At 43.7% G+C, this 139,329-nt stretch overlaps 14 protein-coding genes, 2 long non-coding RNA genes and 1 other non-coding gene across 26 annotated transcripts; 12 read left to right on the top strand and 5 right to left on the bottom strand.

Moving 5' to 3' along the window:
* The first annotated feature begins 11,446 nt into the window (after nt 1-11,446).
* Nucleotides 11,447-13,193, top strand: LOC146272880 (G-protein coupled receptor 22). Its single transcript, XM_084705487.1, is given in 2 exon segments — nt 11,447-13,107; nt 13,109-13,193. Coding segments are annotated over 2 exon segments (1,746 nt in total).
* A 4,066-nt stretch (nt 13,194-17,259) lies between these two features.
* trnaf-gaa (transfer RNA phenylalanine (anticodon GAA)) lies at nt 17,260-17,332 on the top strand. The gene has a single exon. It is a non-coding gene; the product is annotated as a tRNA-Phe (tRNA).
* Nucleotides 17,333-18,526: 1,194 nt separating this feature from the next.
* LOC146272878 (uncharacterized) lies at nt 18,527-24,608 on the bottom strand. The gene is made up of 2 exons (XR_014766656.1): nt 24,528-24,608; nt 18,527-19,491 (listed from the first exon to the last, which is right to left on the bottom strand). It is a non-coding gene; the product is annotated as an uncharacterized LOC146272878 (long non-coding RNA).
* A 19,222-nt stretch (nt 24,609-43,830) lies between these two features.
* ip6k2b (inositol hexakisphosphate kinase 2b) lies at nt 43,831-49,704 on the top strand. Its single transcript, XM_084705339.1, has 5 exons — nt 43,831-44,432; nt 46,858-47,089; nt 47,248-47,420; nt 47,664-47,839; nt 47,977-49,704. Exons 1-5 carry the CDS (start codon nt 44,219-44,221, stop codon nt 48,613-48,615), a joined length of 1,434 nt encoding a protein of 477 aa, XP_084561465.1. The 5' UTR covers nt 43,831-44,218; the 3' UTR covers nt 48,616-49,704.
* Nucleotides 49,705-56,336: 6,632 nt separating this feature from the next.
* sec61a1a (SEC61 translocon subunit alpha 1a) lies at nt 56,337-61,303 on the top strand. The gene is made up of 12 exons (XM_084705300.1): nt 56,337-56,483; nt 57,436-57,503; nt 57,677-57,742; nt 57,861-57,939; nt 58,057-58,188; nt 58,300-58,409; nt 58,513-58,666; nt 58,836-58,996; nt 59,172-59,369; nt 59,469-59,660; nt 59,793-59,869; nt 59,996-61,303. The coding sequence occupies exons 1-12, from the start codon at nt 56,477-56,479 to the stop codon at nt 60,180-60,182; spliced, it is 1,431 nt and encodes a 476-aa protein (XP_084561426.1). The 5' UTR covers nt 56,337-56,476; the 3' UTR covers nt 60,183-61,303.
* Nucleotides 61,304-61,790: 487 nt separating this feature from the next.
* Nucleotides 61,791-63,690, top strand: chchd4b (coiled-coil-helix-coiled-coil-helix domain containing 4b). The gene is made up of 3 exons (XM_084705483.1): nt 61,791-62,001; nt 62,270-62,368; nt 62,622-63,690. The coding sequence occupies exons 1-3, from the start codon at nt 61,980-61,982 to the stop codon at nt 63,023-63,025; spliced, it is 525 nt and encodes a 174-aa protein (XP_084561609.1). The 5' UTR covers nt 61,791-61,979; the 3' UTR covers nt 63,026-63,690.
* A 141-nt stretch (nt 63,691-63,831) lies between these two features.
* uroc1 (urocanate hydratase 1) lies at nt 63,832-69,308 on the top strand. 4 transcript variants are annotated; one of them, XR_014766630.1, is made up of 19 exons: nt 64,042-64,474; nt 64,964-65,094; nt 65,231-65,324; nt 65,574-65,633; nt 65,760-65,888; nt 65,980-66,041; nt 66,131-66,197; nt 66,292-66,435; nt 66,565-66,653; nt 66,794-66,856; nt 66,960-67,139; nt 67,329-67,426; nt 67,527-67,599; nt 67,748-67,937; nt 68,034-68,132; nt 68,244-68,343; nt 68,443-68,580; nt 68,713-68,812; nt 68,985-69,308. XR_014766630.1 is itself a non-coding variant. In XM_084705475.1 (19 exons), exons 1-19 carry the CDS (start codon nt 64,346-64,348, stop codon nt 69,123-69,125), a joined length of 2,031 nt encoding a protein of 676 aa, XP_084561601.1. In that variant the 5' UTR covers nt 64,246-64,345; the 3' UTR covers nt 69,126-69,308. The 4 variants fall into 4 exon arrangements, 2 of the variants coding, with proteins under 2 accessions (XP_084561602.1, XP_084561601.1); XR_014766629.1 differs by having other exon boundaries at nt 68,440-68,580; XM_084705475.1 differs by having other exon boundaries at nt 64,246-64,474; nt 68,499-68,580.
* A 122-nt stretch (nt 69,309-69,430) lies between these two features.
* Nucleotides 69,431-72,963, top strand: efcab12 (EF-hand calcium binding domain 12). The gene is made up of 8 exons (XM_084705482.1): nt 69,431-70,039; nt 70,173-70,385; nt 70,467-70,740; nt 70,868-71,025; nt 71,457-71,669; nt 71,881-72,079; nt 72,213-72,341; nt 72,524-72,963. Exons 1-5 carry the CDS (start codon nt 69,578-69,580, stop codon nt 71,595-71,597), a joined length of 1,248 nt encoding a protein of 415 aa, XP_084561608.1. The 5' UTR covers nt 69,431-69,577; the 3' UTR covers nt 71,598-71,669; nt 71,881-72,079; nt 72,213-72,341; nt 72,524-72,963.
* Nucleotides 72,964-73,103: 140 nt separating this feature from the next.
* LOC146272872 (MAP kinase-activated protein kinase 2-like) lies at nt 73,104-77,478 on the top strand. Its single transcript, XM_084705735.1, has 10 exons — nt 73,104-73,859; nt 74,949-75,088; nt 75,351-75,415; nt 75,518-75,597; nt 75,717-75,843; nt 76,082-76,157; nt 76,309-76,433; nt 76,800-76,885; nt 76,991-77,071; nt 77,248-77,478. Exons 1-10 carry the CDS (start codon nt 73,596-73,598, stop codon nt 77,476-77,478), a joined length of 1,275 nt encoding a protein of 424 aa, XP_084561861.1. The 5' UTR covers nt 73,104-73,595.
* Nucleotides 77,479-77,788: 310 nt separating this feature from the next.
* Nucleotides 77,789-87,799, bottom strand: LOC146272870 (uncharacterized). Its single transcript, XR_014766631.1, has 3 exons — nt 87,666-87,799; nt 87,238-87,329; nt 77,789-79,034 (listed from the first exon to the last, which is right to left on the bottom strand). It is a non-coding gene; the product is annotated as an uncharacterized LOC146272870 (long non-coding RNA).
* LOC146272871 (actin nucleation-promoting factor WASL) lies at nt 78,225-82,229 on the top strand. Its single transcript, XM_084705484.1, has 10 exons — nt 78,225-78,323; nt 78,898-79,044; nt 79,526-79,612; nt 79,975-80,062; nt 80,350-80,461; nt 80,581-80,617; nt 81,094-81,247; nt 81,423-81,616; nt 81,774-81,864; nt 81,960-82,229. Exons 1-10 carry the CDS (start codon nt 78,225-78,227, stop codon nt 82,010-82,012), a joined length of 1,062 nt encoding a protein of 353 aa, XP_084561610.1. The 3' UTR covers nt 82,013-82,229.
* Nucleotides 82,380-95,871, top strand: pfkfb4b (6-phosphofructo-2-kinase/fructose-2,6-biphosphatase 4b). 4 transcript variants are annotated; one of them, XM_084705480.1, is made up of 14 exons: nt 82,380-82,533; nt 91,296-91,412; nt 91,490-91,586; nt 91,730-91,796; nt 91,912-91,986; nt 92,580-92,636; nt 92,815-92,936; nt 93,160-93,367; nt 93,459-93,605; nt 93,700-93,816; nt 94,038-94,167; nt 94,358-94,420; nt 94,652-94,716; nt 95,055-95,871. In XM_084705480.1, the coding sequence occupies exons 1-14, from the start codon at nt 82,491-82,493 to the stop codon at nt 95,112-95,114; spliced, it is 1,368 nt and encodes a 455-aa protein (XP_084561606.1). In that variant the 5' UTR covers nt 82,380-82,490; the 3' UTR covers nt 95,115-95,871. The 4 variants fall into 4 exon arrangements, with proteins under 4 accessions (XP_084561606.1, XP_084561607.1, XP_084561604.1 ...); XM_084705481.1 differs by having other exon boundaries at nt 82,381-82,533; nt 93,700-93,804; XM_084705478.1 differs by lacking the exon at nt 82,380-82,533 and adding an exon at nt 88,829-89,240.
* A 2,696-nt stretch (nt 95,872-98,567) lies between these two features.
* Nucleotides 98,568-101,122, bottom strand: arpc4 (actin related protein 2/3 complex, subunit 4). The gene is made up of 6 exons (XM_084706014.1): nt 101,017-101,122; nt 100,008-100,126; nt 99,764-99,875; nt 99,470-99,565; nt 99,198-99,368; nt 98,568-99,109 (listed from the first exon to the last, which is right to left on the bottom strand). Exons 1-6 carry the CDS (start codon nt 101,017-101,019, stop codon nt 99,104-99,106), a joined length of 507 nt encoding a protein of 168 aa, XP_084562140.1. The 5' UTR covers nt 101,020-101,122; the 3' UTR covers nt 98,568-99,103.
* A 723-nt stretch (nt 101,123-101,845) lies between these two features.
* h1-10 (H1.10 linker histone) lies at nt 101,846-103,006 on the bottom strand. Its single transcript, XM_084704704.1, has one exon. It carries the CDS (start codon nt 102,911-102,913, stop codon nt 102,281-102,283), a length of 633 nt encoding a protein of 210 aa, XP_084560830.1. The 5' UTR covers nt 102,914-103,006; the 3' UTR covers nt 101,846-102,280.
* Nucleotides 103,007-103,776: 770 nt separating this feature from the next.
* LOC146272866 (ras-related protein rab7-like) lies at nt 103,777-110,104 on the bottom strand. Of its 4 annotated transcripts, none has more exons than XM_084704700.1 (7): nt 109,698-110,040; nt 108,347-108,478; nt 107,200-107,262; nt 106,741-106,867; nt 105,479-105,697; nt 105,255-105,383; nt 103,777-105,119 (listed from the first exon to the last, which is right to left on the bottom strand). In XM_084704700.1, exons 2-7 carry the CDS (start codon nt 108,370-108,372, stop codon nt 105,024-105,026), a joined length of 660 nt encoding a protein of 219 aa, XP_084560826.1. In that variant the 5' UTR covers nt 108,373-108,478; nt 109,698-110,040; the 3' UTR covers nt 103,777-105,023. The 4 variants fall into 4 exon arrangements, with proteins under 4 accessions (XP_084560826.1, XP_084560827.1, XP_084560829.1 ...); XM_084704701.1 differs by lacking the exon at nt 109,698-110,040 and adding an exon at nt 108,816-109,199; XM_084704703.1 differs by lacking the exons at nt 108,347-108,478; nt 109,698-110,040 and adding an exon at nt 110,047-110,104.
* Nucleotides 110,105-112,012: 1,908 nt separating this feature from the next.
* On the top strand, nt 112,013-115,388 carry LOC146272865 (fibrinogen-like protein 1). The gene is made up of 7 exons (XM_084705749.1): nt 112,013-112,084; nt 112,162-112,441; nt 113,104-113,302; nt 113,693-113,770; nt 113,921-114,033; nt 114,144-114,406; nt 114,498-115,388. Exons 2-7 carry the CDS (start codon nt 112,169-112,171, stop codon nt 114,826-114,828), a joined length of 1,257 nt encoding a protein of 418 aa, XP_084561875.1. The 5' UTR covers nt 112,013-112,084; nt 112,162-112,168; the 3' UTR covers nt 114,829-115,388.
* A 13,893-nt stretch (nt 115,389-129,281) lies between these two features.
* Nucleotides 129,282-137,915, top strand: gata2b (GATA binding protein 2b). Its single transcript, XM_084705740.1, has 6 exons — nt 129,282-129,477; nt 129,873-130,362; nt 130,869-131,450; nt 133,435-133,580; nt 135,499-135,624; nt 136,333-137,915. Exons 2-6 carry the CDS (start codon nt 130,128-130,130, stop codon nt 136,618-136,620), a joined length of 1,377 nt encoding a protein of 458 aa, XP_084561866.1. The 5' UTR covers nt 129,282-129,477; nt 129,873-130,127; the 3' UTR covers nt 136,621-137,915.
* The last annotated feature ends 1,414 nt before the right edge of the window (nt 137,916-139,329 follow it).

Below are 139,329 nucleotides of genomic sequence, written 5' to 3'. Positions count from 1 at the left end.
TCTCTCTCTCTTTATCTCTCTCTCTCTCTTTATCTCTCTCTATCTCTCTCTCTATTCCTCCCAGACACTAATAAGGTCAGCTGTGAGATCCCTGCCAGTGGTTCCTTCAAGGGCAGGGTGAGCTGTGGCTGAATGTAAATCAGAGCTTAAGCATATCCTAATTTCATTCTCAATGCGTTTATTGACTTGCTGCTTGAAATTCATTTTGGAGTCCTTTGAGAAAAGTCAATAACACCTCAGTTAAAAAGACAGATCATATTTGTCCTCCCCAGCTGCAGTGCAGATCTCCCAGCTGCAATGCAACTCCTTAAGAATCCTAGAAACAACACCTTAATATGTTCATCATGAATATGTGATTCTGCTTACAGGTATACATGTGTACATACTTCCCTGTGTGTGTACTGTGTATGTTTGTGCTTGGGTGCGTATGTGTGTGTGTGTGTGTGTGTGGCTGTAGTGTGTCCTAAGCTTCCTCTATTTACTGAACAAGTGCCAAAGCAGTAGACAGGTGAGATCTCAGGTCTGAATGTCAGGTCAGGTTTACAGACACTGCTGCTGGTCACCTTTCATGCTCTGATGGGTAGGTGGTGCACAGATTTCTAACTACCAGACAAACTGTTAGATAGGGCAACATGACTCACTAACCACCACACAATATGGTAAAACAATAATACAAAACAAAACAAGCACAAAATGTAATGTGTATACTGTATGCATGTAGGTTTATGTGCATGAGAGTATGTGAGCGCTTCTGTCAGTGTGTGTGCCTGTGTGTGTGTGTGTGTGTGTGTGTGTGTGTGTGTGTGTGTGTGTGTGTGTGTGTGTGTGTGTGTGTGTGTGCCTGTGTGTGTGTGTGTGTGTGTGTGTGTGTGTGTGTGTGTTCATAGCTTGGCTGAAGGAAACAAGCGTATGGTGTGTGGGCGTGTGGCAGGTCTTCCTGATCCCTGGCTCATTCTGCATTTGTATGCAACTGTTTTTACCAAAGATGCACATCGGTAGCTAGGACAGTTCCCCATTTGTTTGTCTTCACCAGGAAGCGCAAGGCATGTGTGTGTGTGTGTGTCTGTGTGTGTTTGTGTACGTGTGTGTTTGTCCTGGTGTCTGTGTGTATGGAAGTGGCAGGATTTACAGGAAATTTGGTACTGGACAGACAGGGAAATAGCATCAAAGCTTCTTAGTGTACCAGTGCTCCGGTATAATACACCAGGGGGGAGGAGCAAAGGAGAATGTCAGACACAACTAAGGTGTTGCAGCATCCAATTAAATTACCCCGACCTTGCCCTATCCTTTTCCAAGAATATTTCTGTCTTGGTAGTCCCCCCCCCCCCTTCCCCCAACCCCCTTCCTCTCTCTTTATCTTTTCCTCTTTACCTGTCCATTCCCCACTGTTTTGCAGAAATGCTGCTGTTTTCCGATCATCCCTGGCCGTGAGAAGTTTAGTGACCCTGTGGTGATTATATAGCTCTTGATCAGCATGCAAGTCCGGAGAAGTCTGTTTGTGAATACTAAATCAAAACAATGTAAATAATGTGTGAATGTGTGTGTGTTTAATTTGAACTAAAAACAGGAAGAATCCATGTTTTTATTCAAGGTCATATGGACACACAATTTGTACCTCTTCTAGCTTGTCCATGTGTCATCTAAGAGTAACCTTTATCCCTAGTCATTATTCCTACATTGTTTGAAAGATTTTATCAGTTCACATGCTCACATGGTGGGATTGAATTCATTTTAAAATGTCTATCAATGTCAGACAATTTTCCCATAGTCTGACATAGCCTATCTGTTTAGACAGTGTAAGCCATTTCTTTTCACTTGTCCATTGTCTCACTCTGACTGTTGACATTAGATTAAATTATGAACAAATTGTGTTTACCCCAAATTACTATTAAATGTATCTCACACTAGAGCCCTTTTCAATTCAATGTGTAAAACTGGACCGACAGGAGATAAATAATCTTATAAAACTGCAATTCTGTGTTTAGCTATGCTAAATACGTATCACTTAGTCAGCAAGAAGAAACAGCTCGACAGTTCTAATGTTGGGACAAGCGCACCTGTCGTTCTTTTATCTCCTATCCCCTCTACATCGGTTCCGAAAGACATGAGGTGAAGTGGGTTTAATAGACTGTCGTAGCCTACCCAGTGTGTCAGTTAGATCAGAAAATATGCCGGGATTTTGGGGAATGACGCTGAATTACTAAAGAGAAGCGTTCACCCTTGAGAAATCTCAGGTCGTCCTTGTATCACACACCCCTTCCCCTTTCTTCTATCTCCCTCCAACTAAAAACGCTCCCTCCCTCCATCCACCCCCTCCTCTCCCTCCCTCCCTTACCCGCTGCTTGCAGAGAGTAACCGTATTGGAGAGATGGAAGGACTGCGTGCATCCACGAGTGGCTACCCTCTGCAGTACATGAGATAATCTATGCGTTTGGCTGGTCCAAGTGTGGGATGCTCCTGCTCTGTGTGGAGAGGTCTTGAGTGATAGGCTGCTGAGAGAGAGAAATGCTAAAGGAATAATCTGATTTATGAACAGAAAAGGTCACTACCAACCTCTTTTTCTTGTCCCGTGGCGAATTTTTCCAATCCTGTGCTCTATAATATTTATGACACCACAAAGGCGTGAATTTATTCCGGTCACGTCGCGCGCTGACAGCGGCTGTCCTGGAGCGCTCTGGAGTGAATCGGCGAGAGACAGCGCAGCGCGCGGACACCTGCAGTAGAATGTAGCGGGAATTCCCCTCATAAACCAGTGAAAGGTGGTAAGTAGTTTTGCGTTAACCTAAAAACATTTAATTATATATTGGATTCTCGTTTATCTTGTTACATGTAAAGTGTAATTTAACGACGGTCACAGATTTTTCGTTTGAAAAATTACATCAGGCATGTCTATTTCACTGTCAATGTTGCTTTCCAAATGATTAATGTGTCCGAAAATTCTCAGTCTATTAGAATGTCAGAGAAATGTGACTTGTGTGATTATCAACGTTATACCTGTGAAGAATATCGATACATTTGTGTACGGGTCGCTTCCCAACACAGCATCGGCCTATCCGGAGTCAGTGCTCTGCTGTTCTCCATGGTGTTGCACTGAAAACGACACCCAACTAAGTCACCATCATCTCCCTCTTCTGTTGCTAATAACACGATAAGCGTCGTGGTGCGCTGGTATCCTCAGAGTTCTACTCACCTGAGGTTGCTGCTGTTATGTAGGCTGTTCAAACAATAGACTAGAAGATGACTCATATCACATTATAAACTTTCAAAGTAGCATCGGATTGAAACCTGCGCCTTTAAGTCCTAAAATTCAAAATTCAAATAGAAATGTACGTCTACGACATATGATTCATTATCTGTCCATAAAGTAGGGTTAGAGTTACGATTATCAGCTTACTAAGGTCAACAACTATACTCACCAGGGTGAAGGCTGTAACTTTAACTGTAACCAAGGTAAACAAGTGTGACCTACTTTAGTTTGCTATATGTAAAAGGCTAACAGTAAATCTGTTTGAAATTCCCTCTAAGTTTTCTGTTTTAGTGGGCCCAGGGCTGCACATCGTTTTGAATGGCATAAAGTATCACAGACCATTATGTATCAGGCATCCTAAACTAGTAAATCTCACTATTTCTGTATAAAGTGTGGATGTATGTTTTGTGACAGAGGAGTGGGTTTTTAATTTGCCCCTCCTCTTTATTCCTCCTTGGGGAGCCCCTGCTGTGAATTCGAAAGGGACTCTTGGAAAACCTATTCCCATTCCTCTCACTCAAATCTCTATTGAACACGTGTGTGTTCCTGTATTTAGTGTGTATCCCTGTGGGTTTTTGTGCATTTGTGTGTGGGTGTGTGTGCGTGTGCGTGTGCGTCTGGATTTACAAGCGCACCTACGCGTGCGTGCATTTGTGCATGTTTATATTTATGGAGGCTTTGATGATTCTTCTGTAAGGTGTGTCACTCAGCTAGATGATGCACAGTACATGAAGTAGGCTGTCGTATATGATTAATTCTAAACAAGTGGGGGGACATGTTATTCATGTAGTTTTCCTCAAGAATGTTCTTATAGAGATCTTGTTCCTAAACACATTGTAGGCCTTAATGTTCACTTGGAGCTATATGGAGGATATAAATAGGAGACACTTGGTGGACTTGACATCTATAGTTATTCAATATACAATTCTCTTTGTACAGTACGTGTCAGCTACTGAGTTTTGAGTCTGAATACCACAAATCTACTGTCATGTGTCTCTTTACTGTACTGTTGGTCTGCATGACTTTCCCCTAAATCAGCAGGGTGAGTCAGTGGGGTGAATATGTTAAATAAAAATGCAGTGCAATTTATTATCTAAAACAAAAGGGGATAATCTAAAAGCGAGACTGGAACAATTAAATACACAACATGAAAAGCAAATGAAATAGAGAGATGGAAAGATAAAGGATTTAGGATGGAGGAGAGCCAGGAGAAGATTTATATGTGGAAAAGTGGAACCAATGTATATGTTTGTGTGTGTGTTTGTGTGTGTGTGTGTGTGTGTGTGTGTGTGTGTGTGTGTGTGATGTATTGGGGCGATGTGCTGGCACAGTGCTGGTCTCTTTATCCCTCAGGTGTCAAGGTCTGTCATGATAGTGTGATAGCAGAGCGGACTATGGTGACCCACGCCCCAGGCCCCTCCTGCCCAAATTAAGTCCTGTCTGCAGGAGATAAATGGCAATAATTGAGTTCTAATTGCCTTCTGGAGAGAAATAACTCCATCATTTGAACCAAGCACAAGGGTCTTTCATCTCTCAATATGTCAGTTTACTCCCTCTCTTCTCTTACACTCCTCTCGTTTTTATCCCTAAGCTGTCTATCTACGATCTATATCTCTTTTCATCCCTCCTTTTTTCCTCACTCAAGTACCGTTCTCCCTCACAGCGAATGATCCCCTATGCCAGGCAGATGCAAGACTTGGTAAAAAGCCTGTCATCGATCCACTGACATCGACACATCCTAGATTGGTGTATAATCAAGCAAAAGAAAAAATGACCGTTCACATGCATGTGACAAACTATGTTTCTGTGCTATGACTCAACCACCCGCTAGCCCCAGCCTGATTTCAGCTACTTTCATAAAGGATTTGGGATTCTGTCTCCTGATAAAAAGCTGTGTGATTGCAGAGTAGCCTTGATTGGGCTTATTGATGGATTGGTACTTGAAAATTGCAAAATAACGGGCTAGCTGGCTCTGGGCTGGGTTGTAGTCTAGGACGTGTTGATAATGGATGCGGGAGTTAAGTAACACATACAGACATACACACCCTGTGTTCTGTATTTTAACATGGGAATGTAGTTATGTAAGGAACAAAACTGAATTTGCCCATATGTTGCCAAGTCTTTATGCTGTGCTTCACACTAAGACTGAGAAGAGTCAGCACAATAATGGAGACGCAAAATACGGTGATGGCATGATGGATGGAAGGAGAGGAGGAAGGTTTGGGAGTGGTCAATAGAGAGATGGATGGAGGGAGTGAACAGGGCACAAACATTACCCTCAAGCAACTACACAACTCAGCATCTATCTGTACCTCTACATCTCCTTCCCATCCATCACTCCCTCCCCCCATATATCCACTCCAACAGTATCCCTCCATTTCTCCATCCATCCGTCCCTCTTGCCCATCTCTTATGCTCCATCTCTGAGTTGCGTGCATGTCCGCATGCACAGACAGTGGAAAGGATCCAGCAGTCTTGAACACACAATATGTCAGTTTCCTCTAATGGTGATCCATCTTCAGTTCTATCTGCAGAAAACATGAGTAAGACTGTGTGGGTGGCTGTTTGGCTGGTGTATAAGATATTACCCAGTGTGTGTGTGTGTGTGTTTGTGTGTGTGCGTGTGTGTGTGTGTGTGTCTGTGTGTGGTGTGTGTGTATGCGTGCCTGCATGGGTATGTGTCTGGATGCATGCATATGCATGTTTGTTTCAGTATGGATTAGTTTTATGGATTGGAAATGTTGAAAAAAGATGCTGTTTATATAGTGATGATAAAATATCAATTTGTTTTACTCCCCCAGACCTGTGTGAAATGCACAGGCATACCTGGTTCAGCCAGTAGCGTGGATGCTGTGGAGAGTAGAGAGCACTGGTGTTTTGAAGAGGCAGGCTTCTTGGGCTGCCAGGGAGGCTGCTGTCCCAGCTGGTGGCTGTTAACTCTTGGCACTGCTGGATGAATTGAGAGGGAAAATTACACCTTTGATCGATTGTCTCACTGCGGACCTTAGAAACACCTAAGACAGCTATGAGTCAGCAGTGGACTATCTCTCCACAACCCAGCTCCATCTCTCTGTCTCTGTCCCTCTTTCCCTTTCATCTTCCTCACTGCCCTCACTTTCTGATCAATATTCGATATCTTTCTCACTCTCTTTTTTTTAAACTCTCTCGCTAAGGTGGTAAGTCATTTTACATTTATCACAGCAGGATTAAACCCCCTTTGGATGTGTGTTGGCATGCAAGGGATAAAACAGCTTTTTTTGCTAGCATGGTTTTGGAAACAAATCCACTGATACTTTGTCTGTCTGCTGCTCAGCACAACAGGGCTAAATGGAGCATGTCTCCTGTCACTGTGCCTAATGTATAGGAGCTGGCTACCTGTCAGGGTAGAAATAGAAGGCAGAGACGTGTGAGGTGTTGTTGCTACGCAGAAAATTGTGTTTTTGATACCACTCCAGCAACTAAATATGTTTAACTAATAGTTTTACGTGATGGAATAAGGAATTGATGAATAAACAAGAGTGATCCAGGCCGATGGCTCGGGGTTTGGTGTCTGAATGCTGAGGTTTCCTCTTGGGCTTCCTGGATCTTGTCCACATCTCTCACGGCGCAGAGAAAGAAGATAAACAAGCTGGAGATGTGGAGTGGGTCGGACACAAGTGTACAAACACACAGTGACAGATACTGCATGGCAATACTCATGTTTATGTATTGACTGGTCTCAAGTGGATGTTGTTATTAGCTGATGGTCATCAGCTGTGTGGTCGTGATGGCAAATGGGAGGGGTGTTGTGTTCTTCGTGAACCTCAACACCAAAAAACCCAGCGGTAAGTCAATAAGGATTCTGCTTTACATTTCCTAATGACCTAGCTGTGTGCTGATTGAATCTTGAGTTCAAATTCAATTAAACTCCTCCTCTCACTAGTTTCAGTCTATTTGCTGATCTGCATGCTGAGAGGGTTGTGTTGTAGACTGGTGACACGAAAGACCTTGGATTCAACCACTTGATAGGTTGGATCTGGACAGAACTGGTCTGATTAGATGACATCAGTGAACATCAAGCAGCAACAGAGGAGCCCATGAGGCTACGAGGCCCTTTCTCTCTAGTGTGAACAAAGCCTCTGAGGCCGGGAACTGAGACCCATCAGAGGCAACTGGGATCTGATTGGCGTCTGGGGGTGTGGTGACAACTAGTTGCATGCTGGGGTTACATATTAGATGTCATTGTTGCATGTGCCTCGGGAGCTGTGCTGGATATGTCATCCAACATTTACGACCTGGAGAGCTGTCGTTTTCCCCTCCTGTTCACTGTTATTTAGGTTATTAATAAATATATCATGAGCTGGATGTCCCTTCAACTCTGCGCTGTCGCCTTCATCTGTGTCTGGCCTGTCAATCACCGGCCTGCTGGGCTTTGTGTCTGAGGAGTGTCACCTTGCTGTGAGCCACTGTCTACAAGCCCACCACCTACCGCCTGGGGTCTTACCACGACACACACACACACACACAGGCAAACACAGACTTTCACAAACTCAAACTTAGAAACAAACTCAGTATATACTGTACAAAGCCACCGAAACTTGTCTTTAAAGAGAGACTGGCAACAAAAACTGAATCTAACAACACAACTAGTCTAAAATATGTCTCAATATGCAAAGGAATTGAAGTGGTGGAACAGGGACTGACACCATTTTAGTTTAACTGTGTGAATCACCACGTCCTCGTGGAGCGGCTCAGATGAGCCACATCAGCAGTTACCAGGGTAAGAAAAAGACAGTTTAAGAGTCTTCAATCTGGAGGTCTAAGCTATGCTATAGTGTTGTCTGGATGTCTGGATGTCTGTCTTTGTCTCTGCCTTCTCCTCCCTCCTCACCCTGTCAACATGAGGGGAAACAGGACATGAGTTTGCCTCTCCTGAGGTTACAGTCCCAGCTGCTCATCTGAAAAGACCATGTCTTCTAGACTGATATCTGTTTTTGTCCCCATCAAAGTACACATTGCCTTACAGCAGTTTGTGTGTAAGGGTGTGTGTGTGTGTGTGTGTGTGTGTGTGTGTGTGTGTGTGTGTGTGTGTGTGTGCGTTTGTGTGTGTGTGTGTGTGTGTGTGTGTGCGTTTGTGTGTGTGTGTGTGTGTGTGAGTGTGTGTGGTGGCATTGGTATTGTAGTGTCTCTTTTTCCACAGTGAGTGTGATGTGTTAAGCCCTCTTGAGTATATGTCTAAAATGAGTCTCAGTTTTATTCTGATGTACTGTAAAGCAACCCTAAGGATTGTTCCATCCTTATCAGGCCTCTCTTGCTAAATGTGTTTCTGTGTTAAAGAGACAAACTTGGATAAATAGAGGTTAAAGAAAATAATAGTGTAATAGTGCTCTATGTCTCAGTAAAAGATGGTGGATCTGATTTGTCGTAGGCTACTCACAGTTTCAGCACAGGCAATCAGACCCTTGTCACAAAGCCAGAGCTTCCCTTAGGAGAGGGATGATGATGTCACGTACTTGAAGAGATTAAATGCGTACATCATCCATTATCTCATCCTCCTCTCATCCACAAGCAACACAGAGAGAGAAAGAGACATTTTACCTTTTCCCTACATTAGGAATTAGGGGATTTAATCTTTTTTGACATCCATGTCCTCACACAAATAACAGCGTGCTGATGAATGTGTAACTTTGGCATGGCACACTAATTTGAAATTTAATAATTTCACATATTACTTTTGCAATGACTTCATTGCCTTAAATTGACATTTAGTCCTCTTGGTGACAGTGTTCAGTGATTGACTTAACGGCTGCACCAAAGATATATAATTAACTTTCAGTGTGATCGATATTTTGCAGTGATGGATCACTAGAATCCCCTGTGCTCCATGGATTGTCATGTCTGGTGGCCTTGTTTATTCTCCTGGCCTCGTCAGGGTCCCTGTGGTTGTGCTGGTTATATAGACATGTCTTCTAGAAATGTGTCCTTGAAGTGTACGATCAGGAGCGTTCTGTAAAACAAGACACATTCAAATGGTCACTTACCACTGGATATGTTCTCCTTGTCCTGCACCAGTCTCTTACTTGTGATGGAACTGCTGAAGTGTCATTGTACAGTGTGTTTGGATGTTCTCCTTGACAAACAAGGGAATGGAACACTCCAAATTACAGCTCTGAAAGAGGGTGTCTCTCACTCCCGTGATACCCTTGACTGCGTGTATATTTACCTTCCTTGATGTGTATCACCTAATCAATAACTCATTATGACTGTCTTGCTGAGATGTACTGATATTTTGTCACAACACTTTCACTGTGAAACAACAATCTATTACAGTAAAGCGCGATGTGTGGGCATTTGAGCAATTGAGGCCACAGGTGAGATTGTATTGTAAATATACAATCCTTGACCATAAAAAAAAAATTCTTAACAGCACATTACCTATTGCCATGCATTCTGTCAATACAAAAAGACAATGTTGTATTCAGTTCAGGTAGCCCCCTGTGTGACATGCCTTGTCCCAGTTTAATGAGGCAGGGAGGGCTACAGGGTGTGGTGGTTTCTGCTCTCTGTTGCCTCAGGCCTATAAACTGGCAGGTCGATGATGCTTTACATCAATGTTCCAGCGACACCACAAACCCCACGGAACCCATTAGTGGATTAGGGGAGCCTGTCTCCACAGAAGGACTGTCTGTGCTGTCTCCAAGACAGCAGGGAGATATGGGTTCGACAGGACGGAAAAGAAAATACTGATTTATCTATTGGGGCATTGCAGAAATAGAAAGATGATTCTGACAGGTCCTCAGAGAAGGGATTCAAGGTCATAGAATTGGGTATCACGTCTAATTTCTTCTATTCTGTAAGGAGGCCTCTCCAGTATTTCACTGTTCTCCTGTCTGGTATTTTGGTATGCAGCGTGAGGATGCTTGTCTCCTGTCAGCGCACCAGAGAGGTCAGTCACGATGAGAGAGCACTGCACATGCTAGGCAATTCAGGGAGAATCAAAGTGAAGAGGCAATATAGACCAAGATGGAGGGAGGCGAGAGAAGCCTCCAAAGGGATGGAGAGAGAGACAGAGACAGAGAGAGAGAGAGAGAGAGAGAGAGAGAGAGAGACAGAGAAAGACATAGACATAGACAGAGAGAAAGAAAGAGAGAGACCGACAGAGCCGGCGAGACAGGGGAGCTGGCCTTGTTTATGTGATACTGTCTAAAGATCATTGACCCATTCGTCTTCATTACGCGTCCCTCTGAAAACTATTAACTGACGCCACACTCATTTGGACGCCTCCTATGTGGAGATGTGCAGCATGTTCTCCCACGCGTCGCAGACGACCAGCAGAGCAAGCCAGCTCCACTCAGAGCTCAACTCCTCCTCAACCAGACATGTTTTACATGGATTGTGAAATTAATATGAGAATGAGGTTTAGAAGGCGTTATGAATGTTTGAACATTTTATCAAATATTTCATTGTCATTTGGTGTACACGATCATGGTTGGTTGTTGTGTGTAGAATGATGTGTGGTGCTGGTGGGGCTGTTACAGTGTTTTTGGATCTAATCAAGTTTGTGGGAAAGTACATCTTGTGTAAGTTTGGAACCACCCACTGAGAGACAGTATGAGAAGTGAGATTAGTCCACCAGTCTTCTCAAACTAGTGTGTGTGAACACAACACAATGAATGAGCTGGAGAGTGAGTAAGCACTGTCGGACAAAAGCTCCCCGATGGCTTGTTAAAAGCTGTGGGCTGTTTGCAGCATCTCCATCTGCTCACCTATTGCCTCAAAACACACACGCACATACACATACACTTGTACACACACACTCTTCTGGGAGAAATGACTCCCACTCCACCCTGAAGTCTTTCCATGTTCACTGAACGTGTTGTTGTCTCATCTCTGACCATACCATCAGTGGCAGAAGAGGAATCAAACTTTCAGTTGTTTTGTCCACTCATGGCTGCACCTCTCCTGTGAAATATAACACATGTCATGTTCTTGACTGAGGGCTGAGGGAGGGCTATTTAAAGACTTACAATACAGACAAAGTTGAACTTTAACTAGAATTGCCTTGTCTCTCCCTTTCTCTCCACAGAATCTTAGAGAAAGAACGGAACCTGTCAGTCATTTTAAGAGCTGTCTTCAGTGCCTGGCCAAAGCGAGAGAGCGCGGAGCATGGGCTGGCGAGGCGATCGCCGTTGATATGTATGAAAGAGTCTCGCTGTGTCCATGGAGACCGAAGGCTACAGCGACCTCCTGGAGACCAGCGACGGGCAGGGGGCCGGCCTCCTGGAGGGAGGGGGTGTGGGTGGGTTGGAACCAGAATGGAGCGCACCGTATCCCCTGGGTTTTCAGGTGTCGCTGACCACTGTGCTCATGCTGGAGCTGGTGCTGGGCTTCAGCAGCAACCTCACCGTGTTGGTCCTCTACTGCGCCCAGTCCAACCTGGTCGACTCGGTCAGCAACCTGGTCACGGTCAACCTTCACGTGCTGGATATTCTGGTGTGTGTGCTGTGTTTGCCGCTGACCGTGGCCATTATCCTACTGCCTAGTGAGGGAGGTGGGGAGGGTCTAGCCACGCTGTGCTGCTTCCATGAGGCCTGTGTGACCTTCACCAGTGTAGCTACAGCCGTCAACGTGTTGGTCATCAGCCTGGACCGCTACGACATCTCGGTGCGGCCTGCCACCCGCCTGCTTACGCCGCGACGTGCGGCGCTGCTGCTGGCGGCTGTGTGGGCGCTGTCGCTCGCCGTCTTTTTCCTGCCCTTCCTGGAAGGAGACTTCTTTTCCTCAGGGGTGGAGGAGGAGGAGGGAGGGAACGAGGGAGGAGAGACCACAGAGGGGGACAGCACTACGACGACGGGTCTGCCCACCAGACTGGTCCCCACGCTTCTTTCCTCCCCCTCCCCCTCTCTGTCCTCCATCCTCTCGTCCTCCTCCTTCAAGTCGTCAGGCCACCTGCCGCTGGAGTGGCAGAACCGGACTCTGCTGTGCGCGGGCGGGCAGGGCTACCACACGGGCATGGCCATGTACTACCACCTTCTGCTCCAGGTGCCCTGCTTCTTCATAGCAGTGGCCGTCATGTTGTTTACTTACTCCCGTATCCTGCAGGCCCTCAACATCCGCATCGGCACCCACATGATGCGTGGCGGGGTGGCCGGACGCTCCAAAGACTCAGGCTGCAGGGTGAGGCGGCGACGGCGGAAGAGGAAGGACCTGAGTCTGGGAACCACCGCCGCAGAGACGGCCTCCTCCAGCCAAACTCAGCACCTCACCCACGCCCCCCTCATCCCCACACCTGCCTCACCCCCGCCCCTGTCCATCATCACCCAGGTCACTTCTGACAGCGGGGCTACAGGTATCACCACCGCTGCCACCACGCCTGTGGCTACCACCCCCGCCACCCCTGCCCCGCAGACCCCAGACCAAGACCCAACCGTGGTCCCTCAGACCCAGACCACTTCCCCACCCCAGGCCCAGGCCCAGCCCCAGCCCCAGCCACCGGCCTCCTTGGGTGTTCAAGCATCAGTGTCAGCCATTATTGCCCTGAGGCGGGCGGTGAGGCGCCATCGGGACCGGCGGGAGCGCCAGCGGCGGGTCTTCAAGATGTCCCTCATCATCATCTCCTCCTTCCTGGGCTGCTGGGCTCCCCTGTCGGCCGTCAACGTGCTGATCCTGGCGCTGGGCCCCAGTGATGGCCTGGTCCGCGTGCGCCTCTGCTTTCTGGCCATGGCCTACGGCACCACCATCTTCCATCCCCTACTCTACGCCTTCACCAGGCAGAAGCTGCGCCGTGCGCTGAAGACCCGGGTCAAGAAGAGGGTGGTGTCTATGCTGCAGGTGGACCCAGCGCCAAGCGGGGGGACTGTCATCCACAACTCCTGGGTGGAGGGGGGGGCAGAGGAAGGCACGCAAGCCGCGGGTGGAGGCCAGCGATGCCACAGACCGATGCCTCACGGAGGCAGTGAGGGAGTGAGGCTGTTTGTGTGTGTTGTGTGTGTGTGTGTGTGTGGGTTGAGTGTTAATGAGAGTGAGTGTGTGTTGAGTCATAAGAGTGAGATATTCAGTGATCGAAGCATTTCGTTTACAACGGTCACAGGAGCCATGGTTGTCATCTCTCTTTCCATGCAGATAGTTGGAAAAGCAGGTCGGCCCAGGGCTCCAATTAGAGGCTGCTCTCAACATACAGCCTCTAATTAGTAGCCCAGCGCAGCAAGATCGCCACCGCCATCTCCATTGCATGGCCTACTGGCAATAGGTGATATTACTGCTACCACACTTAAAACACCACATCTTTGCAAAACACAAATAAATACACTTTCATGCCCATGTGCATACACACACACATACACATATCCTAAATGCACATAGTTAATGTAGTATTAGTCATCCTCTGTGAAAGCACATAAGACCTACTGACCCAGCACACCAATTATTCTCAGTGAGAATCACTGTCAAGTCTGTATAGTTTGATTAGTCATGCCTTAATTCAGTTATTTGTTGGTACTCAGTGGAGATGGTGCTGAATGTTGTGTTGGTTTTACAAGAATAAGCATAATAAAAATATAAGCAAGAGTGTGTGTGCGTAAGTGTGCGTGTGTGCGTGCATGCGCGTGTGTGTGTGGTATAATGTGCAATAAATCTCAAGGAATGATTGAGCCTCATTGGATGTAAACTAAGAATTGGTTTGTTGTTAGCCTGGATTGCTAAAGCTATGGGTGACAACATCTGTTGATTGTAGGCAGTTAGCTTTGTCATGTCGTATTAATCGACATGGTCAACAAACAAATCATATGGCGCAACTGTAACTATGTGAATATTACAGTATGGATATACTGATATCTCTCTTCAATTTTACTGAGGTCATCAAAGGGCAATATTTAGCATCAGTCCCTCCAACTATCCATAAGTGGGGCATGCAATCAGCAATTTTAACACAAGACAACGTTTTACAGTAAACAACAGGTCGCTTTTCAATGTCAGTGTTAAACATACAGGACAGAACATTGCGACTTTGTAAGTGTGTAGAGTCTATTGGAGGGCAGTGTGGAGGGCAGCACTGTGGACCATGAGAAGCTCCAGAGTTACACAGGGCTGGCACCATGCAGCTGTTCTGGAGAAGTCCTGTTTCTTTTCTATCTCTGTCAGCCTCCTCCTCAGGGCTTTCTATCTCTGTACCGCCACGCCAGCCCTCATCTAGTCAGTAGAGTTGGTGTTAGATATAGAATCATAATGTTACTCTACATGTTTATTAGAAACACTTTGTTTAGACGATGGCCTCCTGGATGAGCTATGGGGGCTTTGGGCTACATCCACTGCTCCTCTTAACCAGTTGGAGCCAGCCAGAAGAAGAGACATCCTGTGTATTTATATATGTACATTTTATCAGGGATGTAAATATTGAAATATCCAGCTATGGAGGGTTTGAGTTGAAGAATTGAGTTGTTTGGTCACAATCATCTGCTGGCCAGAATCCTGAGTGGGTGGGACATATGAAGAGATCACACTTAATGTATTTGTGTTAATGTATGTGTGTTCTGTTCTGTACATTTATGACCATGTGAATAGAGATAGTATTGTACATGATTTCTATTGTGTCACTAAAATTGTATTTCTTAATAGAGAAGAACAAAGTCTGTATTAAAGAAATTGATGAATCTATGATTTTCTTAGTATTTTTGAGAGTACACACCGACACAAACCAACACACACACACTCCACACCCAAGCAATGAGATGAAACATGTCGCCTGATGAAAAACGATCAACTGAAACCCCACCATGTTTGACATCAATCTAGCTTCCATCTGGTTATGCTATATCACCAGAAGAACCGTAAAAAGATAGTCACTAATTAGTTGCGTTCAAATAGCAACCTTTTAACTGCATGGGGCAACTCTATTAATCATGAACAACCATTGACAAGTAACATCATAGAATAATGCAGAGAGAGAATGGGTGAGCTCACATCCAATTTAGAAGCACTCTTGCCATGTGGGAAGGTTAAAGCAGTATAATACATCCTTGCGACTGTTCACGTAAGTATATTCAGAACAACCTCTTTTAGCCACAGGAATCGGTTTGGCCTTGGAAAAAGAGTTTGCCTGGATTGCATACAACCCTTTTAAATATGGTTCTACATCACATTTGCCAAGTTTTATTTCGTAAGCCCAATTATACTGCATATGACTAGCCCTGTCAAAACCTCCAAACATTTTAATCACAGTCTGATATAATGTTATTCTCCTGGCTCTAAGCAACAACCAGATCTGTTCTTCTGGGGGCATCTTTAATCCCTTTTTCCCCCGTGGGCATAACGCTCCCTCTCTCCCTCACGACCCTCGACTCACATCTCCCTTTTACATACTTTGCTTCTGCTCTCATTCTCTCTCTGATCCCTAAATTTAGCAACTCTGTTCCAGATTCTTACAGTATTTACTGCTGACTGTTGTTTGCTCACCCTCCTCTCATCTGTGTGTCCTCATGCCCCTCTCTGGTGTCACAACAGTGCTAATCAGACATACCAATGAGGATTCAATTTCAAGAAGACATGTTTTATAGAACTCAAATTGTGGGAATTTCTTCAATAAAAAATAACATATTTTGTCACTAACAGACGTGTGTGTGTTTGTATACACTGTATGTATCTGCTGTATAGGTATATATGTGTGTTCACAAGTGCATGTGTATGATACTGATTTGATTACACCAAAGAATGTGCTGTTAGTAATCTAATTTGTATCCTCCTGTTAATCTCATCAGTTCCCTCCTTTTCCCTCCTCATCCTCTTCTCCCTGTCTTCTGACATTCCACCCTTCCTCACCCTTTGTTCCCTGTCTCTCTCATCTCTTTTCCACTCTCAGGCTTTCCAGAACAATGGAAAACATCTGCAATGCCTGTGGAGGAAGGAAAGTCACCTTGGGGGAAACAGAAATGAGAATGGGAGAGGGAAAGATCAGCCAGAAGAGAGAGAGAGAGGAGCAGTAGAGATAGGAAGAGAGGCAGGAGAAAATAGAGATGGAGGGAGAAGAGAAAGACGCCAAAGCAACAGAGAGAGAGGAGATTAGAGGACAGGTAAGGAGGGAGAGATGAGGTAAGAGCAGGGAAGGATAAATAAGTATCAAGAGCAACACTGCAGCCCACAGGAAGAAAATAAAAAAACACTGACAATAAAATTGGAAGATAATGCAGATGGAACGAGTTTGAGAGCCAAACTACCACCCCCACAATTGCTGCAGTATTACTATAGTCCTGGTATTACTGCTGTGGTGAATGAGGAACCGACAAGGCAGGAAGACTCTACTGTTAGACTATCTGGGAAATTATGTATATGTTATTTCAACACACCTTGTTTATCAGTCATTACAAATAATCCACTACGCTAAAATATTATCATAATTCTTCCATATGGCCCGTAGCCTATTTCCCAAGAAAATAAAGAAATTATCATTCATTGAGTGTGTTTTTTTTATTGCCAGACTCTGGAAACGTTAACTACAGTGCTGGGACAGTGTTTCTAGTTTGGGAAAATGAATTGCTGTTTTTTTTTTACATTCAAACTACCTTTACATTTCTTACAAAAGGCCCTTTCTACACTGTCATTAAAGATTTTGCTTGCTTCGTGCAGCTGCCAGCTGGTCTCCTGACTCAGCTGTCAGATACTGGCTTTGACCCCAAGTGTGTGTAGAGGACAAAGTAGGCTATTCAATTATGCATGTAGCCTGTACATGAATATGATTAAGAACCGAATTAAAATGATTACAAAAATCAAGAGCATTAACTTTAAAGTAACCCAGAGAGTTCACAGTGTCATGTAATTTGTAAAAAAAAGTTTAAGCCTGCTTCCAGAGGTTATTTCTCAAAACGATTTCCTCCACATTAGATACACATTCTGAATAATTTAGCCCTTAACCTTGTCTTGTGCGTGATCAGTTGGAAGAATTCGCCCTGTTTGTAGTCGCCAGAAAAAGACTTGTAGCCAATTAGTAGCCATTGATTATATAATAATAATAAATAAATAACTATTCAACTACAGTACATGGCGCCGAAATAGCTCAGTTGGGAGAGCGTTAGACTGAAGATCTAAAGGTCCCTGGTTCGATCCCGGGTTTCGGCAGCATGCCTTTTTTGTGGGGATCATCACAGGCCTCAGGCCTCAGTCGCCTTAATGACGTTTTCGTACTTTTACAGTGCCTACATATTAAACTCAATTAATCTGTCATTATTCTGCATAACCTATATGCGAAGCATTTATAAAACAAAATTAGCAAGGCGTTTTACACCCTGTATCAGATTATTACAGTTTTCTACTATTGTACATACTATTTGTATGTTTGTCGTATACACTATCCTGCCACAGAATATTCCTTGTTTGTGTGAATCTTCACGGTGAAGATAGCCCATTCTAATTCTGATTAATTTTGATTATATAAAAAAGGACAAATAAGCTTTACTCACAACATTCCACAAGGGGGCAATGTACGACTATTTATCTACTGCTTAAGTTTGTTTATTCACCTGAGGACATTCGAAACTAATTGAAATAACCATGTAGCATACAGTTGAATACCGTTGTTTGTTAGAAAAATAAAATTAAGAGGAGTATGGACTGCATACGTCAGAGCTCAATGAAATTAGCCTGGTGGCTGGTTCAGTACAGAAAGTAGTTGCACTACATTTAAATATGTGGTCTTACTATATACTAAGGGTACACAAACTAGCAATACTAAGTGGAATAGAATACAAATTAAATATACAATACAATACAATATAAGTTGCAGTAATTTTATATTGTAAATAACAGCAACTTATATTTTATTGTATATTTAATTTTTATATATGCAGGCTTGGTGCACACTCCACATGAATGAATTTATACCAGACCAAACAAAAGTCCCTCATATATTTTGTATTGGTTTCTGTGTCTGAAATATTTTGTTTATAGTTTATCCCCGCCTTGTCTTGTTTACTAAAAAGAGCTAAAAAAAGAAGAAGGAGCTAAAAGAGTGTGAGGGCATCTGACTGTCATTTCAGAAAGGTGAAGGTATGCTCAGAGGGCTCTTGAAGTTTACACATGGTTGTTGATACACACTAGCCAAACACTCTTACGTAACAGTTCCTGAAAACAGACAATGTCCATGCCCTCATCATTCCCCCATCATTCCTCAAACACTCCAGAGCCCCCCCCCCCCCACACACACACTGCTTCTGTGGTCTGGTTATGTAACCATCTCAAGGTTACATCTCTTGGTTATACAGTACAGTTTGGCTCGCTCTAGTTCAATGCCTTCATGTATTGACTAGTGCCATATTTGTTAGTTTGTCAGTTTAATCTTTTCTCCGGTCTTGAGGTTGTTTGTGCTAGAAGGACATGGATAATGTAACACACATGATGGGGAGTTGTTAATGTTAATGTGTGTATTTGTTCATTTCTGAGTGCAGATGAACCCATATTTATAGTCCATACTGTATACTACTTTTGCCTACTACTTTTCCAAGTTTCCCCTGAATGCCTCTGAAGTCTGAATGCCTACATACATGGATATTATGATCCAAGTAAATGAGGTTCATTAACACTCTCTGTGACATCAGACACAAGTGTGACAAGGGCTCAGTACATTTTAGTAGACAAGCTAATGATTGACCAGATAACATATCTTGTACGGGCCAGGACCTGTTTTTCAGGGTATGTTCACCAAACTGTTAGTTGATTGTCAAGCACGGTTTTGTACTATTCTGAATGGATTCAAACGGCTGCACGTAGTCCTGTTTGGAGTCAGTTACAGAAAAAGAGTTTCAAGGACAAAATTACTGTAACATTGTTATGATTCAGCTGACGCCCAAACAGGCCTCACTTCCGTGTTCCTCCTCGTTCCTCGCCACCTTTGTCTGTTCTGTGGTTTCTCTTTTTCCAAGAATAACTCAGAGTACAATTACCTGACAAATTGCTGACTTGCATATTGAACAGTATGCATACACAATATGACAGAAAGATGGGACTAAAAGAGAATTAAACACATACACATCAAATTTGTATCTACAGTAAAACAGACTCAAACTTTTGCACACAAAAGCTATTTCTGTCACACACACATACAGGTACATACACACAGTATAATTGGTTGTCCCATGAGCTGTCATTAGCCCTACATGTGCTCTCTGCCAAACAGAAATGATCCAGACTGGCTCCCTGGTGAGGAAAGAGTGCAGCAGGACACAAGCAGTCCGTTCCAGACTTGAGAAAGTCCTGAGTGTTTTGATGTCATGACTACATCCCTAAAAGCACAAGAATCAACAACAAGAACATCAATTAATTTTATACAAGACGTTGCTGGTGGATTAAATACAGACCACCTTTACAGATTCCCCTGAACTTACTGTAACACAATCACACATGACTCAGACAGAATTGATATTCTAGAACTGAAAATCATTCTGAAACTTCATGGGTGAAAGAGAAGAGAGAAATTTGAGAAAGATGAGCTATTGATAGAGAGAGTGAGAGTCAGACAGACAGACATTGCATATTTGTAAGCTTTGACCAGTGCCACCGTTCAACACAGCAGAATGTTCCATTATGTCAGTCAACATGATGATGTTTGGCCTTAGACAGATATGAAGTCAAACAACACAGCAAGTCAGCCCACTCCTGAATGACCAGCATCAGGCAGTAGGGAACAGAATGTGAGCTATTTGTCGTTTGTCTGGAGCTGGATGAATCACCTCATTGTTTGATTTGGAGACACATATTGCCTACACACACACACACACACACACACACACACAGAGAGAGACACACAGAGCAGCAGGGGTGGATTGTGTTGTTGTTTAATCAATGTCATATCAAAGATAAACTGTATGTATTCTTTGATCACTGCAATACTTGCTTCACTCGACAAAATCTACTGGGGCAGCACTGAAATGTGATAAACTGAGAATCACACATTGGATAAGTTGTCATGGAAGTTCTTTGAGAATTTCACTGGATTGTGGTTTTGTTTAGAACGCAATAATTCTATCTTGCTTTTGACATTTAGTATTTGGTCATAGGTCAGAAGATGTGGTTTCAACAGTTCAATTTATTGTATGCAGCACAGTAACAGCTTTCAGAAACACCATTCAGTCAGTAGGTGTAAATGTCAGTCAGTACCTAAATTTTACTGAACAGTTCAGAACAAGACCTATTGTTTTTCATAATACAGTTATCCTATTTCTATTAAAACATTAATGTCTTTAAGTTATTTTTTGACTTTAGTTTGACACTGGTTTGCTGATGTCTTTGTTCTAACCTTCAATGATGTATTGTATGTGTCATTTTTTGTCAAACATGACATGTGAACAAAGACTTTTGACTCTCCCTCAGATAATACAAAACATAATGCTATACCAGAGTGATAACTGGGTAAACGTCATAACTGGGGTTGGTATAGAATTCATAAACTCCAATGTGTCAGTTCTGCATGACATGTTAGTTTGACTTTCAAGCGTACGTACAGCCTGTGAAGCGTGTTTGTCTAAAAGGTGGAGCCGCTTGTGAGGAGCCGGATGCAGCAGAGGACTGTGCTTGCTCTCTTCATTACTGCGACCTGAATCAAGGCAAGCCAAGCAAATGTCACGACTTCCATGGTGAGTCTATTATAACATGAGTCAAATAAAGCTAGTAGGAAACAGAGGCTAAAGAAAAAGCTCAAAGCTAACCAGGGCTAAGGCACAGAATTGCCAAACTAGCTCTGAAAGCACTGATTGACATTCTTTGAAATATCTCCAAGGCTATGCCAGGAGGAACAGGAACAAACCTCCTGGCACATGAATCTGTTGCCCAACTAGGGTCATAAATAACACACTTGAAACCACAGATGTGGTCTGGGTCAGAGCTATGCCCAGTGGCAGGAAGCTGCGCTGATTGGCAATTGTCTAGCAGTGCTCAGAGTAGTATATTCTTAGGCTTTAGCTGTGGTGTCCTCATACAGGGCCTGAATGACCCCTTTCCCTATCTCTGATGTGTAGAAGACTTGGAGGGGTGTTGTAACCAGAGTTACTGAGTAGCATGCCACAGAGGTAGTAAACATGTTCAGGGGATTGAGCATGACCAAGTTGTCTATATCAGGCCATCAGCCTCTATTGACCTGTGTGTGGCAAAGCTTTATATTTAGAGCTGGGAATGAGGAACCTCAAGTGTTCAGGCACAAGAGCTCACTGCTGTTTGTTGTCAGCGGTTACTGTTGCCATGGACCTGGGCCCCCTGCAGATGTGTTCTGTTGTGGCTCCCTGTCTGTGTGCTGAGTGATCATTTACATTTCATCATTTACCAGACGCTCTTATCCAGAGCGACTTACAGTAAGTACAGGGACATTCCCCCCAAAGTACGTAGGGTGAAGTGCCTTGCCCAAGGACACAACGTCATTTTTGCACAGCCGGGAATCGAACTGGCAAACTTCTCATTAATAGCCCGACTCCCTACCCGCTCAGCCATGTGACCCCCCTGATCAGAGTGTGAGGGGATTCAGAACTGGGGTGTTAGAGAGCTGACACAGCAGAAACTCATAAATCCCTCTCAACATCTAAAGGACGTGTCTGAAGTGGTGGAGACTCCACTAAGTCCCCTGATGACATATAATAACAAGTGTACGAAGACCAGACCAACCTTTAGCTGACCACAACTTACTGTACCACAGTAAGTACCACATACATACAAACTACATGCTGATTCAGAGAACTTAGAGGAAGGAGTGTCGTGCGGTAGGTTGGAAACGGATGAAAAAGATTATGGGGTCAATATGTGTCATTGACTGTTTAAAGGTGACCTTAGCCTCTATGACAGCTACCTGTGCAGACAGTGGTTAGTGGCAGGGGTAAGTAGCAGGTGAGCCGGCCACATCTCTGTAGGTGTGGTCCTGAGCCTTTATTTTGCCTCTGTGTGTTTACTTAGGAACAACGCTGTGTGCTCCCTGGCTCTGATGAGTTTACACAGGCCCACCATACCCTCCAGCAGATAGCAGGAGGGAAGGAGAAACCGATCAAAATAAACTAGGAGGCACGAGAAGAAAAACAGCTGTTCAAAGGAACAAAGGCAAGCCACAAGGGGGAAGGGACACATGTGTTGTGTGACTTGTACATGCATGGGTGTGCACGTGAGCGTTCTGTAGGCACCTAGAACACATGCAGAAGAAGCACACATACATAGAGCACATTCAAACATATAGCACACACACAGAGATAGTGTACACTCGTCAAGACGTCAAGACTCAAGTGTCGGTAGTCTAGTGACTAGTCTATTGTGCCTCCACATTTTGGGTTAACTATGAACTTACATAACAGGAGGCAATTTAATTTGAAGTAGATAGAAAAGTTACCACCACTAAAGACACATGCACGTCCGCACGCACACAAAAAACTAAAAAAGATTGAGGATTACATTTTTTTCATCTCTTGCAAAGAACATGTTTATACTTTTTCATTTGTGGAACTCTCCAGATAGAGTGGAGTGGATACAAATCCTGTCTTTCTAAATTCACTCTTTTTCGATCCATTAATTCTCCAGGCCCCCTCTCACTCACGTGTTTGTCTTATTTTCTAAATGTGCCAATAGCATGTTTTTAGAAGCCATAACTGCAGCCGCAGAAAACAGATCTTATCATGAGAGATTCCTAAGTACATATGAGAGATTGCCTAATCCCTTCCGAAGACAGTTTACGTTTTTGAGATGTTTTGGACAATGAATAACCTGACACCTGCACGGGTAAATGATAAATAACCTTTCAAATTAGAGAAAAGTTTATCTATGAGACCCGTCACAAAATCCATAAAAAGGCCTGTGTCCAATCGAATTGGAGTTTCTCACTGTCTTGTTGACCAATGCATGACTAATATTAGTTATTCCCGCCCACATATTGAGGAACACGTGGGCGACTGCACACGTGTGCATGTTGATACATTTCGGCTCAATGAAACGGTATGTAAAGAGCTAAATGTGTTACAAATTATCAACCAGCGAGTTCATTGTCTTGGATAAATCATTATCTGAAAGTCTAGTTAATGTTACTGACTACAGTTAAAGCTTAAAGTAGGCACATGCATGTCCCCACGTGTAGTATGTCTGGTGGGTGATCTCGAGGTGGTGTCTGTCGTCAGATGGTTGCACACTTATTGGTAGATTTTGGATTTCAGGGAGACGTTTTTAGCTTGCTGTACATACGTACTGAACAGAAAGGAACTAAGGCTTAGTACAACCTTTTTGATTTGTGAATGAAAATATTTGCAAGCAAGGTTATAAGTAAGCAAGTTGTATGAACCAGTGTTAGGATTTGTCATATCCGTGGAATATACCTTTTGACGACTACCGTAATTGTCCAATTGAACTTAGTTATTGAGATGGCCATCGAAAATGTGTGTGTATGCAGGAGAGCAAACGCTGTCTTCTGTTCTCTGTGATCCTCCCGTTGGCCAGTCATCGAAAATGGATGTGGTATCCAGTGTCAGTAGCAGGTGTAGAATGTCTTGCGCTATAAAGACACCTTTTGAGGTGACAAGCCCGGAATGGGAAGCTAGATAGGGGTGAGGAAAGGTTTTCTCACACACTGGGGTCACGTGCAGAGTTTCCAGGTACCTCAGAAGGACCCTGACTGCCTCCAAACAGGAAATGGATCCTCCATCAGTGCTGTTAGTTTGGGTTTCTTCTATGGAGATGATTTTAAGATGTGTATATCCTTTTCTTCAGTCTAAAGTTGCTGGGATCAGGGGGCATTCAAAGTAGGGCAAAGAGTGGAAATGATTACTGTACCCAGGGCACTGTGAAGAGCTTGGACATCTGTTGAATGAAAAACCTGTCATACTGAAAACGGGAGGGCGGGGGAGCCCAAATTACAATCTGTTCATGGAGCCCAACATTTTTATTGGCAACCCTGGCTGGGATGAAACGTATTTGTGGCCTTCTGTTTTGGAGAATGACCTTGGCACTATAACATCATTGGCTTTTGAAACACGATGGACAAAATGTGCTACAATTCCTTGTCCTTGCTGGGCTGGGTTGTTTGTGATACAAATGCCATTGATGTTGCATCCGAACACTTATATCATCACTTTCCCATGTTTGTCTTTGAACACAATGTTCGACTGAGTTATAATGAAGAGGAAGAGCCTTAATGAAACATTTGACCACCTGCTTTTCTTGAATAGACTGGAGTTTCTATGACGATCAGTACAACCATTCCCATGCACAAAAAACACATCTCATTGAAATTAAGTAGAACCCTACCTATGACTTAATATTTCTCTTTAAAGCCAGTTATGGCAATAATGTACCATACCCATACCTGTTATTGGATGGTCTTGTGTGAGTTGTGTTTGGAGCTCTGCAGTCTTGCTTCTCCTACTCAGTGGGTGGTCAGTTGGAGGCTGGGCTGCTGTAACCAGTTAGCAGCAGATCATTATATGTGTCTCATACGTAAGCAAAGGCCCAGTATCTGGGCAACCAAGCAGGTGCCATGACCCTGTCTCAAGGGAGTTATGTCATTGATGTTTTCTCTTCTTAGTTACAATAAGCTGCACAGAAGTCATGGTTTTACCCATAGGATCTATGATACAAACCGTAGGACATGAATGGCCAAGTACTCACATACACACATTGTACACTCACAGACCATAGGAAAGGCCGTCAGGTAGACGACTCAAACAGCACACGCCACACTTTGCATGCACTGTTCATGCTACGTATAGAGACGTCCACTGTGTGTACTGAATGTTCTGGTGGATGTTGACACATCCTGAGGCCAGGCTTTGAGTGCATATTGGTTATAGAGAGTGGAGGGGTGGTGGTGCGAGGGATGCGTAGTGAAAGAGAGAGAGAGGCTGGAGAGGGAGGTGGATAGTGAAAGTGGAAATGGAGAAAGTGACCTAGTTTAAAACAGCATGGGTCTCAGTCTCACTCGTTATGTCAGGTAGGGGCTTTCAGTCCCTCTGAATGTGAGCCTTGGTCATCTGATACAAGCCGTAGCAGGAAACATCTCTTCTTACTCTGGGCACCTCCGTAGTACTGACCACAAACTTTGATCTGGACATAGTCTTGCTGATGGTGCCCTAATTGCGAAGAGATAAATGTTTGAGATGGTCAGGGGTCAGAGGACAGTATTATGTTCTAACCTGCAAGACCTTTGCCATGGAGACTGCAGTTTATTATTAGAACAAAGAGTTGGTCTGAGCTGGCTGACTGAGGGGAGGATATGAAAAGAAAGAACTAAATTATTATTACAATTTTAACCTTTTTATATTTTCTCTCTCTCTCTGTCTCTCTCTCTCTCTCTCTCTCTCTCTCTCTCTCTCTCTCTGTCTCTCTCTCTCTCTCTCTCTCTCTGAGTTATATTTAAGATGTTATCTTGAAGTCAGCTTGTCCTTTCATTCTCTGGCACAGGCTCTAATTTACCTCATTCTTTCCCTCCTATTAAACACTCAAGCTATTTTTGGCTCTCCTCACTGAAGGTTATCTCCTCCCTCTCCCTCCATTCAATCAGCCTCAGACTTTCTGGGTTGAGGTTTTTGTTCTAATTTCAAGTTCTTCTGTTAGTTAAAATAGCTGTGTCCTGGGAGGACTGTTCCAGATACAGCTGAATAAGTTTCCTTTCCCCCTCTGGTACGGTATAGCCCGAGAGAGGAGCTGAGGAAGCTAAGTCTAAGCTAAGTCTAAGCCAAGTCTTCGTGTCATTGATAATTGGCTATTTAGTTGCAGAGATAATGTCATCACATTGGTCTTTTGAGAAAAGCTTGTAATGGCTGTCTTGTTGCCAACAGCCTTGGTTTGACCTCTTTAGTGTTGTAACCGAGGTGTGGTTGTCTGTGTTCCCGTTTGCAAGAGTAAGTGTGTGTATTTGCGTGTTTGCACAAGTGTGTGTGTGTGTTCTGAGGCTAATCCGTCCTCTCTCTGATGTCCTCATTGTTCTCTGGGAGACTGGGCCAAATGCCTGCTTCTCCCTGGCAGCCAACCACCTGCCTCCGTCCCTCTCTCTCTGCCTCCGTCCCTCTCTCTCTGCCTCCGTCCCTCTCTCTCTGCCTCCGTCCCTCTCTCTCTGCCTCCGTCCCTCTCTCTCTCTCTGCCTCCGTCCCTCTCTCTCTCTCTGCCTCCGTCCCTCTCTCTTTCTGCCTCTGTCCCTCTCTCTTTCTGCCTCTGTCCCTCTCTCTTTCTGCCTCTGTCCCTCTCTCTGCCTCTGTCCCTCTCTCTCTGCCTCCGTCCCTCTCTCTCTCTGCCTCTGTCCCTCTCTCTTTCTGCCTCTGTCCCTCTCGCTGCCTCTGTCCCTCTCTCTGCCTCTGTCCCTCTCTCTGCCTCTGTCCCTCTCTCTGCCTCTGTCCCTCTCTCTGCCTCTGTCCCTCTCTCTGCCTCTGTCCCTCTCTCTGCCTCCGTCCCTCTCTCTCTGCCTCTGTCCCTCTCTCTGCCTCTGTCCCTCTCTCTCTGCCTCTGTCCCTCTCTCTCTGCCTACGCCTGGCCACTTTTCCCTCTCAGTCTCACTTTTGTTCCATCTCTGGCTTAATCATAGGGATTTAGTAATGCTGTGCGCAGGGTCAGAATTACACAACCAGTGGAATAGTACATAAGATCTACATAGTCAGAGACTGAAGACTGCATTATCTTTAAAGGGTCCTTAGCCACAGTATAGTGCACATAGACTGCTACTTGTGCCCTGCACTTGTATGGGAGCAAACTGCAAACACCCCTGTTCACCTAACCCTTCCATGTACGTATATTCCCACAATGTGCATGCTGCCAAGTTTTTGTTGTCTGTTTTATTGGGTTGGGTGGTTGCAGGAGAGGACACGGGGGCCGGTCCAGCCTGACACATCCTTGGCCCAGGTCCGAGGGCTGGTCCAGCCTGACACATCCCTGGCCCAGGTCCGAGGGCCAGTCCAGTCGGGGGTGATATGCCTTGGCGCCCGTCTGGAAAGAGAGTGATGCAAATAGGGTCAGGAATGATGGAGGGATCTAGTGAAGGAATGACTGGGGTTTGCAGCATGGCCTCCCCAATGCTTTCGACATGGTTGTCCTTTATACTTTCCCCTCAGGCCCCCCTGGGCCTCCCCATCTCCCGGTCTCCCTCTCCCCAGGCCTCACCTGGTCAAGGCTGGTCTGATACGGGGGTGTTAACAGGACAGATCCATCACAGCCCTGCCCCTTTATTTGACACTGGTGTTTTACAAGTTTATGGAAAAACATTTTCCTTGAATCTGTTTGAATTGTGATGCCAGAATACATATTTGTTACATATTTCTGTTTTATATAGGATGTATGAGTGCTTGTTCATGTTCAGTAATTGTGTAGTGTAGCTAGGTAGATGTAAGAACCTGTCTGTGTGGTATGACACAGCCAGAGTGACTGTCAGCAGTGACGTGTGAAATGTGTTCAGTAGTGCTGGAGCCTCTGCAGTGCCTGCACACCACTGCTGACGCAGGCCATCGACCCATGGCACGCACACACACTTGTCCTTTAGGCTAGACAATCACCAGCCTCCCTCCGCTGTACTGCAGCATAAACCTAACCTCATCGGCACATTAAATAACCTCAACAACACACTCACACACACTATGACTATCACGTTGTACACTTTCCTCAACTGGCTTACTCATCTCCACCACTTGTGACATCATTTCCAAATTACCACCTCCACTTCAGAACTGCAGACTAGGAGTACAGGAACATCAGACAGCACCATCAGCAACAGCCTTTATCTTTCAGGAGTGGCATATGCATATTCAGATATCGCCACCTCCTTCATCCTGGCAGGCTCAAACTGAGCAGCTTCCTGCCACCTGGTAGATCCTCTGTTGGGCATGCCTGCAATCTGCAGACCACTTGAATCATCACCTTACCATACACAAAGACCCCACCGCAGTCGGACCCTCCCCCTCCCCCCAACAGCATCAGTCAGGGTTGAACAAATCATGTCCTTGATTTACAGCTGGAAAACACATCACGCCACGTGCTAATTAGCTGGGTTTTATAGGTGACCTACTGCCAGCTGCCTGTTATTGATTGAAATAGAATGAGAACCCTGGTTGGAGGCTACCAAGCACAGATGTAGTGCAGTTGACTGGCGTGGACCACAGCCTGTCATGTGGGCAGAGTTCCTTCACTCTATTCAAAGGTTTTTTATCAGTATTTTATAGTATTTATAGGTTTGAGACACCCTTTGTTTCCGAGTTGTAACAAAGGCTCTGGTTTCTCGAGAGGGAATTTGAGAGGGGATCAAATTCTTTGAGAGGGAATAGAGGCTCTTCTTGCCTAAATTCAAGGCTGTACACTGACCTTCCTAGTTGATGAGCTCACTACTGTGCTAATGTCTCCTAGTTAGGAAACAGTCAGGTCAGTCAGATCAATAGATGGGATTGTTAATAAAAGTTTTGGGCTTCGCTTCACATACTGTAGTTTCCTCTTGCTTACCTTTCATCCATTTCTTCAATGGATGCAAACAGACTGGGTACCATTTGAGCTGTCATGATTGTCTACTCTACTCATAGCATCTGCAAGTGCGTAGGATAGATGTGCGTGGGCAGCTTTTAGATTGAACTAAGAATAAAGAAATGTAATGGGGAATGTCCAGAAATAGAGGGTTTCTCTGCAGTTCTACAGGGCTTCTCTGTCCTGTCTGTCTATCTGGTGTTTTTCCACTGTGTGTGGCGTGAGGTGTCATGTCCTTTAGTAGACTGGCTCAGGTTATCTGTGCTCTGTGTCAGGTAGCAGCCATCCTCACCTTCCCTCCCTCCCTCTCTACGTCTCTCCCTCGCTCTCCCAGCCCAGGCACTGCATAGCTCTGTAAAATTCCACGCTGCCGCAGAGAGGCTTGATGTGAGAGTGTGAGGAGGAAGGACGGGGGCGAGTGCGGGTGAAAGAGGTAAGTGATGAGGCTCGATGTTGTCACGACGACACAGAGAGGGGAAAGTGACATGCAGGGGGGTTCGAAATGGATGACATGAAGTGTGTGTGTGTATGTCCACACATTACGAGGGTGAAGCAAGTAGAACCAGGTCAAAAAAGACTGGATGGAGAGAAGGATAATACCAAAAACATCTCTGCACTGAACTGAGCACTGAAACTAACAGAAGTAGATTTTGAGGGAAGGATTAGTATGAGGAGAGAAAGATGGAGGGATCTGGACTGAGAGGGGCGTGAGAAAGCTGTGTGAGTGTCAGAAAAGGACAGATGGGTAATAGAAGCAGAAGGATGGAGAGAGGGATGGACGGAGACAGACTGGGAGGGAGGAGAGAGGAGGACAGAGACACTGGGAGAGAGGAGAGAGGAGGACAGAGACACACTGGGAGGGAGGAGAGAGGAGGACGGAGACAGACTGGGAGGGAGGAGATAGGAGGACGGAGACAGACTGGGAGGGAGGAGAGAGGAGGACAGAGACAGACTGGGAGGGAGGAGAGAGGAGGACAGAGACAGACTGGGAGGGAGGAGAGAGGAGGACAGAGACAGACTGGGAGGGAGGAGAGAGGAGGACAGAGACAGACTGGGAGGGAGAAGAGAGGAGGACAGAGACAGACTGGGAGGGAGGAGAGAGGAGGACAGAGACAGACTGGGAGGGAGGAGAGAGGAGGACAGAGACAGACTGGGAGGGAGGAGAGGAGGACAGAGACAGACTGGGAGAGAGGAGGACAGAGACAGACTGGGAGGGAAGAGGACAGAGACAGACTGGGAGGGAGGAGAGAGGAGGACAGAGACAGACTGGGAGGGAGGAGAGAGGAGGACGGAGACAGACTGGGAGGGAGGAGGACAGAGACAGACTGGGAGGGAGGAGGACAGAGACAGACTGGGAGGGAGGAGAGAGGAGGACAGAGACAGACTGGGAGGGAGGAGAGAGGAGGACAGAGACAGACTGGGAGGGAGGAGAGGGGAGGACAGAGACAGACTGGGAGGGAGGAGAAAGGAGGACAGAGACAGACTGGGAGAGAGGAGAGAGGAGGACAGAGACAGACTGGGAGAGAGGATAGAGGAGGACAGAGACAGACTGGGAGGGAGGAGAGAGGAGGACAGAGACAGACTGGGAGAGAGGAGAGAGGAGGACAGAGACAGACTGGGAGGGAGGAGAGAGGAGGACAGAGACAGACTGGGAGGGAGGAGGACAGAGACAGACTGGGAGAGGAGGACAGAGACAGACTGGGAGAGGAGGACAGAGACACACTGGGAGAGAGGAGGACAGAGACAGACTGGGAGGGAGGAGGACAGAGACAGACTGGGAGAGAGGAGGACAGAGACAGACTGGGAGAGAGGAGGACAGAGACAGACTGGGAGGGAGGAGAGAGGAGGACCGAGACAGACTGGGAGGGAGGAGAGAGGAGGACAGAGACAGACTGGGAGAGAGGATAGAGGAGGACAGAGACAGACTGGGAGAGAGGAGGACAGAGACAGACTGGGAGGGAGGAGAGAGGAGGACAGAGACAGACTGGGAGGGAGGAGAGAGGAGGACGGAGACAGACTGGGAGGGAGGAGAGAGGAGGACGGAGACAGACTGGGAGGGAGGAGAGAGGAGGACAGAGACAGACTGGGAGAGAGGAGGACAGAGACAGACTGGGAGAGAGGAGGACAGAGACAGACTGGGAGGGAGGAGAGAGGAGGACCGAGACAGACTGGGAGGGAGGAGAGAGGAGGACAGAGACAGACTGGGAGAGAGGATAGAGGAGGACAGAGACAGACTGGGAGAGAGGAGGACAGAGACAGACTGGGAGGGAGGAGAGAGGAGGACAGAGACAGACTGGGAGGGAGGAGAGAGGAGGACGGAGACAGACTGGGAGGGAGGAGAGAGGAGGACGGAGACAGACTGGGAGGGAGGAGAGAGGAGGACAGAGACAGACTGGGAGAGAGGAGGACGGAGACAGACTGGGAGGGAGGAGGACAGAGACAGACTGGGAGGGAGGAGAGAGGAGGACAGAGACAGACTGGGAGGGAGGAGAGAGGAGGACGGAGACAGACTGGGAGGGAGGAGAGAGGAGGACAGAGACAGACTGGGAGAGAGGAGGACGGAGACAGACTGGGAGGGAGGAGGACAGAGACAGACTGGGAGGGAGGAGAAAGGAGGACAGACTGGGAGGGAGGAGAGAGGAGGACAGAGACAGACTGGGAGGGAGGAGAGAGGAGGACAGAGACAGACTGGGAGGGAGGAGAGAGGAGGACAGAGACAGACTGGGAGGGAGGAGAGAGGAGGACAGAGACAGACTGGGAGAGAGGATAGAGGAGGACAGAGACAGACTGGGAGAGAGGAGGACAGAGACAGACTGGGAGAGAGGATAGAGGAGGACAGAGACAGACTGGGAGAGAGGAGGACAGAGACAGACTGGGAGGGAGGAGAGAGGAGGACAGAGACAGACTGGGAGGGAGGAGAGAGGAGGACAGAGACAGACTGGGAGGGAGGAGAGAGGAGGACAGGGTTTTGGCTTGCAGGGTACTGCTCTCGTTCACTCGCCTCTGCAGAAACACGTGCACTACTCTTCACGTGCACCGGGACAGGCAGAGAACTGCAGTATCTCTCACCCTCTCATCCGCTAATTCACTCTCACACACACTGGCAGGCAGACACTCTCTGACAAACACTTGCAGCAGTGTTCACGTTCACATGCACATCCTAGTTCACACACACCTATCACACATAAATACTCTCTACCTCATACATATGTATACCTACACATGCATTTTCCTCTTCATAGACATGGCCAGAAGTCCAGAGAGACTCATATTAATGTGGAGCTTTGCAGGATTATAACATGGGATAAGGATTACACACCAATGAGCCAAAACATCATGACCTCCTACCTAATATGCTATTGGTCCTTTGTGTGTGTGTGTGGGGGGGGGGGGCAGTTGTACAGTCAGGTACATTATTGTTGTCCTATAGTTTTATTCACTGCATTGCAGACATTAATAGGCAAAATTCCACATTTATAATTATTCAGACTACACCATTTAGGGCCTCAAGGGGGTGTAAGCTTGTCACGGGGGCCCTGGTCTAGACGAAGCCCTGTCCTGGGAGGAGGGGGACCCCCTCACGTGGGCACGAGAGCCTGAGGGAAGGAGCAGTTCCGCGCAATCACTGTTGGCTTTGACGAGACTGGACAGGAATATCACACCAGTAGCACAGTGGATTCAGTGACCATTGAAACACTCCAGCCACGTTTTGAGTGATAGTCAAGCACACCCTGATCACACCTCATTGTCACATTGAGTGTTCTACTGCTAAATATCACAATGACATTGATCAGTCATCCAGACAGTAGCAATCATACGGAATACACAATTGACACACTGTAATGCACACTGACTGAGGAGAGACGGGCACGTTCACACAGACACGTGCCCAGTTTGACAAGGGCTCACATCCCGACTTGGGAGTCTCTAAATCAACAGTTTTCATTAGGAAACCGTTCTCCATGATTCCTACAACATTAATATAAAAGTAACATAAAACAAAAAGGTATATAAATACATCTTAAAATGAAGAACAAAATGTTTAGACAGACACACTGAATTGATAATCCCACACTACTCCATCTCCCCAATTCTTCCAATTTTCATTGTCAACTTCGACTTTTGTGGAGTTTGTCCCCCCCAGATATCGGGAGCTTGAACACATTGGCAGGTCACACTGCCACACACTGAGCCCCACGTCTCTGAGGCAGGTCACACTGCCTGCCACACACACTGAGCCCCACGTCTCTGAGACAGGTCACACTGCCTGCCACACACACTGAGCCCCACGTCTCTGAGACAGGTCACACTGCCTGCCACACACACTGAGCCCCACGTCTCTGAGGCAGGTCACACTGCCTGCCACACACACTGAGCCCCACGTCTCTGAGGCAGGTCACACTGCCTGCCACACACACTGAGCCCCACGTCTCTGAGGCAGGTCACACTGCCTGCCACACACACTGAGCCCCACGTCTCTGAGACAGGTCACACTGCCTGCCACACACACTGAGCCCCACGTCTCTGAGGCAGGTCACACTGCCTGCCACACACACTGAGCCCCACATCTCTGAGACAGGTCACACTGCCTGCCACACACACTGAGCCCCACGTCCCTGAGGCAGGTCACACTGCCACACACACTGAGCCCCACATCTCTGAGACAGGTCACACTGCCTGCCACACACACTGAGCCCCACGTCTCTGAGGCAGGTCACACTGCCACACATGCTGAGCCCCACGTCTCTGAGACAGGTCACACTGCCTGCCACACATGCTGAGCCCCACGTCTCTGAGACAGGTCACACTGCCTGCCACACACACTGAGCAGCACCAGAGTTCTCATCTCCCATGTTACTAAAAAACTGTAAGATTTATGTGGTGCTTGAAGATGGCTAAATGTATCCCTCCCAGTATTTTCTTACCCTTGTTATTTACACGTAAACGCTTCACATGATGCTCTGCTGAGATAGTACTGGCTGCCCCTTCCACGTATCTCCATAGTACTTCCCAGCAGCAGAGTGACCGGAACGTGACTGCTAGTTTTGGGATCAGGATGTGATAAATAACATGGGTGCCGATCATATCGTTCTCTCTCGCTCTCTTGCTCCCATCTCCATTTGGCCGGTCCTTCGCAACTCATGATTCAGTCTGCTCTTCCTATGCAGAAGCTTCTGACGTCAAATGCCCTTTTCTCTTGATTTCTTATGTCTTCTATAAATTAACGGGGGGAAGTAAGATAGGTGAACTCCCTGACCTACATACACCCCAGCTCATAAAAGCAGAGAGTCGTGTTACTTCATGATTAGATGAGACTCTTAGCCCGTCAACTCTTGAGCCCTCACACGAACACGTGGGCCTCTTAGCTGGTGTCCTAGCGGGGTGTGGTGCTCTGCCTACCGTGGGAGCTCCACTCCTCTTCAACAGCCCCTCCACACCCTCCACCTTCAGGCCTCATCCCCATTAGAGGCTTTTGTGGCTCTGGGAGGTGCCAGAGCCACAAAAAGCACAGCTGAACTGTGCTTTGAAAGCACACACACATACAGGGACTCTAACACACAGACTAGCTGATTTGATCATGTGCACGTTAATGGTAGTCGCTGTTCTAACATGATGGGAAATGATGCTTGCCTTGGTTAGTGTTGTTGGAAACCATTTGGTAAGGCAGACACAGTCGAGTCAGTAGTGACCTAAATCAAAGAATTTTGCAAGTTATATTGATCTACAAGTACTGTGCTGTGTAGCAATCAAGGGTGTTGGTGTATGGAAGTAACTAGACTCTTAACAGTGCCAGTAAAATGCATTAGTCTGGTGTCAGGCTCCTAATTTGATCAAGCAAGTGAGGTCTGGGCATGGTTTTGTTTGTTGAAATGTGTTGGGCAAGGCCAGAATGACTCGTCTTTCTGTTCTGTTTTCTGATGGTGTTGGAGCTGACTGTGAGCTGGGTCTTTCCCTCACTTGGTTTGTTTTTTTCCGTTTGTAGGTTTCTGTTCCGTTTTGGACTCAGCACAGCCACACCAGCTTCCCTAGATCCTTGTGTCCTGTTCCAGCAAACCAGTCCCATCGTGCTAATAGGTTGGGAGTGGCCAGACAGGGCTGTGACAACCAAACATTTGGCTTGGTTATGATCTCTGCCGTTGTATGACTGAGGTTTCTCTTTTCTTTTTTCTGTAACCCCCAGTTCTGTCTAATAACACTGTGTGACTCCAGCATGAAGTCATAATGATGTGTGAGAACTTGGAGCAGAGAGGGAGAGACTTGCAGGAAGAGTGAGAAGAAAGAGAAATGTCAATAGAGGGAGAGAGAGGAGGGAGCAGAGAGGTGACGATGAAACCTGAATGAATGAGTGGAATTCATCCTATAAATATGAGGGGACGCATTTTTGAATTAGTTTCAGCAGATGCGTAGTGTGCTGAGTGAGCCCACGCCTGCTGTCACTACCAGAGTATGGCTGGGGCACAGGGGACACCAATGGCTAGGTGTTTACCATCTAGGATGTCCCATGCTGGGATGCAGAGTTATCCACAGTCATTGCCTCATACTCGCACACACATAGGCAAACATTTAGAGGATACACATACACTGTCGAATGAGTGGACCAACATGCATGTTGTTGTCACAGCTTTAAACTACATTACCCTATATTGTTGATTCACTCAATCGATTACTTGTCCACACAGAATGTCTGTATTCCAAAGTCAATAAGGCTGTTTGAGAAGACCACAGCCAGTGTTGTTCTCTGGAGGAGGGTTAGTATGTTTTACTTAATAGAACTGGATGCTACCTTTGAGCTGACTGTGTACTGATGAACTCAATGTCATGGGGTTCAGTTAAAATTCAGAGGTATTTACGTAAGGCTGTTGACAGTTTCTCACACACGCACACATTGCATGCACATACACACTGATATGTGAGGAAACTTGAACTGCTGGAGAAAAAGACATAAACATTCTCTGTTCACTCGCTTCTGATAAACAGAGGGTGGAGACTTGGCTGGTACTGGTGTTTTTGTGCTGAGAGGGAGAGAGGGTAGAGGGGGAGACAGAGCAACAGAAATGTATGTGAGAAGGCACGTGCATGCACATCTGTGTGAGAATCCTAGAAATGGTTGTTGGGCTACGACAGCGTGAGGACACAGTGTTCTTCTGACCTTTGCACCACCACCTCTGCTTGCTCTCTGCTCCAGTGACCCGTCTCTGACTCGACACTGTAGACACAATCACACACAAACACTGCGTACACAGCAATTTATTCTCATTCACATTAGCTTGCGGCAAAGTCTAACAAACATGATTCCACTAAATACAACCATCCAGGGCTGCACTAGTACACTAGTAGCACAGTGCTGGTATGTATATGTGTGTGTGTGTGTGTGTGTGTGTGTGTGTGTGTGCACGTGCATGTGTCTTGTGCAGACCAGTTCTCAGGGCTGTGCTGCTGACTAGAGGTCTGGACTTGAGTGTTTCCATCTGGACCTCAGGATCTGCACGGTGCCTATATAGCTGGATCTAGTGCTGATCCCACTTGTTTTTGTGGAACTGTCTCCCTGAGTAGTGTGTGTGCCTGCGGGTCAGGAGCAGCTGTGCACGTGCAGATTTCCAGACTGTGTGTGTGTGTCTATATATCATGGTTCCTAAGTGCATGCCTCCACATTGTGGAGTTGCTGGAGTGTCAGTGTGCTGTTTGACAGCTCTCGCCCTGTGGCCAGGCCTCCACGTGACTTCCTGCTCCACACGTGCTGGGGAGGGCTTTCAGAAGCTGCTCTGCCTCTGACTGCAGGTCATCTGCCTCTCATTACTGCACAGTGCAGTCTGCACTGTGGGAAGGACTAGAGACGACAGGGGATATACATGCTTGCCTTAGCTTCTGTTGAGTAGGAAAATGACTTTACATGGATAATTAAACACAAATGACACAAGAGCAGGGGAAAAGTGTGACTATTGGGTCAACAAGCTGTGAAACCAGGTTTTGAAATTGAACGGGACAGTACACTCTAGAATTGAGTTTGAAGATATTTTTAGACCTGAAGTGTTCAAGGCGCAAATAAAGTATCTTGGTGTTGAGACATCAATGAACTGGACATATGAGTACCAATGGATGTGGGAAACATGTTGACACGGCTTTTGGCTGCTGTTCAAATGCTTAACCTTGATTTTGACTGTCACATCTCTAGACCACAGCTATGACACCTACTGGGCATTGGTAATGAACTTGACTCAGAGGTGTGATTTACATTCTTTTCTAAGCCTGAGGGTTAGCTTTGACCCCACTGTTATGTCAGTGTGCTGGTGTGGAGTTTCCTACAGATCTATGTATGTCTCTGTTTACCTCGTCTGTAGTGTTGATCTCCACGCTCCTCTCTAGCCCAGGCTCCCCAGACTGACCTTTCTCAGAGAGGACAGTTGTGGGAGAGGTTTAGGGTACAAGCTTAGAAAGTGGGCTTATCTCAGTCATTCCCCTCGCTGGCTCCTTCTCCACTAATCCTCTTGCTAGCCACGCAGCCCTCTGGTAACATCTGGACTATAGCCTGTGCCACCCCCCCACCTCCTATTTCAGTTGGAAATTGACACAAGCACTCTGTATTGCTATTTGTAGGTGTAAAGTAGTGTAGCAGGGTGCAAGGAAACATCACACCTCAATGAACTCCACACAATGTGTGTTTTGTTCTATTCGTTTTTTTGTCTGGCAGGTTTCACCCAGAGAGAGCCAGAGGGTAAAGCCTGGATGGGGAGGTTGAAGGGTTGTGTATGTGAGACTCGGTGCGTAAGGGGGACCAGAACTCTCTGTTCATTGACTGTTCATTGACTGTAGTTCACCATGGAAAGGCATATCAAGGAGGAGAATTTGAGATGTGTCAGAAGTCAGAAGTATGCATCCGTTTGTGGTTGTCTCTGGGAGGGAGAACCTGAGGCAGTAGTCTGTCTTTCACATGAGGAGGTGTTGAGAGCTGGGGGGTCTGAGAGCTGAGAGTGGGATTTGTGCCAACAAACCTGCTGACTGCAAGCTATCACAGCACTGTCTCTCTGAAAGCAAAAACACACTCCCACTCCCACAACAGGGAGAGATGGGCTACAGCGTTTTTACAGGAACAGGAACTTGACCTAAATGGTGAGGGAGAGATGGTTGGTGGTTGAGGGATGAGGTTATTTCTAATTTTGCCAGTGCTCACAAATCTTGGTAAACTGAAGCTGGTCCTTGCTGTCCAGCAGGATATGGGTCAGGGAGGCGGGGCCTGGGGCATGTGTGTGTCTCAGCCTGCGAGTGATGGCATAGGGGTGGAGCTTATGGATGTAGTCCAATTTTGGGAGATGTCAGAACCCCCCCCAGCCAGCAGACCTAAGGATGTATATCCTGAAGGAAGGGGGGCTCTATCAGTATGACAGTGTAGAATGCTGGTCATTTTGAGTGGAAGAGTAGGGAGAGCAGGACTGCCCCAGGGGTGTTTTGTACTGAAACACTGTCAGTGAACTGGAGCCTGGAGCCTGCATCCTACACCTGCTCCTTCAGTACTGATTACCGAGCACTTAGCAACTAGTAAGCATACACACATACACACACACACACACATACATGAAACACACACACCTCCTGAAATACAGTATATTTAGTAAAAACAACCGCAAATATAAATTTGTACACGTGAACTTACAAATGTAACGTTATCCTTGACACAGGTGTTCACACGTCCACACACACGTCTTTATGGACTCCACTCAAATGAAGACGCTGTTAGTCAAACAGACATTCCTCCATGGAACTCTTTTACTGTGGCTGCCTGATAACACACCATTATCTCCAAGTAGGGGAAGCTGTACTGCATTTAAACAGTGCAATCAGTGGTTTAGAGGGTGTGTGTGTGTGTGTGTGTGTGTGTGTGTGTGTGTGTGTGTGTGTGTGTGTGTGTGTGTGTGTGTGTGTGTGTGTGTGTGTGTGTGTGTGTGTGTGTGTGTGTGTGTGTGTGTGTGTGTGTGTGTGCTCGCACATAGGCCAAATGGATTGTGTTTACATTATGTCTGTGTGGTTTCTTTAGGTAGTGTGCTAACCAAGCATGCTTTGTGTATTGAACTGTGACAGCAAAAGGACTAAGTGTGCTCTCACCTTTCATTCGCGTGATGTTGAGGACAGCACATAGACCAAGCATTATCCATGCTTCAGAATGTGGGCTTATGTCAGCTATGCTGGTGTGTGTGCGCGCTGGCCTAGTTGTCTTTCAAATCCCTTTCTTTAGTGACTTGCCTGTGTGTTTGCATGTTATGTCCCTGGACACTTATAGCCTGAAGGTAGTGCTTAGTATAGGCAATTAGTAAGTCAGCTAGTTTGCCTGTGTATGTGTGCATGCCTTGGATTGTACACGTTTAACATTTCAGGAATGTTCTTATGTAGCCTGGTATGCTGCACAAGGTATACCACCAGGTAGAGAGAGTGTGTTTCCCAGTCAGTCAACAAACTGGCCTGTCTGTGGTCAGGTCTGTGGTCAGGTCTGTGGTCAGGTCTGTGGTCAGGTCTGTGGTCAGGTCTGTGGTCAGGTCTGTGGTCAGGTCTGTGGTGACCCTGGTTCCCTGTCACCTGTAACTCCCACCACAGCTCCCTCTGGGATGGGTCTTTCACATCAAGTTCCTCAGCTTCTTCAACAGCTAGGACCTAATTAAGAGGGTCTTGATCCCAACATGCATGTACTGTTTTTAAAAGTAATTACCCCCGAAATACTTTGCTGTCAAAGTCATGACCCTGAAAAGTGTCACGTGACGAGTCGCCCCCATGTCAACTGGACTGAAACAACAACACCTGAGCACAGGTGTGGATCTGGGACACTGTGCATGTGGGGAGTCAGCAGGTGCACCTGTTTTCCCTGTAAACATCATGACGTCAGGGCCCAGCCTTGTGTTTGGGACACGCGTGTGAGGTGACGCTCGGCAGAGGGCTGACGTGTGCGCTCTGTTGACAGTGTGAATGCAAGCAGTCTTATTTCTATGTGTGTGTTGGTGTTTGGGCTATGTGCTCCCAATCATGCGTGTTTGTGAGTGACACTAGGGGTGCGTGTGAGGGAATGTTTATGACAACACTATTTATTTGGTATTCCCAGTGTCAAGTGACAAGGACCCCAGAATATTATTCCAGTCGATTCAGACATTGGCATATCTTTGTGATGAAATATTCCTGACAGCATGACTTATCATGTGTTTTTATTTGAAACTAATCCTCATAGGTTTGTCTCTCCATCTAAAATGGATGGAAATGGAGAACCAGAGAGATTGAGAGAGAGAGAGAGAGAGAGAGGGGGAAGGCAAAATGGTAAACGCACTCTTCCTTAAACGCACCTGTGCCTTGGATGACATATTTGATCTGTCAGTGAGCCTCATCGTTATCAACACCTTTTGTGTGTGTCTGGGTATGTGAGGGAGAGAGAGAGAGATGGAGCGGAAACACTCCTCAGTAATTGAGGTTTCAACTGCTGAAGCCTGTGCAGATGTCACGGCATGTGTGACACTTCGACACCATCTCACTGGCTCACATGCTCATGTGACTCCTCCCACATCTCTTGGCTCCTGCTACACACAATCATTGACCTACTCACACACACTGACACCATAACACACACATTAACAGGCGGGCATGATCTATGAGGAGGGTGACAGGCTTGTACACAGCTGGTTGAAATAACCATTAGCTCAGGTTATGATGACCAAAGGTGGAAATCGGAACAGGACCAAACCCAAAGCAACGGTGTTATCTGGGGATGGAGGCCAGGCTGTCTGAGCGGCATGTTCTTGGGGATTAGCACAGTGTGTTTGGGAAGCCATCTGTCCTTCTGGTGCATGCGTGTAGCTTTGCCCTGGTTGTCTGTCCTCTGGAATGCATGTTGTCCCCTGGCAGACAGCTGTGGGGGAAAGCAGGGCCATAGAGACGGGCTGAAGAGGACAGGGTGTGGGAGACATGGAAGGAGATGGGAGAGGTGGTTCAGTCAAGTGTATTCCTCAGCTTAGTGCTGCAGGCGATCACCATGGTCCTCTCTAGGTCGCGCTGTCTGCGCTACTCTCTCTCTCTCGCGCCCTCTCTATTTCACACTCTAGATGTTATCTTAGCACTGCATTTCCTTTTTGCTAATTAGCTTTTTTGATGATTTGTGTATATATATATATATATATATATATATATATATATATATATATATATATATATATATATATATATATATATATATATATATATATATATATATATATATATATATATATATATATTTCCAAGTGTGTGTGTATATATATTTTTTATTACTACGTAAATTTGTCCAGAGTAATGTTAGTGAGCCTAGATGTCTCTTGTAAGGTATCTATCTCTAAATGTGTGCCGTGTATTTCTAGAAGGTTCATGGCCATGCCCAGTGCAGTCAGAGGGGTTCTGTCTGTTTCGTAATCAGGCTGAGGGCCAGCCAGTTCAAGCTGCGATCCATTGTCCCTGGGCACAGGCCCGTGTGATGGGAGAGGGGACAAGGCCAACTTGACATAACACTGACACATTCATCTACCAACTTTGACTAGGCCATAAAAGCAGCCAGTCATGCAAACACACTGACATGGAAAGGAAACACTCATACACACGCATAAACTATTATTACAATTAACCAACTCTGAGTCTGTTGGCCACAGGAACACAGTTCCACACCAGTTTACACCAATATACTGAATCTTTCGACTTTTGCTCTTATCTATCACATTCATTTGGGTGTCCCAGGATCCTTGCCAAGGATTGCCTGTCCAGGGGCAGAGTACACCCTGTAATCCCCTTCTACCTCTGCTACTGGACTATGCTATGGGATCGATTATTAACAGCTCTAATTCCAGAAATCAAGTTGGACTTTGGGGATTAACATGTGAGTGGTTGGTAGTGTGCATGCACACATATATACTAGTGCTGTCAAACAATTACAATATTTAATCGCATTAATGTCATAGTTAACTCGCGATTAATCACAATTAATCGCACATTTTTATCTATTCTAAATGTCCCTTGATTTCTTTTGGTCCCATTCTTTTTTCAAATGCTTTTTAATGCTCTTATCAACATGGAATAGTGGTTCAGATTGCTTGGTGCAAATATTTTTTTTAATTGAAAACAACATTGCAATCGCCTGGTTTTGAGGGGGCGGAGAATTCGCATCAGCTGTGTGCTTAAATTTACATTTATTCATTTAGCAGACGCTTTTATCCAAAGCGACTTCCAAGAGAGAGCTTTACAAAGTGCATAGGTCACTCATAATAACAACATAGCCTCAAAGCATTGCGGGTAGCCAAAAACAAGAAGTACACATTGTGAACAACCAAAAAATAAGTGCTAAAGGGAAGAAACCATAAGAGCATGTAGTTAAGCAAGTTACAATTAAACAACATTATTATATGGCAACGACGGTACGAGCTTTCTGATTGGCTAATGGGGAGTCATGCCAGATTGCCCTCCTCAGCGGTCAATACGGCTCCGTATTGCCCTCTGACGTCATCTTCAATATGAGCGACGAGTCAGCTGCTGAGTTTTACTATCCAGATGATGCTGAAAAGATTTGTTATCGAAAGTGAGGATGAAGACTAGACTCTTTTAAGCACTTGTGTCGTTATTTTGTGTTGAAATTAAAGCCATTTTAGCAGAACCATGTTGTCCGCTTTCTATCAAAAGTAATGAGTTGCTAGGCAACACATAAAACACAGCGTGAGAAGACTTGAGAGCTAGCTACAATTATAAATATAATTGAAATATCAAACCTCGGCTTTGCCGTATCGTTACGTTCCAGCCTCAGTTTGATATTTCCCGGCATGACCTCACTCTCGGTTAGTAAGTAGTTATTAATCTCTAAGTGCAAGTGTACCTGTAGGAAAGCAATAAAAATAGGATTAACTAAAATAGAATACAACTTGTTTGGCCATCAAGTTGTATTTCAGACTGGACGTGCTGCGATGATAGCTAAGTTTACAACGACAAAACACAGATCACTTTGGTATTGTCAATGGAACCATTTGGCAACTTTTTTAAAGTAAACCATTCAGAATCTTATTGGCATCCATTTTGGCGTCTAGCGCTCGCCATCCACTCAAAACGTAACGTTAACCTACTACCAGAGAATGTCTAATATCTAGCCGGCTCGCAAGCCAAACAAGTGTGTGTGGCGTGCCTGTTGTTTTGTTTCCGGTCTAGCTAGATCCGGTGTGGCGTTGTAGTTTTTCTACGGTCGGTAGTTGTTGCAACAGCATGTGAAAAAAACTACAAAGTTTGCTTGGCCAAAAAGAGCGTTAATCGCGCGATAAAAAAAAATTGACGCCGTTAATTTGGGTTTGCGTTAACGCCGATAATAACGCATTAAACTGACAGCACTAATATATATATATATATATATACATATATATATATATATATATATATATATATATATATATATACATATACACACAAACACCAGCTTATACTTAACTGTCAGTCATTAGCCTAGTCATTTCAATCATTTCCTTAAATACTTCTCTTTATTAGTGCTCCCACGGGTGTACGCTTTAGCTTTTGACCATGCATCACCATGCATCACCATGCATTTGTTAAGGTGGGTGTTTGAGTGTTTGGCTTTCTGATCCACAGTCTGTGAGGAAGTTGTGCTGGGGAAAGGGCCAGGCCCCCCCCCCCCCCCCTCTGGACACATCTGACAACAAGCCCCCCCTCCCCCTCTTATCCCATCTCGTCTTTCTTGTTCTGGTTTCCTTTTCCCTCAGCCGCCTCGTCTAAGATAAGATTGTTAAAGTGACATTGGTGAGAGGAAAGGGAAAGCATAGATCAGCCCTTTTCACTTTTTGTCTCTCTTGCAGTGGAATTTCCCCAGGTTTTCATGACCTTCTGTCGGAGCATTTATGAAAACGGCATCTATAAATATAATTTTGCAAGGATAATTGAAATATGTCTTGGTAGTGTAACTCAAATCTTCATCTATGTCTCTCTATAACATCCCTTTCTGTTTTTGTCGCCGTTGTGTTTTCTGTACTCGACCTCCCCTCCCCCTCTTCTCTCTCTCTTCCTCTTTGTTTGCCTGCTCCTGTCCTCAGTGGTTTGTCCCCACCCAACAACAGCTGCCAACCCTTGATTGGTTGAGGCTGGGGTAAGGGGAGGAGCCATGGGTCATGTTGTGATCTTTTCTCGCTCTGAGCTCAGAAGAGACGTCAGTTCAGTACCAGCAAGCGACAGGAACCCACACTCGCTCTCATCCACTAAATACAGCCCCCAGAGCTGTTAAAACCACAATTTGAAGCCCCACTCATACAGTGGGAATATCCTAACCCAACACAGGACTTCACTAACTTAGCCTTGGACCTGGAAAGCGAAGGGAACTAAAGGATTTTTCTGCTCTCTCTCTCTCCTTCCTTCCTGCACTGCCCTTTGTTTTTCCTGCTGCGACGCAGGCTTCCAGCAGCGCCCCCTAGCAGCCCAGAGAAGAACAGCGAGAGGATAGGTAGCCAAAGGGGCGGCCGCTCTCCCGCCTCCCTCCCAGACGCCGTGGTGGGCCCCCCCAGTTCAGCCATCAGATGCGGAGTGAGGATGAGTCCCGCTCTAGAAGCCCTCATGCAGGCAGATGGGACACCCTATCCCGGAAAAGGGGTGATGCTTGAGCCCTTCGTTCACCAGGTTGGAGGCCACTCGTGTGTGCTTCGTTTCGGGGAGCAGACCATCTGCAAGCCCCTCATCCCCCGGGAGCACCAGTTCTACAAGAGCCTTCCACCAGAGATCAGGAAGTTTACCCCCCAGTACAAAGGTAAGGACCCAGGGAAACATCATCTGTTATTTAGGGATGTGTGTGTGTGTGTGTGTGTGTGTTTGTATGCAACTGCTATTGCCCAGTATTTCTTTCCTCTTCTTTCTCTCCCTCTTCCTCTATCTCTCTGTACTGATAACCGTGGTTGTGTAACATTGACTGTATCCAGGATTAGCAATGGCTGGAGATGGTGGTTCCGAAGCACAATGAGGATTAGTTTTTCTGTGTGAGGGGCTTAAGCGGGCATGGGGGGGGGGGGGGTTGGAACGTTGTGGACTCAGCATCAGTGGAGAGTTGCAGTGTGGACTCAAACATTCTGAGGTGGAGGAGGGTGGCTGAGGGAAGAAAGAGGGCACTATCCTTGGATGGAGAAGTACGACCCCCCTTTACCAGGGACTACAAAAACTGCCACATTCTTAGGTTGATAAACACATACCGACTGTCCACACAAGCCGTATACACGCTCCTGTGCACAGACGGATGTGTGTAGGTAGGCCTAAGGCTCCCAACAGTTTGAAATGTTTCAGATGGAATCTGAAACATTTCAGCAGAAGTTTCAAACCTCAGCAGGAATGTGAAACATGCACATACCATCAGTATGAGAGGTAGAAGTGAGCCAGCCCAGAGGAGAGTTCAGTAGTAGCCCTTGACTCCGGGCTCCATGTCAGAGCACCAGGCTGCAGAAGAGGGACAGAGTTACAGGGACAGCATAGGCTAGGCTACATTTCTGGACACTCAATAATAAATAGACTCATCATCGGAGGACTAAATTCAAATGGGGGGAGAATACTGCTAAAGACCCTTCATTGGAAATCCCCCCTCACACCCACACGTTTTCTAATAGACGTCTTCGGACACGTGCCCAGACATTGACATCACGGTCACATAAGAAATATCCATAGATCTACCTTATGTGGTACCTTGGTGCCAGCCCAGACATGTGACAGAGGAAAGACTTGCCATGGCACCTGACTCCACAGCAATGCAGCATAGAACTATAAAAAGACTGGGAGAGGAGACATCAGTGGAAACAGACTGTGGACCTCTCATACGTTATGGAATGTTCCACATCAAACAGACACACTCTCACTTTTACCCGAATATTCTTGTAAGTATAGACGCACTCATACACAAACACACACACACCAAACACATCTAGATAGTGACGAGTAACTTGCATAGGGCACTGACTAATGGCACACTCATACACCCACGTGCTGGTGACACTGCACTTTTGTTGGACTACAGTGAGAGTAGAGTTAACAGCCTGACCGTTCTGCATGATAGTGACATCATTGCCAATGACATCACTCTGGACGAGAACTGTGAAAGGGAAGAGCTCTGTTTCCCACTGTCCCGCTGTGTCAGCCTTAGCCTTAGTTCCACTCTTCCATATCTAGTTTTATTCAAACGACATATTCTTTTATTCCAGTTTTGTTTTACTCACAGATCTGCCATTGTCAGTTTAATCCAGATCCCCCCCCCCGTCCCCCCCATCCCTGTTTCCTGGTATCTATCAGCTCCAGCAGCTGTGATGTGATTTCCTTTTGGGACACTTCCCCCACCCATTACACTCTTCCTTGAAAAGCTGTTAATAACTAGAGTTACTGAGGGGGTTCTCTGTTCTGGAGAAAACCCACTTAGCTCTGCACATACACGGTTATCAAATTAGTTTTGTTTCATCATATTAGATGAATTATTGGACTTGGTCAAATAATAAAAGCTGGCTGGACCTGAATTTACCCAAATATGGACTCAAATGGACTTATCATGGATTTATTGTGACTGTACAAATGCCTTAGGTGTGTATTCATTTAGTGTGATAACGACTGTCCTACTTGTTTGTATTATGTTGTATCATGACAATTGGCCTTAAGTGTTCTCAAGTGATTCTTTTGTGATTTTGTACAAGGGTCATCAAATATCTGCTGCACCTTAAATTCTAGTGTTCAATCTTACTTTTTGGAACGCTGTGATGTTTGAAATGTGATGGTGTTGGGATTAGGTTCTGTGGTTGCTTAATAAAGGTTTTAGTGAGTTTCATACATTCTGGACTCCTGTGGTGATTGCGTATCTCTGCTTCTTGTTTTAAGGACAAACACCTCATATAGTTTCTACCATACTTTCTATCTTCTGACTCCTCCCCCTCCCCTCTGCCCCCCTCCCCCTCTCTGCCTCCATAGCACGTCTGTGACAGTGTTTGTATGCTTGTGTGTGTCTGTGTTTGTATCTGTGTCTCTTTACAATTTTAGATGCTGGAGACAGGACACAGTTGGTAAGAGCTGCCATAGCCATCCCAGTATTTGGATGGTCTTGGCTAAATCACCTGCCTTTGCATAGAGAAAGAAGGAATCCTATTTATTGGTACTAACAGTCCTGCTGTTTCTCTCTCTCTCTCCTTCCTTCCTGTTTCTCTGTGTCTCAGGAGTGGTATCAGTCAGCTTCGAGGAGGACGAGGAGGGGAATCTGTGTCTCATTGCCTACCCCCTCCACAGTGAACCAGGTGATCTGGAGAACACGGACCCCTCGGCCGACTGTGAGCCCAAGAGCAAGATGCTGAAGTGGGGCAACAAGAAGCAGTCCTCCCAGCTCCACGACAACGACAACTACAGCAAAGACAGGGCCAGACAGATCCGCAAAGAGGACCAGATTATGAGGTGAGCACAAATGTACACACACACACACACACACACATGTAGTTTGACTATTTAACCGCACAGAAGCTTACAGTGCCAAGATTTGCTAAATAGTCTGTGTGCTAACGTCTTTGCGTGTGTGTGTGTGTGTGTGTGTGTGTGTGTGTGTGTGTGTGTAGCTATAACCGCGAGGAGGTGCAGAAGCAGCAGCAGCAGCCAGCAGATGTGCTCTACTACAGCCTGAAGAAGGGCAATGTGGTTCCTGAGATCACACACAACCCCTGGAGCCTCAAGTGCCACCAGCAGCACCTGCAGAGAATGAAGGAGAACTCCAAGCACCGCAATCAATACAGTATCTTTTCCCTGCAGACAAGCTCTGCTCTGTAACCCAGGACCTTGTGTCCTAACAGTTTGGAAGGCTTCGGACCAACATGGGTCCCCTGTGGAAAAATGAATGGGCAGTTGTTTAAAGCTGGATGTTTTAAAGAAATTAAGAATCAAGGTTATTGATCAGATATCAAGGTGGACAGAGATATAGAGGAAGTACAGAGATTTAAGGTCTGCTGTTGTTAGTTGAGCCTTGACCCTATCCCAGAATTCATCCTGTTGGAGAACCTGACATGGCGCCACACTGTACCGTGTGTGCTGGACCTGAAGATGGGCACACGCCAGCATGGGGACGATGCTTCTGAGGAGAAGAAGGCCAATCAGATTAGGAAATGCCAACAGAGCACATCTGCTTCCATCGGGGTCCGCCTCTGTGGCATGCAGGTAGGACCTCCTCACACTCCCTCAAAGGCTGCTGCATTGAAACCACAATTGCAGTCGTACATGTCAAATATGGTGACGTTTCAGAAAGCGCGTTGTTTGTCGATGCTTCACATTCATGTTTGTTCTTCCCCCTGCAGGTGTACCAGTCAGACTCAGGCCAGCTGATGTTCATGAACAAGTACCACGGCCGGAAGCTCACCCTGCCGGGCTTCAAGGAGGCCTTGTTCCAGTTCTTCCATGACGGGCGGCGTCTACGCCGTGAGCTGCTCTCCCCGGTGCTGCACAAGCTGAGGGACATGCAGGCCGTGCTGGAGTCCTGCGAGTCGTACCGCTTCTACTCCAGCTCCCTGCTCATCATCTACGACGGAGAGCCCTCCTGCACCCCCACCAGACCCCGACACCGCGGCGGGGAGGAGGGCGACGAAGACGAGCCTTCAGACGAAGATGAGGAGGAGGACGATGAGGAGGAGGACGATGAGGAGGATGAGGAGGAGGAGGAGGAGGAAGAAGGGGCATTTGGGTTTCCTCGTTCCTCCTCTGCTGCCAGTGGGAGCGGGGGGGTGGTGAGTAAAAACGGAGGCAGCCTCGCGTCCCGTGGGGCAGGAGAGGCCTGCAGCCCCGGGGTGGACGTGCGCATGATTGACTTTGCCCACACGACCTGTCGCCACTACGGGGAGGACAGTGTGGTGCACGAGGGCCAGGACAGCGGATACATCTTTGGCCTCCAGAATCTCATCACAATCATCTCTCAGCTGGAGGACCACGGTGCAGACTAAGAATAAACATTGGCCACCAAGTTGGAGCCACAAACCTGGGAATGGATGCTCTAAGCTGAGCTCCTCTGTCGAGGCATTGACCTAATGCCCATGCGGGGATCTGACCCTTAACTCTCCGGAATAGGAGGGGTGGGATCAGGGATGCTTCAGGGTCGGGGAAGGGAACACAGGCTTCGTCCTGAACCCTACCCCACTTGATTGTTGTGGGACAGAACTGCCTGTGCACTCATTGGCACTTTTCTCCTTTGACCGCTCCCAAACCCCTTTCTTTATTTTGTGTGGTAGGAGAGCTAGTGGATGGGACCGGAGTCCCATCAGGCACTTGAAACTGTGTAGCATCCTCCTCTGTTACAGACTTGTCTTTACTGTAAGGGCTCTCTGACAATAAGACGGACACAGAAAGGAAATGTGCAAGTCAAGTAGCTATCTGACTTGCTGTCAGGAGCCCTCAGGAGCCGTCAAGAGCACATCACATATTTGTGGGCCCCGGTGGTTGTGTCTTGATCTGGACAGTCCTCAAGCAAGCGACCACTCATCGCACTCTTTTTATAGATATTTTGTATATGTCCTGTTGTCTCTGCAAACCCTAGCAACCAAAATACTTTTTGGTGCATCTGGATTTACAACACCTGACAGAGACACTATGTCTATGAGAGAAAAAAAGATGTTCCTTAAGATTTAGGAATAGAAGAAGGGATATACCCTTTTGTCTATGCCTTTTCTCTCCTGTACTGTTTTGCCTCTGACTGACTGTGGCAGTGAGGGAGTTGTAAGGGAAAGACAATTTCTTGTCACTTTCTTTAGTTTTGTCTTCATTCCTGAAAACGGTGACTAAAGAAGAGAATATATTGATCATAAAAATAGATACAAAGAGATACTATTTATTGGACACATTTCAAAAAAAAAAAGACATTAATGGAAAGAACTAAAATGAGAAACGGAGACAACTACATTCCATATTATTGTTGTAAATGTTCTGTTCTATATTGGATTTAATATAATTTTGTTTTTGCAAGGGAAGATAGCCCTCTTGTATACCTGTCTGTCAACAATATGTTGGAACAATAAAGACATTTGTTTGTGGTAAAAGCACGTCTTGTTGGTCCTTGTCTAAAGTTTAAGCTAATTATATTTAGGGAGAGTCAAGGAGGGATCCAGTTGAAAGATGAGCTCCCTGCTCCCCCATGGTGTGCTGGGGAATTTCCACACCCTGTTTTTGTATCCCACAAAATTCTTGCAGCAACTCAATGAAACACTGACCCAGTGTGTCAAAAGAGTAGCCTTAATTGAGGCAGAGGATTTCTTAGGGCTCAGTTTAAGACTCCCAGATCAAGCTTCAATGTGTGCACATAAATTACTTAAGACTGAGTAAATACAAGTCTGGGCCTGAAAACGTCCCCAAACATGCGTCACTGTTGCAGAAAGTTCATCCTATTAAGCACTTTAAATTTTGTGTCATTTTCTGCTGAAAGGCGATGTCCCTGACTACCACGGGTGTTCCAGCACATTCTCTGCATTGTTATCCTCTTTGGCTCAGATTACACCCTTAAATCTGGAAAAATTACAAAAGTACAAACCTCTATATAGAGTTCAGTCGGGGGTGTGAGGTTGACAAACGTAAGGGGTGGACATGGGGGGTGTTGGTTGCCATGGCAATTACCTCGTCTGCACCCATTAACCCCCCCTTGGTAAAAGGAGTTACCTAGTGGCGGAAGCCTCTGTTCCTGCCGCCTCAAATCGGCTTTTGAAGAATGGAAAATGCTGAGTGAAGCAGGATAAGTCCACCCAGGGATTTATAATGTGGAAGGAATTTCTGGAATGCTGCCTGACTGCACAGTCATGGTTTCACCTGTTGCTGATGGAAAATGAAACATGAGTGTGAATTATATTGACTACGTAGGTGGTAGCAGATGCCCATAAAGAAAAAGGTATCACTGGCAATAAAGGGTAATAGTGAAAGCTTTATTTAATGTGTCAAATGGCTATGGGAAAGTAACTTTACACAGTGACAAAATTGAGGCCTTTGATAGCAGTACTGCTATGCGACTTACACAAAACACATTTTAGCGCAAGATTGCCATTGTGTTTGACCTGTTAAGGGCTGTTGATAATATCGAGATGTCTTAAAACAGACATTAAGACTGAATGGCTGGAGGCTGCACACATCCAGTCGTCAGCCTGAGCTCACGGTCATCATGATGGTACTGAATGTGACACACAGTGGTAAATACATTGAGGCCGGAATGCACTGATGACGTCTATGGAATGAGAGGCATTACACAGACTAGTGTGATGTTGACTGGATGGATGGAGCACGCAGCTAAATGACACCCAGCAAGGACACACAGCCCCTGGGGCAGAGTCACTCCAAGTGTTGCCCACCCCCATCCGTACCGCTCAGTCCAGTCCTAGCCGGTTTGAAACACAGTATGTTACTCACCCATGCCCAAGAGCCAACCTACACACAAAGGCTGTTTGTGTGTGTGTGACGACACACCAGGAGTCGTTTTATGGCCTTTGTTGGGGTTCAATGCAACTAGAATATTTGAATTATGAGTTTGTTCACTTCTTACCTGATACATTACAGTCAAAGGCTAATCGTTATCAACAGTCATCATCATGATAATGGCTAAATTCCCTTGCCATGTTGAGTAATTTAGAAGGAGTGTTCCAAGGCATCAAGGCACATATTTTATGATTTATAACTCTTTATCAGTTAAATGGGCTCATAGTTCGAGGTTTTGCAATGCTATTTTATTAGTACGGTACCTTCTGTTCCCCACAGGCAATAATCTTAATGGTATGCATTACAAACTGCATTTGTTAATGCATCTCTTATATATTTCGTCAGGGTGGGTGGGTGGGTGGGTTGGCTGTCATTGACAAAGCCCACTCTGTCACTGTGATGTGAGGACACAATGTACCACCAGAATAAGAGGGAGGAGCCAGGAACCTGCAGGGACAGATAGGTACGGATTTATCCTGAAAAACACAATCTGCCTCTTCATAGTTTTATAGCTTTTCAATCATGTCTAATTTTAAGACCAGATGTGTAGATTATGATTCTCTAGTTGAATTACCATAAATATGTGAAATACTTTATGATCTACGTGGCAGCTGCAGAGATGATGGCTAATATTTAATGACCTGGTGGTGATAGTTGTTTATTCAATCTGAGCTATGGTTGACTGAATGTGTTTGTGTGTGTGTATGTGTATTTTAATTGAATAAGGGAGAAGAGTAAAAGAGCCAGTGAGTACAGGAAAATGAGAGAGAATAGAGGCAGTAGTCATCCTTGCACATCTAGACAATGTTTAGGTTGCCTTGGTGATAGCTTTTGTAATGGTGATGAATCTCTATGGCAACAGTAACTGTATTTTTAGCAAAGCTGCGGACTGTATGCAGGGAGATGCTCCAGATAACTAAAGTCTAAATATATCAGGGAAGGGATGAAAATAAAGTACCTTTTTTACTTTGTTCTTACTTACAGACATGTATGACCCAAGTCTTGGATTACCTCCTCACATATTGTACCAGAGCATAGATGGTCAAAGCCTGAAACACAATTGATTTTAAAGTGATCATCCATTCTTGTTTTACATTCATTGTTTACATATTGAAAAGAGGTATACAAGTCTGACTGTGTCTGAGAGTATGTTTGTGTGTCAGGGTGTGTTTGCACATTGGAAATGGACATCTGTTCATGTGTGTGTGTGTATGGTAATGGTACTATGTGCAAGCATTTAGTAGCTGGTGCCCATTTCAGGTGAAGGGCATAAAGGCTATGTCAATAGCCTGATGTTATGAGTCTATCTGTGGGACCACTCCCCAAACTCCCATTTTGTGTCTAATCTGCAGTGTGTGTGAATGTATGCCATGTCTGGTACCCCTGCTACTGGATAAGTGGCCTTCGACATAAAGCACATATAGAAATGTCACCACACACCATTAGGAACAGTAGCTGGATCCAATGTTATGATGTCATCCGCATGCGTCATAGGCACAACACAGTAGCTAACAGTACCTAAATAGGTCTCCTTGACAAGTTATGGTCTAGTCCCAGTCTGCTTACTAGATATGAATGACTTTGAGGATGTAGGTTATATAACACCTGGGCATCTCCCTCGTCTTGCTCCAGGTTTATAGACATTCAGTTGCTGTGTTGGCATCAAGATAAAGCAGACAGACCGACAGATAGACCCTCTTGGCAGTGGCTGTGTAGGTTGAGGTTTGCATAATGTTGAAGGTCAGAGATAACCACTGACTAAATCTGCTTGTTCTGAAACAGAACTCACCTGAGTCTAGATGTCAAAGGTTGCTGGACAATCTGATAGGGATGGTTAATATAACTATATCTGGAACATACTGTGAGTGACTTTACACAACAGATTTTATAAATATGACAAAAAAGTATTTGGTTAACTCCCTTCCTCCACACTCCTGGCCTGGCATTCAACTGCTGCAGTCAGTCTGAACGTAAAACTATAAATAACTATATGGCATCTATTTGCACTGCTTACCCATCTTACTGTGGTGTTTCAATAAGAATGTACTGTAAGGACACCATTTCCACTGATTTCATGCAAACACGTCCAACAGCATCTGATATTTGTGTGACCTTCACTTATTCATGTGACTTTTTTCCTCTTTCAATTGAATACATTGGTCCATGTATTGCGTCAGTATATCACATGAATGGAGGAATATCATGGTTCAAAAATTACAAGCCTCAAAACTGGTGTATGTAAGAATGTGTCTGCATCTGCATTCTCACTCACACACACACACACCCCTCCCAGTTTAGCAGCATCAGTTTACTCAAATAGAGAGGCTTTATATAACACAGTGAGCAGCGCAGGGGCAGGGGGCTGTCCAAATGGGTGTGCGTGTCTGAAAGACAAATCTGGAATAATCTGGATTAGACCTGTGGAGCAAATCCAAGCAAGGGTATAGTGAGTGCAGCAAGATTAACCATCATTATTAAAACACACACACACACTACTGAACTAAAGTGTTTCATCTGTACACATCATTGCCCAGAACAGGCCAGAGATCAGTTTCCCAGCATTCTCAAAAGCTCCGAAAACTGTTCTAATGGTAAGCCTGAGTGTGTGCGGGGGTGTTTGCAGAAGACTCAGTCATGACGAGTCAGTTTTTATTTTTATAGCTTCCTGTCATTTCACTTCACACCTTCTTAGAATAAACAAAGCATTGATGTCAGTAAAGACTAATACTAATCTACGTCAGACACACGTCAGGCCACTGGTGTGTTGCCCGATAGGTTTCCGATTTACACTCTCACCTTGTTTGAATACAGTATTGTTGTGACAATTGTTCTCATTGAGATATAAGTGTTTCAATGTTCGATGTGAAAATGAAACTGCGTGCATTTTACCATTGATAATAATAATATATTATAAAAGGTATGCTTCTTTACCAAAGCTTGTCCTTTGTTTTCTTTATAAACTAGTTGTTTACTATTCGCTGGGAGTTCTGCATGTTGGTCATAATAAAGCACTGTGTTAAACAGAACAAATGAGAGCTAGTAGGTATCAGGCAATTAAAAATTGAGATTCATCCTGAATACAGTATAACTCATTTCTGCCAAGCATACCAGACAGGGAACAGCATTTGTGTTTATATTAAGCAGGTAGAGGAGAGCAATTTTTATTCCCCTTTCTTTCTCTCTCTCTCTCTCTCTCTCTCTCTCTCTCTCTCTCTCTCTCTCTCTCTCTCTCTCTCTCTCTCTCTCTCTCTTTCTCGTGTGGATATTATGAAGATTTGATTAATCCCATTAAAACATAGACACACAAAACACTGTGGTATTTTGCATTATATTACCAGTGTTACTGATGAAGATCATAAGACAAAGGCAGGAGAACAGTCTCTATTCAATCTATAAAATGTTTATGTAACCCAGGGCCAGGGTCAGGGACACAATGTTCTCCTGTCTGTCGGTCAGCTACAGTGTAGTGAGGGAGAGATTAAGCCCACTGCCACACGACCCTGACCTCAGTGTTATATTGGACAGCTGTCCAGAACTGGGACACATCAATAGTGAATAGTGGAGCCAGAGATCAGGATGGATGTTTACTTGATGCCTGTTCCCACGGTTCAATAAGAAGATGAAGTCCAAAGACTTCACACAGGGGTTATCAAATCACAGAGCAGCCCTTCCTCTTTGGTCAACATAATTCATCCGAGCCTGTGATTATCCATCATATTCAGAAGGTTTGATTTGCATTCAAAAGTAAAAGCATAACTTAGAATTATCCTTAGAATAGGTCAGTGGGCATTGCGATAGAATAATAGAGATATTTCGCTGTGACCCAGGAAAGCAATGGGAAATTACTCAAAATAGCAGACATAGCCTAATAGAATATAATGAATATAATGATCAAAGGAGCTGGAATTTAATATAACTGACTCAAATCTGTTCCTACGGGACTATTCCAGAGAGGCATTAAGCAGGAAACAGGAGGAGCAGGATACAACAGCCAGGCTTGGAGACTCACAGTGCTCAATCTCATGGTGGTCTTGTGACTACAACTCCCACTCTCTCTCACTCTCTCTCTCTCTCTCTTAGACACATGCACAAATACACACACAATCTGTATGAAATATATAACACAGAAAGAGCAAGGAAGGAGGTAAGCAGCCCTGACAAATTCTGTATTCGCAAAACCAGCAAAAAATCCAGCACCTTGTATCACTTCTGACCTCCATCTTGTCTCTCTTGCTCAGATACCTGATTTTCACCTCATTATCCTATACTTTATCTTTCTAGACAACGGTTGTTTTAGGTTTGGGGAAAAAATTGTAAAAATCTGTTCATATATTGAATAAACAATTATTATGAATTTTTAAGCTACAAGATTTGAGTGCTCATACTGCATGAGAACAGAACATCAAACTCTCTGTGAAGGTGACTGAAATTGATATTTGAATATAATCAACTAGTGGTTGTATTCAGTTGGGTTTGGGTTGATATATTTCACATAACTGTAAGCATATTTCAAATCTAGAATATTGCATGCTCGTACATATGACTAAATTATGTTCCCTCTTTACACACTGGATATGCTTACCATAGTGACTTTTCCCTTCAAAATCAAAGGATTGGTTTGACTCTGCCCCATGCTGGAGAGTTTGAGTATTGTCAATCAGACCTTCTGTACATCTTGTAGCATCTGAAGGGTGATAGAGACCTCTGCTGGTAACGGTTTAACCTAGGGTTGTCCACATTTGTTACACAGATTTAAATGACAGTAGTGACTGAATTTATCGAAAAACATCAATGCAATTTTTAAACAACATTTTCATAAAACGTTTAATCAAATATGGAACTTCTCATTTTTCTTCTTTGATTACTTTATTTTAGTGTTGCTTAAATTATTTCCGATGTCGAATAGACACTGGGTTGTGACCTACATTATTATTTTTATTATTATTTCTTTATTCCGGACACAAAAAACGGTCCATAGCACAGTCTAAATGGTTGTGACACGTATCCCGACGTATTTTTTGCAGGCTATTCCTTTATCAAGGAATAAAGGCAAAAACTAAACAATGAATGTTTGAGGATTGACACTTTACATTGTATGCTACGAGTCAAATTATAAATAAGAAACATAAAATAATAATCTAATAAAAACTACCCCCCTTGAATATTTTTTGTCTTTATCGCTTAGCATGAAACTAGCGATTGTCGCAGTTAATCTGACGTGTTGAATTTGCCTGTAGTGGTGACGTGTCTCTAAAGTGCGTTCCTTTCAGCGCTGAGGTTTTCGCCGGTAGTATCTCTGAACCTGGACGGACACTAGCAGTTGAAGCAAGACCGCAGGCCTATACAGAAGACATCATGGGGAGTAAGTATTGTTATCTGAAACGGATAGTGAAATAATATTATTTTTATGATGATGCAATAAATTCTTCCTACAATAGCACGTATTTTAAAATGTTTCATTAAGTTGTGTGTGGTTAGCTGGTAGGCTAAAGCTATATAGCTAACCAGGATTGCTAGCTAGCTAACGTTAGCTGGGTATTACTTAATAGAAAAGTGACTTATCTCGTTGGGCAAGGTAAAGCTGCCTATAAAAATATTTTTGAACTTTTGCATAATCGTTTAGTTAGCTATAAATACTCACGCTAGCCATATTTTTCTTCTAATGTCTTCATTATTTGTTAGCTTAGTGTATGTGCCTGACACCCACTACATAGCTAGCTAGCTAGTAGTAGTGGACAAACGGTAGTAGGCTAGCATTTTTATTTTCCTCTGTCGAAAAAAACGATCAAACTTGTTATCGATTAACATGAGGCATTGCAATTCTTGTCAGTGAGCGGACGTATGTGCGTCTGAAGCTACATTGTAGTCTTGATGACAGCTAGCCCTGTTAAAACTAGCGAAATGTCTTGCTACTAAACAAGCATACTTGCTCCACTACTACTACTAGAGGCAAGAGCTACAAATGATGACGACGCATACTAATCAGTGTTGTTGAATCATAACCATGGCTAGTCAACCTTAATTTGCGACAAAGGTCCTGTCTTTTAGACATAACTGTGAAATGAATTCAAACGTTAACCCACATTATTTTTGGCAACATTTGAGAGTTTGAGAAGTATTGGATCATTTGAGAAGTATTTTTTAAGAGAAGCGTTTTAGAGCAGCAATCGTACTTGCTTACCAGAACACTTACAAATTTAACGGTTCTAGAAACTTTTATGTCTGCACTTCCCGTTATGCCACGTCCACCTAGAGACGTTTTTCTCTAAGTAGACGAGCCTCTTGGTTAATGCCCTTTGGTCTTCTTTTCGCAGTTAAATTCTTGGAGGTGATAAAGCCGTTCTGTGCGGTATTACCCGAAATCCAGAAGCCAGAAAGAAAAGTAGGTTACTATTTATAAGCGCATTAGCTTATGTTTTGTCTTTTTACTGCAACATTTAAATCTTTGTAGTCTTCTGTCATTATTGCTTCAGGTCTTTCTAAATAGGCCCGGCACTTAGCTTTAAACTGTCTGTCATTGCAGACCCCTCTAATGTGAAATATTGTCATTTACAGATTCAGTTTAGAGAGAAAGTACTATGGACCGCCATCACTCTCTTCATTTTCCTTGTTTGCTGTCAGGTAGGTTTCTTATGGACATGTCTTGTTTAAATACATAAAAAAAAAATACAAATCACACTTTAAGTCCTTGAAAAATCACACAGCTTAAAGCTCATTGTGTGAACCCATTTTCTTCCAGATCCCCCTGTTTGGCATTATGTCCTCTGACTCAGCTGATCCCTTCTACTGGATGAGGGTGATCTTGGCTTCCAACAGAGGTACGTTGAAAGAATTGTATCTTTTCGTTGGTAGATGGTAGTGTATGTGGGGTCCTAATTTAAAGTAAGAAAGTGTTCCTTATCTTTCTGACAATGTCCTTTGCTTGCTCTCCCCAGGCACACTGATGGAGCTGGGTATCTCTCCCATCGTTACTTCTGGCCTCATCATGCAGCTGCTGGCAGGGGCTAAGATCATCGAAGTGGGGGATACCCCTAAAGACAGAGCCCTCTTTAACGGAGCGCAGAAATGTGAGGCCCCAACTCACCTATTATTCATTCAAGTTGATTGTTTGTGGATATTTTCCAAATTGCTGCCTTTATAAGGTAACAGCATCTGTAACCTATTCTCATCTACTGCAGTGTTTGGTATGATCATCACCATTGGCCAGGCTATCGTTTACGTGATGACTGGCATGTATGGAGACCCCTCTGAAATGGGCGCTGGTATCTGCCTGCTTATTATCATCCAGGTGAGAATAGCCACCCCCATCACTCAACATATCTCAACCTTTTGCATTAGTCCCAGTAAAAGGTGTATTTAGGTGAATGCTAACCCAGAGATCTTCATTCCAGCTGTTTGTAGCAGGTATGATTGTCCTGCTGCTGGATGAGCTGCTCCAGAAAGGATATGGTCTGGGCTCTGGTATCTCCCTGTTCATTGCCACCAACATCTGTGAAACTATCGTGTGGAAGGCCTTCAGCCCTACCACTGTCAACACTGGTAGAGGTGCGTGACAGTATATTGTTAATCTACAATTAAGGATTAGAATAGCTGATTCAATGCAAATCATACAAGCTCTGTTTCAGATTGAAAACCTACATATCTCACAGGTGCTTTGATAGTTCTGCATGTGGGCCCCTGATGTGTGGCTGATACTCAACTTTGTCCTGTGCAGGTACTGAGTTCGAGGGAGCCATCATTGCCCTCTTCCACCTCCTGGCTACCAGGACTGACAAAGTCCGTGCCTTAAGAGAGGCCTTCTACAGACAGAACCTGCCCAACCTCATGAACCTCATCGCCACTGTCTTCGTCTTTGCTGTAGTGATATACTTCCAGGTCAGTTATCTTACTGTCTCACTGGGGGGATCCAGTGTCTCACACCTAGGTATAACGCATTAGTTAGCAATCTCTGCCTAAAACGCTTGGATATTTAGCACTTCAAATCTACTGTATTTCATGTGATTTTGATATGTGAGACCTTCTCACCTATCCCCTCTGCTCCTCTCAATAGGGCTTCAGGGTCGACCTGCCCATCAAGTCAGCACGTTATCGTGGCCAGTACAACACCTATCCCATCAAGCTGTTCTACACCTCCAATATCCCCATCATCCTGCAGTCTGCTCTGGTATCCAACCTCTACGTCATTTCCCAGATGCTCTCCACACGGTTCAACGGTAACTTCCTGGTCAACCTACTAGGGACCTGGTCGGTAAGTACACACCTAATTTATGCACACATACTCGTACACATCTTGGCTTAATTTTGAATTGAATGTTCACTAGATCTCACTCAAAGATATTGTTTCCAGGACTCTACTACGAGTGGTCCAGCACGTGCCTATCCAGTAGGAGGCCTATGCTACTACCTTTCTCCTCCAGAGTCGTTTGGGTCAGTCCTAGACGATCCAGTTCACGCCTGCATCTACATCGTCTTCATGCTTGGATCCTGTGCCTTCTTCTCCAAGACTTGGATTGAGGTTTCTGGTTCTTCTGCCAAAGATGTAAGTACTGCTGTTTGTTTGCTGCAAGTGTACTTTTTCCAATTTTTATATTAAATGTAGATTTATGTTAACCTACTTTTTCACTCAATCTGGTCAGTGTGCGATAAGACCCTGCGATGTTTTGTCCACCAGGTGGCCAAGCAGCTGAAGGAGCAGCAGATGGTGATGAGGGGACACAGAGAGACCTCTATGGTCCATGAACTCAACAGGTAGGCACAACCCTTCATCTTTTCCATTTATCCACCTGTGACATAACTAGCTAGACCAATCACATACAGAGACCTTGTAGTAAGCCTGGAAATGTCCTCTTAAATCTCCCCTAATGTGTGTTGTAGGTACATTCCCACAGCAGCTGCCTTTGGTGGGCTCTGTATTGGTGGCCTGTCCGTCATGGCAGATTTCCTTGGTGCTATAGGGTCTGGAACGGGTATCCTGTTGGCTGTTACCATCATCTACCAGTACTTTGAGATCTTTGTAAAGGAGCAGAGTGAAATGGGCAGTATGGGGGCCCTTCTCTTCTAGACGATCCATAGACACCTTCTCACCAACTTTGTAATGCACACGGACACACCCCAGAGCAGTCCTACCATCGATCTTCAATATAATTCACTAATTTTGTTTATTTTAAAATGTACCCAATCTGTATCCATATTGTGGAAAGTTTTTCAAAAATATTCTAAGGTGGCTCTTAGAAGACATACTTGAAGACAAACTGTTGAAGTATGGAGGTGGTAAAGTAGGTCTACATCCTGACATTCACAACAATTCGGTTTATCTTTTTAACATGCAGACCCACTTCTGTCTTTCATTTTATCTTTGTACATCAGTTTTCCTGATGCCTGGGACGGGTTGACTACTCCAATAGTCTAAGTATCAGGCTGTAAGGAATGAGTTGAACATGAAGTGTTAATGATGAAGCAGCTTTGTCTGTACCCAGACTGTGATTAAATACAGGCAGACTAGGCTTAGCTTAGGCCAGTCATTAAACTACAGTTCAAAATAGTATGCGTTGGAATATTGTTTGTTTTTTCTCATTATCACCATTACCTTCATTGGTATGATAGTGTACTTTTACAGTATCTTTTTACAAAACATTCTTTATGGGTTGTGTTGAAGGACCACTGATGGTATGCACGGTGTGGTTTGGCCAGGCTTATAAGTTCATACCACGTGTGTCTGCCTGAATAGTGACCTTGTTGCAAAACTGACCTTAAAAGTGGGTTAGTAAAAGTAGTGGAGGGTACAGGGCCCTTGATGTGGTCCAGATTTGTTAAATACAAATATTCACTTTTTTTGTGTGTGAATGTGTGCATTGGCAGTGACACTGACAGTGGGGCTTATTCTGTTGAGTAGTGTTATGAATCTTGATGCCACGTTCCTTCCTATCACCCACTTGTAATATTTGGGTGAGGAGATTTGTTTTCTGTTTGTGTGTTTTTATTTTTTATTTGTCTGCTTTGAGCATGACTGTAAGAAACACTTTCACACCATGTGAATGTTGGTTTTCTGTATATATGCCATGCATTGAGAAGTGTAAAATAGACGTCTTTTGAAACTGTAAAAAAAAAAAAGTAAAATGCTGTCCTGAACAAATGTATTCTGGAGAGAAAATATAATTCTCAATAAAAGCTCATTTTGTGGAACATTTCTGTTATTTGTCTTTGAGATGAGGATAAACCAGTAGCTACATTTACTACTCAATAGGTCAGTCGTAATTTGCAGTATGATTGCTTCAAAATAATGGATCAAGATTACAGATTATTTAGTTTCTGTTTTCTATAGGAATAAAACCGCTCAGGACCAACATGAAATAACTACAGTTAAACAGAACATGGATATGCTAACAGCTGCAATATCAAATGAACAATTAAATAAGTGTCGTCCTAATTTAGTAGTCATTAAAAACTCAAACTGTGAACGCATTAACATGTGGAGGTCGTGCAGTCCAATAATCTGTTTGTACTATTACTCGCCTACTAACGTCTATGTTCACGTTTATCTTGGTGGATTTAAAATTCAGTTCAAAGCTCTCTTATTCTTTGAGTAGAATTGGTGATTTTTGAATTCTACTTTTGTTCAGGAACATAGAACGGCTGCTCAATGGGGCTTTCCATAATACGCACTGACGTCATTGTGTACGCTGTGGCGACAACGTGAGTTGTGTCAGTAAAGGGTAGTTGTGAAACCGGCTCTAACAAGACGAAAGTTGCATCTTCAAGATTGGGTTGGAAGCTGTCAACCTTGAGAATTACTTCGGGAAACCCAGGACCGTGGTGATAAATTGACAATAAGAGATTGCACGATCAAATCTGGACGAATATGTCCTCGATCAAGGAGGAAGGTAACAGACTTAGCTAAAGTAGCTAACATCAGTAGCTAGCTAGCTAGCTAGCTAGCTAGCAAGCTAACCACTACTACTACTAGAACCATGCTGAACATCTTGTAGCTCATTGTTACGACTTGTGACATCCATCGATTCTAGCTAGTCGTAGCTATGATAATGCATTAAGTGTTGTATATTGATCTTCTAATATTCAGTAGGCGAGATCTATGGATCATGCTTAAAGTATTGATCGAGGAAAATCCTAACTTTCCTGTAACCCACACAGGTAAAGACCGTATCATCTTTGTCACCAAGGAGGAACATGAGACTCCGAGTAGTGCAGAGCTCATAGAGGAGGATCCCAACGATCCCTATGAGGAACGGGGTGAGTGTGAAGACAGAGTATATTCTGTTGATCAACTAAAATTAGCTTTTTAACATGTTATGCTACCTTGTGTTAACACACTCTGTTTGACCCCTTTCAGCACTGTGTATGAACAGTATTTTGTACTTTTTTTATTTAATTTTGTATTGGTATTTTTTATTTGGAACCTGCTTTTTATCATTCTTATTTCCTGATACCATGCCACAATGTACCTACTACTATAATGATGCTCCTCCCTCCCTTCTTGTCTTAGGTCTGATCCTGCCAAGCGGAGAGATCAACTGGAATTGCCCGTGTTTAGGTGGGATGGCAAGTGGTCCTTGTGGGACAACATTCAAAGATGCCTTCTCCTGTTTCCACTACAGCAAGGAGGAGGTGAAGGGTTCTGACTGCCTGGAGCAGTTTAAGGGCATGCAGGAGTGTATGCAGCGCTACCCTGAGCTTTACCCCCAGGAGGACGAGAAGAAAACACAGGCAGGGGCTGCTGAAACACAGCCATCCTTGCAAGACTCTTCCATTGACCCAGCCACAGATTCTGAACCCACAACATCCCCTGAACCCCCAACATCCCCTCAACAAGACACTAGCCCAACACCTTCCTCCCCCCCTGCTGACACTACAATACCACTCCGTTCAGAAAGCTCTGTGTCAGGCTAAAGACGGGAAGAAAAAAATCGTTCTCATCATTTCAGTGGAATTGGGGTTATTTCTTGTGGGTCTTCATTTATTTACTGGTCAAATGCTTGTATTTGTGGAGGTGTTGGAGGGTGTTACTGATTATAAAAAAATATGATAAATGAAAGTATTTACTACCCACCCCCCAATAGTCAACACAAGTTGTTTCTTTTGGTACCCCTGTAAACAATTTAAAACATTCAATTGTAAAAGTCTCCCCCCAAATGATTTTTATATAATTACATTTATAATAATAGAGTTTAATTGGTTGGTGTTTACTTATAACTTTTGTACATCCGTTCATGCCTGTGGCTCTCCTTTTGTATTTGTAGATTTTCACCTGCCATGTTTGGCAGTGAATCCAGATAAATGTAGCTCAGTCAGTCAAAGCCTGAAGAAGACTGTCAAATGGGAAAATGCTGTAAAATTCCATTATCAGTAAGTAATTTTAGCCATTCTCTGCCCCATGGGACTTGAGCTTGAATATAAGCACTAGAATTGAGATTCTTACCTCTTTTGACTTTGTTTGACTTGACTGTCTGATTATTGCATAATGAGATATTGCTAAGTAAAATGACTGAACTGGCTTGAAGTAAAGGATGAAGTAAGGGGTTATAGATGTGATAATAAATAGTATTATTTCTTGATTTTGTGTTTCTTGAGATTGTGTAACCTCAGGGTAGAACCTACTGTTGAACCAAGCTCACCGTTGTATTACATAGGAATGTTTTAAGCTGATGTAGACTGCAGGAATCCTAGCTGGGGCTAGTAGTATTGTTAGAGGGGCCAGTTACATGAAACATTATTGCTTTCATAATTTTCCTCACTGCATTACAGACATTAACAGGAAAAAGACCAAGTTAATAATTGTTCAAACTCTACATTTAGGGCCACGAGGGGGTCCAAGCTTGTTGTTACAGAGGCACTGGCCCCCATGCTGGTCAAAGGTTTCTGTGACATGTTGATGTGAATGAGGTTTTTTGTGTGTAACAGTTACATATTTTAGCCAGGGAGGTCAGAGATCATCTACAGTGTTTGTCCACTGAAGTGTGTGTGACAACATGTTCAGCATTAGGTCAATAATTTCCAGACACACTGCTCTGTTCCACCCCTGCTATTGGCAGCCCAAAAACCCAAACAGCCAATGAAAGAGACATGAGGGTGACCCCCACCCCAACGTATACAGGTAGCTGTTCTAAAGACAGAGGGTGCTTTTCTAAGACTTTGGACACTGCAGTGAGGTTCAGAGCTGCCCTTTCACCAACCTGATCTCTCATCTCCAAGTGTGACTGCACAGCATATATGATGTCAAACCTGAAGGAGATTTGTAGTGGGCTTCCCTTGGACCCCATGCCTGTCAACCAGGGTCGAGATCCCAGCATACCACATGCACCTGTCCGGACCCCCAACCTCACGCCAGACGAGGAGCGGGTGAGTAAATACTATATCTGTTGGATTTATGTAGGATAGATTCGCTTTCAAAGAGAAGTTCTTGATCCACTATGTACATTTCCAACAGCTTTTGTACTCTCTACAAATCATATAATCCTGATAGGATGACAAAAGTGTGATGATTGTTTATGAAAGTAGTAGAAAACACGCCAAATAAATGATTGGTATGATATCATGCTGAGCACCCGCATTGGGGTTAAAGACTAGCTCATGTTTTCTCCCAAAAAAGCAGATTCTTCTTGACTTCAAATTAGGAGCAAAGACCACAGTCAATGATTAATAGAGATAAGAGAGGTGTTCCAACTGTTGTGAACACAAAAGAGAGAGGGTTGAAGATTTGTTAGTGCCGTCTCCTTTAGGCATTATGCGGGTTCCATACACATACACCTTGCATATAAAGAAATACAAAAATATCTAGCCAATATTCAAACTGCAACTAAATCTTTCTGTCTCTCCCTCTCTGTTTAGCTGGCCTTGAGGAACTCCCTGCGTTACTTCCCTCCTTCTCACCACTCCACGCTGGCTGCTGAGTTTGCCCAGGAGCTCAGACAGTATGGACACATCTACATGTACCGTTTCTGTCCCCGCATTCTGATGAGGTGATGTCATATACGTGTTAAGTTCAGAGCTTTCATGTAATCTCCCTTTCACAGACCTGCGGTGACACACATACTTGAGAACCACCCCCACATCACATTCATGGTGTATTCTGTGTTTGTGTGTGCGATCCCTCAGGGCTTACCCAATAGACCAGTACCCCTGTCGAACACGTCAAGCAGCCTCCATCATGCTCATGATAATGAACAACCTGGATCCAGCAGTAGCCCAGGTAACTATTCTCTCATCAGCTCCCCTCCTCCTGGCAACCCTAGCCTTAAAGGCCAACATGGGCAGGGCTATTTGTCATGCTGTATACACCAATGCTATTACCCTGTTAAAAGTGCACGTCCAAACATGCACTATCCAAATGCTGTGGGCAGTGATACAGTTGTCACAGAACTGAATGTCAGACATTACAATGATGTATCATGTCTCCATAAGAGTCTTGACCTCTTTACTCTGTACCTCTTTTGTTCAGTATCCTCAAGAGCTGGTCACCTATGGAGGAAATGGACAAGTGTTCAGTAACTGGGCCCAGGTAAGCCTTGGGCGAAATGGTCCTGGTCAAATGAATTTGCCTTTTTTGAGCAGCTAAGAATACATATGTTCTGACTTAGTGTGTGTACATGTCTACGTGTTTGTGTGTGTGTGTTTGTGTGTGTAGTTCCGTCTGGTGATGCACTACCTGAGTGAGATGACAGAGGAGCAGACTTTGGTAATGTACAGTGGTCACCCGATGGGGCTGTTTCCCAGCCTGCCCTCCTCTCCACGCGCCATCATCACCAACGGAATGGTAAGGCTGACACATCTCCTCACCGCCATGTGCTGATATCAGATTGGTTGTTTCATGTTACATGTTTTTTTCCATCTTATGCCCTTCTCAGGTCATCCCAAATTACTCCTCAAGAGAACAGTATGAAAAGATGTTTGCTCTAGGAGTATCAATGTAAGTCCTCATCTTATATACTCCTGCCCCTCTTCTCCTGTGAGTTTTCTCCCATGTTGACCACATTTATAAGTGTGTGTGATTCCCAGGTATGGTCAGATGACTGCTGGTAGTTATTGCTACATTGGGCCTCAGGGGATTGTCCACGGCACCCTGGTGAGTCCACTCAGTCAACAGTAAGAGGTGCTAATACCTTGGAAACCCTTGATATTGGTTTAATTTCCCTTTATCTCTCTCTCCCTCTCTGTAGCTGACACTGTTAAATGCAGGACGGAGATACCTCGGGTCAGGGGACATGCAGGGCCGTGTGTTTGTGACCTCAGGCCTGGGGGGCATGAGCGGTGCTCAGGCCAAGGCAGCTGTCATCGCTGGCTGTATAGGAGTTATTGCTGAGGTCAGTTAACCCAATAAGGATCTTACAAATGACCGGTTAGTTGTATTATAATGACTGATGTTTAAAAATCAATTTAAGATCAGTATGTTTAAACAATCTGTGGTTTGGTGATGACTGGGTCTACTCTAGGTGGATGAGGCTCCTTTGAAGAAGAGGCATGAGCAGGGCTGGTTGATGGAGGTCACCAGTGATATGGATCAATGCATCCAGCGCATTAGGTAACATTGTAAATGTAAATTGTGACAGCAGAAAACCTTCAGAAATTCACATCCTTAACCAGTGACAATGTAGCCTGTGTATATTTGTTGTGTCTTCATACTGTTAGTTTCAGTACTAGATTGTCCTTGTGATTCTACAGAGAGTGTAAGACCACAAATACTCCACTCAGTCTGGGTTACCATGGCAATATAGTGGACCTATGGTAAGTAGGAGATGGCATTCACATATAAAGTATCATTACCCAGGTCAGAATCACATTGTATTGCTTCAGTATTTAGACCATTCCATCATCTCCCCGGTGACAGGGAGAGACTGTTGAAGGAGTATGAGACTACAGGGGAGCTGCTTGTGGACCTGGGTTCTGACCAGACTTCGCTTCACAACCCCTTCAGTGGAGGTTATTACCCTGTCCAGCTTACCCTCCGCCAAGCCAACCAAGTCATGACCACCGACCCCAGTCGCTTCCACACAATGGTGCACGAGAGGTCAGAACGGAATTTTGACAAACACACCACATTAAGGCTGATAATGATTCAGTTGTGCTTTATATTCAATTAAAAGGATTAACATAAATCTATAGATAAATGTGGTTATTTAATAGAAAGTGAGAGGGACAAAAGTAGGTCTGTTTTTGTTAATGGGTAAGAGGATAATCTATCTTTCTCTTTTTCCAGTCTGTGTAGGCAGGTAGCAGCCATCAACAAGCTGTCAGATGCCGGAATGTTCTTCTGGGACTATGGCAATGCCTTTCTTCTGGAGGCCAAGAGAGCTGGTTAGTCTCACAGTACTCAGAGGAAAACACGCACCACAACACTGCTGGGTCGATTTTCACAGGTGGACAGTTAAGCTGGTTTCCGTCTCTCTGTTTTCAGGGGCAGAGATAGAGATGAGTGGAGGTGGAGCCACTGAGTTCCGCTACCCCTCCTACGTGCAGCACATCATGGGGTGAGGGTTTTAGAAAGTCATGCTTTAAGCAGGCATTGAGCAATAAAGGGTCTACAACCAGGCATAGACTGTCGGAGATCCTATGGAAATATGAAATCTCTGAACCCCTATAGATTTGTACACAAACCATAGACTCTTCTCCCCTCAGTGACATATTTTCCCTGGGTTTTGGGCCCTTCCGCTGGGTCTGCACTTCTGGGAAACCCTGTGACCTGGCGCTGACTGATGACATTGCCGCCACCGTCCTGGAGGAGATCAGCGCAAACGTGACTGAGCGTGTGCGGCAGCAGTATGATGACAACATCCGCTGGATCCGTGAGGCGGGAAAACACAACATGGTAGAGTCTTTTCAATCATTCACACAACTCTAATCTTATCGTGCAAATTGTCATGATATAAACGCTGTGGTTGACTTGGTGCCTGTGCGTGTGTAGGTGGTGGGTTCCCAAGCCAGGATCCTCTACTCAGACCAGAAAGGCAGAGTCTGCATCGCCTTAGCCATCAATCAAGCTATTGCTGATGGAAGGGTTTCGGTAAAATGTATTTTGTGTTACATTTTTATTCTGTCCATGCTATAAGGCTCTATAGTGTTTGGCTTAGGGTTCAGTGAACATTATTCACTGAAGTGTACCACTTCTGTCTAGGCTCCTGTTGTTATCAGCAGAGACCATCATGATGTCAGTGGCACAGACAGCCCCTTTAGAGAGACCTCCAATGTGTATGATGGGTCAGCCTTCTGCGCAGGTGCACCACAGTTCTACACACAGTTCAACCAATGATCAAACATGCTAGAATAATTTGCCTGTAAATGACAGTAGTATGAATCTACTATAACCACAGCAGATGTTAGATCGATCAAACAGCGTGACCATGACACGCTCCATCTCTCCCCCTGCCAGACATGGCTGTCCACAACTTTGTAGGCGATGCATTCCGAGGAGCAACCTGGGTTTCCCTGCACAACGGAGGAGGAGTTGGCTGGTAAGGTCTGAGTCCTGCCTCCTTTATCTATCCAGTCCATCATGCATGAAAGGGTCCCTGATGTACAACACAAAGCCCACAAATAACACACTTTGGAGAGAACCTGAAACAGATTGCTGTGTGTCCCTCCAGGGGTGAGGTGATCAACGGAGGCTTTGGCCTGCTTCTGGACGGATCCAGAGAGGCAGCCAAGCGGGCCACTCTCATGCTAAACTGGGATGTGTCCAATGGGGTAAGGCCCTAAACAGGATGTGTGAAGGATCTAATCTGTGTTGGGCCAATCACAGGTTAATGACACATGAAATCATTAGAATGTGTCAAAAGCCTGTAGTATTGTGTGGGATCGGTAGCTACAGTATTCACTTCTTGCTCTACTCTAACCTTCGTTTGTCTGGTTCCTCCAGGTGGCTCGGCGGTGCTGGTCTGGGAACTCTAACGCCTACGAGACCATTCAGCGCACTATGGAGACGCAGCAGCAATTGCGTGTCACTATGCCCTTTCCTGTTCAAGATGAGAATGTGTTGGACCGTGCCCTACAGGGATAGCCCACACCTAACTCAGAGAACACTGCAGAGAACAATTGTAACAACTTGTCATTCATGCCAATCAACTTGATAAATGTATAAACATCAGAAGGAAACCCCCAATGTATGTTCATCAACTGCCTTAGTTTAGTGAACTAGTTTTATTAACAATAAATTAACATATGCTATAATGCTTATAGATGACTGTAGTGTGGCTGTGGCTATTACTGCGTTCAACTTAAAGAAAAAATACACGAACCAATTTTTCTTGGATGTACATGTAGGCCTATTTTCTCTGGTGTAGACTGAATTGTTTTGTAGAATTCTAACAAGGAATGGCGTTGCGCAATACAAGGACTATTGCCATGGTTACCATGCGTAAACAAGCCCCAGACAGGGCCCACGAAAATAACTGACTGGGTCTGTGAATCCACGTCCCTGAAAGCCTAATGTATTTTTAACCTAGATGTATAATGTCAACCAATCCCATAGTAAATATGGTTGACTTGAAGATAGAAGAGCAACTAAAAGGAATTAAAAAGAGAGACTTATCACAGACATATTTTTACAAGATGGCATGCAGAGCGTTCGGCCCAGCGAAAACTCGAAACAGGGTTATTATCGCACAACCAATGCGTAGGTTGAATTCCATTCAGGTGCCTTCGAAGCAGATGAGTAGCAAAAATCGAAGTGTTCCTGAGGTTGCGCCTGGATTAGGGGACCGAGACCACCACGGGGCATTGCTGACGACTATGCTACCAGGAAAAGATGTTGCTAATCATCGAGACTGGGTTGAGCAACGGAGGGTCTTTCGCAAGGAGCTCGATAATATCGGGAACTTGTCAAAGTGGCTTCACGCCAAGCCAACAATAACCGAGCTTGAAATGCTTGTAGTTGAGAGAGAGAAAAACACAGAGAAAACTCCCTCACCAAAGGTTTGGAGTTTTTTTTTGTATTCATCCCCAGATAGGCTACTTGCAAGGTGGGATTCGTTTGTATTGTCTATATAGCTTGCTAAAAGTTCTGAACACATTTAAGACGAGTTCAAAAAAGTTTTTTTCTCTCTAGAGCGGAGCAGTTGCCCTCGAGACTCGTCCAACGCTTTGGAACACTGATTTAAGGGAGTGGAAGGGTAGGCCTAATTCCCAGCAGAGCAAACTGAAAGAAATTAAACGGTATCTCACCAACGAGTTGTGCACGAATAAGATAGCCAAACGTCTAGACAAACTTGGCACCGGGAAGATCATTAGCCGGGAGGACCTGCGATCTGCTTTGGAGAAGGTATTTATCTAATACAAGACTTTAATTGCCTGAACCCAAATTGTGATCTATGATCTAACAATCAAGTGTATTTGTGACCAGGAGGGAATCCCGATGGCTCGTGGGCGCCTGGATAAGCTGGTGTCCTGTCTGATCGGAAGGGAGGGGGACTCATTGACAGTGAAGAACCTGGCTGAGGATATCAAGGCTTGGAGCCAGGACATTGTGACTAGGACAAGCAATGCCAACTGCAGTCTGGCAGAGACAGATGATCTTCCTGTGTACTTGCCAGAGGGCACTTGCCTGGAGAGGGGGGTTGCCATGGGAGAGACAGAGAATGTGAGGATCAGTGAGCAGAATGCACCTTGTCTTCCAGGTATGTAGCCTATTCAACACCAGTTCTAATCCTGAATTACAGCTATAAAATTAACCCTTGTCAGTGCCGCCCTTCACTCACCCCCTCACTTCATTTTTGTTCATCCACTTCTGTCCATGTATCTCAGAGCAACAGCTATGGAACCAGAGATCTCTGCTAGCTCGGACGGGTCACCACTGTCCGCAGCGACTGTCCCACATCAAAGCTGAGCTGTGTCCGAGTACGCCACCGCGGTCGCAGGAGGAGCAGGCTTGCATCCTGCAGCACCGGCGCTCCAGGGGGATGGTGAGGGATTAGAGCTACTGTTGAGCTGGGCTTAAAGAACGCTGGCCTTGTTCACTGGTGTCAATCTATTTTTCTTTGTGTAAGTTGCCCCTTCATCTCGGGTTTCGACAACACAAGGTGTGTTGTCTTTTCACGGTTGGAGATTATATTTACATTTACTCATTTAGCAGACGCTCTTATCCAGAGCAAGTTACAGTAAGTACAGGGACATTCCCCCCCGAGGCAAGTAGGGTGAAGTGCCTTGCCCAAGGGCACAACGTCATTTGGCACGGCCGGAAATTGAACCAGCGACCTTCTGATTACTAGCCCGATTCCCTAACCGCTCAGCCACCTGACTCTCCTATATAGGAATGGCCTGTCACTTGAATTAGAATGGCGCTGTGGTTCAAATCTGTCCACTGGTATCCTGACCTCTTGTTCCTTGTTTCCAGGAGGGCATGCGTGATGACGAGGTGCTGGCTATCATGAGGATGCTATGCCAGAGTGATCCCAGGCAGGACGCCCACTCCCAGCCGTCCTCTCTGGGGGGAGCACAGGCCTGGCTGTGGACCGCTTCAGGAGGCAGTGTTTAGGGGAGTACCTGGATACACTGGATCAGTGTCGCAAAAAGGGAGTTTCTGTCAGTCAGTCCTCATTGGAGAAAGGTGAGCCAGACAATACAGACATGCAGTACACAGACAAGCATGAGACATCCAAACTTAGAACTAATACTGCTAATGCAACTGATCTAAAAAATATATATATCATTGGCTATCTGCAACACATTTACCTCAGCTGCTTGAGTACATATGCTTATGACCATCGCCTTTGAGAAGGATCAAAAGTATTTCAATCCAAACATTGTGTGCTCTCCAGTGCTCCTGCACCCGGGGGATTGTAACGTGAGGGGTCCAGAGCGTCCTGTACTGAGGCAGGCGGGGTCCACCCCGCTCCCAGGCTGTGGGGGCCGTCTGAGGGGCCGGCTCAGCTGGGACCATGGAGCCACCCCCCAGGATGAGAAGGAAGAGCAAGATAGCCAAGAGGAAGCAGCCACACACAAAGTCTCCAAACTGATGTGAGTTATAGATGGTAGTATAATAACACTAACAACGGGATAATAACACAGTTATTAACAGCAATGCACGGCACAGACTGTATTTCATGTGTATGTCACATTGTCACATAACACCTCCCCTTTCCCTTCCCAGGCCTGTGTACCCCTCCAGAAGATCAGTCCACCGCAAGCCCAAGATGATGACGCTGTCTACTGGTCTTGCTGAGGTTGGGCATAAGACTGAGTGTTGGATGACCAGGGAGGAGTATATTCATATGTCCAGGTAGGCATGACACATCCTTAAGGAGTAACAGTGTGGGTACATTTTCAATATTCAGGAACTTTGTGCATCGATTGAGTTGAGTTGATCACTTGATTTTATTTTATTTTGCGAATGTATTCAAACCACAAGTTAACATAGTATCTGGAATCTAATACAATGTATGTGTGTGGAATTTGAATCAGAAACAAGGAGCCCTCCTACAGACGTGCCAACCCTCATGCTTTCTGGCCTGGCCAGGGTGACCATGTTAGACTCTACCTGCCCCAGGTGGGCATTTCCCCTCAGGAAGTTCTCTTCCAGCACATTGTCCGCTCTCCAGCTCCCAGCCGTGGGAACTGGCCCATTAACAGCCAAGGATACTCCACCTCAGGAGACATCGATGGACATAAGGCCTACACTCTGTAGATCTAGGTCAATCCTCTCGATTGATCCAACATTAATTTTTCTATTGAGTGCGTATTATACCAAATGATGTTTATTTCGTTTTTGGAGGTAATCACTGGCATATTGAAGTATTTATGAAGAGTAATTTTTTATCTTCACCAGTGTAGTGGGAACTGAGGATATACTCTAAAAATGTTTTTTTTTTACGATGTGTGAATAAAAAATGTTTTTGAAAGAAGGGGGTATACTCTGTATTCTCTACTTTCTTATACACTAGACTGCACCATACCAGCTATCCACTGTTCCTTTGGGCGTAGTGGCCCCTTTAAGGTAAACACCGTCGTGAACTTGAGCTGTCCTGCGCTGACGTAAGTGACTTGGAGACTTCGGTGCACCCATACCAGAGGACGGGCAGGGAGGAACGAAGAAGATAAAATGATCCAGGCCGGATGTCTGACCGTTAAATATTTATATGTTTTTTTATTCGGTTAGATGTTCATTCATTATGGCCGGCCTTGTTGAGTGTGAACCAAATCATTGTGTAAACTATTAGAGGGAAACGGTTTGCTGAAATGTGCAATTGTGGAACCTTAAAAGTGGCAACCCATCTCCACAGTGTTCTATATCATCTGTTGAACGCATCAGTGGGTAATACAACTAAAAGTCCATAGTATCTGAAATAGTATATGGATATTCGTACAGGGTCTGACGCACAATATTTTCGACTCCTCGAAAGCGAGACAGTGAAAGCGGAAAAAGGCTTATTTTTTTGTTTTTGATTGGCCAAGAGCGGTGGTCAGCGGTGACTGTACGCCAGTGACATTTGTTGTGGCCAAGCAGTCCTCGTACCCAGTTTTACTTTCCTGAATCATGCAAGATACCGGTAACGGGAATGGAAAGGAGATGCAACTGATACATCAGACTCCAGGGACTCCGGATTCTTTGCTCATCCCAGAGGATGACATCGTCAATGGTCCCACACATTTTCAGCTACCCGTTTCTCCCAAACTGGAGTTTAAACGGAATGTGGTAACAGACGACTACAAACTAACATCTCAAGTACTGGGTCTGGGTATTACTGGCAAAGTGCTGGAATGTTACTGCAAGAAGACAGGCAAGAAATGTGCTCTAAAGGTAGGCTATACTCTGTCTGTGTCTGTGTGTGTGTGTGTGTGTGTGTGTGTGTGTGTGTGTGTGTGTGTGTGTGTGTGTGTGTGTGTGTGCCAGCAGGTTGGAAAGGGAGCCAGGGGAGCTTCATAACTTGGTTAGTCTCCTGGCCTGACAATGGAAGTGTCTGGGGATAGCAGTGATGTGCTGTCTGGAACTCTGACACACAGGTTCAGCTGGGACAGTACTGGTCATTGTTGTGACTAGTGCCCTGTCCAGACCAGAACTTTCTGACCCTGTCTACTTAAATGTGCTGCTGCCTGATTCTGTGTTTTTAGGTTCTCTGAAGTTTTCTATGATTTCCATCTCTCCAAGCACTGTGCATTGTGCAACTGCTTTGTATGCCCCTTAACGTTTTCAGTATGATTCAGCAATAGTGGGTATATTCAGAGCTTTTAATCCAGATAGCTGTTCCAGTCCCCACCCGCAATTTGCCATGAAAACAGGATGACTAACCCCTTGAGGTTCAGTGCATGCTTTGCTTGGAACAGTAAGCAAACATTGTTTACCACATTATTTGTCAGCTTGACCAAGCATACCAGAATTAAATACGACAAGGAGGATCACCTTGAATGTTGTTTGGGTCTAAACCAGAAACTCAGACCCAGAATGCCTTACTAGAGTCAGGTGATTGGATTCTTTGGAGGTTTTGGCATCAGTCTGAGAATTCTTCCTACTCTTTTGACAATGGTTAAATGGTATTCTTGATGTTGAACTGAAATTCAGCACTCTTTCTTAAACTCCTCTCCAGGAATACATTTCTACCAAAATAACACATTTAAATGGAGGTATAATAGTATTAGTAGTGATGTAATAAGGGGTTTGAAGAAATTGTGTACGTGCACTTGACAGAAAGTGTTTAAATGAAATACAGAGACTTACTCCCTCTTTCCTGGATCGATCGTCAGATCCCTGAGATTGTTTAACCTACAGACATCAAGCACATGTTGAGGCTCACTTAACTTAATGATCCTATTTAGGTCATTGGAGATGCTGTATAAGGAAATCTTTGATTACACTCGATTCTGCCTTCCTCCTGTCGTCCTTCTCTGTCAGATTCTGTACGACAGTCCCAAAGCCAGGCGGGAGATCGAGCTCCATCGGCGTGTGTCAGGAGGACCTTACATCGTCCAGATCCTCAGTCTGTACGAGAACATCCACCAGGGCAAGAAGTGCCTGCTCATCATAATGGAGTGGTGAGTATACACAGAACAGCATGGTACATTCCTTTTGATGTCATTCTATTGGAAAAATGTCACTAATGAGAAGGTTAACAATGCTAACCTCGCTGGGGTTAGTGTGTGTGGGCTCAGTAGAATTGGAGCTAGTAATTGCGGAAGCACAATGCTTGTCTTGTTCTAGAAACCTGCGAGAAAAAGACAGTATACATTTATTGAGAGTAAGGCCTCATAACTGTGTCACTTGGGTTACTGTCTCCTTCCTGTTATTCTGGGTCAGTATGGAGGGAGGGGAGCTGTTCAGTCGTATACAGGCCAGAGGGGACCAGGCATTCACAGAGAGAGGTGAGGCACATGCTCCAGGCTTCACACAGCTGCTCTGTGGTACACTGTGTGTATTGTGGTCTAAGCTTCAGCATCTGTGTTGATCTGACGTCTGTTCATCAGAGGCCTCAGAGATCATGAGGGACATAGGCACAGCCATTGAGTATCTCCACCACATGGATATCGCTCACAGAGACATCAAGGTATCACTGTCATTGACGAATTGGAACACTTACTGACTTGAATGATGCTCTTCATTTAAACCTTTCTAAACACCTTGTTTACACACAAAAACACACACATATACACTCACACACTGCAGCCAGAAAACCTGCTCTACAACACCAAGGAGAGCAATGCTGTGCTGAAGTTGACTGATTTTGGCTTTGCCAAAGAGACCACGTTACACAACTCTCTCCAGACTCCCTGTTACACCCCCTACTATGTTGGTAAGGACTTGCTAATACACTTGTTATGTCACTTGTAAATGTATGGATGGGTATTCCATCTCTTGTGGTTTTTAATGTTTCTGTGCATGTCTGTTTCTGTTGTCTGTGTGCACATGTGTGTGTTTGTGTGTGTGCATGTGTGTGTGCATGTGTGTGTTTGTGTGTGTGTGCATGTGTGTGTGTACGTGTGTGTATGTGTGTGTGTGTGTGCTTATCTTTTTGTCCATCTGTCTGTCAGCCCCTGAGGTGCTTGGGCCAGAGAAATATGACAAATCATGTGATATGTGGTCTCTGGGTGTGATCATGTACATTCTGTGAGTACTCTGTGTCACTACACTATTCTGCATCTGGGTGAGGGGAATCTTGTCACATTTAGTCACAGACTTTACCTATAAGCTCACTGTGTGCGTGTGCACATGTGTGTGTGTGTGTGTGTGTGTCTGCCCATGTGTGTGTGTGTTCCAGGCTCTGTGGGTTTCCACCGTTCTACTCCAACACGGGCCAGGCCATCTCTCCAGGGATGAAGCAGAGGATCCGGATGGGCCAGTACCAGTTTCCCACCCCAGAGTGGGCTGAGGTGTCAGAGGAAGGTGGGGAAGACAGTGTGTGGGGGACAGGTTGGGATAGAGTAGGGACAGAGGTGTTTAGCCAATCTGCTGTGTTGGTTTGTGGCAGGTGCATTATGGTTGTTAGGCTAGAGCAGTGTTTCTCAACTGGTCTAACCTCAGGACCCACTTTTGTCCTTGGTGTTGTGCTGGTGGTGTTTCTGATTCTCTGGCTGGTAGGTTACATGTAACTCTGTATAACTCGAGACGGCTATCAACTCGGTGTCTCACGATGAATGCGTGAGACTTGAGCACCTTTCAAGATAAAAGCTCACCATCGGAAGTTCGCTAATGTAAAAATAAAAGTTTGATTTTTTGACGGATCCAAAGCACCTGTCTGTCTGTCTGTAGCCAAACAGTTGATTAACCAGCTGTTGAAGACTGACCCTACCGAGAGGATGACCATTGGCCAGTTTATGAACCACCCCTGGATCAATGTAGGCTTCTCTCCTACCGGGAATACTCATTGTGCATTTGTTCCTGTCTACTTCTTGTAAAAAAAAAAAACTGTGTCTGATTAATGTGTGTGTGTGATGTTGTAGCAGTCTATGGTGGTCCCTCCAACTCCCCTCCACACCTCTCGTGTTTTGACGGAGGATAGAGAGCTCTGGGATGATGTGAAGGTGAGATACTGTAATTTCTGTGTAACACTGACACCTTGTGTTGTGTACACAATGGCTACGGTGCTTGGTAGATTGGCAAGGGACGGGCAGTAGCGACATGCTCTTAGAGCAACCACTAGATGGGGCTAAAGCCCCTTGTTGTCACGGTGTAACGGCTGCTGTTGTCCTGTGTGCAGGAGGAGATGACCAGCGCCTTGGCCACCATGCGTGTGGACTACGACCAGGTCATGATCAAAGACTTGGACACCTCCAACAACCCGCTACTCAATAAAAGACGCAAAAGGCCTGCTGCCAGTGGGGCTGAAGGAGGACGAGGTGGAGGTGAAGAAGGAGGAGGTGGTGGTGGAGGAGGAGGTGGTGGTGGAGGGGGAGATGGAGGAGGAGGAGCTGTTTGCAACAGCCAGTAAGAGGCTGTGTGGGGCAATATGATGATTTTGATCTCAAAAGGACAGAAGGATTCAGTGTCAGAAGTCTTCCCTCACCTCCTCAGATCTGTCTTACCCATACTTACTTTTATTAATAAAGAAGGGAGAATATTAAAGGATTCAGAGGAGGAAATTGAACTCATATTCATCCAGGAGTATTAAGGGACCTTGGAGAAATTATATGGTAACTTGTTGTCATCTTTTGGCAACAACCAGTAAGATGTGTAGTGGAGGTCTTGTCTTATCTTTAACCTTTAGATCTCTGTCACAAACATCCATGACATCAAAAAGATGTATTTTGTAGGAATTATTTTAGTTATTTTTCTTGTCCTTGGCACTGTTTTAAATAAATGTTTTAATAAGATTCTGTGTATCAGTTTTTGGGAGCTCTATGGAATACTTAAATGTATTTAGTTTTGTCTCTCTTGTAATGAACAATGGATGCTGTCAGTTACATCAATATGGCAATGAGAGGCAAATGTTGGCATTCGAGGCAGGCATGCAAGTTTTTTACATCCCAGCTAAAATTTGCATGAGGAAGTACAGGTCTATTTAACTGGGATTTCACTGGGAAGTAATTTTGCACACTAGGAAAATTGGAGTCTGACATGACAACATAACAGACTGTTTAGACAAAATAAACAAATTATAGCCAGAAAGTATTGATAGAACTGGACACCTGGATACACATACAGTATATAGACAAGATGTTGAAGAAAGAGGGAGGGATGGAGAGCAGCGAGGGATCCGGATGTCGGGTGTTGAGTGAGTTGCTGTCGGTCCGTGAGAACGCTCTGCTCTTCTTACTGCTGGGGCCCCAGTGTCAGGTCAGTTGAGCTGCTCCTCAGAGTCTCCCCTGACACTCTCTTCAAGACCTCTCTGTTACACATTGTCCACATATGTCATTCTCTCCTATCATTTTGCCTCTGTTCTTATTCTAATTTTATCTCTGGGTTATGCGACAAGATCCTTGTCTCATAAGTGTGAAATTAAATGTGCTAGAGTGGAAATAAGAACCAGCAACAAAAGATATAACTGGAAACTCCAATGTTTAAATGGGAATGTCCAGACTCCTTAGAAGAGCCTGTAGAGGGCCACTCTAGATGCCCATTTCCAAACAACAAAGAATAGTTGTAAAATGGCCCAGTTAACAGTGATAGGATATGAAGGTAGGAGGGCCGTGTGAAGATAGTGGGGCATATTGGTTGTAGATTCCAATATGTACACCGTAGTATGACAACTGGTTTGGCTACAGTACCACCTGTATACACTGCACTGACTTTCACTAGTATAAGTAAATAATGCAAAAAGTGAATACATGATTCTCAACTGTGTCTGCCCTGTGTGGTTACTTCTAAGTGTGTATCTGGCTTGTGTGTTCGTCTCCTGTATGTGTTCCAGGCAGAGACCTCTGCTGTGGCTCAGGTGGTCCTTGCCTCAGGGTCAGGCTCAGGACATCAGCTGTGGAGCTCCAGGGGCTCTGGGGTGTTGTGTCTAGTCAAAGACCTCTCCATGGGCTCTTATTTCCTACGTCTCTACTGTGTTAAGGTGAGAAAGCAAAACATGTACAATGTACCAGCAGTTAAAGGTCTGGAATGTCACATCACCCCACCACCCCCAAACCTCTCTCTCTAACTAATGAGAAAAAAAGAAGTATATACACATTAGTGTAACAATCATATTAGTGCTACTATTCAGTGGTTCTTGTTTTGAAGCAGGAAATGCTTCAGATATCTGGAAAGATGCCAAATGTTCTCGTTGATCCACTGCCCTAGCCTAGTGTTGTGTGTGTGTGTGTATTTGAATATGAGTGTGTGAGGATGTGCATAAGGTCATGTGTGCACATATCTGCATGTGTAAGCATGCATAAATGTAATCTTGGGCAAGTTCTTGGGAAAACAATAAGTTTTGTGTTTATAGGTGTGTGATTTGTACAGTCATGCTCCTCTCATTTCAACATAGTTACACTATTGTGCTGCATGCAAGATGACTGTCGTAATCCTCTTCCTTTTTCTAACCCCACACTTAGCGATCTACATTACTGTGGGAACAAGAGCTGTATATTCAATTTAAGTACACTGCAGTCTGCCCCTTCTTCCACACTTTTCCCTCAGATGTGAGTATGAACTGAAGTGTATATAACAACCACACCAGATCTCAACATTATGGTCACTTCAAAAATCTCCTTGACTAACAGCCAAGTTCCTACCCTCACAATAGTGACCAAAACACCAAATAGTCATGGGGTGTGTTTACCATGGCATAGCCAAACATCTGAAAACTCTAAATATGCCTCAGATCAGTGTCCTCATTGGCTTGTGATCTGATGATACCCTTGTGAGATTGTCTGATATTAGTGTTTAGCAGACTTTCACAGAAAGAGGACATGATTTAGCCATTAATGTAGTTTTGAGTGTCTGTGTGACTAGGCTATTTGGTGCAACTGTATAATGTGTGTGTGTGTGTGTGTGTGTCCAGGACTGCCAAGCAGGTATAAACTTTGCAGATGAGGCAGAGGCAGAAAGGTTCCATGCTGCTATGGTGAAACAAATCAAAAGAGCCCAAGGTTTGGTGAACAAAACACACACACACACATCAGATTCCATTACATCAAGGTTGAGTTTGCTCCCTCCCCCAAAGGCCAGCGCTCTTCTTTCTCTTCTACAGTCTCTTACGTAGATTCATCCATTCATGGGTTAATTGTTCTATTTGTGCTTTCCTTTTTAATGCTGTCTTTCTCTGCTCTCTCTCTCTCTCTAGTCCCTCTCTCACCTGCACCCTCCCAACCACCTCCCCTTTCTCCTTTCCATATGCCCATTCTTACTCTGTATCTCTCTCTTCTATCTCTCCTAGAAAGGAGTGAGTGGACACAGATGACCCATAATAACAGACTGCAAAACTCAGCAGGCAATCTCTCCAGACAGGAACAAGGCAGGCCTGGGAGCAGTACATCTGTTCACTCAGAGTAATGCAACATTTGCACACAGATACACGATCATCTTTTATCTACATACTTTGAAATAGTAATGTTAAGTGGGGTGGGTAAACCTAACCTGTGATCAACTCATTTTCTATTCTCCATAGACATGAAGCAACTATGGATCCGGAGACAGGCTTCAGTGTGAGCACCATCCACTTTTACTTTCAGTAGCATTGACAGTTCAATACTTCACAGCAAAACAGAGAATTCACACACACATCATTCATTCACATGTATCAGTCATGACATCAACCGTACTGTATCAGGGTTTCCCGCAGCACTTTATAGTTAAGGTGGCCGCCTAAGCAACACACGCCTGGCGCCTTAACTACGTTGGAAAGAAAAACTAAAAATATGTCTTTTTTTTAAATAGCGATATCCGCCGTGTTACTCTGTCCTGTTTTCTCCCTTCCATTCCAAAACGCCACTCTCCCTTCTTTAAGCTATTGCACAAACTTACCCCCCCCCCCCCACCCAGTCTGATGGCGGCACCCCACCCTACCACCTTAACGAACACATTTTCTGAGGTAAACCCTAAGTATCCTTGTAACAACAACTTTCACTGTTGTACTGATGACAACCCAGGCTTTGTGTGTGTCCTTCATTCCTGTGTGTAGCTTGATGATATAACTCCATCTATGAAGAAGCTGTTAAGGGAGACAGGGTTTAGTGAGGAGGACCTGAAGGACAGAAACACTTTCAAGGTCGTCTGCCACATCATTGACAGATTTGGGGGACTGGAGACTATCCAGAAGGAGATGGGGAGCAAAGGTAGGCAGAGAGTAATTGAGCTGTGTAGCTATAAATATCAGGTAAAATTTATTTTAATGTTCATGTCTCATTAATCTTTCTTAACTACCCATATCATACATGGGACTACAAGGAGATGGTGAAACAGCTTCATACAACAGACAGCAACAGTGTATTCACCATTATGTCCTCAAAGGTCCAGGCGTCCAGACCCTACCCCGGTCATTTGGGGCATCCCTCACTTTGGCCCTCAAGAAAGGACCTTTGCCACCAGTGCCGTCCTTCAAACCCACCAGCCGGAAATCTCTGCCCCCCTCCATCCCCCAGCCTCCCTCCACACCACCTCCCCCGCCCCCTGAGAAGATCAAAAAGAGCTACAGTTGCAAACCAGTAAGTGTACCAAGACTCTATTCTCACACCTGGGTTGAGGAGGACCATAAATAGACCATAAAAAGAACGAGGAGAAAGGGGGGGGGGGAGAGAGAAATATTAAGAAAGAGGCAGAAGACAGAGATGAAGATAAATCTGAGTGTTTGATTTGTGACAGATGAGCTCACCTATAGCTGGTGAGTCTGACCTCATCCTAACTTCCCTGAGAGAGGCCTTCCAAAAGAGATTGAAACTACAGCACCATACAGGTAATTATAGATTGTTATTGATCTCCCCCACTTTTCACTCCTGGATACCACTGTAGCCATTGGCTATTGTTTATGCCCTGTCCTCATACCTGCAGGTACTAGGAGTGACCTGTCGGAACAGGATTCAGACTGTGGATTGAAGCTGTAGAAATACCAGAGGATATACCTGGAAACCCCAAAGTGAAAAACCAAATATGCTTCATATTTATTGTTTCAGGTGCATAGGGCTTTCATAGTTAAAATACATTGTGGTGGTTAGTTATAGCCCGTCTCTAGAGTGTGGTAATTTAATTGTTATGGAGCTTGGCCTGGTGATTGTCAAAAAACAACCAATTCCATTAGAAAATAAAGATGATATTTATGCATGTGATTGTATATATATATATTTTTTTACACAACTATCACCATATCATTGCTGAGAATTTCGGGCTGCGGATCTGAGTACGCACGCTCCAAAATATCCTTCAGAAGAATCTAGTTGGACGGGAGTGTCGAGCCCCTCAAGACTCCAGTCCTTTCTACACTTGACTTCATTGATTCCTACAAGCATCGCGTCGAGAAGTGCAGACTTGACGAAGCATTTACTACAACGCTAGGAACAATTGTACATCTTTCAAACCTGGACGATGAGGGGTTCCTGCCGACCAAGAAGCACGCGAGACAGGGCAGGTAGGTTACAACACCGTTGAATTCGATGCACAGTTTATGAGCACATTTCATGCAGGATGTAATGAGGCATTTTGAACGAGGACAGTCAATATGCAGCTATAGTGCGGGGGCTAACACACGGCTGAGGAAGTAAACAAGCCCGTCACGTACGCATGGGTCAGTTTACAGGGCCGTATAGCCTATTGAAAGAAATAAAAAGGAATGTGACCGCAATGCTTTTTCTGGAAAAAGACATGTAATTATTTCAGCTATAAAACACGAATTTGTTTTTAACGAGCAGGTTATTTAAAGCTATCCTCTTACTAGCTAGCGTTGCAAACTACAATAGCTAGCAAGGCACTCTACATCCAGCGGTTGGTTACATGTTACGTTTCTATTATACGTAAATGTCATGCAACTTTTGTATTCATTCTTCATTCATTCATGTATGCCTTTTTTATCAATACACTAATGAGGAAATGTTTATGTTGTACAATGAAAATACAAGTAAGTTTGGTTCAAACTGATCGCAATTTTGCAAGGCTCATTCATCGCCCAAAATTGGTTAAAATCGAGCTTGCAACCAACAGCTTGCTTAGAAGAGATAATGTAGGGAGGCGTATTGAATGTGTACAGCAAAGCCACATGCTTATGTTGTTCTGTGTGTGTTATGGGGATTGGGGTGGGTTAAAGGCAGTAATGTTGGTAATGTTGTTGAGAAGCACTTTTTGTAATTGTTGCTGAAATAGACTTCACATCCTCCTAAAAACCAATACATCTTAAGGTTAGACAGTAACATTTTAAAAATCCTATATCTGTGGGCGTCTCAGGACTGTAATTAACACGGCCAATGATTTTAGTTCGGAAAGGAATGATTGGACAGCATTGACCGAATGCAATGATTGGACGGGATACTTGTCCGTCTCCCTCCTTTAGTCAGGCAGCGCGTTCATGTGTTTTAGGAGTGATTTTGATGGGAGGGGGTGGAACATTTTAGTTAAAATTCTTTCAAACTCAAGCCAAAATTGCTATTTCACATAGCTTGCCTTTAGTCCGTGGACCTCAATTTGTTTAAGATACGCGTATATAATTACAAGTTAATGTTTTATTTGAAGTTCTGTCTTTGTATAAATGAGTGTTTATCACAAGTCTTCATCCCATGGACCACCCAAACCCCATAAACACACTAGTTTGGACTAGGCTACACCTTAATGTCAGACAAGAATGGGTGTTGGATGTTGCAAATGTGTCAAGTAAAACCGAACAACTATTTGTCTTCTGTGCCACACACACACAAACACACACACACACACACTACTTAATAATTCAAAACTTATTTATTAACCTATTTTTCACCTCTGACATGAGTTTGATTTTGAAAAGCCCCGGCCATTTTCTCATCACATCATGGTAATTAGTTTGACCTTTTTAATGTCACAGTTTGACAAAATGTTATGACATCATCATCATCTGTCAGCATTGTCTGTTTAAAATGTTGTTCACACAGAATTATGAAATGGTTGCCAACAGACTGACGTGATAATAAGCACACACCCTGGAGCCTGGCAGTCTAAATTAGTTTGACAATGTCTTTACCAGGCTGTGTTTATGCACTGTTGATGGTAGTGTAACTTTTAAGGTGTAGAAGGAATGAACCAAGCTCATGATGTGTTGAGGACGAGTGGCCATTCTCCCTCTGTGTGCAGTTTGGAGGTGGATACTATATGTATACTGTACCCTAGCTACAAATGAATCATGATTCAATGTCACCTTGGCATACATATTTTGTTGTACTGCCATCTCTGCTTGCATTCTTTGGCAAATCAACAGGCTGTGAGATTCCCCAAGAACTACAGTAGAAAGACTAAGCTCAGTTTTTGAACTGGACCATCTCTATGAATTTAAACCATGGTTAGTAATTGTCACCAAACTTCCTGTCCGTCTGGATGCTTGGCCTGTTATTGTACAGACTAATAGGCCTTCATCCCTGTGTCAAGGCTCTTTGTTGCTAGCACACACTTGTTTCCTGAAATGTAGCCTCACCTTCTACCTATAAATATGTTGTTATTCTTGTTATTCTAAAATGAACGAGTGTTCTGGACAGGTTGATTTTAAGGATTGGTAGATTTTTTGGAATTTTGACAAACCAATGGCATGGAACCTTAACTGAACGATTTCTCAGAAGCAACTTGTTTAGAAGGTAGTGAAAGCCACAAAAATATTATACAATTATTGATGCAGCCTAGTGCTGATGGGACCAACCTGATAACAATCCCCGATTGGGGGCAAGTTTAGCTAAATGTTTTGCACTTTGTCTTTACCAGGCTTTGTTTATGCACTGTTGGCAGTTGTGTAGCTTTTAGCCTATGTAAGGTGTATAAGGGATGAACAAGGCTCATGATGTGTTGAGGAGGAGGGGCCATTCTCCCTCTGTGTGCAGAGTGTAGTGAGACAAGGCTGGTCTGAGCTAGGCTGGAAAGGGAGAGGATTAGTCCTGGCAGAGCCTGTATCCCATAGAGACTGTGTATCCAATGCACTAGGCTGTCCCACAGGACACTCATCTCAATGCATTGCCTAATGCCTAGACTGCAGTCTCCCATGGATTATAAATCTCTCTCTCTGTTTCTCTCTCAAATCTCCCCTTGCCCTACCCCTTCCTTCTTCATTCTGCTGAACAGTCTTGTCACAAAACATAAGGACAAAATCTTACTCTAACCCTCCACCTCTCCTACTTTCTCTTTTTGATTATCTTAGCTTCTTCTCCCTCTCCACCTGCCTGCCTGCCTGCCTGCCTGCCTGCCTGCCTGCCTGCCTGCCTACTTGTCTGTCTGTCTGTCTGTCTGTCTGCTAGCCTCCCTCTATCTGTGTGAAAGTTCAACCCCATGCTCTGAATCCCATTAAAGGCTCCAGGGAGAGATTTGTGTGTGTGCTGCATCTATGCGCACTACAGCATGTTTTAGTCTGTGTTTGTTGGGGTATTTGTTTGTTTGATGAATATGTGTGTGAAATTCCCTCGAGCTCTACTAGGCTTCGGACTGTTTTCTTCTCATCTTACAGTGATTTTGAAAACTGAGACCGAACATGGAAATGCAATGTAAACATTTTGTTAATTACAAATAATAATTTGTTAAATAACTACAACCTTTTTATCTGGATGACTGGCAAGGACTTTATGTTGGTATAAAATCACTCTGCTACTACTGATCGGTGTGCCTCTGCTTAAATCAATATTAGTTGAAGGTCTGCTGGAGAGAATGGGTGATATTGCCCCAACTGTTACCATGGATGTGCGTCTGTGTATTAATCTACTTTTGAGGCCTGCATTACAGAATTTTTTACTGAGTTTTTAGGGAGATATGCATAATGTACCTTAGCTGCAAATGGAATCATGATTCATTTGCACACGTGTGCAAGACTGAGCTCAGTTTTTGAACTGGAGCATCTCTATGACCTTTAGTAACTGTCCATTGAGACCAGACTTGTTGTCTATCTAGAGGCCAGGCCTGTTATTGTAAACATTTATAGGCCTAGGCTACATCCATGTGCCCTTAATTACAGTACAGCTCGTTGTTCCTCTGTTTCCTTTATTATAGTCTCACTTTTGACCTATAAGTATGCTATTATAAAATGAAAACATGCCCTGGATTGCATTTTCCTGGCATCATCAGACTAATTCAAAAATGTGTATTAATCTGGAACCTCTCAGTTAATTTTCGGATTCCAAGGGGTGTTATCAACGGGTGCTGACAAATGCTGGTCTCAATAATAAGATGGACGCAATGAATTGGATAGATACAACCAATCAGAGCAACAAAACATCATCTTGGTTCCCTTAGAAAAATGCCTCAACAGCGCTCCACAGTCTGAATGGGAGGGTGGTCTGCCAGAGCACATAACACATCAACTTGCAGATTTGTCTGGTTCTCTGTCTAGGATTGGATGGCACAGAAACCTAACTAACCAATTTCTCAAGCAGACACCTTTAGCCTTTTCAGACATGACCTCTGAGTTGGTAGACCAGGTTATCCATGCAGCAAATGCCACTGTCTGCCACAAAGACAATATGTTACAAAGTTGACCACAGAAACAGATTTGTAGCTTGTCCTTGTGCTTCAGACAAGTTGTTCCATACTATCCCTCCCTTCCTCTAAATTCTGTAAATAGTGTTGAGAGGCTGTCTGGATGACGTACAGACCGGCAGCCTGTTAAGACTGAAGGATTATGATTATGATGAGTAATGCTGAGGACGCATGGGATTCCGACATCTGTCCATCCTATCTACCTGTGAATACAGGTAGTGCACACAGAATGCAGGGGAACGTTTTCGGATTGGGGTGAGAGTCTGAACGATTGCATGTAGGTATGGCGGACGGATGGAAAACAAGGATTGGAAGAGCGTGGAAATTAGTATGAAGCAATTAGAAAACAAGAGATTCTGCAGCCCTTAGGAAGCAAGATGTATATGCACTCTATTTTTGTCTTGGGTGTATAGACAGCATTAATCCACCTTTGACATGTTTTGTTATACACTGTCACTGCTCTTGTATTGAGTGGGTAGTCAAATGTAAAAATCTTGTTCTCACTCATCAAGTACAGTGAAGGAGAGACGGCTAATTACACTAATTAAAGTGGGTGTGTTTGTGTTCCTTTAATACAAATAAACAAAGGAGTACATTAACATTGTGTAGACTCAGTATGAGTGTGTGTGTGTCATAGTAAGGTTACCTGAGGGTTTTGGTTGCATTAAATGTAAAAACCACACCAAATTATGAGATTCATTCTGTTGACACACTTGATCAGTAGTCTGGAACAGCCATCTGATGACAAGAACATTGGAAGACAACTGAGGTAAATAAAAACTAATGTGAACAGTACCACCTGCTGGAGCAACATTTACATTGCAACTTGTGTACAAGGAACATTTGCTGACTGATCTAGTATTAATAATATATGTATTTATTTGGTGCCTTTAACACACTCAATGTCCCCTTGGAACAGCTAGAACAAAATAATTAGGAATTCATAATCAAATATGGTCAACTATTTTGTCTAAACAAAGTACTCCTCTGCTGTGTTTCTTTAAAATAGAAGTGCGATATAATAGAAGGAGTTCTATAAGGTAGGCTGTACAGCTGAATTACCTATTAGCATACCTATGGTGCTGAGACAGATAGTGAGGATGAAGAGCAGCTGAGCTGATTCAGTGAGAACTTGAAGAAGCATACTGAAGACTGCCTAGGGCTCTCAGGCAGTGACGGGGCAATAAGTGAGCAGGAGGATAATGGACTCCAATTTGAGATCAACATTTGGTCATATGCCTACAAAGGTGCACTACAGTTGTATTGGCCACATGGGGGCGCTACTTTACTGTCAAGTAATTGTGTTTTGGGGTCATAAGGTGTACGATAACAATATGTATCACGGAGTCCTTGCTTGGGGCCGGTTTCACAACTCAAGATTGAATATGTTGTACGCTGAGAGCGTTTAAGGCCATGTACAACAATAACACATACTAGCAAGCTAGTATTACTACCCCTATAGTGTATCTTATGTAAATGATTAGCAGTATCAGTATGAAGTATCATTAACCAACATACTTAGTCTGACCTTGTTATTCTGTGTACCCGACAAGACTTGAACTACTTCTGGTCACTTCCAATACATGAGACAGAGGCGTAGGTTTCAGTATACATAAACGGCATGCAATTTTACATCTGAACCTCGAAAATGTTGCATTTGTATTAACTTATTGTATATTTACATGTACATTTACAGTTTTCAAACATTCTTGGGAACTTTTAATCATAGCCTACCATGACGTGTGTAGATCAGATCCCGTGCAACGAGCACGTCCTAAAGATCAGTGTACAAGACCTTCTATTGGACGGTGCATTTCCTTTGCATATTTCTAATTGGTTACATTTACATCAACATTCGTTGTACATGCGTTGTACATGTGCTGTACATGTGCTGTACATCGGCAGCGAAAACTTTTTTTCCCTCAAACACCCCCCCCCCCCCATCCAAGTTACCCTTGCCTAGCCCCCACGGCCATACTGAATTACCGTAGCTAACTAGTTAACAGGCGCAATTCTTCTTGTGAAAGGGGAATTCTTATTCTTTGTAGTTTTGCTGTTGTTGGTTCAATGTTTATTCACCTGGCAAACTAGCGTTAGTAGTCTAATGCTTAGTATGTGTCACTTGTCAATTATCACTTCAAATGGAACATACAGTGACGCAATACATTCTAAAGCATTTTAATTCAATGCTACATTTTCCAATGCATTTTTTGAGTATGTAAGCATACCACTATACATTCACATCATTAAAGATAGATAACATTATTTCTCAATACCTAAATATTTATGGAAATATAAACGATTTATAGATCAATGTAATGGTTAAAGAAACATTTAAATGTCATTTTTCATCAACTTGTGCGTTCAGTTTAGCGCAATTACGGTAATTATATGCCGATGTTTCTCAGCCGATATGACATCCAAACCCCGCAGCGCCACTGTCACTGACTGTTCAGGTTCAGCCCAACGATATCCTGCTTAACTACCGCTGTCACAAAGAAACGGGACATGGTGCAGCATAAAGGATGACTTCCACTGAGGACGTTAGCTTGGCAAGAGCTCCACGGGAACTCACACAGAATCCTTTAAAGAAAATATGGATGCCGTGTAAAAATGGGCTTCCTGAAAAGCATATTTCACAGAGAAAGGGTGAGTTTCTGTTATATTCTTTTGGCGCTTTCCAACGACGCAAAGGATGAGCATTACACTGACAGACATGGCTGTACAGATGATTACAGTAGCGCATGATATTGGTGACCCAATTTATATATCCTACTCTGCTTATCATGGAAGTTTAAAGATCTCAGTCATTTAATAACCATTTGCGATACAGATACCCTACACTGCGGCACTGCGCGCGCAGTAATTCTGCATTCTCAAGCTTTTCTTGCCACATTGCATCATTTTATTCTTTCATGAATAATTCGACCCTGTCTCACAATTCTGAATAGTGACGATAAAATGCTAAATGCACAAGTAGAGGTTCATACCTTGCTTGCGTTCAATTAATTTGACCAGGTGACTTACTCATGACAACGTACCCATTCGCACGTGGCAACAGCCACTTAAATATAGTGGGTTGTGTATTATGTATAAACTAACATGAGTTTGTGACACTGAAGTGGAATTGGCATAAGAGCCCCCTTTTTGTTTATAAGTAATTGTTTGTTTAGACCACCGTTTGTTGGTTTCCCAGTTGCATTGAGAAGGAACCAGTAGCCTAAACTATAAGCCGCTGTTATTGTTGGCTCGAATAAAAGTCACCTAGAGTCAGAACAACCTTTTGGGCGATGTAAAGCACCCAATGGACTCCATTTAATTTCGGTTTATCAAGTTTATATCCTTCCTAAAAGCGTGCATGTCTGAGAAAAAAGGAACGGGGTCTCAACAATTATCATCAGAAATGACCAAAATATTTGACGTTTTTATGTATATCTCCATATCAATATGGAATATGACAAAGGGTGATGTATTATGCAGGGTGATGTATGATGATTATGCAGCAGTCTTTGTCCCTCTATCCTTATTTTTTGCATCTCAGGAGGGCTAGTTATTATTTTTGCTGAGTCAAAGCTACACAGGAGGTGTAGTTTAAAGGAAGACTTGGCAGACTAGTATCTTTTATTGTCTTATTGTATTATTGCCTATCCACTTCCAACCCAACCCTGTCCAGAAACCCCAGTTCAGTTTCCTCTGTCCAAGGCTAGGTGCTGAGGTCAGGGATATTTTATTCTGGGTGTCTCACAGAGAGCTCTACTTGAATCAAAATGAATAATTCAGAACTTTGAGAGCAAAGAACCATGCCAGGCTTTACAAGGCGTATCCTGATCAGTTGGCTATCTAGCTAGGTATATAGGGATCTTACTACCACAGAGTGAGGGGGCCTCACAAAGACCTAAACAGATAGCTGTTATGGTAAAACTCACCTCTCAAATGTAATGAAAAGTCAAAGCCCATGTCTGGGCAAATGGTCTCAGCTGAGTTCAGTTATAGGTTCACTGCAATTGACTACCCCTTGATAGGTTGTCTCAAACAATGGATCTGTTCTTATGGTGGACCCCCCCCCCCTCCAAAGGAATCTAGGTGGCCTCACAGTTCACATCAGCTTAATTACAGATAATTAAAACATGGTGTGTGTGTGTTTTTAATGTGAGGCTAAGAGATTCACAGCTTAACTTCTCAGAGGACTGTGCCTGCCTGAGTCCTTCAGATATGTCTGATGATGTTCAGAGATCCCTTCACAATCACCACTCAAACACAAAGGCCTCATTCATGTTTCTGCTGCTCTTCTTTCTGATTGACATTCTACCCTTCCCTTCAGCCGTCCTTTTTCGAAATTTCTGTCCTCTAATTTTTTACCCACCTACTGTGATACTGTGATTAGGGTCTAGAAACTTCATGATGGCTAACCTTTCCTAAAATTTTTAAATAGATTTTGCAACAAGTCATGCCCCTATGTTATGTCTGAATGTCTAATGTTTCAATGTATGTGAGTCTCTCCCTTAGACCTTTGAATGAATGAGATGAAACAGTCACTGTCCTGTAGGTCTCCAATTGTAGAAGCCAGATAATTTTTTGCATGAAGAGGGCCATGTCCCTCTTGCCCCATCTACAGAGCGTGCCAACCACTGATATTCACTGTGCGTGTACAATAGGCACAGTCATTAAACTCTCCTTCTTTTCCTTCCTCTCCCTATTTGTCAGTATGTATGACCAACTGTCCCACCCTCATTGTGACTGTTGGACTGCCAGCCAGAGGGAAGACTTACATTTCGAAGAAGCTGACCCGCTACCTCAACTGGATAGGTGTACCTACCAAAGGTAAATATTCTTACCAACACAGTAGGGCACATGCCATTTATGTATCCCATACACTTGTGATTGTGTTTGTTTCTCAGAGTTCAATGTGGGCCAGTACAGAAGAGAGTGTGTGAAGATCTACAAGTCCTTTGAGTTTTTCCGTCCAGACAACGAGGAGGGCCTGAAGATCAGAAGGTGACTTTAGGGCAGGAGTTCTCTTACCCTGGCACACCCCTTCTTTTTTTGGCCAGTAGAGTCACATTGTGTATATAGTCTCTTTGAGATTTGTGCAGTACTAGACAATCTAACTTTGTATACATTTATTTTGTATATTACAGGCAGTGTGCATTGGCGGCTCTGAATGATGTCCGCCAGTACCTGAGTGTGGAGGGAGGGCAGGTGGCGGTGAGTAAACCAGACCACCCCTTAAACGCCTTGATTCTGTAATAGCATTTTATTGTATATATTCATTAAAGACTAAGTTCTGTAACCAAGCAGTGCTCCACTTATTTTACTGCAGGTATTTGATGCCACAAATACCACCAGGGAGAGGAGAGGGACCATCACTAGGTTTGCTGAGCAGAATGGCTTTAAGGTATGTCACCTAAGCGCACTTGGACATTTTTAGCAAATTTCTGATATCCAAGGATGGCAAATGTACACACACCATTTATTCAAGTAGAAGAACAGATACTCATGTTTAAACAGACTGGTAAAAGTTGAAGTGCTGACACTACTTTTTCATTCAAGTTAAAGTAAAGAAGTATGGGCTCTGACATGTACATAAAGAAAAAATTGGCATTACTTCTACCTGTTTTAGTGTTGCGCTGGTAACTGGACCTCACATGAAATCAATCCAAAAATACACTATATATAGACATGCAGCGCTTTTGCTAGGAATCCTTTTTGACACTTTTGTGACACTAGCTTTTGTTTGTTGTGAGTGATGGCCAGGAAATGTAAAAAATAAAAAAAAGGCGTGCCATGACAAACATTATTTATCATGCCACCCTATACAGATGAAAACGAACGTAACAAGCCTGGTTTGAAGGATTACAATATACATATATTTGTGTCAAAAATAATAAATAAGTAAAAATCTATTGAAGTACAGTAACAAAGTATTTGTTCTTCGTTGCTTCCCATCTCTGCTGATATCAGTGCTTTAAAATCTCCTTTCTTCTTCAGGTGTTTTTTGTAGAGTCAGTGTGTGAGGACCCAGACGTGATAGCAGAGAACATAGTAGTGAGTACCATCGATGATCACCTTGTCTTTTAGCTTGTTTGATCTCAGCTTGTTTGACCAGTAACGGTGTCTAAAAACTAATTTTTGGTAAAGGTTAAGATATAAATGAAAAAAAGTTTGCATGGCCATTTTCCTGTTTCATTTTCTTTTCGTGTTTGTGTCCTTCCTGTCCATGCAGCAAGTGAAGCTGGGTAGTCCAGATTACATTGACTGCAACACGGAGGAGGCTGTCGAGGACTTCATGAAGAGGATCAAGTGTTATGAGAACTCCTATCAGCCTCTGGATGAGGTGCTAGACAAGTGAGAGTTCAGCAGTTCAGCCATTTGAACCACCCCTATAGGTCTTACAAACCAACATAGTACAAAAACGCTAAAAGTATACAATATGACAGTACTCTTATATTTACAGTTAACTTGCGACAGCATTAGTACGTTTGTACAGGCATGAACAAGGACTAGTCAGGTGCAGGTGCTGCTCTGCCTCATGCTGTGGGTAGTCAGCTCTCCTGCTTCCCCCCTACAGGCATCTGTCCTACATTAAGGTCATGGACGTGGGCCGGCGCTACCTGGTCAACCGGGTTCAGGACCACATCCAGAGCCGTATCGTCTACTACCTGATGAACATCCACATCACCCCACGCTCCATATACCTGTGTCGCCACGGCGAGAGCGACCTTAATGTCAAGGGACGCATCGGTGGAGACTCAGGCTTGTCTGACAGGGGCAAGGAGGTGTGTCTGTGTTTGTTGTGTTTGAGACTGGTCTTGCGTGAAAGCTGTTTTCTCTTTCGGGTTCTTCATCATCTCACTCTTATTCTCCCAGTTTGCCAAATGTCTTGGGAGGTTTATCCAGGATCAGAACATAAAGGACCTCAAGGTTTGGACGAGTCAGATGAAGAGGACGATCCAGACTGCTGAGGCACTCGGCGTGCCTTATGAACAATGGAAAGCCCTCAACGAGATAGACGCAGTATGTGTGTTGTTGATGTGTGTGTTGGTGAGAGAAGTAAAGGTTGTCATGTGAGATAAATAAGAATGTTGACTAGTCTTTGTCTGCCCTGCAGGGTGTGTGTGAGGAGATGATGTATGAAGAGATCCAGGAGCATTTCCCTCTAGAGTTTGCGCTGAGAGACCAGGACAAATACCGCTACCGTTACCCTAAAGGAGAGGTGAACGTGTTTGTGAGCATGTCGGTGTTCATATGTGTGATTTATAAATATTATTTTGTGATTCAGTCTTATTTAAGGAAATGCATTTTATCTGTAGTCAAATTTTTTTTTTTATCTGTAAATATTACAGGCAGCAAATTGAAACCTTTTCATTTTTTGGGTGACAATCTGTTAACAAAACTCGGTGCACTATTTTGTGCATGTGTGTGACCTGCCGCTGGTTCTCCCCTCAGTCCTATGAGGACCTGGTGCAGCGATTAGAGCCGGTCATCATGGAGCTGGAGAGGCAGGAGAATGTGCTGGTCATCTGTCACCAGGCCGTCATGCGCTGCCTGCTGGCCTACTTTTTGGATAAGACTGCAGGTACTGGCAGTGAGAAACAAACACCTTTCATACCCCACTAACTGTAAATCCATATAACTATACAACCCTTCTGATGCAGGAGGGTTGTCTGAGGAATACACCTGAGTCACATCACTACCTACATTGCATACCTTACCTTTCCAGTTTCTTAGATCTGTAATCATGTTGCTTTTGTCTCCTTGCTTCTCAGAGGAGCTGCCTTATCTGAAGTGTCCTTTGCACACTGCATTGAAGCTGACCCCTGTGGCTTATGGTGAGTGCTTTGACGAGTCTTGAAGCTCAACGGTCAAAGTATTCATTGTATTTGTATTTAATGGTGTAGCTTTTGGGGAGGAGGCTTGCTATCTGTTTTTGTTCGGTGTCATGCTTTACCCTAGTATCCTTGGTAACAAATATAAAGGAGAGCCTCTCACACATTGTGTATGATTTTACTGACAAGTCTCTAATGCTTTCCTTTTCATCTCTTCCAATGTTTTCATCCTAGGCTGTAAAGTGGAATCTGTAGCCTTGAATGTGGACGCAGTAAACACTCACAGAGACAGGCCAGAGGTGGGTACCCCAGACACATGCACCCACAGTAGGACTTGGTGGGGTGGAGGTGGTGTCCAGAAGGTGGCTATTCCACTGTAACTAAATGAGCTTCAGGAGCCTTACAGTTAATCAGTTGACCTCAACCGTGTCCTCAGACAATTTCAAGGGGCTGCAATGTATGGAGCGGTGCAGGATCAACATGAAGTGGTTAGAACATTCAATGACCAAATCACTTAGTGATAACTTAATTTGTATGTTAAAATATGCTCTTGTAGACCTGGTCTGTAATACTGCATCGTCCTGGATACAGCCCTAGAGACCAATGCTGACCCCTCCCCTCTCTTCTCATTGGACAGAATGTAAATATATCGCGGCTGGCGGAGGAAGCCCTGTTCACAGTCCCCGACCACCAGTGATCCCTGACAACGCCCAAGATACCTGTGACACCTCTCACCATTGCCACTTTCACTAAAACCAATATCAGTGATCAGTCTTTTTCTATTTTTTTTATTTTATTTCTCAACGGGATAGAAAACAGTGCGTCCTGTCCTTTTCATTGGACAGTTTTTCTTTAAATTGTAATTGTTAAATACTTTACACCTGCTCATTCTTTCCTCGGCAATGAAAAAATAGACAACTGGAATCCAGTTCTTTGGTGAATGACCCCACTGTTGGGGTGTGTGTGTTTGTGTAGGTATGGCCATCCCAAGGAGCATCTCCTGATGTAGTGATTTTTTTAAAAATCTTATGACTTAATAAACAATAAACAAAGTATTATATTCATAAATGCGTTTTTGCACATAATCATATTAATTCCAACATTATCTTCATCAATGTAACCTGGGCTGATTGTCATGTCTTTTACATAACTGAGGTGATCTACCTTCTAACATGTGCTCAACCTTGTTGTTCAATGTATTGTGATGAAATGTCATGTTATGTCTAAGAAGCTGTTCTGAATTGTGCAGTTGCCATTGACATGGCATCTAGTCATCAAAATCAATGCAATTACGAAAAGGATTGCCTGTCTCTTTATTCATAATTCTCCATTTAAAATCATGCTGAATCAGTAACCTGCCTGTTAAATCCTTTTTTTTTTTTTTTTTTTTATATACTTTGTTTCATCTTAATGCATAAATGTTCCAAATTCAAGAAATAAATATTCCAAGTTCACTCTGGCCTCAGGTGAATGTCCTTGTAATTGTTGATTGGTAGTGCTGTAAACCTAGGCCTGTATGTCCTCTTAAATTTTAAAAGTTTAAAAAAACATCCATAATATTGTCTTAAACAGTAATCAGATTTTGTGGCGTTTCAGTGTGAATGTGCAGCGCAGCAAAGATGCTCTGCAGACGGTCCCAGCTCACCTCTAATCAGGGTTCCTGCGGGGTCTTAAAAAGTCTACAATTCTTAACTTCAAATTTAAGGCCTTAAATGTCTTAAAACAGCACAATTTTCATCAAAGGTCTTAAATTTCATTTAGTCAGGTCTAAAAAAAGTTTTTTTTACCCTCGTTCATTTCCAGAAACGCTGGCTGCAGAAAGTTATTACAAAGTAGCAAGAAAGTATTGTCGTAGCCTACAAAGCTCTAGAGTGAACTAAACTGAAGAGAATCTTCCTGAGAATAACAAGCGTTTGGCGGAGAGGAGAGACGATATTTATGAAACTGAAGGTGAAGTCTCACATGACCACAATATTAAAATAAAATAAATTAAAATTTTGATTTGAACCCAGGTTGTTGCAGTATCGCCCCAGCATGTCTTAAAGAGCATTCAAAATACACACAAAGCCCTCAAGTAAATTCAACCTTCTGAATACCCTTTACACACTGCTGGAAGGAATTGAAAACACTATTATAAAAAAAGGTTTTCAAGAACCATTGACTATAACATGTACCTGAATTTTAGATATGTTTCACCTCATGAGTTTGACATGATGTAAATCATAAAACTCACGATTACTGCAATTGTCCTTCTTACAGGCTGTTTATTTTCTGTTTACATTATACAGCAATTGCATTCTGAGCTCTTGTTACTGTAGTGGTCACAGGATGCAAATAGTAGTACTGCACAAATGTATTGCTGTAAATTGTAATTTGTGAAACAAAGGCAAAGAAAACAAGGAAACAAGCAAATAATTTTTACCTGGGTAACTGAGCTTGAGTACGCAACAGTACTGTTCTTTCTGGGTCAGCATCCTATCTCTGACCAGGGTCAGGCCAGAGAATTTCCTCAACATCACAGGCAATGTTTTTTCAAGCCAAACAGCAGGGGAAATGCCCTTGAATGCCTGAGCCATCCCTGACAAGACTCCATAGCAATGTCCCACAAGCTTCTTCCATGGTTTGAAGAAGGTTGTTCTGTCATAGGGATTTCTGTCATAGTGTGGCATGGATCTCATTTGAGATTATTGTTCCTCTTCATCTCCCTTGTCCACCTCCAAATGACAATTCTGACAATTATGCTTCTTCCTCTGATATTTGCATCCTTTGATTTCAAAGTACAGATGAGTTACCTTTGTATTCATTCCAAACCCCTGATTGTTGAGTATATTTGCGTGTTAGTGCTTACACATAGATAATAAGTTGTTAAGGGTGTTTGAATTGCGCTGGTTTGGGTTTACTTATCAAACAGCAGTGTTGTCTGAATGACATAATGGTGATTGTGTCTTTAAGTGAGAGGTGTGTTTAGACTTTTGCAGAAATGTGTCAAAAAGGGTAAACTGTGTTAAAAGATTGGGGTACATGGTCTTTCTGCTGGGATTTGGCAAAATGGTTTTGTGAGGATGGCTTACACATACCATTTTTGTGTGTTAGCAATCGAGAAAAACTGTAACTGATATCAGTTAAATGAATTATCAATTGGTTTGAGCGCAATTTGAAACAGGGGTGCCATGTTTGGCAGTAGACTCAATGGTACACATGCTTACCCACTGAGCCACAGAGGTCTCCTGCAAAGTGACTTACTACTAGACAGTGAAATTGCCCTTATGACACTACTCAATGCCAATGACTGAATTTATTGAAACAAGATTTTTTCAGAATTACTTTGATTTGAATAATGTTTTGGTAATGCGTCATGCATGTTTTAAATGTCAATCTTTATGGTCTTAAAAAGCCATGTCTTAAAATTGACATACTGAAACTGCAGGAACTCTGTCTGATCCACTGTACCTCCACTAAGATGGCACCCCCACTCAGAACCCCATCCCGAACCTCAAAACACACAAGTTTAAGACCATCATCGAATGATATCAGACGTCATGTGAAGCACTTTGAAATACGTTGAATTATTGTTTGAAGTCGTTATGGATCATAAAGGGAAGAGAACTGATGCAACATTTTCTGTCTTGTGTACCAAAACACAAATGTTTTTTGTAACTAAAATACATTCCTTCTGAAAGCATGTCATGTTTGAGGTGGTTCATGCTTTTGTTCTCTCCAGTTATTATAAATGTGTTTATGCCAGCATATTAGAACCATTGCTGTATCGTAACTGATTTGCTTTTGGATTCTGTTTAGCCCTTGTGTTATCTTTGGGTCATTCTGACCCTTCAGTCATTGTGACCCACCGTCGTATTGCGACAACTTTACCGCATACAAAAACAAAGTGAAGCATTTTCTTTTCACCGTCGGGCTGTCTCAGATCTCCCACATTGCGAAGGTTAAAAGAAAATGCTGTTTATTTGTTTTTTGTATTGGGTAAAGTTGTTGCAACACAACGATGGTCACAAGACCCGAAGGCAGCATAAGGGTTAAACTGCAAAAAAATTATTAACATTCTTTAACGTGCTGTTTATGGTTCATTAAATTGAATATTTGCATTACTTTTTGCAAAAGGGAGGAACCAGAGAACAGAATAAACATACAAACAAAGGATAAAGGGATTTATTTCTAAATTTCAGCACTAATCATATTTATTTCCATCAATGATAGGGTCTACTCTGTGTATTAAGACAATAAACATGTGCACCAATTTGTTTAAGGTCTGTTGTAACAAAAACTTTGCAAAAAAAATGTATTTATACGTGTTCATATAATATTCATATATAAAAAAAAAAACATTTAAATTATCAGAAAGAAAATCTTGTTTCCCTGTGCTCATCAAAATTGACTGAGGGTTTCATTTTAAGGACCCGCCCTGATTTTATGTTTTGTTCTAAAGACAGAAATTAAATGAGGCTGTGAATATTCATTATGTACAAACATCAATTAATCTGAGCACAGGGAAACATTGATGATGAAGGACAACATCCACATTGGTCAGATGCACTTCATAGATGTCATCATCGTGGTTGGCTTGACAGACTATTCCCCCGCCTCTTCCATTTCTGTCCTGTGAGGGGCTCCATCCAAGAAACCATGGTGACTTTTGTGATCATGGTGAGGAATGTTTTGGGGGTTTTGTTTTCAGAACTGCAAAACAAGGACACGGTCAAATCTTTGTTCAAGACTTGAACAACATGAAAGAAAAGATTTTTGAGAAACCACAAAACAGACTCACATTTTTGAGGAACTCCTCTGCAACAATACGGGCCCTGGCATTGACAGACAGCTTCATCTCACTAATCTCCTTGTCAATCTCTTCCATGAAATGAATGACAAAGTCCACCAGCTTGTGCTTGTACATTTGTTCTGTGTGGAAGTTGGTTATGAGGAAACTGATGTCGTAGCCCTGTGGAACAACAAGACAAGGGGAGAGAACTGATTAAAATGGAAGAAGTATGCAAATGGAGAAAGTATTCAAATAAGATCTTTTATAATTCTGTATCTCACCTCCACTGGTTTCCTCCTTAGAATGAAGAAGTTCTCTGCCCTCATCATCATGAAGCGCATGAACTTATGACAGAGGATCTTCTCAATCTCATCCGCCTGGATGGACACAAATCACAAGACCAGCATTTTCATCATAAAATAATTACATGACAGAGCCATGGTAAACTTTTAATCTCTGTAAATAACCAATCATAAGTTTTAACAATGCATCTGGCTAAGTATAGCCAAGAGATCATTTGAGTGTTTTACAGTCTACACTGGTGAGGAAGAAAGAGGTAGTGAGAGCTTCCTGACCTGCTTAACAGCAATGCTGACTCGGACTGAGTTGATAGAGCCCTCGATCAGCACCTTCTCCTTCTCATTACGACTAATAATGACAGGCTGAAGAAGCAACTCTTTACTGCTCCTGTGAGTGGACAGAAAAAACAACATTCATTATACATGTGATGTGTACACAATCACAAAGTATATCAGCTGAATACAGCCCCTTGAGAAAGGTACAGTCCCACCCACCTATAGTGTAGAAAGAGACACTTACCGAACCTCCACCTCTGGCTTGTTGTGGCGCTCCACCACCTGAGAGGAGAAGTTCTCCAGACAGAGGGCAGCCTGCAGTGTGGCACGCACAGCGTTGAGGTATGGGCGCAGAGTCGCTGTCTGAGAGAAGAGAGACCATTTCAATAGAAAACAGATCATGTATAAAGGTTTAAAAGGAATATTACAGATGGCCTGCCACAGTAAGCTACCTCCCTTATACTGTTAAACTCCTCCACACTATCCTACTCTAGCCAATAAGCCCTCTACAGTCAAACAGGTCTAAACATGCAGGTAGGATTCTTAGCACTGAGGAATTTCCTCAGTGTCTCATCCAAAAGCTGCAGACTGAACATAACGAATTCCAAAACAACATCAAAGGAAAAATATTTTATCAAAAGCGTTCAACACCACAAATTAAATAAATAAATGCATAAAACCACATAACACAATGTGGCAGTGCAAGTAAGCTCACACACTAATCTACCAGAGGCTAAGCTGTAATTGTATTTTATCTATCGTGAGTTTGTCAAACGTCATAAGAATAAAGTTATATTTGGCAGTAACTTGTAAAGTGAGGTCAAAACCAGCTGTGCAACTCTCATCCCTTCATGAGACATGACAGCTAGCTTGCTAGCTAATTCATCTGATTTAGAAAAGATACGTTTAAGGAATGTACACAGCTAGCTACACAGTCAGTCCACGGCACACTTGTGTTACACGTTACCTTCCATTATACAATATTAAATATATATGACCGTGATTTTAGATGGCAAGCTGACGTTATGATTTACGTCGCTTGCTAGATAGCTACAGTAGCTAGCTACTGACTGCAAAAAAAGCCAGCAACTAGGCTACCCCGCTGCTAATCTAGAAAGCCAACATTAGCTTGCTACCTCAACTTTCTTAACATCGGGTACATATACGGTTTAAGTGTAACTTAAATACATTTATCTTCGTGTGATGTAGTATATTATCCTTAGTTGCACAACATAAACCTTTGATTATCTTACCATTGCTCTGTATGTGCAGGTCCAGAAGACGGAAGTGCTCTCGCCAGGTCTCTTCCGCGAGCCTGTGCTCGCAGTGGGATATACCACTTAAATTCCTCATAGGGGAACATAGTTGAGGGTGGAAATGTTATTGATCCATTGCTACATACTTATATATGTGTTTTCTTGCATTATCCTATTGTATTGTAGTAATTGTAAACGTATTTTATACATTTAATACATTGTTCACATTGTTTAATATTTGGCTCAACCATATGTAACATTTCTGTCGGACAAAGCATTCAAGTAAATAATGTGCTGTACTTTTTGTACAATTCTCTTGCGTTTTAAGAATGCATACAATACATACTCTTATGTCTGTATGTGCATTTTAACTGTTTTCAGTCAACGATTATCAGATATATCTTAAATGAATGAATCGTGAGTTGCAAATCAAATGTTTTCTTCCTTATAAGGTAAAAGGACCTCTCCATTTCAGTTCTATTGGGGGGGGGGGGGGGGTGGTAAACGTGTTCAAATCCCACCATTTCATTTAATTCGTTTTTCATAAAGACGTCGCTTATAAGATGCATTGGGTCTGGGTATTTTCATTCAATTGGGACGTATGTTGGAATGTTTTAATCCGGTGGTGGCAGGGCTGTTTTAAATGTCTATTAGTTTTTCATTTCAGGGTTTTGTCTGAGAATCATATTGATGGCATGAAGAGCTATAGCCTACCAGTAGATGTAATACTGAGTCGTATGTTATCAAAGTAAGACATCTAGACGTTTGTTTCAATTGTTATTTCCTAACTACCGTCTGTTGAAAATAATTTGAGTCATTAAAACCATCCTTTTAGATTGCAATTTATTTACAGAGAATTTAACTGCTTGAGGCAACAAAGGCTACATGCCTACATTACACATACAAACATTTTAAACAAACATAAGTTCCAGATAATGCCGTTTTATTTGTTACTTTAGTTACAGTAATTCAGCAAGCCTCGTTAACTAGTGTATTTCCGACAACTGGGGGCGTTGCCCACAATTCAAATCTGGACTGGGCGGTTTGACTCATCGATGGCCCATCGTAAATGTTTTCACAATTGTTTACACATCATACCATCATTTGCTGAAGATATAAAAAAATAATATAAATGAAATTTTTGGCCAAACCTAACATTTAAGCCACACTTGGATGAGAATAAAAAAGTCCAATCATCGTTTAAACCACAACATGTACAAAAATAAATCAAGTCTTTTTTTCCGGTGTTGGGTCGGGAATGCTACTTCTTTCTTGGAGACTTGGCGGCAGGTTTGCTCGCCTTCTTCGGCTTTGGCTTCTTACTCTTAACCGGAGTTGCCTTTTTAGCCGCAAGCTTTTTGGGTTTGGCGGCTGGCTTCTTCTTGGGTGTCGACTTCTTTTTCGGGCTTGCCTTCGGTTTTGCCTTAGTTTTGATGGCTGCCTTTGCCTTCTTAGCTGGTGCTTTTGTTTTTACAGCCTTAACAGGCTTTGGTGCTTTTTTCGGGGCCTTTGTATCAAACTTCTTTTTGTTTAGTTTGAAAGAACCGTTAGCACCCGTACCCTTTACCTGGATCAGGGTATCGTTCAGAACTAGCGCGCGTATAGAATATCGTAGATAGGTTCGTCCATGCTGCTGATCGAACCAGATCGCCTCCCTGGCTTTGTTGTAAATCTTGGCCAACGACGAACCATTTCTCTCGCCCAGTTGTTTAATCGCGTCAACCACCAGTACGCTGTACTTCCCTGGGCCCTTTCCCTTGCGCTTCTTCTTCTTGGCTGAGGTGGCTGTAGTCGCTGGTTTTGCTTTTGGTTTAGGTTTGGTGGGTGTCCTTTTCTTTGACTTCGCAGCCACTGGAGTTTCTGCAGCAGGAACCACTTCAGTATCACTTGCCATTATGTTAAATTCAACAATAGAAATACAAACAAATTGTTATCACAGATCCTGCGTCCAAATGCTCGGGTGGATATGATCTCTGAAATAAGCCTGGCTAGCCTATATAGCTACCAAGCGGACGTGATTGAAAACAACAACATGGAATGTCATGGTGTGTGCGAAGTTGTGTTTTTTGATATGAGTTTCATTGAGATTTTGGAATATCCGGGACGATTATTACGAGACAAACAACTTTTTATAGGAAGACCAAACGATTACCTATTTGGCGGTTATATGTTCGTACCAGTGTTGGTCGACATTTCCAAGAAAAAAAGGAAAGTGCGGACGGCACCGCACAGTAGAAGTGGCAAACTGGGTGGGGGGACCTACTTTACGAGGTTATGGTTTGAAAATGGTACACAGTTTTACTTTCTATACACTTTTGACCAGTACTTCAGAGTGGGGTAAGTCGTAATTGATAATGGTTTTCTTGGTTTGACACTTCAGTTTTGGAATATTTTTGATTTAATTTGTTTAAACTAGCACAGTACACGCCCTCGCGTGGCAATCTATTGACAATTCGAGATTTGCACCCATCTCTTCACGCGAGCCTCGAACTGAATTACAAATTGAAACTTCAATAAGAAAGAATCATAACAGACTACGGTTACATTTTATTGTAAGCGATAGTGAGATTGTACCAGTGTGTGTGCTATCTTTTAGACTTCCAAGTCAGCTATGAGAAGTCCCATTAATTGCTTGATCTCAATGGACACCAACTGGAACCAAAGCAACCCCCTAAAAGATTTGCTCTTCATTGCCACTTTGCAGTTTTATACTAATTGGTAAAATATACGGACACTGATTCCACAATTCAGACCATCAATGTTTATATTCAAGAGACACTTTATTATAACTTCTTTTGATATCCCAATACTTTTCAACATCATTGGCATAGCACAGTTGCTTTATTAGGAAGAAAAGAGTAATACCAGGGTAAATTCTTGGACTATTTCTTTATAACTCACAGATAAAAAGAGCATCCAATCCTGTTTCATCTCTCAGCATTTTATCTATTACATCTACACACAATAGTAGTACACAATCTGTTAAAAATTAATATTATGCACTTATTAACAAACTTGCCAACCTGAGCTACCAGCAGAGTAAAAGAAACAGTAGCAACAGAGACAGTTATTAGAGAAGAGGTGTATGGCAACAGATCTGTAATTATAGTGTTGAAACAAAATGGCAGACAAATGACATACATCACATACAGTAGTATCAGTAGTACAATTAGGATAATAACATTTTCTATGTCTTAAGCTTTTCTATTGTTGTTGCCTATTTTATTAATATTGCCCCTGTAATGTGATAACTTAGAACAAATCACTGTGCTATCTACTGTACAAAGGGTGTGAACACCACCAGGCATAAAGGTGTTTGTTTTGTTTTTTAATTAACAGGATCCTTACGGGTTCTGGACAAGGATGGGAGTCATTATGTTGACCAGCTGACCTCCGTGTATAACATTTAAAGGCAAAGAAAAAAAACTTGACGAGGAAAAAGTGCTAACAAATACGCTCCAGACTGGCTTAAGACTTTTACATCAACAGCCAATAATAAAAAAAATACAGTTCATTATTTCTCCATAGACAGGCAAAGGAGATCACTGAGATATGAGAAAATAATGAATATATTTCTATAAGAATAGAAAATGAAGAGGACCAGAAATCACAGGGATTCTGTCCCCAGCCACTTCCTCTCACATTATGTAGGAACAGCCACTGCATCTTCCAGTCACTCTATGAAAACAATGGCTGCATCTCTCTTAATAGCATTAACAGAAGGGAGTCTGGGGGCAGTTAGAAATACAGGTGAGTGAGCTGTCATTCTTCTCTTAAGATCATTTTTTGGTGCCAGATTCATTGTATGTGGAGTGAGTGTGTACACCCATGTGCACTATTACTGGGCAGGTAATGGGATTGTGGTGGGCTGGGAATGTGACATGATCTGTGATGGACCAGAGCAGCAGTTCACTCTGGGGGAGGAGCAGGGACCACAAAGGTGCTGAGAGTGGGGTCATGGGGATGTTCCAGTAGGCCAGAGAGAAGATAGTCCTAACACCACTTCAGCAGCTGCAGCTCTCTTGTGAAGGCTTGGCTCTGTCATTCCTGTCCAGTTTAATGGGTTCAGGGAATTCATTATACAACTCCACCTCCGTCTCCTAAGAGGAAAAGGGAGGGAGAAAAGAAGAGGACATAAGTGTGATTCATCCTAAACAATAAATCATCAACCAATATCGCTGCAGAGTTCCAAAGTCTAGTTTGAAAACTAGATGGAGCTGATGCCAGCGTCTCACCTGTTTGAGGGCATTGCGTGCAATGGTCTGGAAGGCTTGCTCTACATTGATGGCTTCCTTAGCGCTGGTCTCAAAGTAGGGGATGTTGTTCTTACTTTGACACCAGGCCTGGGCCCTCTTGGTTGTCACCTATGTGTGGATGAGAGGAAATATTATGATTATGGCCACATTCAACATGTTACGTCATCAGCCCTCGTATGTCACTTTTGCAAACTTTAGCTCACCTGTCTGTTCTCTAGGTCAATCTTGTTGCCTAGTACCACAAAGGGGAAGTTCTCTGGGTCTCTGGGACTGGCCTGGATCAGGAACTCATCTCTCCAGCTGTCTAAAGTCTTGAAGGTATTGGGAGCCGTCACATCAAACACCAGCACACAGCAGTCCGCCCCACGGTAGAACGCTACCCCCAATGACTGGAACCTCTCCTGCCCTGCTGTATCCCAGATCTGGCCAGGAAGGAGGGAAATGGAGAGAGTGGTTAGGAAGGATAGGGGGACATAGGAAACAAGAAGGGAGAACGTGCGTGTATGTGGGGGAAGGGGTAAAGAAAAGGAAGATGGGAAATTATGGGGAAGTAAGAAGCCAAACTTTAACAGGGAAGATATGAACCATTCTTTGTTTGGTAACATTCTTTGTTTCTTGGCTAGGATTCATTTTAAACTTCCCGATTAGATCACACAGTTGGATGTAGTTCACTATGGTTGTCCTTTAATCAATTTTGAAGCTGGAGGACTTGAAGACAAACAATATCAGTAATTGTAAGTCAGTTATCACCAGCTGTGCCTTTGCATGCAAATCACTTGACAGGCACTGACAGCTGCCTATTTTTACATAACTTCTTGAAAATACCATTCCAGGAGAGCTGTCTGTTTAACCACGACACACATATCTAGCCAATACTTCACTGTAGCAAGGTCAGCCTGACCACACGGAGCCAACATCCTGTCACACCTGTAGAGTCTGATCCGACCACATCAGACAAACATAATCAGCTCTCTTGACACCCTCAGTATGCTGATTACCCACCAGACTATAGAGTTGGGAGGGGGACCACCCCACTGCATGTGAGGTCCTCCTGCCAGCTTGCAAATGGGCCTTGGGCGCGAACCGCCCGCAACCCCATTGATCAACCCTGATCAAACGTAACTATGGCTAACGCTCTTTCCTCCACGAACATGGCATTGGTGGTTCAGTTGGCATGTAATCATTGACTGTACAATTTCTGTCTTTCTGGAAGTTAGACCATTTTATTTTTTTCATTGAAACCAATCTGTCATATCAAATTCATAATCTAACTTGTTCATACTATCCATGTGTACCTTACTTTAATACATTTGTTGTAAAATATATTTTGATGTGTGCCTGTTTACTAATGTTACAATTGGCTCTACACTTAGAACAAATTCATTCATCCTTAACTCAGACTCTCATTTGATGTATTCCTGGATTTTATGAGGGATGAACCAGAATTTTCAGTGAGCTAGTGTACCTGCATTGTAACGAGTCGGTCGTCCACCATCACCTCCTTGGTCAAGAAATCTGCTCCTATCGTGGCTTTGTATTGGTTGCTGAACTTCTTGTTCACATACTGGTTCATCAGGGAGGTCTTGCCCACACTTTCACGTAGAGAGAAAGCAGAAGAAGAGAAAGAGAAATACAGAGCAAGATGGGAAGGAAATAAATGTTCAATTAAATGCAATCTATGGGGTTCCAATGCTGGGGTAGAATAACCTTTCAAATCAAAACCTGTGCCCTGCAGAGAAAGACATTTCAGATATTAAAATGTACAATCAGTGTAAGAAAATAATTGAATATATGTGACCAGGAGAAGACATAATGTAACAGGGAGAAAATCCATGTTTTGAATATTGAAAACAGATCAAATTAAATTCACAGAGATTTAATCTACTGTTAAAACAAACCACCTAGAGGCTTGTTGAGTACTCACCCAGAATCCCCCAGAATGATGACTTTCAGAAGCACTTTCTTCCTGGACGTCATGTTGTCAATCCTGGGGAGAGATCCATGACAACAAGTTACAAGAGTAATTATGGGTAGGCCGTTGGCTCAATGGGCAGTCAAATACATACTATTTGCAGCATCACAGCCTACACTGGTTACCCGCCTAGATTATGACTTACTTCCAGCAAAGAAGTACAGGAGCTTATCTTCTATTAGTGTTAAATTGATCCACAATTTTTAAAACTATGTCTTTGCTACCACAATGAGTGTGTCTCTCCGCATAGACAATGCTATAGGATGTAGGTCCTATGTGAATTAGTTAGCTTTGTGAAGACTCCTTTGCCACTTGACCAATAAGATTTGAGCTCCATTCATTTCAGTCATGTGCTTTCTAAGCTGCTGGTCGAAGTCACGAGCAACATATCATTCTCCCCCTCTTACTCTCTCTCTGGCATACATGCACACACAGGAAGTGAATTGGAGGGCGGGCTGTATCATGCTTCCTCTTATTGGGGCAGATCCAAACATAAAACTCCTAATCCCCACTGGTAGACAAAATTCCCTATTCCCAAAGGCACTACAATTCCACAGGGACAGTAAACTAAACTTGATTTAGAACATGTTGGAGTTTTACATATTTGTATTTGTATAGCCCTGATTGAGAACATAAGAGAACAGAATATCATTGTGATCTCAAAAGTAAAATTCCACAATCTCCCCTTCCACTTAAAGGGAAACAATGTAGCAGAATAACAAGCTTTGTTTAAATTAATTCTCACCAGCTATCAGACTAGTTCAACAAAGACGGTAGTCTGCAGTGAAGAATGGCATTCAATAGAATTCCCCTTAAGCACAAGTAGTCTCCGCTTCACAGCTCTACTACTACTCAAGCTTCTCATAGTAAGAGTGCTCAGTAAAAAGAGGTTGAACCCAGACCAGCACTCCTACTGTATGACTTCTGAAAACATGGGTCGTGGCCTCCATCCTATTCACACACCAACGCCACAATTGCTAATGTCTATATCAATGTAGTCTATATCAGCCTAAACCCTTGTATTTTTCCCACTGCACACTATGCAATCTTCCCATATGCAGCCCATATGCAGCCCTACACCAGATGTCAACACACTAGCCTCTGTCCTCCTCCGGGCAGTGGCATGGTGAGTGGAGTCTTCAGCAGAAGAGCATGAGGTTCTCAGCATGTTCAGTCCACTGTCACATGACTGCAGGAGAAGCCTCTCTGTCCTCACTACTACCTCTCCCCCCTAGATCAAACAGGATATAGGTCAGGGGCAAGCCGTCTCATGAAACTAAAATATATTGTAACTAGTTTCCAGGGCTAAGTCTAATGTATGTTATACAACTTCAATAAAGAGCTTAGGTTATGCATATTAGTAAGACCAGTGTTTGTTGGTTATGGTCTGTTACTCTGCACTCCGACACTGTTTAAGAGAGGCTGCAGCTGAACTCTGGACTGGTTGCCTATACAACTCTGATTTTGGTAGCCAACATACATAAAGAGAGGGGTCTGGAATTCCCACTACTCATTTGCATGCACAACCTACTAGGTACAGATGGGTACCCGGAATGACAAAAACAAACCTCTAAATATAGCCTCCTTGTGCATAGTCCGGTAGAGCATACAGTTCATTGCTCAATACATCTTTACTTGTGTCACACAATAACACACTCCCTCCAGTGACCATGTTGACAGATCCACTGGTGACCCTGCAAACTATGACACAGTTTTAGTACAGATAAGTACAGATAGACGCAGCCAACGAATATGGTCAAAACAAAGTGCCCAGTAGACCGTTTAACGTAACGTTATTTTAGCTAGAAAGGTTTCCCCTGAATTGGTGGTGGTGCATGTCCAGGTAAAAGCCATGATTCAGAATCCTGTATGTAACCATAATGTTCTCCCTCAAATCTCTAACCCATGATACTGTATTGGGAAAATCGGATCTCAGGATAATTCTGTCAGAACTCTGAACGGTTGAGATTGGTAGTAAGTAATTTACTTAACCGAAGACAATTTGTGATGTAGCTAGTCAGTCATAGAAACATGTGACAAAGCATTTAAAGCCTGTATCGAGTCACTCTTGAAAGTCCCTTAGATTTATATTTAACCAAAGACTGGGTCACGAGTTCATCCATACGATAGTTAGCTAAGCTACTTTTTGCCTTTATGCTGTAAGCAGTTCCTAGGATAACCCACAAATACAAACAAGGCCAGTCGAGGCACTTGCACTGATTTTTCATTATAGTATTGAGCTTACTTAGCTGTAGCACCCTCCGATTATTTCTCAAACAGTCGTCACTACAGTCAGAAGCCACCCCAGACAGCCACCACAGACACTACCACCACCAGCTAATAACTACAAATCTCGGTTGAACATTTCGCCCAGTCACCGCCGCTGGGGGGTTCTGTTCAGCTAAATAACTAGGACAAATTATACGCTCAAAGTTGTCATCGGTACTTACCTTCAACTCCAGACAAGCCCGATAATTATTTCTTACAATATTAGAGCTAGCCAGATAACGGTCCAGCTTTCTATTGTTCAGCTGGGACAGGTTGGCTGCGACGCAGTGCCCCACAGTTGACAGCGCAGCTAGCTAGTCTAGCTTTCTCTACTGTAGCGTAGCCAGCAAGACCTTTCTAGCCTACCACCAACAGTTTTAAGATCACTAGCTAGTCAGTTATTTTGTAACGCAGCGTAACAGGTTGTACTTTTCTCTGTTTCGTCTTTAGTGCAAGCTCGTGATATCAACTAACGATTTTCGCCACATATGATATTAAATGTCTTGAACTGAGTTCAGTCTGGCAACCTACCCTTCGAGCACGATTTTTTTCTTTTTTCTTTACCCTCTTTCACTTCCTCCACAACAACACACGCGTTGACGCGCTCAACGTGGTCACGCAGAACATGCGTGAGCCCCGCCCATGGTCTTACGGTCCCAGAGATGTGCACTTGACTGTGACCAAAAACGAAAAGTGGTAAATACGGAGTAAGGACCATGCATTCCAAAAGCACACAATCCAACTAGCTTGACACTATTGTGAACATGAGCATGCATAACATGCGTGTTAATTATTAACATGTTTTTAATGGTAGGTAGTAGCAATGGATACTTTTTACTCAAGTAGCCTATATGTCAGAGCCCGTACTTCTTTACTGTAACTTGAGAGAAACAGTGTAGTCAGCTATTCAACTTTAACCAGTATTTTTTTAAACATAAGTATCTGTACTTCTACTTGAGTGAAGGATGTGTGTCATCTCTGGTAATATCACATACATCAGTAAATCATGTAAATCATAATATCAAAACACCACTAGAGGACACTCTCAGCTCACCTCAAAATCATTTTAAATCAGCAATATTGTGTGGGCTGAGCCAAATGAACTCTTATTACCAATATCTTTTTGTGTCAGAATCCAAATCAAGGTTAATGGTCAATTACTATATGTATAACTCTCATATTTACATTTACATTTATGCATTTAACAGATGCTTTTATCCAAAGCGACTTCCATATAAAATGACTTAGCTACAACAGTCATTCTGGTTTAGGTTATATATTACACACCTACCCCAAATCCCAGGACCATGTGAGAGTGTTCTTATACCACATATCTCCAATTCACCCTGACCCTTAAACATTTCTGAAAGTCTCTCATTGCATGATTGCTGACGTCATTCTATACTCTGAAACCTATATTAAAGAGGAGGTTGGAATGATAGCCTGGTGTGCCCCCTGACTTGGATGATGTGTGTTTATGTTGGTGTGTGTGTGTGTGTGTTCTGCAGAAGTTGAAGTGTGTCAGTTTGTGGCATCTGATGACCTTACTGTTTGTAGAGGAATTCCTGCTTTCTCACCCCCATTCAAGTCTAGTTTTTATGGCCTCTAAGGAACTCCATTTGTAAACACAAACACGACACAAAGGAGGTTGACACATGTGAGAAAGAGGGTGAGGAGAGGAGGGGTGTGGGACAGGCAGTGTCTCAACTTTAAGGGAATACTGACAGACAAACACCGACATGACTATGCATTAGAGACAACTCACTTAGTCCGACACAAATCTTAACATAGACACATTGGGAGAGATTAAAAGATAGAGAGATAGAGAGATTAAAAAGAAGGAGAGAGGAAGGATGTGTAGAAAATGTGATTCAAGCATGAGCCTGTGTGAGACAGGAAAACAGTCAAAGTCAAGAGACAGTCGGCAGCAGTGTAAAGGTGCTGCTTCGTGTGACCATAAACTGTATTTTTGTGTGCATATGTGTGACTGAGTGGGATCAACATTACAAAACTGTACATCATCAATGTTTATTTAGCTATGTGTGTGTGTGTTGGTGTGTGTGTTGGTGTGTGTGAGTGCAACTGAGAGAGTGCAAGTGGGAGAGAAGATGAGTCAAAGAGGTGAGTAGATTATGCGTGTGTGTGTGTGTGCGTGTATCGGGGGTGGGTGCATTAGTGCGTGTCAGAGAGCAAAGAGAGCCGCAGTTATCTAGGAATCTGAGCCAAAGCACCCTCACTACCAGAGACAGAGAGAGGGAGGTAGAGTGTGAGAAGGTGACCAGAGGGACAGACAAGTTAAGAGGTTGAAGTTTGTAGATAGGAACACAGATAGAAAAAGTTGAAGAAACACGGATAAGGAAGTCGACTAAACAGAAACCTACTTCATTATTTTGTATTAATCCTTTATGCTGATGAAGAGATTAATAAAGAGATAGGCTACATAGATAAAAAAAGAAACGTACTGATATCAATCGAAGCAACGGACTCAAATCACTAACAAGAAACTGTCAAGAAGTCAGGAGTTACCAGGATTTGGGACCTTAAGCTGCCAAAAAGCAGCACATTTTGGGTGAAAACCTGCAAAACACGGATAGTGAAAGATCTTCAACAAGAGTGGATTTTGTGTGACTTCAACCCCTTTTTCAGATTTCCCATGATTCCACTTGGCTCTCTCAGCATGCTGCCATTGCTGTCTCTGTGCGTGGGAGCCGTCTTGTCTCCTCCAGAAGCTCTCTCCACCTGCCCCCATCCCCCCTGCAGGGACAGCCTGGTGGCCGCTCCCCCCATACGGCCAGGGACGGGGTCCGGGATGTGTGAGGGGCGCTCGGGGGCGTCAGGCTGCAGGGTGGTGGCTGCGTCCCCATCCTCTTCAGACTCACCTCTGAGGGTGGAGCAGAGACAGGAACTCCGACAGGTGCAGACCAAGGTGAGTGGCATCACGTCCAGGTCATGGCAAGGTCACATCCTGTTCTTTTGGCTGTAGAATCGAGAGAGATTGTGGCCTTAAGGTATTGTAGAGGCAAAACAATGATAATTATGTGCTCCGTCATTAAGCGGAAGGCCAGGACAATGTCTGTCTGACTGAGTAGACATTCTTTGGCTTCAACAAGCTATACTGGAACTCTGAGTTAGCTATGTTGTGGAGGGTAACGCTGAGGGGAAAGACATGCGTGAGATGACGTCACTTAACAGACTTAACAGCATGAAGTAGAGTGGCTCTCTGCACAGAGCCAGCAGGTTCCTACTCTGGGGAGTTGAGGCACTGACAAACCAGGCACCACCTGACAGACACTGTCCAGTGATGAGAATCAAAGCAAGAGTAAATTTAGACTTGGAGGTAAAGCTGTCCAAATCATATGGCTGTGATGAGCTCATGCAGTGACAGGTGTGCCAGCAGTGACTAAGGCTGATGTAAGTGTGAAAGAGCGATTGAGTCAACTTATCTTCTTTGTTTGCCCCCTGAGTGAGAGGCTATATGTGTGTAGTGAGAACCTCTGAATACTCGTCTGTGTATGTTTGTTTGAGCATGCATGCTTGTGTGTGATGCAACCAGCAACCTTTGAGGGTGTTTATGTGATGTTCCTGCAGATGGGGGATGTGTCTGATCGCCTGGTTCAGCTGCAGAGCTGCATGCGTTCCCTCCAGGAACCAGGGGCCACCAGGGGCCAAGGGGCCCAGCCGGGAGGGGACACACTAGGGGCCATCCTGGCTTTGATGGCCTCTGTGCTGACAGAGTGTGACCTCCACTGTCACAGTCAGGCCCTCAGAGCAATGGCCAAACGACTTGGTGAGGAACACACAAACCCCCACACACAAACCCTAACCTTCACCCTAACCCCAAACCACGATAAAGTGTGCTCTCTCTTTCTACCTTCACACATATACACACGTGTACACTCACACACAGTCCTCCGACATGGTATGGTCAACACACACACACATACCTAGCAAACAGGCCTGCGCAGTCTCGGTCAGAGGTGAGTGCACAGGAATGTCAGACTGTGTGTGGTGAGTTGAGTAGACAGATCACTGGTATCTCATGACCATCACACAGCCCAAGATCTCACCCATGCAATACAATACAAGTCCCTATGCATCTACCAATACTGTCGGTAGATTGCTGCATATCCACCGTGTGATGTGACTCTGACCCCCAGCTCTCTGTTTGTGTGGACAGAGGGGGCAGCAGTGGGAAGAGAGGGGGAGAAGGATCTGCTGCTTCTGCTCAGGAGTATTACACAACACTCACCAACAGGTGAGAGCAGAGGGCACAACAGTAGTGTGTGTGCCTGTTTGTGTGTGTCTATGTGTGTCTATGTGTTTGTGTATTAATAGGTGTACCAACATTCACAAGTAAGTGTGTGTGTGTGTGTGTGTGTGTGTGTGTGTGTATGTGCGTTTGCAGTTGCCCCTTCAGCAAGGCAGTTTCCTCAGGACTGTGCTGAGATCTATCGCGTAGGGATCAAAGAGAATGGAATTTACACCATTCAGCCAGACCCGCAAAGACCTGCGCTGGAGGTACTTTATAAACACACACACATGTTAACATCACATGCATGAACAGTCACACACACACACACACACACATGCACACTTATGAATGTACAATCAACCATTTTTTTGGCCAGGCTTCGTGTGACATGGAGACAGCAGGCGGGGGATGGACAGTGTTCCAGACTCGGAGAGACGGCTTGCTGGACTTCAACCGGACATGGCAGGAGTACCAGGAGGGCTTTGGATCTCCACAAGGGGAACACTGGCTGGGGAACGCAGCTCTGCATGGCCTCACCTCCTCTGGCCAGTACCAGCTCCGCATTCAGCTGGAGGACTGGCACCAGCAACGTCGCCATGCCACCTACAACACCTTCAGAGTGGCCTCAGAGACACAAAGGTGATGGGGAGAGACTATCAGCACAGTGAACCCACACGCACAAAACACCACAGACATCATGTTATGCTCTTTCCTTCTCTTTGCCTTGTAGGTATCGTTTGACAGCTCGGGAGTACTCCGGTGACGCTGGCAACTCACTTAGCTACAGCAAACGTTACAACCACGATGGGCGAGCATTCAGCACCAACGACCGTGACCATGACCGCTACACAGCTGGGAACTGTGCACAGTACTATGGTGCTGGTTGGTGGTTTGATGCCTGCCTGGCTGCCAATCTGAACGGACGCTACTATCGTGGGCGATATAGCGGGCTGACCAACGGCATCTACTGGGGCACATGGTACATCCTGACTGACAGCCGCAGTGGGGAGCGCTACTCCTTTAAGAGTGTGGAGATGAAGACAAGGCCTCGGGACTTCTGAAGAAGTTAGCCCAGAGAGCAATTGAGACTGGAATGTAGAAAAGTGTAGGATAGGTTAAGCCTAGTCTTTGACAAAAATATACTATAAATCAATAGAGGTTCTCCATTCAGATGGCTGTCCTATACTCGTATGAGTTTCTGTCTGGAGATCTGTCCACGAGGTATGTAAGATGTATTCCTGAAGACTTGTTTAGAGTTTGTCTGATGTCCTGTACTCCATCATGTAAAATGTCACTGGTATAGTGAACAACACTTTTAAGATTGATACTCTTGTTGGCTGTGGGCTTCACTAAAGAGGACAGTGCTTAAAATGAAGGCTGCTTCACAGAGGCTCTAGACCCATGGCTCTGTCTGTATTCATGTCTTTGGTGTATTTTAAAGTCTAACAAGGATCAGGAGACTATGTGATCCGGAAGAAAGCATCATGTATCCCAACACCTGCTTTATTTTACCCAAACTCAAAACATACTGTTGAGCACCTTTTTCTTTTGTAATGATTAAATACATATTTAATGTTGTGCATATTTTCTGATATAAATAAAATAAAGAGATGTATATAAATGAAGTGTCCTGAGAAATATTTAAGAGTTTTTATACGAAACATGGCCCTATGATTTTACTGTTACAATCCCCTTTGCTGCATTTATCACACACAACATATCATGACCAACTGTTCAGGTTGCAACCTGGCATGGTTAGTATGGTGTGTGTCCAAACTGAAGATGTTAATGATTGGACACAGTAACTATTGTTCATGGGGGTGACCCAGGCAGGGAGGGGCACTGACAGTTGGTTGATACTCACAACTTCCATGCTCTTTTCTGCTGGAGTCGCTCGCATGCTCAGCTTCTAATGCACAACAGTGAGTTAGCCAGCCATGAGCTTTGATGCTGTTCTGTCTTCAAGTATGTGATTGGAAAGCAAAGTAATCAAATTATTTATGGCTGAAATTATGGTTTCACATTAAATAGATTTTTTTGTCGATTATACACACAAACACACAAACACATGCCCGACATACACACACATACAGTACATACACATGCACCCCTGACACACACACACACACATACAGTACATACACATGCCCCCCCGACACACGATGACCCTAGGCTGTCCTCTGTCGTTGGCGTCAGACGGGCGGCTCCCTCTCTGGCTGTGGTTCACAGAGCTTTTCTGGGAGTTTAGAGTGCGTGTGTGAGCGATGTGTGTGCGTGTGTATAACTTTGTAGGTGCGCGTGTTCTAGAGAGAGTGGTCAGGGAGATGGTGTGTAAACTGCAAGGCCAGTTTTAGCAGTGTTCACGACAAACTGCCAGTCTGCCCAACAAGCTCTGAGTGGCTAATAATAACCTATGTGTGTGGGGGGGTAGGGGGCCGGGGGGCAGGGGGGCGCGGGGGGCAGGGGGCCGGGGTGACGGGGGACGGGGGGCAGGGGCATGGCGGGACTCTGATCTAGACAGACAGACAGACAGGAGGCAGACTCCCAACCAGCCACAGTATTTCACATACACCACCTATATACACACACACACTGAAGAGTACAATCACATTACCCGCAGCGAAGCAAATACGCACACATGCACACACATTCACACACACACGTACGCATAGAACATGAACACAATACAGGACTACAAAAATGGTTGAATAACCTATAAAGTTATACAAAGAACTCCACACAGTGTACACACACAAACGCGGCTTGCAGAAGAGCAGCCCACTCAAACCTAAACGAAATGAGTAACACAGAGAAGAAGTGGCCTCTCCACCTCTCTGATGTCTGTCGGTGTCTCTCTCACCGTGTTGGGAGGTTAAGGGTGTGCTTGGCTTGACAAAAACAAGCCTTTATTGGGGGCGAGGAGCATGCACGCTAACCTCACCCCTGAAAGCCCGGTTTGGTCATACCACCTAAATAATCATTAGCAATCAACGCACACACTTTCTCCATCTCACTGCCACTCTATCTATCTATTTGTCTCACTCTCTCATTGCTACATCCCTCTCTCCTCCCTACTTCTCTCCTCCCAACCTCCACCCAAACCTTCAACCCCCAGCACATCCATGGCAGTAAATGAATAAATCCTACACAAGCTGACACACCCAAACCTGATAATCCATTAATTATGGAACTTTTCTCTAATGTATGTTTTAGTGTGTGTGTGCGTGTGTTTGTGAGTGTGTAGTTTCACTAAGGGTATTTGTTCTGGAAGATCAATAGTGAGATTTAACTTTCTGCCCCCTTGTGGCTGAAGAGGTTAACAGCCAATTGGACACAACTATTACATAATACACCTCAGCATCTAGGCACTTGCTGGATTCTCAATATTTCATTGAGTCAATGCTAGTGTTGTACATCCCAATCATTCCTTTCATTCATGTATTAATCTAGTTTACCTCTCTCCTCTCCCCTTTCTTCCCCACCTGTCAGTCTCGTTTATTTTTGTCCATCTCATCACGTCCTTCTCTCCTCCTTTTTCTGTCCATCAGTCTTTTTTGTCAAGGGAGGAACCTTGCAAGGCCCTTGTGTCCAATTGGCCATGGCCCAGGGTTGTGTCACCACAGTATCCTGGCATGATGTCTGGAGTGGGGTGATAGTGCGGGTGCAGAAGGGTGAGACGAGCACAGGCTGTCCCAGGGCCGGAAGCCTTTGCCGGGCAGCGGTTAGCCAGCACATCCCTCTGACAACAACCACACACCCCTGGGGGAAGTGTTACCAATGTACCACGTTACCTAATATGTTTCAACATCCTAGCAGACCGAAGAAACTCCAAAACATCAACTTGCCTCACCTCCATACAGGCTGTAAACCTTCTACACGCACACACACAGACACACACACACAGACACACACACAGACACACATACAGACACACACACACATACAGACACACACACACATACAGACACACACATACAGACACACACACACATACAGACACACACACACACATACAAACACAGACTTCAGGCAAATACACAAACACACATTAATACAAAAACACAATGATGCACAATTTTACATGCCCCCACTCACACGGAAATATTTGTCCATACTAACATACATTAGCACACATCCACACCATATACACAAACCATCCAGAAAAAAAGTGGGTTTGAATAAAGTTTACTTTTTATTTTTTGCAGACAAACAGCAACATGGTGAGATGACGTGACACCACATGTCATCACACCAAACAATTAATTCCATATAAACCAAATACATGGTAGGTACTGAATATGGCAGACCAGGCAGGTCTGTAGCTATTTGTCAAAGACACTGGGTTTTTTGACCAGGCCGTGGAGAATGCTCTCAGTACAAAGAACCAACACCACCCAGCAGGGGGCAGTGTTGCTCAGGGAATGGGTCTCAGATTGGCGGCAAGAGGAAGTTCTGGAAAAGTCATCTCTCTGAATTGTTGAGAGAAGTTCATGTGGGAACAAACCTCCTCAAAAGTCTCTGCTCGTTCACATGCAAAGGCAAGCAGCTACGTGCAGAGGCAGGAGAAAGGTCTGGTCTATCGGACAATAGAAATTGTGCTCCATAGGAAAACAAACAGTCAGAGAGCATACAGAACTTTCACAAAAGGCACTGTGTATGAACCCATTGTGATGGAGGGAGGATGTGATCAGTGCCCCTCTATGGAGAAGAGAAAACGTTCTCAAAACACAGAAATGTGATGTGTGGTGTGTGCACTGTATGAATGGGTTTCATTACTGGTCATATTGAAAAGAAACATTTCAGAAATGTTGCCCATTATGTTGAGCATTTAGTTATCTAAGCTTTCAAGCCAGCAGGATGTGGGATTGTACAACCTGTAGTACTGCATTCTAACACTAGAATTCTCATTCTGTAATTCTCATTCTGGGGTTAAAGGTTGGTTGAGAACCATCAAGTAGCTGACAGTGGAAAAGGGCAATGAGAGAGAAGTCCATCTAAACCTGTCTTTACCTTCTGACAATAACATCACCTCCTTCATCAGGGAGTGGGGGGGGGGCAGGTTGAGCTGAAACAAGAAGTCAGAAAGAAAATAAGGACAAAGATGAAAAGAGACAACAGAGTGACAAAGGAAGAGCACCGTTAGAGGAGATGCAGGTGTTTGTCTCACTTTCTCCTTGGATGTTTTGAATCAGAGGCTTTTAAGAATCTGTGTGGGGTGAAGTGAGGGAGGGAGGGAGGGGTCAGGATGAAGAGCACAATGAGTGGGAGGTGAGGGGTGCAAGAGTCCGTTAGGGCCTCCCCACCCTAGACCACAGCACCTACAGAAGACACGGGATGTGTCTGCTACTAATACCGGGCCCTGCGGCACACCAGAGCAAGGCAGCATTCCGTTTGAAACCGGAATTCACCAGAACAAGTGTATCCTGATGTGGTGAAGAGTAGGGGCGGGGCTGGTGGCTAGAGGAAGGGAAGGAGATCACAGGGGGCGCCATGTGGCTTGTGTCTCTTTCTTTCTGTCTTTTAGCATTCTTACTATTCTATCTATTCCCAGAGCAAGTAGGTCATTGCAGGGAGGGAAAGGTAGAGAAAAGGAGTAGGGTGGGTGTGGGGGGGGGGTTATTTTGTTGTCAAATTGTTTTGTAATAATAATCAAATCCAATATCACCATAGTACATCAGTAACTAACAAGTCAAAGACTGTGGTGCGATGTAATCTCTGCTTGACCAATCCCAGTGAAGTGTGTGTTTGTGTGTCTTGTATGTGTGTGTGTGTGTTTGCGTATATATGAGTGAAGAATGACCCAAGTAAAATCTGTAACTGTGAACAGGAGGGAAGGTGATAAATCTGAGCTCTGTGCTTCTCTCCTTACCAACCATCCATGACAGACTCAAGTGAGCATCTGTCACCTGTACATACCATCAAGGGAGCAAAAAAAAAAACAATTAAAGAGGAAAAGAATGAGAATGTTGGGGCTACAGAATCTAATCCTCAAATCAACAGGGTTTTGGTGTTGATTAACAACGGAGCCTGCTCAGGTGCACACACACAGGTACACACACACATTTTGTGCGTTAACGCAAAGCAGCCTGGATAACAACTCGGGGTCAGATATAGTTTAGAGGATGAACATGTTCCTTCTATTTTATTCTAACCTGCTTTGTTCAGTTCCTTCTTCCCACATCATCTTTCAGATGAGATGCTTCCCTTGCACAAGTGTTCCCGCTGCCTCTACTCCTCCCTGTGCAGGCGCACTTGTATGCGTGCATAAGTGTGTGTGTGTGTGTGGAGAGAGAGAAAGAGGGGGGGAGAGTGTTTGATGGGGAATGACAGAGGTGAAGGATGTGGTTAAGCAGCACAACTGTGTCTTTTCTCGCTCTCTCGCACCTGCAGGGATAGACTGGCTGTGGATAGAAAGAAACGTCAAGCACATACACAACACCCTCACACACTCACAGACATCCTGACAGATTGACTGAGTGTCTCTCACCCAATCTCAGCTAATCAGGGACGCTCAGGATGAAGTGGATGATGTGTTTGTGTGTGTGTGTGTGTGCGTGTGTGTGTGGGGGGGTAGTGTTTGTGTGTGATTTGTAGGAAAGAGCAACAAAAAAAGGGTGCTCATACTATTAAGAATCTTGAATGCAACTTTTTTCATAGTTCATCTCTATAACCAGATATACTAGTATAGCCAGCCGACAGAAACAAACATAAACACACAGAAGAATAATTTTGTTTCGTTTCTGTCTGTGCTTGTGTGTGTTACTGAATGGAGTTGCAGGCAATTGTGGAATATCTACAAAGCCAGAACAGCAGCCAGTTTAACAAGGGAGGAGAAAAGTTAAAGGATTTATGTCTTTCTCTGACACACACAAGCACACACACACTGCTGGGGTGGATGGGGCACTTCCCATTGGTGGCTGATTGTGGCCTGGCTTTTCCAGGGCAGGCAATTTCCTTCACTGAAACACTATTAGGAAATTAGAGCTGTCTGACTGACGGAGAAATATGGAGAGAAAAAGAATAACAGACATCACCGTTGAGATAGAAATGACAGACAGACAGACAGATGGATGTAGGAACCCGCTGTCTTAACTTGTTTCATTTTTTCATCCTCACTGACTTTAGTCTTCCATTTTACTTACTGCCTCATCTTCCTATTTAGTATTGCCATCCCTTTCTCCTTTCTTTCTTTCTTTCTTTCTTTCTTTCTTTCTTTCTTTCTTTCTTTCTTTCTTTCTTTCTTTCTTTCTTTCTTTTCTTTCCTTCTTTCGTCTCTGTGTCCACTCACACAACACTGTCAGGGGACATCTCCCACATCCAAACCTAAGAACACACTTCCTGTATGGACTCCACACACTTCTTGTGAAGTAGCTGGGCAGTGTACAACATTCCTGACTAATAGTGTTTGAGTGCACATGACTGCTTACATCCACACACAAACAAACACACACAAACATATACACGCGCTTTCATGCACACTTTGTAATGATAGAAACAACAAAGGGACACGAGCTAAGAATTTCATAACTCCCTAGACAGGAATGATCATGAATGACAAGTTGTCATTGACAAGCTGCTGTAAACGCTCACTTCCTGTTTCTCTCTGGGCAGGAAGTGAACTTCTGACCTCTAATGAATAAGCACAGACACATTTCAAGACACCTCAGTCCATTTCTGTTATGGGAAGGGGGGCAATTGTCACAGGATATTTAAATGGTAAAGAATAATAAATGCAATCAAGATCATAAAAGCAAGACCTCGAGTAAAACATTAAATGGTAATCTGAATTGTTTTGTCATGATTGCAAATATCTTTGGAAAGATGTTCAGAGGTAGAACTGGGAAGTCATAACTAGAAAGTTCAGTAAAGAGAGTTGAAGGGGGTCAACTCCCTTGTGCATGACCTCTCGTAACCTTGTACAATAACAAACATGGGGTTCATAACCTCCATCCCTATGGAGTATGGTCCATACTCATTCTCCTCTCACCCCCCCCCCCCTTCTCTGACGCCAGCAGGGTCACTGGAGAGTTTATTTTCTTCTCCTTTAACACACTACATCATTCCATTCTTTCACACAGCAGTATGGGAGATTTTTAGAGAGAGGGGAATGAAGAGAAAGACATAGAATAATGGAGAATTGGGAATCTTCATTCTTGACTTATTTTGTCAGTCTCACTTTTGTTCCTGTGCAGACTGTGAGGAGACAATGGGCAGATGCGCTTCAGTTAGACCTACTCTAAAAAAGGGTTGACGGGTCACGATCAAACTATTTTGGAACAAGAACTACAATTACAGTAGAGAAATTTATACATTTATATTTCCTTACTTAATTATACACAGCATAAAATCCTTTATACACTAATTAACGTGAAGTTAATAGTTTAGATTAGGTTTAGTTTTGGGTTTAGTGACCGACCCCCCCCCCCCCCCCCCCGTCAATAAAGAACTGTCAATGCGTAAACCGTAAACCAGCGCTCTGTATGTCATTTCATCCACCAGGTGTCACTGTCTGCGTGCTTATTTTCATCACCCTGCGGGCAGCCGCCTGGCGTGCAAACACTTTCGTCTAATAGACCATAATCATGTAAAGTGGAGTAATGCGTTATATCATGCCTGCATGGAGATAATATGACACCCCCTTCGCGTGGTGTTTGTATTTGTAAAATCATTGTTATACCCGTCGGATGTGAGAATGGGCTACTGCTTTAGGTCACAGCGATTAATTCTCTCAAATGAATCTAACAAAGGTCATTATAATGATATCAGAACGCAATAAATAACGAATGAGACAAAACTGCGCTCTATCACCAGGAGAGAGAAGGGATTGAAGAATGCTCCTGGTTGCATGACTTTGTGTTTGACCTTTTCTGGAAGGAGAGCTTAATCCTTGAATATAATAGACTCTGGCAAAGATATGGAAAATGGCAGAATTCTTATCAGTGTTACCAAGGAGACCATCAGTGTGCAGGCTGGTAGAGCAGTCTCGTTATTAAGCGACGAGTTTGTGTATATTGGAAAAATACCTTTTTTGTCATAACGTGTCACTCAGACACACTCACACGGTAATAAGTGTATGCCTCTATTCCATTCCTGTCTGCCCGTGCGTCCACACACGCCATTCAAGCGTTTGGCCTTCCTATTTGTGCTCTGATGTAGCCTAGCCTATAGTCTAGGCCTACAATAATTTCTAGAAAATAAATTGACTTATCTGTGACTTTCATATTAAGACACATGCTATGGCTGTACACAAACGTGTATTCAGGACTTTGGCCCAATATTGGTCCATTGGTCCTAGCCAACATGACATAAATCATTTTCCAACTCATTATCATAAAACCACTAATTACCCTGTTGTCAAATAAGAGGAGTGGACATTTCCAACTGATTGCATGAGCTAAAGTCTATTCATTGTGCTGATCACAGGTAAGACATTGAGTGAACTGGCTTTTAAAACTTAAAGATGAGCGAGCAGCCGATGTTGCCTGAGGATAAGAATTGGGATGGCTCTGTTTTATGTATAGCCTAAAATGAGCAAATTTTCAACTAAATTATTGCCCAATTTAAATCAAATAGCAACGTCTTTGACCTATTAGCCTATCTTTTTTACAGTCTGTGTCATCGTTTTGACAACTTTGTTAAAAGGCAGACAGTAGGCGGCTACCACAGACGAGCCAAAAGTCAACGTTGACTTTAGCCCATCTGAAATTATCCTCATGGAATTATTATTCAATTTCAGTCATCTACAGAAAGAATTAAGTGTCTCGGCTCTGGAACGGTTATCGAGTGAAATCCAACATAAAAGAAATAACTAGCCTATCTGTGCAATAGCCTATACCACAACAGTGGAACGTGGATAACAGATGCACTATGCAGATAAAATATTTCAAATGTAATAGAATACTGGTGAGCAGAATTTAAATAGCTTACATTGGCTGTCCAAATGATATGAAACGAAAATATGAGCCTTGCACATGGGGAGCGTTATACTTGTAAATATTTCCAGGGTCCCCGCCACCCCCTATCTGTCTATCATTGGGAGAGATCTCCTCTGTTAAATGATGCATTCGATGCATTGAATGTATTTGTTGTGCGAGTTTGAAAAGGCGGCGATAATCTGGGAGAGAGAGATAAGAAATGCCATTTATTCCGCGGCACTTTGGAGCCTATTTCCCGGGCCGATCAGCCACATTCTCCCGACACCTCCAGCAGCTCGCTGATAACGATTAGGCTATTTATTATCTTCACAAAGAACAAAGATTAGCTACCACCGATGAAAAATTACCCCGGGATGGCTTATAATCAGAAGGAGGAGGACCCGGGGATCCAACAAGCATATTCAACAAAACACACGCGCATTCGCGCTCGCGCAGCACACAAACAGAAAGACAGTCACGCACACACTAACACAAGCTATAGGCTATAACCAAGGGTTGAATAGTATATCAGATTTGTTCAGATTCTTCTGAACAACGTCCAGTTCACTAATCACGGAGTGAGACTTACAGTTCTGATGGGGTCGTATGTATAGTAATAGACTACTGGTTCTATACTAATACCCTATAGCCTATAGGCCTAATAAGTGACAAAGGTTCAAATAAAAAGCCCACCTAAATACACAAAAATATACAATATGTTGATGGCCATATATGATTAAAATAAGTTTAGAAACATAATAGTAGCCTATTCATAATAATATTTTAAAAGTATGTAACTTAAGTTATAGTTCCATAATTAGCCTATAATTAGGCCTATATATAGTCTAATCGTTATTGACATGATAATTAGGCTACTGTATTTTTATAACGAGGAAGATCATTATTATTGTTTAGAATGTTTTGACTAACTATGGTTCCTGTAAAATCAAGAGCATTGTTTAAATTTTAAATGAAACCTTTTGCATGCTTTTTTTTGCTCTCTTTGTTTAAGTGAAAGGAATTAATGCTGTTAAGATGGCAAAGGGCAACAGTGTATTCGTGAGCCTGTGCGGAGTTGAGAGCACGTGGAGAGCAAAAGGGTGGGTGTGTGGCAAGATTAATTTAAAAAAGTAAGATGGAATTGTGGATGTTGGCCACTGATAAGGTTTTATCGCGTGCGCATCAAGAGTGCTCCAGTTCTCCTCGCCACACCCGATCACAAGGACTCGAGCTAAACACCCATCGCACGGGCCATTGACATGGTCACATTATCATGCTGATGAGATTTAATATTTGCACACTTACATATGCTTGGGCTAGGCATGGTGTTTTTCTGAACAATGTTACTTGCTAATTTTATTGGTTAGGCCTACTATACGTTTTCTTCCCTGTCCTATTTTTAAGAGGATTGAGTCATGATGGGAGAGGCTGATAAGACCTAGCCTAATCAAAATGTTTCAGTCATCCGATGTTACGTGACTGCCTATAGGCTAAATCGGAAAGTGACAGGACTCGATCTTAAAATTGTGGGATTCAAACAAATTCCATTAACCAACTTACTTTTCCATAATGTATTTATTTGCAAATGCGTTATTTAGCCAAAGCATTATCATTATCAATATTATTATCATCATTCATCATCAACAGGCCAATCTGAACAGTAGTAGGCTTTACATAGGCCTATTAAGTTCTAGGCGCTTAGTCAAACAAAATAGGCTAACATTATTCCCTGCATGCTGAAATATCCCCTCTTATTTTATGACAAGATGCTCTGACCGCTGACGAACCACTGCACAGAAACGCATAAAAGCACAATGGAAAACAGCTTGTAGGCTAAACACATTGTAATGATGCAAATTAAGTTGAAATGACGAGCACGGGTGTCATGCACAACACAATAAGAACCATTCGTGGTTCTTTGCTCAGAAAAGAAGAACGAGGTCTAATTTGGCGCTCATATCCGTTTGTTGACTATATTAGCCAATATTAACCAATTTAATTTTGTTAGCAGATTTTAACAGTTGAGAGAATTGACATTGGGCTCTGGGTTATGTCTGCTTAAGAAACATTCCGGGCTTAACATGTTTACCATGTGGTTATGTTTACCATGTGTGAGATAACATGAACAATTTCTTTGCCAAGTTCAACCTGTCATTTTGGCACTGACACCTGTCCCCCCGATCAGGTAGGCTAAACAAAGCCACTTGCAATTTAAGTCGGCAAACAAACCATTGGCCGCGTTTCCCAGATTCGTTAAGTAGCTCTTAACGTTAAGGGCTTCTTAGGAGCGTTCTAAGAGCGTTCTGAGCGTTCTTAGAACGCTCCTTAGAAGCTTTTAAGCGTTAAGAACTTCTTAACGAATCTGGGAAACGCGGCCATTAATGGTTTAATAAATTAATGTAGCCTAGTTTTAGTGCGTTCATTTCAAAATATACATGTCGTTTGCTAAATTCAAAGGTAGGTTATCTGCTCTCTGTTGTTTAAAGTCTCGCGGATAGACTGTATGTGCCTTGGTCATTCTTTCCAATTGCGTTTTTGCAGCTGCTGCACGAGACCTGTATTGGCTTACACCACATGGGATCGCGCTTTAGGCTAGCTGGTCTGATGCCTGGCTCTCTATTCCGCACCACACACAGTCTACTTTGAAGCCTCAATTTGTAACATATCCAAGATACCAGGAAGACAAAGCGGTGAAAGAGGGAGGGTGATATGTTAATCCGACGCATTGTCACTAATTTGTGTGTATTCTACCTAGTAATGCTTTTGAAAGAGAGTCAGAACGAGAGCAGAATCATCTCCAAGACCGACACATGCTGAAGACAGGCTCTAAGCAGGGCAACGTTTTGTCTGAATTGACCCTCTTACACACATGCATTATTCTGGACGGGTTTGCTGATAACGAGAGTCCAACCGGAACCATAAACGAGAAGATTAGGACTGGCCTATGCCTTTCAGTAAACATAGGTAAGGATAATTAACTGTTTATTCAACATTATTTATGTAAACGCATTTCAAATGTTATTTCTAACAATTCCTATTGTCATTCTTGGTGGTGTCGGTCAATGCTTAATATGCTTAAAATGTTTAAAAGATCAGGTGAATGGTCTGAAAGTCAAAGCTTATCTTGATATGTTCAAACGAGGTGTCAATTTTTTCAGTATTCATCTTTTACAGTAATTGTGCCAAATAATAATCAAATAATCGTAAGAGCATATTCACCGTAGAACAGTCAAAAAGGGATAGGCCCATTAGGCCTATTTACCAACGTTAATCCCAGTTGTATTAGTCAATGAGTAGTGTCATGTGGTACATTTTAACAAAACGTTACTTATTCTCACATCTGTCTGTCTCGTTTTACATTAATCAATAAATGAATCCATGTTTAACACATTCTGTATAATTCCTACAGACTTTCTCCTATACTATTGGTGTCCTTGTCTGATGACTGCCGGCCTATACTGTGCCAAGTTTCGTAGACCTTTTAAAACTCTTTTCACTTTTTCCAATCTAATTACCATGGCTGGGTACAACCTATCTGATGCCGCCGCCGCACAGTGGCGCTCACTTACTCCGATTTTGGTCTAGCCCAACGCAGTATATGATAATTATCTAGCTTATATGATTGTGTTACATAGTTTTTTAAGCCAGTAGGCCTAAGTGTACACATTCTTAACACTGACCATGTCGCATTCTTTATGAGACACATCCCACATGAATACAACTTTCAGAGAATATAATGGGTATATGGTTAACAACAAGTAGCCTAATGTAACCTATTCATTGATGTCCACCTGACGGAAAACCAGATCAAGTAAAATGTAGCTGTTGGGCTGTCTAACTAATTCTCATGGATACTGACCACTACCATAAAATAGTGATAATCTGATACTGTGCTCCCCTGGTTGTGTCCATTTGAAATGCGTTTCTAGTTTGATATTGATTTAGTTTCAATTGAGGCCCAAGTGTTCTCTGGAGTAAAATCAAATCCCTGGTCAGGCTAGTGTGACCACATCTCGGTCTCTCTGTCTTCAGTCGCCACTGGATCTATATAGACACTTTTCTGAATCAAATCAAAGGTCAGAAGACTGTAGCATTCTTTATAAATTATTAATGGTACAACAGTGTATAAATATCAAATGTAGCCTATACCTCCCAATAGTGTCCTCGAATAATATGTTCCTTGAGATTATCCACTGGGACGTAAGAAAATCCCATGCTTCCCCATCTCTCTCTCTCTCTCTCTCTCTCTCTCTCTCTCTCTCGTCCATAAGTGTTATTAAAAGTTCGTTTCCTGATTATGTTTTTTTTTTACTCCATTAAGATGTTGTGACGTCAGGAAATGGCGTCAAGGAGGCGGCTAGTTGGCTGGTCAGGGCCTGGCGCTCCCCCTCCAATTATTACTTGTCAGTCATATTTACCCTGCCGTTTGCGCGCGTACACACACAGGCGCACAGACTGATATTGAGTTTGGCTATATTAATATGTTTGGGTAACAATGAATAAAGATGGTAGCCTATAGATTTGAGATGAAACACAGGAGCACACATCTGTGTCAGTGAAAGTGAGGCAGATCCTCGGGGAATGTTACCGGCTATTGGCTGGGAGTTTAAATGTAAGGCGGTTCAGCATGCTGCGGTTTGTATGTTTGTATCCGTCCGGACAAGCGCAAAATTATTTACACAACAGCCAATAGGCCTACCTGCAAGGCCAGGGAAGTGGCGTTATATATATAATTAATTTGTTGCAATTATATAATATTATAAGCAACCAAACAGTATTTGAGAAGGAGTATCACTCCACAAGGTACCCCCAGTATATTTACCACTGTAACAGCGGGATCAAAATTAAATGGACTGTTCTAAAGGGAAAAGTAAATACAAATTCAGTCAAGGTTTTATGCACGGTACAATGAAGATGCTCAATTGGCAATGGCTTGTCTCCACGTCCACTGCACTGCTATTATACTGTTTTGCACCGAACAAATCCCATTTATTATAGGTTGACAGTTACACCCTGTAGGCTATGTCTCTGACCCTCAAGACAACGAAGGCATTAAGACGTAAAACAACTTCTGATCGTCCCGGATTTACAAACAAAAACGATTTTCTCAGGGAACAAAACAACGATAGCCGAGACAATGTTTTGTTGTTAGATTTGAGCCTGGAACATAACTATTAGCCTACTATTACTATAATCTACAGTGTTCGCTGAATATACAATTGTGTTGGGCTATTATAGCCTATGCAGACCTCAAAGTAGACCTACATCAAAAGGCTATTGTACATCTTTGTTTACAAATGTTATAGATATTTAAAAAGTGTTCCACGACAGGAGCAGAAGCTACCTATAAGTGACCCCACTGATTAATATGTCCCAGACAAAAAAAGGGCATACTGGTCGCTTGCGCTACAGCCCAGTCGTGTGCTTACGAATAGAGAGACAGATGAATGACGTGAAAATTCCGGAGAGGGGGTTGAGAAGAGGAGCGAAGATGCAATCCTATTGGATGCGGCGTGGTCAACGCTGTAGCCAAGACCCCGCCCTGCGCGCATGACATGGAATTCAGCTGGCGCCAGTGCTGACAGTCAGTAGAAGAGCATGTTGCTAAAGGCCTCACAGTCGGAGAATACACAGCCGAGAACCCCTTCAAAACACCACGGAAATAATAGCTACTAACTGCTTTGTAAAAGTTAAAGTGGAAGACTTCCAAAAGTAACCAAGAAGAAGTTTTTTCTGGAGGAGAGACACAAAATACTAAACAGCCCTTAACAGTTGTTGGTCAGACAAACTGAAAAGGTAATTACATTTAAACCACAAACTGGACTGTTTCTCTATGCAAAAATGTCTGATATGTGTTTGTCTATTATATATAGGCCTATATATATATATATAACAAATAGAATAGGTCCATACTAGGTTACAGTGGAGTTTGCGTAACTAAAGGCGTGTGCGTTGCTTGGGCAATTGCTCGTTAGATATGTAGGGTCGCAGATTCCGCTCAGGTTAGTCTGGATGGGTGGGGACGATTTGGTCATTATCTTATGGTGCGTCTTCTCATGCATTACCCACAAAACGCACCACAAAAGCAGCAGCCTCGCGAAGTCTATCTTAAAGCACCAGAGGCCATAGATGACTACACAACACCTTGTAAACTCTTCTGAAATATTAACATCCTATTTCTTGTACCACAGGTGTCCAATGTCAAACTCAACTTGATGTCAAGAAGGAGAGAGAGAACATCCATTTGACTGCGAGTGAGGACAAGCTCGAGGATCAATAGGCGATAACGCATTTTATCAAGCTATGTTTTCACAATAGGACATTTCGTTCCAAGAAGGTTGAGATTTTTTCAAAAGGAAACGAGGAAGTAGAGGGCACAGTAATAGAGAAATCCTCTCATTGGAGAGGCATTGCTGTTGTTGACCCAGTTCGGATCGACCGGAAAGATGGATGTAGCGGCGGATCAACCTCGGTGGATGGCGCATCACCATGCCGTCCTGAACGGACAACACCCGGACTCACACCACCCCGGCCTTACGCACAACTACATGGAGCCTACGGCACAGCTCCTGCCTCCGGACGAGGTGGATGTTTTCTTTAATCATCTGGACTCACAGGGAAACCCCTACTACCATAACTCCGCTCACGCAAGGGCGAGAGTATCTTACAGTCAAGCGCACGGTAAGACAACTAGTTGTTCTGAAACATACTGTCGCCTCAACCTTTAATAACTTTGAAATGTGTAACCTACTTTGTATCAATTAACAGACAGACGCATACAGATTTGGTCAAACTAGAGTTGACAGATGTTTGTCCAATCTCAGTCGATAACCAAGCGAATTAAGAGATCATTGCAAACATTGGGAAAACAATGACATTATTTAGCCTACTATATATGATTATAACCTACATGGTTAAATATATTTCCGGAAAGGTAGTTTTTACTTACTCCATAACATTTGAAAAAAAAAAAAAAAAAGGAACAAAACAATTCATTTGCAGAATAGTCTACAGCATAGGCTATATCTACAGCATAGGCTATATCTACATCAACAGGTGAAGTTGGTGTTCCAACGTTTAATATATTTTAAAATCACAATGTCGCCTAACCTACTATAGTTCAAGTCCACGATTGTCGAATGAATTTCGCGAAAATCCCCCAATCAATTTAACTTATATTTTGACAGCTCGTCTCACTGGGAGTCAAGTCTGCCGGCCCCATCTCATCCACAGTCCAGGGATTTCGTGGCTTGACAGCGGCAAAGCGGCTCTCTCAGCTGCCCACCATCATAACGCATGGGCCCACTTCAGCAAACCCAGCCTGCATCCCGCTGGTTCCGGGACTCCGAGTGGCCTCTATCCGTGCAGCAATTCTAGTTCGGCCTCTGCTTCCTCGCTAACTCCGGCGTCACATTCGAGTCCGCATCTTTACAGTTTCCCCCCTACACCACCGAAAGATGTTTCCCCGGACCCCGGGGCAGTCTCTCCAACGTCCTCTGGCACCAGAATGGACGAGAAGGAGTCTATTAAATACCAAATGTCAATATCTGAGGGGATGAAGATGGAAGGTTGCAGTCCACTTAGAAGCAGCCTGGCCTCAATGAGCGCCCAGACGCCCTCCACACACCATCCAATACCAACATATCCCACATATTCTCTCCCAGCGGCGCATGAATACGGAGGCAGTTTGTTCCACCCTGGCAGCCTGCTTGGCGGATCGTCTTCCAGCTTTACACCGAAATGCAAAAGCAAAACAAGATCATGCTCAGGTGAGTTTCGTCTCTCTATTCTGATATTTGCATAAATGATGACATTGTTTAGTAAATAATAGCCTGTTCATAATTATGTCTAAATATAAGCAATGTTGCTAAAAAAGCTAAGCATGATCGACTTAGGCTACAATAGTAAAAACAAGTGTAATCCTTAAATACATCTATAATTTTAACAGTAGAACCGCAATAGTCACAATTACAATACCAACAAAAACTACAATAATAATGACGTTAATAACAACAACATCATATGATAATAATGATAATAATATAATCAATAATAGGCCTAGTAGGGCTATATTATTTAATAAAGGCCTACTAATTGTGATACAAATAGAAAAACGGCAACTATGTTGTTGTTGGATTTGCATTATTATTATCGTTGTATCATAACCCTGATTATAGGCCTACAAATCAAATGTGACGTTTTTTCCAGAGGAAAGTGTGACATGGCGACTTGACATTTTCAATAAAACGAAGATAGGCCTAACCAATAGACTTATCAGATATTTTAATACTTAATTATTAAACTAAATTATTAAACTAAATTATTTTGTCCAAAAACATTTAAACAGTATTGTACGCTATTTGAGCTTACTTGAAAATTTTCACACGTCTTAAAAGTTCTCCTCTGCTTAAAGACCGTTCTGTAATTTTTTTTTGATGAAATGAAAACATGTAGGCCTATAAAACACGATTAAATTTAACAATTCCCAATTTAAAATAAAAGGCGTGTATTTTTATTTGAATAGGTAAAAGCCAAGCCTACCGCCTTCCCTTCTCGCACGGCCAATTCCTGGCTGAGAGCGGGCGCGCTTTGGCCTGACACGTTTATTATCCTCTTTTGTAAACCGCGACTCAATTACGCTTGAGCTGGCTTGCCCTTGAGAGCGGCGAACTGGATACATTGCCGGAGGTGTGAAAAGAAGATCCGCTCGCGCATATAGCCAGAAAACCTCAGCATTTACAATTGAGCCCTTTCTTTGTTACATAATAGCAGACTGCATTGTCACACCAAACATTTGGCGACTGTAGATTCAACAGCCGGCCTTAACTTAAGGAGACCGGTATCTTATCAATGTTACTGAACTAAACACTATAGTACCAAAAATCACAATGAATGAAAAATAATCATCGTGATAAATTGTTTTACAAACACGGGTATGAGGAATTCTCTCAATTAAACAGTTCCATTCTTATTTTCTCAGTTGCTGTCAGAGACAGCATCCACCAGAGATACAGTGGGCAGTGGTTGTTCCTCAGTGATATTCTGTCTCAGGGGCTTCCTCTGAAGGGTCAGAATAGACCACTTCATTGCTGAAGGCCAGCCTCTCCTGGGGGGAAGTCAGGGTTGAGTCTGGTGGCTTGTTGCCTCCACTATTCTAGCAGGCAAAAGCATCACTTTACTCTTGGGTACTCCCTGCACATGCATACCTTAGAGGCACTTCCTGTTTGACTAACCCTAATCCAGGCCCCCTTCCTCTCTCCTTTCATTTAAGTCTCTCTCCCTTCTTTATTCTCTCCCTCACTCTTTGTCCTTTCTGCAATATTGAACATCAGAGCCAACAACTGAGACACCAGTCAACAAGCAGGCTATTGTGGCATTATAGTGTTGTGCTGACTGCATGGCTGTATATGTTTCACTAGTCGGAAATTCTGATGATGTTATTCAAAATCTGTTGAGGGTTAAACATAAATACAGAAAGTAAATGTGTTCAGTCCACACTCTTCTTCTGAACAGCTTTTCAAAAAGCTTGCACAAAAAGTACAAATCTGCCTTTTTTCAACTCCAGCTGATACCAACACTGTATACATTTGTCACCCAATATCCATCAAACCACAAACAAAAACCTCAGCAAACAAAAATAAAATGACCACTGTTATAATTGAATGATGTGCATGTTGAAGGAGGTTCTATGCGTTTTACAGATTAATTTTATAAATGTCCCTGTGCACTCCTTCCCACCTGCATGCTGCTCAGAGGGCCGCGAGTGTGTCAACTGTGGAGCCACCTCCACTCCTCTTTGGCGACGGGATGGTACGGGCCACTACCTGTGCAATGCCTGCGGACTGTACCACAAGATGAATGGCCAGAACCGCCCCCTCATCAAGCCCAAACGCAGACTGGTGAGTACTACGACCACTAGAACCTGTACCACGAACAGAGGGAAAGAGAGAGAGAAGTTGTAGAGCTAATGACAGAACAAGGTGGAGGGCACGACGGGACAATTCCAGGAAAGTTATATTTTCCCAATCAGTTTCCAGGAATTGTATTTCCCTCTCACCCCTGTGCTCTCCTGCCCATGCCTGCATGTGGAGGACGGCTATTTGTTGTTTCTGCTATCGTTATTACAGCTTCTTCTGCTCCTGATACTGTCACTGATAGCAGGGCCAGAGGATGGCTCTTTATTACCTGTCGTTCCCACCAACATGCTGTTCTGATGGGTGGGCCAGACTTTATGGGCAATGCTAACACCATGTCCCATTTCAGTTACCTCCCCAGTCCTCACGCATTAATGGCCTATATCATTTTCTTTCTATGGTCAATCCAATATGAGACAGAGTCTCCTGCTTTACATCGTGAACAAGATCAACAAATATTACATAAACAGATGTTTATTTATTAATCCAGAAGGTCAGAAAGCAGACTGTTAAAGCTTAAATCAGAGAACATATGAAAAGAATGAAACGGTAATCGGAAACGTCCCATAGACTTGTGAAATTAGAGCGCCTCTTTTTTTGTGAACAATAAATTAAGTCTTCCTTTTGATAGGCTATTCATTTAATGTAGCAAAATCCATATTTCCATAATTGTAGATGTCACACTGAAATAAACAATGTAATAAAAATGCTTAATGCTATCACAAGACTAAGTAGACTAGGGTCAAGGTTAATAAACATAATTGCGAAGGATACTAATTGTAACAAAGAGATTATTTGAGTAGTTTCTTCATATCTAGCAACTCACTGTTTAGTTTTTTAATACATTCCCGTAGTTCCTCGAAAATGTTTTGCGAATTACAGCTGTAGACCTACAACGTTTAAACGTCATCTGCAAGTTTAATTAGGCTTCTATAATTAAACAAGGCGCATTCATGAGGATTGTCAGTCAGAAATGTGTTGCCTCTATGAAGACGGTCAATTTTGTGTAGGCCTAAATGTTTCTTACTACAAATCTCTTTTGTAACCTTATGTCTGAAAACCCATTCACTTTCATGCCATAAAGGCCGGAGCGTATGTCAACTTCTGTTCAGCGCGCGTTTTCAGCGGTCGACCTTCCAGTTGTTTCCTATCCGGATATCTGCCTGTTCCAGATAAGGACGCGAGGCCACCGCGTGCTTCCGTCAGTGGCGCGCTTAATTTGTAGTGGTCAAGTCGGCGAGTCCCGAACACAGAACATTGAGTAGGCTAAAGTCCGAGATCTCAGAATCCCGTTAACCTCAAAGAAAAAAAAGAAATGAAAAGAGAGTGCGGCGAGGGAGGTAGTGAAATAGGCCTACAAATAGATTTATGGCATGTAGAGTCAAGGTCAGTAATCGACCTAATAAGTTAAATTAATTATAAGTCTAATCTTCGCCTGACTATACCCTAGGAATTCAGTATCGCAGATTGACACCTTTGGATGAAGTCTGAGTGCAGAAATGTGTCCTAAGTGCGGAGAATTCTTCAGCTAGGACAAAAAGTTGTCCCACCGCCTTAACGCCTTTAAACTTTGATAGATTTGAAAAGTGTCTGTGAAATTAACATTTATCAGAAACCTAAAATCCAGTGCTGTGACAACTATTTATTAATTCTCATTAGAACATTTGACCACATTTATGAATACATGTGTATGTATATCAGTTTATAATCACTATAACACCAAAACAAAAAAAATAGTCTACTGTCAATTGACAGATGTTAAAGCCTTGAGGGAAACATACACAAATGATTTAAAATCAAAGTCTTAAAAAAAAACTTTAATTATGGTAATCAATGTTCCAAATATTTGAATGTGTGCGTATGGAAGGTATGTATCGTAAAGTCTATTCACGTTCTCCTGCAGTCTGCTGCCAGACGAGCTGGCACATGTTGTGCTAACTGCCAGACAACCACCACCACGCTGTGGCGACGTAACGCCAATGGAGACCCCGTGTGCAACGCCTGTGGCCTATACTACAAGCTGCACAACGTAAGTCTGACTGACCACAGGTGGGGCCTCACAATGCCAATAGGGTCAAGTACTCCAGACTGAAGCAGGTTAAACTGATGTGTGTGTGTGGGGGGGGGTAAGAGAATAAGAGAGAGGGGAGAGAACTGTGGAAAGAGCTAGAGAGAGAGGAAAGAACAGAGAACTAGAGAAAGAATGAGAGAGGGAGCGATGGGGTTTTCTTTCTTTGTGCTTTATTGTTACCATGGTAGGCGTAATCCCCCTGAGACTCACAATGGTGGGACTGTTATTCAGCCAGCCAGTGGAAGTGCTGCTGGAGAAATGAAAGGTTTCCCCTCTGCATAGAGAGCATGGTGTATTAACATTAACATGTATCAGACAGAGCACGTCATAGGTACCCAGAATGCTTGTATTCCTGTATTCATCCTAAATAACTATAACAATTGAATCAAAGAAGATGTTTCTTTGCATTTGGAATGGACATTTCAATGCAGAGTGTCCTAAATATACTTGAGCAAGGCACCCGAAAATAAAGGTTCAGATTATTCTGTAAATCAGTAGTTTCAGAAGTTTGCAATAGGCGTTTTTTAAGAGTTTGTACTAGGCGACAGTAAAATGTATAGTCAGTGTAGTGTGGTCCTCTGTTATTATAGTCATGAAAGGGCCCTGCTCATGCCACAACCACAGTTAGCTTGGTCACTCATCTCCTCAACACCTCTTGCTCCACAGGTGAATCGTCCACTGACCATGAAGAAGGAGGGCATCCAGACACGTAATCGCAAAATGTCCAGCAAGTCCAAAAAGAGCCGCCGGGGGGGCGAGAGCTATGAGGAGCTCTCCAAGTGCATGCATGACAAGTCCTCACCCTTCAGTGCTGCCTCCTTGGCGGGTCACATGACCCACATGGGCCACTTACCCCCCTTCAGTCACGCCGGACACATGCTGCCCACTCCCACTCCCATTCACCCTTCTTATGGCCACCCCCACCACTCCAACATGGTCACTGCCATGGGCTGAGGGAAAGGGATCCAGAGAGAGGAACTGTCATGCGCAGCTGATGTTGAGAACTGGGGGAGAAGGATTTTTGTTTTGAAGGGGGTTGAGGGTCAAACAGTGTATTGGCCTTCAACTTGCTGGTGATGTGTATAATGTTAGAGACAAGCGTTTGGTATATATCTGAGTACATTGTCTTGCAGTATAGAGAGGAAGGGAGAAATGTTGAATCTGACAATAAATACTGCTAGGAAAGTAGACAGGGGAATATTTCTCACCATTAGGTACCAGCCCCCAAGATTGGAAACACACACACACGCATATATATATAATTGCACAAATGAGTATGTTTGCCACAGATGTCTCTCTGAGTGCCCCTGTCTCCCGTCCAGATGCAGTGGTATATGTTGAGCTGGTTTGAAGTAACTGTGAATATTGTAAATGTGTGAGATAACAGGGATGGATCAGCTTTTGGTAAAGACAGAAGATTCTTTTCACACCATTGGACAAAATATATGCTGGATTTCTGCACATGGACTTCTAATATTTTAAGGGAAATTTACAAAAATAAGCAAACAAGAACATTTATAAAGCTTAAGTAAACCGTTTATTATGATTATTGTTATTCTAATTATTTGTTAGTGTTTTTAGATAATTTATTTTCACTCTGATTTTGGTCTTCTTCTTTCTCACCTGAAACACGAATATTGCTATCACAACTATAAATCTATTTTTAGCTGAAACGCTTTCTTTGAGCTTTTCCACATTTAGTCCTCATGACAAATAAAGAGATTGAGATCACTGCTCTATTCTGCTCCCTTATTACTCTACTGTCAAGTAAATGAAAGGCTGTTTGTATCCAATCAGAATAGAAGGAGGTAGAAAGAGCAACAGTCATGAACTTGGCTCCATACAGCTTTCTGTCTTCACTGTATGTGCCAGCTGAAACCATCAGCAAGTTCAATCTGTTTTGGGTGTATAAACGTTCTCTACATGTCAAAGCATCTGTTTTCTCAAGTTGTCTTGTTTGGAAGAAGTATCAGCTCATTTATTTGCTATGCTTCTGGTCTATGACAGAGCCTTTGTTGCTTGTTCTGCTTCCTGTATGTTGCCATGGAAAGGAACTGTTCTGAGGCTTCTTCTCACGCACTTTTACCTCTCTATCTGTGGCGTTTCTGTATCATAGCCTCTCATTGGCTGCTCTCTCTGCCACACAGACAACCACACACCTGCTTTCAAAACCTGTCCCAAACAATTATAACTTGACAATCTAAATGCCATAACAAAGATGTTAATAATAAAGAAAAGTGTAAACATGACTTGGATGACTCTGACATTTCATTGTTCTTTGAGAGAACTGTCAAAGACTGATGAACAGGACTTAATGGGAGTAAAAATACAGACAACACATGTTAGACACCACAGGTTTTAACAGGGCTAAATGATAGGCTGCTGCCGGAGTAAGATTGTCTCATTCTACTTCAGAATGTTCTTCAATCCAATCCCTTTCATTTAGCATGGAACTGTTAATCAAATACAAAAGACATACAAAGAAAGAGACTAAAGTTGAAGATGATGATTCAATACTAATGTTCTCCACCATCTGGTCAGCTCCACACAACCGGTGTGCTGTAACAAGTAACCTCAAACAACCTCTACAAGGTTACATTAAGACATGTCCCTTAAATAAGCTTTGCTATTGGTTTCTGGGAAAACAGATTGTCCTCTTGATCCTCATGGTATCATTGTCTGCGAGAGCCAGACCGCTCTGTACACACCTTAACTCCTATTGACATGGAACCGATAGGGATGCTGTTGTTATGCTGCTTGGCTCTAAGCTTTGAGATATGCATTGTTGACAGAATCAGAGAGGTTTAGAGGAGTCAGATGGCTGAGCGGTGAGGGAGTTGAGCTAGTAATCAGAAGGTTGCCGGATTGATTCCCCACCGTGCCGAATGACGTTTGTGTGCTTGGGCAAGGCACTTCACCCTACTTTCCTCGGGGGGAATGTCCCTGTAATTACTGTAAGTCGCTCTGGATAAGAGCGTCTGCTAAATGACAAAATGTAAATGTAATGTTTAATGCCAGGTTGTCAGGTTCTGGTGTTGTCAAGGTTGTCATGATATAGGGCCCTCTTGGTATAACTCTGTCCAAGTCACATGTACTCTAAGTACACACACACAGTGAACGTGTATCTTTGAGGATGAGATTTCTTATGAAAGCCACATGGGCCGTATATGTTTATGTCCTTAGGCTACAGCACTGGGGTCTCAGACCCCACTGCACTGGGGTCATCCTAAGTGCGGGCCCTTGAAACAGTCTGCCCTCTCGTCCCTTCGCTGCTCCCAAACTCCTCGACCTCTCACCCTGGAAGCACTTATCCTGTCATAGTGCCTAAGCCTCCCACACTGGTCACAGACATACCATTTAAAGAGCCTTTTAAAAATGTCCAACTGCAAAATTTGACGACTGCTGCAGGGAGTGATAGAGAGAGGTGAAGAGAGATAAATAGGGAGAGAGAAAGATGGAGGGAGAGAAAGAGGTTATAAAGGAGTTCAGGGAGTCTCTTCCTCAAAGGGCATTTTTTGAGAAGGGTAGAGAGGGTAAACGGGTGGGCCTCCTGAATCTGTGACCTCTGAGGTTTACTAGAACCCCCCACCCCCACCTCCCTGCCACAGACACACACACACACACACACACACACACATACCTCCTCCCTGACTATTTGTTTTT

Source organism: Hypomesus nipponensis, chromosome 9 (assembly GCF_054491055.1).
Source record: "Hypomesus nipponensis isolate SF chromosome 9, ASM5449105v1, whole genome shotgun sequence".
NCBI lineage: Eukaryota > Metazoa > Chordata > Actinopteri > Osmeriformes > Osmeridae > Hypomesus > Hypomesus nipponensis.
The sequence above is the reverse complement of the archived record's forward strand: the minus strand, read 5'-3'. Positions and strand labels throughout refer to the sequence as shown.

Coding starts and splice junctions, on each gene's coding strand:
- ip6k2b (XM_084705339.1), top strand. CDS start 44,219: ATGAGTCCCGCTCTAGAAGCCCTCATGCAGGCAGATGGGACACCCTAT. Junction 44,433..46,857: donor GTTTACCCCCCAGTACAAAG/GTAAGGACCCAG, acceptor TCTGTGTCTCAG/GAGTGGTATCAGTCAGCTTC. Junction 47,840..47,976: donor TCCGCCTCTGTGGCATGCAG/GTAGGACCTCCT, acceptor TTCCCCCTGCAG/GTGTACCAGTCAGACTCAGG.
- sec61a1a (XM_084705300.1), top strand. Junction 58,189..58,299: donor CTTTAACGGAGCGCAGAAAT/GTGAGGCCCCAA, acceptor CATCTACTGCAG/TGTTTGGTATGATCATCACC. Junction 58,667..58,835: donor CACTGTCAACACTGGTAGAG/GTGCGTGACAGT, acceptor TGTCCTGTGCAG/GTACTGAGTTCGAGGGAGCC.
- chchd4b (XM_084705483.1), top strand. CDS start 61,980: ATGTCCTCGATCAAGGAGGAAG. Junction 62,002..62,269: donor GTCCTCGATCAAGGAGGAAG/GTAACAGACTTA, acceptor TAACCCACACAG/GTAAAGACCGTATCATCTTT. Junction 62,369..62,621: donor CGATCCCTATGAGGAACGGG/GTGAGTGTGAAG, acceptor TTCTTGTCTTAG/GTCTGATCCTGCCAAGCGGA.
- uroc1 (XM_084705475.1), top strand. CDS start 64,346: ATGATGTCAAACCTGAAGGAGATTTGTAGTGGGCTTCCCTTGGACCCC. Junction 65,325..65,573: donor TGGATCCAGCAGTAGCCCAG/GTAACTATTCTC, acceptor TCTTTTGTTCAG/TATCCTCAAGAGCTGGTCAC. Junction 67,938..68,033: donor AGGCGGGAAAACACAACATG/GTAGAGTCTTTT, acceptor GTGCGTGTGTAG/GTGGTGGGTTCCCAAGCCAG.
- efcab12 (XM_084705482.1), top strand. CDS start 69,578: ATGTCAACCAATCCCATAGTAAATATGGTTGACTTGAAGATAGAAGAG. Junction 70,040..70,172: donor AGAAAACTCCCTCACCAAAG/GTTTGGAGTTTT, acceptor TTTTCTCTCTAG/AGCGGAGCAGTTGCCCTCGA. Junction 71,026..71,456: donor ACCGGCGCTCCAGGGGGATG/GTGAGGGATTAG, acceptor CCTTGTTTCCAG/GAGGGCATGCGTGATGACGA.
- LOC146272872 (XM_084705735.1), top strand. CDS start 73,596: ATGCAAGATACCGGTAACGGGAATGGAAAGGAGATGCAACTGATACAT. Junction 75,416..75,517: donor CCAGGCATTCACAGAGAGAG/GTGAGGCACATG, acceptor TCTGTTCATCAG/AGGCCTCAGAGATCATGAGG. Junction 75,598..75,716: donor TCGCTCACAGAGACATCAAG/GTATCACTGTCA, acceptor CACACACTGCAG/CCAGAAAACCTGCTCTACAA.
- LOC146272871 (XM_084705484.1), top strand. CDS start 78,225: ATGGAGAGCAGCGAGGGATCCGGATGTCGGGTGTTGAGTGAGTTGCTG. Junction 79,613..79,974: donor TCCACACTTTTCCCTCAGAT/GTGAGTATGAAC, acceptor GTGTGTGTCCAG/GACTGCCAAGCAGGTATAAA. Junction 81,865..81,959: donor GAAACTACAGCACCATACAG/GTAATTATAGAT, acceptor TCATACCTGCAG/GTACTAGGAGTGACCTGTCG.
- pfkfb4b (XM_084705478.1), top strand. CDS start 89,117: ATGACTTCCACTGAGGACGTTAGCTTGGCAAGAGCTCCACGGGAACTC. Junction 91,797..91,911: donor TGGAGGGAGGGCAGGTGGCG/GTGAGTAAACCA, acceptor ATTTTACTGCAG/GTATTTGATGCCACAAATAC. Junction 94,717..95,054: donor CTCACAGAGACAGGCCAGAG/GTGGGTACCCCA, acceptor CTCATTGGACAG/AATGTAAATATATCGCGGCT.
- arpc4 (XM_084706014.1), bottom strand. Junction 99,876..100,007: donor AAGCCAGAGGTGGAGGTTCG/GTAAGTGTCTCT, acceptor GTCCACTCACAG/GAGCAGTAAAGAGTTGCTTC. Junction 99,369..99,469: donor TAAGGAGGAAACCAGTGGAG/GTGAGATACAGA, acceptor GTTGTTCCACAG/GGCTACGACATCAGTTTCCT.
- h1-10 (XM_084704704.1), bottom strand. CDS start 102,913: ATGGCAAGTGATACTGAAGTGGTTCCTGCTGCAGAAACTCCAGTGGCT.
- LOC146272866 (XM_084704700.1), bottom strand. CDS start 108,372: ATGCCACTGCCCGGAGGAGGACAGAG. Junction 106,868..107,199: donor ATCATTCTGGGGGATTCTGG/GTGAGTACTCAA, acceptor TCTACGTGAAAG/TGTGGGCAAGACCTCCCTGA. Junction 105,120..105,254: donor CACGCAATGCCCTCAAACAG/GTGAGACGCTGG, acceptor TTTTCCTCTTAG/GAGACGGAGGTGGAGTTGTA.
- LOC146272865 (XM_084705749.1), top strand. CDS start 112,169: ATGATTCCACTTGGCTCTCTCAGCATGCTGCCATTGCTGTCTCTGTGC. Junction 112,442..113,103: donor TCCGACAGGTGCAGACCAAG/GTGAGTGGCATC, acceptor ATGTTCCTGCAG/ATGGGGGATGTGTCTGATCG. Junction 113,771..113,920: donor TACACAACACTCACCAACAG/GTGAGAGCAGAG, acceptor GTGCGTTTGCAG/TTGCCCCTTCAGCAAGGCAG.
- gata2b (XM_084705740.1), top strand. CDS start 130,128: ATGGATGTAGCGGCGGATCAACCTCGGTGGATGGCGCATCACCATGCC. Junction 130,363..130,868: donor ATCTTACAGTCAAGCGCACG/GTAAGACAACTA, acceptor ATATTTTGACAG/CTCGTCTCACTGGGAGTCAA. Junction 131,451..133,434: donor CAAAACAAGATCATGCTCAG/GTGAGTTTCGTC, acceptor CATGCTGCTCAG/AGGGCCGCGAGTGTGTCAAC.